Source organism: Vitis riparia, chromosome 13, assembly GCF_004353265.1.
Source record: "Vitis riparia cultivar Riparia Gloire de Montpellier isolate 1030 chromosome 13, EGFV_Vit.rip_1.0, whole genome shotgun sequence".
Classification (NCBI taxonomy): Eukaryota; Viridiplantae; Streptophyta; class Magnoliopsida; order Vitales; family Vitaceae; genus Vitis; species Vitis riparia.
In genome coordinates this window covers 11,590,983-11,735,161 of record NC_048443.1, presented here as the reverse complement: position 1 = coordinate 11,735,161, position 144,179 = coordinate 11,590,983, and the positions used below count along the sequence as shown (strand labels likewise).

At 36.3% G+C, this 144,179-nt stretch overlaps 3 protein-coding genes and 1 pseudogene across 6 annotated transcripts; 1 reads left to right on the top strand and 3 right to left on the bottom strand.

Moving 5' to 3' along the window:
- Window positions 1–16,037: 16,037 nt before the first annotated feature.
- Window positions 16,038–16,654, bottom strand: LOC117928323 (annotated as a pseudogene).
- Window positions 16,655–49,548: 32,894 nt separating this feature from the next.
- Window positions 49,549–94,592, bottom strand: LOC117927838 (protein FAR1-RELATED SEQUENCE 3-like). 4 transcript variants are annotated; one of them, XR_004653411.1, is made up of 8 exons: window positions 94,437–94,592; window positions 85,755–88,052; window positions 85,489–85,578; window positions 79,865–80,014; window positions 79,173–79,289; window positions 59,546–59,700; window positions 52,625–52,712; window positions 49,549–50,119 (listed from the first exon to the last, which is right to left on the bottom strand). XR_004653411.1 is itself a non-coding variant. In XM_034847532.1 (6 exons), exons 2-5 carry the CDS (start codon window positions 87,978–87,980, stop codon window positions 79,179–79,181), a joined length of 2,577 nt encoding a protein of 858 aa, XP_034703423.1. In that variant the 5' UTR covers window positions 87,981–88,055; window positions 94,437–94,592; the 3' UTR covers window positions 49,549–50,119; window positions 79,173–79,178. The 4 variants fall into 4 exon arrangements, 2 of the variants coding, with proteins under 2 accessions (XP_034703423.1, XP_034703422.1); XR_004653410.1 differs by lacking the exon at window positions 59,546–59,700; XM_034847532.1 differs by lacking the exons at window positions 52,625–52,712; window positions 59,546–59,700 and having other exon boundaries at window positions 85,755–88,055.
- Window positions 90,487–91,176, top strand: LOC117928321. The gene is made up of 2 exons (XM_034848225.1): window positions 90,487–90,620; window positions 90,669–91,176. Exons 1-2 carry the CDS (start codon window positions 90,487–90,489, stop codon window positions 91,174–91,176), a joined length of 642 nt encoding a protein of 213 aa, XP_034704116.1.
- A 17,276-nt stretch (window positions 94,593–111,868) lies between the features above and the next one.
- Window positions 111,869–114,937, bottom strand: LOC117927978 (ethylene-responsive transcription factor WRI1). The gene is made up of 7 exons (XM_034847720.1): window positions 114,679–114,937; window positions 114,503–114,585; window positions 114,308–114,316; window positions 114,052–114,140; window positions 113,824–113,948; window positions 113,661–113,737; window positions 111,869–112,652 (listed from the first exon to the last, which is right to left on the bottom strand). The coding sequence occupies exons 1-7, from the start codon at window positions 114,870–114,872 to the stop codon at window positions 112,072–112,074; spliced, it is 1,158 nt and encodes a 385-aa protein (XP_034703611.1). The 5' UTR covers window positions 114,873–114,937; the 3' UTR covers window positions 111,869–112,071.
- Between the last annotated feature and the right edge of the window lie 29,242 nt (window positions 114,938–144,179).

Sequence of the window (144,179 nt, the reverse complement as noted above, 5' to 3'; positions counted from 1 at the left end):
GAGTGCTTTAGAAGGTACATGAGGAATGAGAGCGTATCTTTAACACCAGTCACACCTCTTAACATAATTTTCAACATCTTGCTTCATGGTGGGCCAATAGTACCATTGCATGTGAGCGCAATGTGTTAGGGTTTGTCCGCTTGGATGATTACCACACACGACTTCATGTTGTTTGGCCAGGACATATTTGGCTTCTGGATTGCTCAAACACCTTAGGTACAGACCCCCGAATGATCGTCTATAAAGTTGGTCATTGATCAAAGTGAAGCAAGTTGCTTGTACGCAGAGTTTGTGCGCTTGTTTTTCGTCTTTTGGTAATTCCCCCGTCTGGAGGTATTTCACTGTATCATGAATCAGTCGAGGTCTACTTCATTGGCACTACATATTGGTTCTGGTGTGATTGAGAGTGTGGCTTGGAGGTAGATGGGTAGCATTACTACCTTTCTTATAGGGAGAGTGGCAGCTATTCCGGCCAATGAGTCCACCTTCAAGTTCTCATTCATGGGTACCCATTTAACAACCCACTCATTTAGTTTTTTCAAGCGATCTTTTACCATGGTGAGATAGCAAGCCATGTGTTCATCTTTTGCTTTGTACTTTTTCTAAATTTTCTTGACAATTAGCTGAGAGTCGCTCTTGATTTCCAACCTTGTTGTAGCCAATGTTATGGCAAGATCTAGCCCAACTAGGATAGCTTCATATTTTGTTTCATTGTTGGAGGTAGAAAAGTTGAAACGAATAGCCTGCTCTACCAATTCTTCAGTTGGTAATTCTAGGATCAAACCTATTTCGGAACTAGACTCTCTGGATGCTCCGTTTACATGAAGTGTCCACTATTGCTCTCTAAGGGACTCAACTGGATGTGTTGGTTTTTAAGGGAGTTCGACTATAAAATCAGCTGTAACTTGTCCCTTCAATGCTAACCTTATCTAGTATTTGATTCCGTATCCACTCAACTCAATGGCTTATTTCAATATCCGTCTGGACTAATCTGATTTGTGTAAGGTAACTCGAAGTGGCTGATTTATGAATACTGTCACTTGATGAGCCTGGAAGTATGGGCGAAGCTTCTGGGTGGTGCTTCTCAGGGTTAGGGTCATGTGCTCTATTCTGGAGTACCGAGTCTTTGCGTTTACCATTGCTTTGCTCACATAGTAGACATACATTTGCTCTTTGTCTTGTATGTGCTGAAATAGGACGGTACTAACCGCATATTCAAATACAGCCAAATACATATAGAGCTGTTTGCCAAACTTGGGTTTACTCAGAATGGACGGTTCAGTGAGATAGCGCTTGAATACTTCAAATGCCTGTCTGCACTCATCTGTCTAGTTGAACATGCTTACTCCCCTGAGCGTGAGGAAAAAATGTCTCAACTTGTTTGTGAAACGGGCTATGAAACGCCCCAAAGCTGCTAGATGACGTGTGAAGCGTTGCAACTCCTTTTTGCTATTTGGGTCAGGTGTTTCAAGGACCGCCTTTATCTAAGTTGGATTAACTTCAATTCCCCTTTGGGTCACCATAAACCCTAGAAACTTCCCTAAATTGATGCCGAAGACACACTTAGCTAGGTTAAGTTTCATATTGTATGCTCACATCAGGCATAATGTTTCTTCTAGGTGCTAGATGTGTTTCATCTTGAGTTTCATTTTTTACAACAATGTTGTCAATATAGACCTCCACGATTTGGTCGATCAAGGGCTTGAAGATCTTCTTCATTAGTCTTTGATAAGTAGCGCCAACATTCTTGAGCTCGAACGACATGACTTTGTAGTAGTACAACCCATGTGGTGTAATAAAGATTGTCTTCTCCTCATCCGGTTGGAACATAAGGATTTGATGGTATCTCTAGAAAGCGTTTAGAAAGGAAAACATCCCATGCCCGACGGTGGCGTCGACTATCTGATCTATTCGAGGTAAGGGAAAACTATCCTTTGGACAAACGTCATTCAGGTTGGTGTAATCAACACAAACTCATCATTTCCCATCCTTCTTTGGAACGACCACCACGTTTGCCAACTAGTCCGGTTACTTGACTTCTTTGATAAATCTGGCTGTCAGTAGCTTGTCAATTTCCGTCTGGATGATTCTCTACCTATCCAGATGGAAACGTCGAACCTTTTGTTGGACAGGACATGAGGAGGATGTGATATTAAGCTTGTGAGAAACCATAGATGGAGGGATTCCCAGCATACCAAAGTGAGTCCAGGTGAAGGTGTCCTTGTTTTGTTGAAGCACACTTTTGAGCAGTTCCAATTCATCTTGTGTGAGTAGGGAGCTAGTATAGGTGATTTGATCTATGCCATGTGAAAGACATAATGGTTGGAGTGGATTAGTTGCAGGTGGATCCTTCACCATTGAGTTCAGTAAATGTTATTACTCCTTTGTATTTGATGATTTTGGACATGCCTCTTCACTGGTCGGATGTCCGGAATCTAATGCTACGTGGTAGCATTGGCGCGCGACTAGCTGGCTACCAAGGAGATCGACTTGTCCCTCCTCAGTGAGGTATCTCACCATCTGATAGTATATAAAGGGAACAACCTTCATTCTATGAAGCCATGCACGTCCTATAATGGCATTGAAATGGGATTAGTCTTCGACCACCAAGAATTGTATTGTCTAGGGTGACTCGTCCAGCTTGGATGGGCAATACAACATCACCCTAAGAAGTTGTCGTGGCTCCATTGAATCCAGACAATAATCGCCCTGGGTTCTCTAAGGCGATGGTGAGTAACCCATCTGTTTGTAGGCTGACATTTACAAGAGGTCAGTTGAGCTACCCGAATCAACCAGAACCCTTCTCACGTCGAACCCACTTATTCCTAGTGTTAGGACTAGGGCATATTCGTGCGGTTATAGTACTCAGCTAGCATTCACTGAGGGGAAGACAACTATGCAATCGACTGGGCGCATACTTCATTTCAAAAAATTTCGTTGAACGGAGTTGACCCGCTCTCTTACAGAAGCCACACAGAGCAACCTTTGCCTTTTTGTTTAGAACTATATTTTTCATCAACGGGGCCTTCATGTATGTAGTTGATGACAACTCTGGGAGTTTTCGAAAATGTTGGAGCTTGGACGGCTAGATCTTGAGCTGTTTCTCTTTGCCCGCCAATTGCACAAACATACTATTTCAGGTGTCCGACATTGATTAGCTTTTCCACAAAGTAATGGAGACTCCTACATTGCTCAATGGCGTGGCCATGATCCTTATGATAAGCGCACCTCTTGTGTTCGATTTCGTTTAGCCAGATCTGTCTTGCTTGGCTTTGGTCACCTAAAGTCGGACAAATCAGGATTATCAGGAAGAGTCTCTCATATGAGAGACTAAGGGGGTCAATCTCACTTGATTTTGTTGCTGCTGGCTATCCCACCTCTTGGTAGCTTGCCTTGATTGGTTTAAGGGCTTATAGTTTCCTACCTCATTGTGCTTGGTCGGATATTAGTGACCAAGACCTACTGAGTTGATGCATGTACATTATCTTCCAACATGAAGTATTTGTTTTCTTATCTGAATAGGTCGTCCATCGTTGTACGAGGCTTTTTTGCAAGAGACTCAAAGAATGGCGTGCCTGGATAGATGATTCGCTTAAAGATCTGCAGAATGGCATTCATGCTATAGGACTCCACCTAGAGCATAGCTTGTCTGAACTATTTCATGAAGTCTCTGAGTGACTCGTTCTCCTACATCTTGATGTTTTACAGGGTGCTTATGTTTTGCTTATGGCGAGTTGAACATAAATAGTGGCCCACAAAGGCTTCTGATATATCCCATAAAGTGTTCACGGAATTCTTCAAGAGATAGTAGAACCAAGAGAGAGCCTGGCTGTGTAGGCTGGTCGGAAAGACCTTGCACAATAGTGCATCATTCCCTATATCGAGGGTCATGAGTTGCCTAAAGTGCATGATGTGATCGAACAGATCGCTTGTTCTGTCGTATGTCATGAATTTTGGGGATCGAACGGTGTAAAGAGCATGTCATCTAGCTATCGGCTAATGGAGCCAAGTGGAGCTCGATCCGTTTGGGCCCCTGCTTGTCGCTACATTAGCGGATGAGAGGGCCACTCCGACACAATTGCTACAGCTGAGGAACTTAGACGAGCCTCCAAGGTTTCTATCGTGCCTAGTGTTCCCTCTATGCCTAGCGTTTGAGGTTCCAATCGAGCTTGCATCGCATCTGAAAAACATGACCTTCTGTCATGTCTTCTTTTCTTTGATACCTGGGTAGAGTCAGTGCTTTCGTACAACTGCACCTGGCGAGCTGGTGAAAACTCCTCTTCAGACTATGTCGTGTGGCTGCCATAGAGAAACTCTACATTCCCGGGGAAAGATGCCTCATCAGTATGTCTTAAGGCTGTTCGTTGGCTTTGTGGTTGCTGACTTTGAGAGGGGCTCGCTAATGACATTTGGGCACATAACTCTTCATTCTTTTCTTTGAGTCGCCTTGTTTGGCGAAATAGAGACTGTATCTGTCGATCACTTTCTAGTTGGCGTCTTTCCATACTTTCACACTAGGCAAAGTAGTCTTCATTACCCATACTTGATGATCGACTTCTAGAGGGTGTTGACATCCTTAGTCATTCCCACAGATGGTGCCAATGTTGGGGTCAAGCCAACTAGAGTCAGGTCTGTTTAGCTTCGTTGAAGTCAAGCAAACTTTTTCCCTACTTCGTGCTTCTTGAGGAGTCCATCTAGTTGCATTGAAGCTAAAGAGGTTTTTTTCCTACACAAAAGGATGTCCGGAAGGGTGGTCCGGGCATGCCCCTCCGAAGCTTAAATCAAACAAGAGTAACTCTTAACTATTTTGTGGGAGAGAATGGGCATATGTGCGCATGTACCTTGTTCATGCTTTTTGAGGGGTTTATATAGAGCTGATGGCATTGCCATTATAGTGCTAACTATGCAATCTAACCTTCCCTGTAATGACGATTATCCTTAGGGTGGCTAGGCAATCATCTCTAATAAGGGCGATTGGCAGGTGCCATCTCCTGACGTGCCAAGATCTCGGACGGTGCAGTTATATGTCCATTTAGCCTGTCAATGTTTGGGATTGTGTGCAACAATTAATTGACATTGACTTTTGGATGTAAATGGAGTCTCATCCGTTGTTCGGATGTTAGGTGTCTAGGTCGGCGTTTAGACGTCAGACGTGATTGATCATGCATGCCAGAAGTCTTAAAGACTTGATTGGACAGATCTTCCCGTCTGAGAGTCCAACGAGCCCAAGCTATCAATTTCGTCTGACCTTGTGGAAAAAGGGGACCCTTTCACTTTTCAATCTAGACGGAACTTATCTTGGTCTGGACGGAATGATCCCAAACGGGTTACATACTTGTCCTAGACAACCAAGGGGTTTTGAGCTTGAAAGGGACACGTAGAGGAAAACCCCCCACAGGTACTGTACTTCAAGTAGGTGATGGTATTGCTTGTAGTCATGGTCTTAATGAAGTAATAGCAAGTGAATTAGTAAAAATTTGAAGAAGGTACAATTGGCATTGCTTTGAATTTACAATCAAATAATGTTGATGTTGTATTAATAGGTGACGCTTTGATGAGGAAGGAAGTTCTATAAAAGAAATAGGAAGAATTGCTCAAATACTTATAAGTGAGGCTTATTTGGGTTGTGTTATACATGTTGTAGAACCTCAGGCGCTACCAACTCTCCTAAAAGCAATTGTTGTTAGGAAATGTGCATACCCTAACCTTATAATGCATTCATCTAAGCGCCCACAACGAATACAAGGAGAGTTGATGGACGCGGCCAACCCTCCGATATGCCAACAATCTCCTCCCAACGACAAAATAGTGGAAGGACTTGCACTTGTGGATTCCTTTACAAAATAGTTTTTAAAATACTTCTGATTTTTTAAAGATTTGAATCATAGCCTTTGTTTGTAAAAAACACATTTTTGGCTAGTTAGAATCATTTCAAAAGATTTTTGTCCACAAAAAAAAGATTAAAAGAGAGGAGGTCAACCATTAATTTTTCTTTCTTAAAATCTCATTCTCTTTTTTCAAGATGAGTTTTAGAAACTTCAACATTTGAAAATTTTTATTTTACTTCTCCAAGTTCTTTTTCAAGTTGTTGAACTTTCTTTTTGAGAGAAGCATTTTTCAAACCAAGTTTTTCAAGATCTTCATACAATTCTTGAAAAACATCATGTATATCTTCATTGCTAATGTTAGAGTTTACCTCATCAAGTTCATCTATTGCCATAAACCACATGTTTGCCACTTCTTTCTCATTTTCTTCTTTGGAGGATTCATCTTCACTTTCACTCCAAGTGGCCATCATTGTCTTCTTCTTTCTCTTTTTGGCTTCACTCTTGTAGAAAAGTCAATCATATTTAACGTGTCCTAGTTTCTTACACTTGAAGAACACGAAGTTCTTTTTTTTCTTGTCATATCTCCTTGTCACCATGAGATGAAAATTCATTTTTAGAGAAGTCTCTTCCAAAAGTGAACCTTCTTCCTTTAAACCTTTCATCTCTCATGAATTTGTTGAACTTTCTTGTGATAAGGATGAAGTCTTCATCTTCTTCACTTTGTTTATCTTCTTCAACTTCTTCTTCTTTCTTAGTTGTGACTTTGAGAGCTATGCTCTTCTTCTTTTTGTCTTCCCCTCCTTGTTGCTTCTTTGCCAAATTGATCTCATATGTCATCAATGATCCTATGAGCTCCTCTAAAGGTAGCTTGGTTAAGTCTTTGGCTTCTTGAATTGTAGTGACCTTTGTATGCCAGTTTGATGGAAGCGACCTCAAGATCTTCATCACCTTCTTCGATTCCTCATAGGTCTTTCCCAAAGCTTCAAGACCATTGACAAGGTCGGTGAACCTAGTGATCATCTCCATAATAGTTTCATTATCTTTCATAAAAAACAATTCATAACTATGAACAAGTAAATTGATTTTTAACTTTTTAACTTGACTTGTTCCTTCATGATTTATTTCAAGTAATCTCCAAATTTCTTTAGCCGATTTGCATTGACAAATTGTATTGTATTCATTTCTATCCATAGAACATTGCAAAGTATAAACAACCTTAGCATTTAATTGGAAATTTCTTCCATCACGCTTATCCTATTTTTACTTGGGTTTTGGAACGATGACTCCATCAACTAGTTTTGAAGGAAAAGTTGGGTCATCTTCAATGACATCTCATACGTTTAAATCATTTGATTGTAAAAACCAAGTCATTTTAGTTTTCCAATAGGGATAATCGGTTCCCATAAAAAATTGAGGTCTATTGGTTGAAAAACTTTCAATGGGAGATGAGCTTGATGGATTCACCATTTCCTTTTAGACGATTAAGTCCTAAACAAGAGGCCTAGCTCTAGTACCAATTTAGAAAATAAAGGCTAATCTTAATAGAGAAAACACTCAAGAGATGTGAGAGAGGGGAGGGTTGAATTGGAGTTTAAAAAGTTCTTTTTCAAACATAATTAATTTAAACACAAGAAACACAAATATAAAAAGATAAGGTTAGAAAGCAAACTCGTATTTTATAGTCATTTGACACTTCCTTGCCTACATCCACTCTCCTCAAGCTCCTAACCGAGTGAGGGTTCCACTATACTTGAAACTTCAACCAAGCTTCTAATCACTTTTACACTTAGATTCTGGCTCCAATGGGCTCTTACACAATCTTTTCAAGTCTCTATTCACTTGAAGGCTTTAACACTCAAATAATAAGTTTGAATCTCTCAACCTAGCTCAACAATGACTCAAATACAACTTAAGGCTAGGATAAATCACTATTGTGCACTAATGAATATGCAAATAAAGATTTAATGTACCAAGAAAAGAATGAGAGCTTTTAAGGCAAAAAAAGTAGGTAAACAAATAAATGTAGGTGTTATCTTGTTCATAAAAGAAGTGGAGCTCTCAATTTATAGGTTTTTAACCTCGGGGAGCCAAAATGCCAAAAAGCAGCCTCAACTGGTCGAGTTAGGGGTTGACTGATTCACTAGCCATTGAAGCATTTCATACTTGGTAGGTGATCGTTACCCTCAATCGGACATCAATCGAACCTTGACCAGGAAGGCATATCCCTCAATTGGGAATGGAAGGCCACTGGAAGAAAGAGAAGGTGTGGACCCTCACCCGATCCACCGGACCGGCACGACTCGCTTTTAAAAGAAAAGAAAGAACAAAAAAGTTGAGTTTTCTAGTTTTGAAAAACCCGCCCCCCGGTGAGGAACGGTGTTGTATGGAGTCGTCACTTACTTTTTATTTTTATTTTTAAAATGGGGAAAATTAAGTAAGAACAAAAACCCCTAATGACCCTAGTACGGAAAAAACGGTCTACGAAAACTAGATTCTGGGTTCGGGGATCAGGTTACCCATTGGGAAGGTACCTCATGCGAGGTAGCACCCCTCTAGGCTCGGAACTCGGTCTTTACTAATGAATTGGGTATGTGGGAGCATATGGGTCAAAGATGAAACCCTAGGCTAAATAGATGTCATGAATCACACAATCCTAATTGGTATTTGGCATGCATATGAATTCAACCAACCAAAACAATGGGTGCGTACCTATGGTCCCCAGCCATGCGCTGCATAAAAGGTCAGCCAAACACAGATAAACACATAACAAACATTCAGGATTAAGCACCATGCATGCATATGATTCAACAATCAAAACCAACGATGCATACCTGTGGTCCCTAGCCATGTGCTACAACAGAGGGTGAGTTAGCCACGCAACATGTATTCAAAATCAAGCATCAAAGCTTGTGCCAAAAAGGAAGATAGCTGGTTGAAATAAGGTAAGGGACTCTCCAAATGTCATACAAATCGAACTAGACTCATCTAGACCACACCACCCATAACTTCAAAATTGCCCATACTAACTGAAATCAAACACTGACTTAAACTTTCAAGATGGCTCACAAGTGCCCTATAGCAAATGGGTTTGAGCCCCAATGGATAAGGGCTCGAAAAATGCCAAAATCGAGGGCTACCTAAAGTCCTCCAGCAGAACAAGTTGAACTAGTTCTCAACTGGTACAACCTATTGAGAAGAATTTCCAAAATTTTCTAGAAAACTCCTAAATTAGTGAGGATTCAAACCAAAGAAACGGTTCTCAATTCCGAGCCCGGATGAGTGAGAACCAGACAAAAAAAGGTCAAGGGTTCCTCATGGCTGACAGAGGCAGCTAGCTATGGCGCTGAACCGGTTGAACCGGTTCCCAACTGGTTCAGACGGTTCATAAAAAATCCCAAATTTGGCCAGGAAGTTTCTAACTGAAAAAGGAAACAAAAAAAAGAAACGGTTCTCAATTCCGAGCCCGGATGAGTGAGAAACGGACAAAGAAAGGTCAGGGATTCCTCATGGCTGACAGAGGCAGCCAGCTATGGCGCTGAACCGGTTCCCAACCGGTTTAAACGGTTGATAAAAAATCCTAAATTTGGTCAGAAAGTTTCTAAACCATTCATAACCAATCAATAACAATCATGTGTGGCCTTTATTACCCACACCCAAGCAATACAATCTTCATATTAAAGGAAATAAAAGATGATGCGGAAGGAGAAAACGCATATGAAGAAGATGAAGATAAACTGCAGGTAAAAAAAATTTAGCCTACTTACCTCAGAATCTCCACCAGATATGATCCGTGTATGCCGATGATGACCTCCAAAAAATGAGATGTTGTAGCTCTCCTCTTCGAAATAACCACAGTGCTGAAGCTTTCCCCCACGCTCTTAACTTAGAAGGTGCCTTGACCTTCTATTTTTCTCACCAGCAAAATATCTCCTCTCCAAAGTGCCCTCATTTTCCTTTTTTTCCTCTCTTCTTCCTCTTCTCGCTTTTTATTCTCATACCCCTCTCAGCATTTGAGCCTCCTGGGTTCCTTCCCCTTCAGCATCGAAATCCCCTCCATCAGCATGGAAAACACACCCCCCATTATTTCTCTTGCACTTACGAGGCCAACTCACTCCCTTCAGTTTTCAGCTTGCTTCACCACCAAGAATCCATATGGATTCATGGTGGGCTGCAAGGAACCCAAACCAAGGCCCAAAATGGGCCCACAACATTGCCCAAAACCGATCTGGAGCTTATGGGCCTGAGCCATGTAGGATTTGGGTCCCAAAATTACCAAAATCAGTGTTTTACACCAGCTGACTTGATGAACCGGCTGAACCGGGTGCCAACCGGTCGAACAGGTTGCAAATTTTTTTGAAAATTTTACAAAATGTTCCTGGAAGAGTGAGGAATCCATGAAAAAAATGGTACGCAATTTCGAGTTCGGAAAAGGGAGATATGATCAAAACAAGCCCGAGTGCTCCGAACCTCAACATGCCCCTATAAACTCCAATTAAGCTAAAACATCGGGATGACCCCACTTCCTTCCTATAGGGTGATGTGAACGACTAGGAAAATGGCCACGATGACCCTCCAAAATGAACCACATACGCACCACAATGGACCACAGACAAGCCCACACGAGGCTCGGACACCGACTAAGCCCAAGAGGGGCCCTAGTGGTGCCATATGAGAACGATGGGTGCAGGTGACACCCAAAGGATAAATGTTAGTGTCGAGGGACAAAATTGAGGGTCTACAGAAGGTTTTTTGTATCTCTCAAATTGACCTCGATTGGGAAGGAGTAACTAGTCGATCGGTACCCTAGCTAGTTGAGTCGATTAGCCAATGCCTCGATCGGTTCACCATTTTTGGCCCGAAAACCTATATTTTTCAAGTATTTTTGCTTTTAACACTTAAGGAAGTCATTAATATGCCAATTTTGAAACATTTTCCTAAGGTTCATTTGATAGAACTTGGATTTAAATGGAAATGTTACTTTGATGCACAAACTGAGTTTTTAAAGATACATGAAAAGATATAAAAATCCTAAGTGCGCCCATGCATTCATCTTACATATGTTTCTTATGATTAAAGGTCTTCTAATTTGTCTTGTTTGTGCATTTATTAGATCATTTGATGAATTTCCAAATTAACGCCTTAAATTCTTTATAATTCAAACCAATTAGTAACTTAACCATGGTTTGTTGTCATCAAAGCACGATTAGGAGAACCTTTGGACTAACATATGCCCTCATGAAACTTATTGATGGTAGAAGCGAAATTTTAGTTTATGAATCCTAGTTCATTAGATCTCCTACTCTAGGTATTATTTTGAGGTGTTTCGTATAGGAGCCTCTTCAAATAGATCTTATTGCTATTGATTCGATGATCCCTATAGGGTGTCGTCAACAAGAATTAGTTATTGGGGACAAACAAATTGGTAAAACAACAATAGCCACGAATACTATTCGCAATCAACTAGGACAAAATGCAATATGTGTTTATGTAACTATTAGTCAAAGAACATCTTCTATAGCTTAGGTAGTGACTCATTTCCAGGAAAGTGTACATAGGAATCTTAATGCAATTTTTACTAGTTCAAATGAAAAATTAGCATTTTGTTCCATATATTCATTTATGAGAATGTAAGTTTTTCTCATTGTAAACACAGGGAAACTGTTGTTAGTATTGTTCTTTTAAGAAAATATTTTTTTAGAAGAATAATTTGGATCGGTGATAATGAAATCCAAAACATCTGCACTGTACATTGTTTCAATTGGCACTACAGCAAGAGCCACCGAGCTATTTCGTGGGGTCGTAGGAGAGGAAGGTGCAACATGCTGTAATGTAGCGTTTTGCTTTAAGGCACCAAAAGTGGGTACTAGACATTGTTTGAAATAGTATTGGACATTGTTTCTCTTATGACTCTGCATATTATAAAACCCAGTGATTTTTGTTACGGAAAAATGAGAATAGGTAATGAGAAAATTAAGAACACAGATTTACGTGAAAATCTTTAGAAGGGAAAAACCACGGGTAGAAGAAAAAAATAATCTAGCATGTCAAAAATTGGTACAAAATGCGAGAGTATCAAACAAGTATTGCATAGACACAAACATCATAATCAAGTTGCATCGCCAGTTTTTTGCACATATGTCGCACATATATTGCACATAATTTTTTTTCACTACATATGTCACACCGTGAGCTTTTTGGATCGAACAAAAAAAATAAAATTGGGTCACCAAGTTCTAACACATAACTTAGAGAGATCTTAATAAATTAGGAATAGAAAATTGTAATTGATAGATATCATATACCTACTATAGTTAATCCCCTATGTAAAAAATTGTTACAAATTGGGAGAATATCCAGTGGCTATTGCATAGATATAAAAATCTATGCAATTCCGAACTTGGGATTTTGATGATTTCCTTAGCTTGTTGGAGGGGTCCCATTTTTCTAGGTGACAAAAATATGTTTTAACTTGTTTATTTTATATTTTAATTTATTAATTTGATATTCTCTCTTTTTAACTTAAATTTTCTATTGTATGCAGACGAAGGACGCTAAGCTTACCTTTACACCCCATATTTTTGGGGCATTCCGGAAAGCTTTTTTATCGGTTCGTTGGCAATGATATTCTCCATTTTAAGGGTAGGACTGGTGAAATTGTCTTGAAAAAAATGCATAAGTGGACTCACCAACGAGACTCGACTCAATATGTGCCTAATGAAGACCGATTTGTTGCTATATGCAAAAGACTGCAAATGTATCAGATGATGTACATGCATTTCTAAGATACAGGCGAAATATAGTCGCCCATGGTAATTAGGTTGGTATAAATTTTTAAATCTCGAGTTTTATATTCTGTTCTTAGTTGTAATTAACTTAGTTAAATGCTTTCGTTTTTTGTTTTGGCATAGGGCCTTGCTAAAACGAGGAAGTTGGCCTCATAGACCAGGTCGAATACGTGGATTGCGAACACTATGGAGGAGGTTGTTGCATGCCTCGAAAAGATATGGCCGAGGTTTCTCAATTCCATTCGTAGGATTTATAGCAAGCATATTATTGTCATTCTAGTTGATGACCAGTAAGTTTCATTTTATTATTATTTATTTAAAATTGTTATTCTAATTTGATACTTATTAATATTACTGTTTTTTTTCTTAGGTGGCTAGAGTAGTCCACTTATTATTGTTTTTTTGTACATAGGAATCTTAATGCAATTTTTACTAGTTCAAATGAAAATTTAGCATTTTGTTCCATATATTCATTTATGAGAATGTAAGTGTGGACCCCGCATTTCGGCTCAATGCGTTTCCCACTCGATGGCGAGCTCGATTTTTATTTTAAAATGATTTTATTTATTCAAAAATGACTTGGAGTCGCCACTTATTTTTGTTTTATTTTTAAAGGGTAAACAAAATAAGAAAGAAAAACCCTAAATGTGACTCCTTATTTTTGGAAAAGGTGATCTACGAAAAACCGGATCGGGTTCGGGGGTTAGGTTACTTATCGGGAAGGTACGGTAAAGACCGTAGCACCCCTCTAAGTCCCTAAAGTCGGGTCTCTACTAATGAGATGAAGCTGACATGGAAATCAATGAGAAAATCAATGAATATCAACATGATTACACACCGTGAATCAAAGCATGCATGAGAGATGGACAAAGTGAGAGAAAATGCGTACCTTAGCAGCAAACAACAACGCGCTATCATGAAAATGAGATTAGTACAAGACAATGATCACAAGATATAACATATATGTCACTAAACTGAATACAAAATCATCAATAGCACGTGTCATTTCACTCAATTTTATTTTGATGAAAATTTATTTGATGTTGGGCCCCCACCAAAGCCCTTTTATTTATGAGTGAATTAATTTCGTAAATTCCATCATTTGGAATTACGAAAATAAATGCACACTTATTTTAAAACATTTTTAAAAACGAGGAAAATGTGAAAAAGACTTGCCGAAGAGAAAATGGCAATTTGTTTTATGGAGAAGGGGATTTTGGGACCTAGAAACTCTGAGAATGAAGTTAAACATGGAGTTGGAATTATTTAAAGACTAAAACCCAGAAATTTATTTGAAGAAAAGGACTTGGAGAATTATTTTTTTTAAAAGTTAAAGATGGCAAAATGGGAAATGGCACTTGGATCAAAGGTGGCCATGCAAGCACCTGCCTCAGAGGTTTGACTGGATGCAGACATCCCACTGCAGTTACTGCATCCTGAAGATATGACACGTGTCTAAAATTGAGAGACTCCACTTCTTTGCTTCCTAACAAGAAACTATCTCAGGATGAGTATAGATAACCCCAGAGATCATATCATAGTCCACATGACCTTCTTTGCCTGCTATCACCTCTACACGTGCCACCTCATCCTCCTTTGTCTTGTGAGTTAACATGGAACTTGGAATCACTTCATCAATAGCTTAGACGCCAGCTGGGACAGGAACAAAATCAGCTTCAAGTGTATTCTGCTCACCACTAGCTGTTGGTTCAAGTGTTAATTTAACAAGGTCTCCAGATGTATCAACACTTGCTACCTTTATTCTGAACATGGACTGCATCTTTTGTTTCTCGAGAACACGCTGAAATTGCTTGCAGACTTGCCCTTCCATGCTTGGAACAATGTCCATAAATCTCTTTTAGCCGCGGCCTCACATGTTCCTGGTAGTAAATGCCCGTTATGATCCAAAGCTACTCCCGTCCAGCAATCACTCAAATCTATTGCGCGAATGTCTTCTTGCCTGGCTACTAGCTGCCCCTGAAGTTCCTTATTTAACGAGTATAGTGAGTCCACATGACAGGAGACTAAGTTCTCATGACGCATGATAAATAAAATCCTTGCCCGCCGTGACTTATCTCTTTTCATATCACCTCTTTCTTTAGGTACCAATGCATCCATTTCGAATCTTATTGCCTCTACAATCATCACCTCCACCACGGCATCTGCCATGGCTAGGCCTAGGTTCTGTACTGCTAAGAAGATCATGAAGTGCACTTCAGGATCCATCATAGGTGTGCTTAGAATGAGAACTCCAGCTTTGTCACGTGGGAGAACATCCAATTTGGTCATATATTCAAGGGTATTCATATTTTGCACAACTAAGCTTTGGAACTCACTGAAAATTTCCAGGAATGTCTGTAGGTGCGCCACGCAATCCTTGCCCTAGAGGTTGGTGATGATCACGACGTAGTCGTGTTGTAATACCTCAGCACAAGAGCAAAGGGTCCCAAGATCAATTTTGAGGACTGTATCTTCACCATTATCGGTCATTATTTCTTCTTAGATCTTTGGATCAGTCTTTTGGTCTATCCGCCACGTCAATAGCAACATGCATGGCTGCACTTTCCTTGAAGGACTATCTAGCATCCTCTTCCTTCGATGCTGATATACATCACCACGTATTGCGTCCGAAGCAAGGCTGTTTGTTAGCAAACTGAGGCTTCATGTACTCGGGGAGGAAAGAAATATACTAAAAGTATGATAGAGGAGATGATGATGGTCAAAATATGGCTTAATGGATACAAGAAAAATAAACGATGGGTATAGGAGGATCAAAAATGGGTATAGAGAATGATTAACGGAACGGCCCATGGAGATATGTACGTACGAATTCATGCATGACGAGGACAAATGGGAGAGATGGTGAAACTGTAAGAGAGATAGGCTGAATGGTGGAGTTGGAAAATGGGTATGGAAGGTGTATGATGTGGAAAGATGAGCATAGTGGATATGATGGGTATTGGATGAATAGATGGTATGTATGGGTATGAAATAATGAAGGTGGGGTGGTGAGGAAAAGAATGAGTGAGATGGGCATTAGAGAGTAGGGTGGTGATTAGTGAGGTATTTGCATGGGAATAGGGATGAAGGCTATGAAGCATATATACGGGTAGTGAGAAGGGGGGCATAAAGGATGGGGCTATGTGGAATGGGTTGTAGCAGCTGGGTGTAATGAATGGATGAAATGGGTGTCATGAGGTAGGCAGTGGGCATGAAACAATAGGTTGGATGGAGGCTAGGATGAGTGAAAGGTGAAGTTGAAGGCTAGGGTGTAGCCCGTCATCATCTTCTATGCACCTGGAGTTGTAGTAAAAACATTTTCATGAGTTGAACAGTCATAATTTGGTGCCAATTCAATGAGAGAATTTCCTCAACTGCAACATCGAATGCCTGCTCTTGGGATGACCAGGTGAAAATCTCCTCTTCAAGTCATTAATCTGATCTCCCACTTCTTCATTGGAACCGAGGTCTCCAGATTCACGTAGTCTTTGATATCCCTTTTGTTCGTTACAAGGTCCATTTTGGAGAGAATATTAACATGAGGCAATTCGGGTTGGACCATTGTGGAAAGAGATGCCATGCAATCACTAATGAACTTGATAACATCTGCCATGAGCTGCGAATCAAGTAGGTACGCAGCACGAACATTGAAATTCTTACGCTTCAAATGGTCCACAAAATTCCGAAGCATTAGAACATGCGGAAAAGCTTTATTTGGCTTGGGCAGTCAAACACCAAATAGTCATCATCCAAGTAAGTATCCAATTCACCTGTTAACCAATCATCCAAATTTTCTTCAAGGTGCTCCATGCAGTACATAAGGCCACCATCTGGCCGCAATCCAAGCTCCTACATAACATCATCCAAGGAAACAAACTCCCTAATATCCATGGCTATAGGATAGTCAAAACTTTCTGCAGTAGGATCTAAGTTCACAATATGAAATGTCCGCGGTATGGTTTCACAGTGTTGATACAAACTAGAGCAACAGGTTGGCTTGCTACTGCCAGCTGGGCCAATGACGAGTTGTGCAAAGCCCATGGTAGCTACTGAAATTGTTGCACCAACTCAGAGTGCAAAGAGAAAATTAAAAACCCGAAAAATGCCAACAACTGCAGCAGTGGCATAAGCAGTGTCAGTCACAGCTGGATCCTGATAAACACAGAAATCATATCTCTTAGGGTTCCCTATGTCTCTATCCTTGACAAGATCAAAACCACACAGGGGTCCAATAGAATCAAGCAATTCTCGTATCTGTTCTTCAGTGAAGTAATAAGGCAATCCACCTTATGCAGGCATTTTCGGATTCAGATCCCATAGCTGCCCATCTCCTCTTCATATCCTCATCATTCTCTATCAACCAACCTCCCCAGATTCACAGTTTTAAAGCCTGATAGTCTCTTTCAAAGGAAAACAGAGGAACAAAAGAAAAGGAGCAGGAACAGAGCATGGAATATTTAACAAATGTGTAGAAACCATTTCATTATTTTATTCATGGGTATAACAATTAGTGGGTCAAGACAGAAGAGGTTTGTTGGGGTAAAACGTAAAAATGCAGCAAGCTCTTCAAATGTTAAACTAATAAATCATCAAAATGCAGCAACCCAACAAGCAGAGATGAAATCATAGAGAATGAGTCATGAGAAATATGAAAAAAATGAAGGTGCACTGGAAAGCCATAACAACCACACCTGAAAGCCTCTTCTTCAACTAGTCTTGGGTTGCAACTCCCTGCTCCGTCTTCGGTAAGAGCTCAGCTCAGAATTCCTCTCAAAGATCTTTGCTCCAGACTAAGGCTCATTCCCTCTGCCAGAAAACAGCAACCAAAACCACCACTCTCCTCCCGCTTGCTGCTCTTAGCTTCATGAATCTTCTCTCACTCTCAAAAGCTACCTCTTTCCCCGGAAAAGAAACTCCCTCTTCCCCAAAATATCTCTCAGACTAGCATGAAAAACTCTCCTCTCTCTCTCAAAATCCCAGCTCTGTAGCTTCCTCTCCAGTTGCCATTTCTCACAAAAAATAACCAAACAAAAGCTCTCACTTCTTCTTCCTCTCCTGGTTATTTTTTTCTCATACGCTCCTTTCAAGCTATCCTCTGTTCTCCTCCAAACAAATACCCCTCCTCCCGGCCAAACAAAAGCTCTCCTCCTCAAAAAGCTCTCTCTGCCGCCTTCCTAAAGCAATGGATACCTAAAAAATATCTCCATTTTCTCTACCAGATTTGCCCCTCCAACAATATCTGCAGCAAAACCACCCCTGCACCACTACTCAGCAGCTGGAAGAAAAAGAAGGTCTCCTCTAACGGCCTGACCACCTTTCTTCATGCAGCTGGCTTTTCTCCCTCAAATAACAGCCAAAATGATTTTTGTCTGATTCCCCTTGACACGTGTCGACCCCAGATTGGCCTTCAAAAGCACTACTCTGATTCCATGATGGCCAATCAGGAATTGACACGTGGATGCTTAGGAGCGCGACACCTGGCCAAACAATGCTGCAACAAAACAAACCCCACATGGGGGTCTACAGTAAGTTTTTCTCATTGTAAACACAGGGAAACTGTTGTTAGTGTTTTTCTTTTCAGTAAATATTTTTTCAGAAGAATAATTTGGATCGGTGATAATGAAATCCAAAACATCTGCACTATACACTGCTTCAATTAGCACTGCAGCAAGAGCCATCGAGCTATTTCGTGGGGCCGCAGAAGAGGAAGGTGCAACATGCTGTAATGCAGCGTTTTGCTTTAAGGCACCAGAAGTGGGTACTAGACATTGTTTGAAATAGTATTGAACATTGTTTCTCTTATGACTCTGCATAATATAAAACCCAGTGATTTCTGTTGCGGAAAAATGAGAATAGGTAATGAGAAAATTTAGAACACACAGATTTACATGAAAATCTTTAGAAGAGAAAAACCACGGGAAGAAGAGAAAAATAATCCACCATGTCAAAATTTGGTACAAAATGGGGGAGTATCAAGCGAGTATTGCATAGACACAAACATCATAATCAAGTTGCACCGCCAGTTTTTTGCACATATGTCGCACATATATTGCACATAATTTTGTTTCACCACATATGTCACACCGTCAGCTTTTTGGGACAAAAATAAAATAAAATTGGGTCACCAAATTCTAACACATAAGTTAGAGAGATCTTAATAAATTATGAATAGAAAATTGTAATTGATAGATATCATATACCCACTATATTTAATCCCTTATGTCAAAAATTGGTAGAAAATGGGCGAGTGTGTAGTGGCTATTGCATAGATATGAACATCTATGTAATTCCGAACTAGGGATTTTGATGATTTCCTTAGCTTGTTGGAGGGGTCCCATTTTTCTAGGTGACAAAAATTTGTTTTAACTTGTGTATTTTATATTTTAATTTATTAATTTGATATTCTATCTTTTTAACTTAAATTTTCTATTGTATGCAGACGAAGGATGCTTAGCTTACCTCTACACCCCATATTTTTGGGGCCTTCCGGAAAGCTTTTTTTTTTTGTTGGTTGCCAATGATATTCTCGATTTTAAGGGTAGGACTGGTGAAATTGTCTTAGCAATGATGCATAAGTGGACTCATAAACGGGACTAAACTCAATATTTGCCTAATGAAGGCCGATTGGTTGTCATATTGCAAATGTATCAGATGATGTACAACCATTTCTAAGATACGGGCGAAATGTAGTTGCCCATGCTAATTAGGTTGGTATAAATTTTTAAATCTCGAGTTTTATATTCTGTTTTTAGTTGTAATTAACATAGTTAAATGCTTTCGTTTTTTGTTTATGGCATAGCGTTGCTAAAACGAGGAAGTTGGCCTCACAGACCAGGTCGAATACGTGGATTGCGGACACTGTGGAGGAGGTTGTTGCACGTCTCGAAAAGATATGGCCGAGGTTTCTCAATTCCATTCGTAGGATTTATAGCAAGCATATTATTGTCATTCCAGTTGATGACCAGTAAGTTTCATTTTATTATTATTTATTTAAAATTTAATACTTATTAATATTACTGTTTTTTTTTCTTAGGTGGCTGGAGTAGTCCACTTATTACTATTTTTTTGTACATAGGAATCTTAATGCAATTTTAACTATTTCAAATGAAAATTTAGCATTTTGTTCCATATATTCATTTATGAGAATGTAAGTTTTTCTCATTGTAAACCGTGGAAACTGTTGTTAGTGTTGTTATTTTAAGTAAATATTTTTTCAGAAGAATAATTTGGATCCGTGATAATGAAATCCAAAACATCTGCACTGTACACTACTTCAATTGGCATTGCAGCAAGAGCCACCAAGCTATTTTTGGTGGGGCCGCAGGAGAGGAAGGTGCAGCATGTTGTAATGCAACATTTTGCTTTAAGGCACCAGAAGTGGGTACTAGACATTGTTTGAAATAATATTAGACATTAATTCTCTTATGACTCTGCATATTATAAAACCCAGTGATTTATGTTACGGAAAAATGAGAATAGGCAATCAGAAAATTAAGAACACATGAATTTATGTGAAAAGCTCTAGAAGGGAAAAACCACGGGTAGAAGAGAAAAATAATCCAGCATGTCAAAAATTGGTACAAAATGGGAGAGTATCAAACGAGTCTTGCATAGACACAAACATCACAATGAAGTCGCACCGCCAATTTTTTGCACATATGTCGCACATATATTGCACATAATTTTTTTTCACTACATATGTCACACCGTGAGCTTTTTGGATCGGACCAAAAAAAAAATAAAATTGGGTCACCAAGTTCTAACACATAACTTAGAGAGATATTAATAAATTATGAATAGAAAATTATAATTGATAGATATATGTAGACCCCCACGTAGGGTCATTTTTTATGATACTTATTTGGCCAGGTGGAGCAGCTTTAGGAGGCCACGTGTTGCCTCTTCATTGGCTGCTGAAGAATCAGGTTAGTGGGATTAGGAAGCCAATGAGAAGATGACACGTGTCCAAGGAATCTGCAAAAGCTGCAGACCGTTTTGCCAGTTGCAGGGATCCTTCTTCTGGCCATTGAGGAGATATTTTGAGGAGAGGGGCTTTTAGAGAGGGGGCCAGCTGCAGGAGAGAGGAGGGAGAGATTTTGAGAGGAGGATAGTAGAGCTTGAGAGCTGAGAGAGGTAAGACTTGGAGAGGAGACAGAGTCTGGCAGAAGGAGGGTGTTGGTTACTAGTAGAGAGCTTTGGGAAAGAGGAGATTCTTGGAGCTTCAGAGAAGGTTAGTTTAGCTTGAGAGGAGGCTAGGAGGAAGACGGCTAGTGCATTTTCAGAGTTAGAGGACTTGAGTTGCCGTGAGGTGGGTGACTCCATTGCCAGAAGAGGGAGACTCAAGTATGATTTCCATAGCTATATTCATTTTTCCATGTTCATGCCTTTTCATGGGGATATCTGAATATCAAATGAGATTCTATCTGGATGTTTGAATGTGTTTACCGGGTATTTTCGTCGGTTTTTGGGATCTTGAGCTTGCTTATACTCACCCTTTTGCTTGATTTCTATCCCATTTCAATGTTCCCTGTTTTGAGATCTCTCGTGAGATTCCCACCTATGTTTTCGTTTTAAAACTCGTTTTGAATTTTTTTCTTGAACTGATTCTACATCCGAGCTCATTGAGGGGCAGATACTAATGCCATTGGACAATTGTCAACGGAAACAAAGCCTTAAACCACCTGGCAAGGACAAAAAGACGAAGAAGATCAGGGAGCTTACCCTCAAATTCATAAGAGGTTATGAGAAAAGAGAAATATTTCCTAGGAGTCATATCAGAAGCTAATAAAAAGTTGTGGCTTGATGCAAAGGACAATTCCGACTCCTGAGGTTGCGGCAACATCTGAATCTTCGATTGCAAGTTTTCAACTAGTGGCTCCTCTAGCTGGTTGCAGTAGTGAAACTGAATCTGAAGATAGCTCTGATTATGATGATAGCGATAATGACGATGATGAGGGTAGCGCTGATGAGAGCCTTCAGGTTCGTGCCTATCGTACCTAGTTTGACCTCAATGAGCTAGTGATAGCGCTTAATGGGAGCTATAAGAAGCATGGGTCATATGAGAAACTGACCCCATCTGATGAAGAGTCCACCCTTTTCGGCGCAAGTCAAACTGAACAGCCATGCAAATCTGAGTCAGGTTTTCATCGCCGGAGGCAGCGCCGGAGGCAGCGCCGGAGCACCCAATCCCTGCTTGTTATGATGACCTGTGGGCAGCACTTCGGTGGGACACATCCCATGCAAACAGAAACGGTCTGAAACCATGGCTAAACAGCTACAGTAATCACAGGTCCTTCCAGAAGTAGCAGCCCTGCCATCGCATAGGCTTTTATCAACACACCACAATCTCCTATATGTTACGCGCGAGCCCGTTTTCTCTCTCTAGAAATTCATGGCGTTTTTGGATTTGTAGAAGAGTTCCGAAACTGCGGAAGAAGCAGGGCATGGAAGAAGATCCAGCAACGGTAAAGATGAATTCAGGGAGATTAGGAAGATTAGGAAGAGAAAGACAAAGTATATGCCAAAATTTGGATGTTTCAAATCAGAACACCAAGCCTTAGTGTTCTCTTCCTTTGCTCGTCTCATGATAAAAGTCATCGTCCTCACAAGCGTTGCATTAGTTTTCATTACTTCAATTGTATGGACTACTTGCAAGAAGCTCTACTCCAAAGGAACATTAACCTATCCTAGACAATCCTTGGACGGTTCAGATGATAATCCGACCATGAATCCAATGTCCAATTGGCCCGTTGAGAAGAGTGAAGCCAGAAAGTTCACGTGTCCTCTTTTGCAGAGACTAGGTGAATGGTTGGACTGTGGTTGAGTATGTGAGTGAACATCTAAATGCCGAGAAGAGAACCTTGCCAGAGATGATGAGGATTATTCTCCCGATGCCGCAGGTCATGATACTGGTGATGACTTGGAAAATCATTTAGCCTCGCGTCAAGCTTTGAGTTTAAACAAAGATTTGATGTCGGCTTCACCACAGGGTAGTAACAGGAACAGGAGATATGGCAGCCCAATATATTTAGTCCTTGGAGAGCAAGTCAATGTTAGCATGAGAATCAGAAGTAGGTGGCAAGAGATCCTTGAGAGAAGCTTCTATTCTATATGGTGGGGTCCCCGTTGATGGTGAGACGACCTTCATTGTCACTTTGATAAGTCAGTCTGCTACCTATCTCTAGGAGCTTATGGATTAAAATTCTATGAGAACAGCTATGGTATACCCTCCTGAAAATGCCATAAAAGCCCAGGCCCACTTCTGCATGGTTTGCATGGCCTCTGTTGCGCCACGTGTTAGTTTTCCTTTCTCCAATCCTTTTTGGTGTAGAAAATAATTCTTCCCAACTTCATTTTGTAATTCCAAATTCTGGTTTTTTTAATAACCTCGAGTCTTCAAAGTTTTCATTCTTAGAGTCTATAGGTTCCACAAGACTCATTTCCAATAAAATTCATTGCCATTTTCTTCGGCATACATTTCTTATATCTCCTCCGTTTTTTAAAATGTTTTAAAACAAGCAAGAATCAAATTTTGTAATTCCTAATGATGGAATTTATGGATTTGGTTTATGCAAAAATAAACGGGCTTTGGTGGGAGTCCAACATCAAATAAAATTTCTTTAAAATAAAAATGAATTTTGAGTGGAGTGTCATGCGTGCCTTTGATGATTTTGTACTCGATTTAGTGACATGTGAGCTATGTTTATGCTCTTTATTTTGCACTAACCCTCTCTCTTGATAGCGCATAGTGGTTCGCTGCTCAGGTACACACTCATTCCTACTATGTTTAGTCTATGTGCATTTTCTGACTCCCGTATGTGCATGTTTCGCTCTGAGTATTCATTGATTTATTCATCCGTTGCCATGTCAGCTTCATTTTATTAGTAGAGACCCGACTTTAGGGACTTAGAGGGGTGTTACGGTCTTTACCGTACCTTCCCGATAAGTAACCTGACCCCCGAACCCGATCCGGTTTTTCACAGACCGCCTTTTCCAAAATAAGGAGTCATACTTAGGGTTTTTCTTTCTTATTTTGTTTACCCTTTAAAAATAAAACAAAAATAAGTGGCGACTCCAAGTCATTTTTCAAACAATAAATAAAATCAATTTTTTCAAATAAAAATTGAGCTCGCCATCGAGTGGGAAAAACATGAGCCGAAATGCGGGGTCCACAAAATGGCAACTCCGCTGGGGATCGATTAGAGGGTCAAGCTTGATCTTAAGATGAAGCAAATATGGTGTTTGATGAGTCGATCAGTGGATACCTGTCTCGTGATTGCATATTGAGAGTTTTTTATGTCATTGGAGACATGCATGGATATTATATTCATTTGGGCTTTGACATGTTGATTTTGATGATTGATTATCTTGATTGGGGCTTCCGATGCCGTGATTTGTTCCTGTGCTTCATAACTATATTTGTTTGGGACATTGACATGCTGGATTGTTGTTGATTGTTCATCTTACCTTGCTTAGCATAGTGACCCTGATTTTGCCATGATTTTGCCATGTTTGTTCTGATCGCTTCACATGTATAGGTTCACCATTGTATATCATTTGATTTGACATGATTGATTATCTCGGTTATATATTATCTTGGTTATCATGGAGCATGCTATCATTTGTCAGATATTCTTCTTGATTAGCTTGTGTGTAGATTTGGATGATATATACCTGTTTTGCATGACTGTCTGTTGCATGACTTCTCTCATTCCGTGTGATTGCATGAGTTGCGTGTCTATGTGGGACACACACTTATCCCCTTATTTCCAAGTCCCTAGTCTCGGTTGACATTGTTTTCCATTGATCTCGTATTTGATACGAGACTTGCTGCCTTGTTTGCTCTTCGACCAAGCTAGTGATTTAGGAGTAGGGTCTAGCGATGGGCTATATCTATGTTTGGGAGCGTTCTGGAGGTGGTCGACATATTGATGCTGATTGGAGTCTGAACTTTGAAGACTTGTATAGCCCAAAGCTAGATTTCAGGATATTTGTGTGGCCAGTGTGTTTCATATTCTGTTTTAGCTTCCTAGGGTTTTCGGATGCACCCACACCATTTACTATGCACTCTAGTTGACCATTGAGCGTTGAGAGTTTGAGAGGTTTCACAATAGGAAACCCCCTGGGATGCGAGGTAGTGCATGTGTGGAGGTGATGACCACCTTGCATGGAAGCGCCCCGTCTCTTCGGAGGCGTGCAGAAGGTTGCGTACCGTCGGAGGGTATGATCGCTTCTGCTAGGGATATTGTAAAGTCCACCCATATCCATTTAGAGTCGCCTTGACCTCGTAGGTTGAGCCATAGATCCTTCTATTAGGACTCCTTCCCTACACGTGGGTGCATTTGAGGGCTTTCAGAGCCTCTGTGGTCATAGTTCGAATTCACACTCCCTCTTTTTAGTCTCCAGTTGAGAGTGCTCAGAGATTGATATGAGTTTGAGTATCGGTTGGATCACCCTTATCATGTCACCTTGGACTGTGTTTTTCACTCGACGAGTTTGTCATGTTTTCTCCCTAAGGCTTTCGTTTTTCTTTCTTGGCTTGACCCCCCCCCCCCCCCCTCTTCACTTGGTTGTCACTCACTTGATACTTTGGGATATGTTCATTAATCATCTTTTTTACACCGTATGCTTATCACGGGCTCAGTACCTCATCATTTGTTTGATCTTTGGTTTGATTTTCGACTCGATGCTCATATTTTCATTACGGAAAGGTGAAAGGCGCATTTTCACATCCACACTTTTTTCTAGAGATTCGCCTTGATCACCTTATTATCTTTCTCTTATGGAGCTCGAGTCGAAAGTTAAGGTAAAGATATATGTTTATAGATGGAGTACTGATCTCGTGATAGTATGTTTTTCACACCTCTTTTATCTCGGATTATTGATGGAGATTCTCTAGTCACATTTGTAGCCACCTCACAGTGGACACCTTTATGACTCCAGAGTTCTCGTCATATGTCCAGATTTCTAATTGCCACCTCAGGACCATGTGCTTGTATATTGTATTGTCGTCTTTTAGAGTTTTATCTCGTGTCCTTCATCCATCTTGTTTGCATTGTAGGGAGTCAGTTTAGGAGTCGGTTGAGTCTGGAGTCACATTCTTGGAGGAGAGTTAGAGGACGATTGATCAGAGCAGATTCATATCCGAGTTTAGACAGTTCAGTTGAGATGTCAGACGAGCTAGCTTCCACACTTGCTTCCATTCAGGAGTTCATGGTCTGAGTCAGTAGGCGCTTGGATCAGTTAGAGAGTTCTCGCCAGGATTCTCATTTGGCTGGCATGGTCACTGACGAGACGATTCCTCATGCATCTCAGACAGCATAGACTCGTCCACCTGAGGTTTCACTTGGTACTCCATTCCATCTGGCAGATCATTATGAGACCATTCCACCACTTACTGTCATAGTGCTGCCTCCCATGGTTCCTACTATTAAGGATACTCGATTGGTCGAGCAGGAGGCCAAGGTTGAGAGGCTTGAGTCCATGATGAGACAGATCAGATTGCAGGACGGGGGTTTGACTTGGGATGACAGAGATGGCATACCGGCGACTAGCTTGCCCGCCAAGTTTCGCATGCCAGACATTGAGCGTTACAGTGGGATTGGTTGTCCCAAGATCCACTTGAGGCTATACAGCACGGTCATGAGAGCACATGGGATAGATGATGCACAGTTGGTGGCCCTCTTCCCTATGTCACTTAGTGGGGCAGCTCAGAGGTGGTTTGCTTCAGTTGAGCCTTCAAGACTTCGCACCTGGGAGGACGTGGCTCATGAGTTCCTGACTCAGTTCGCTTTCAGTGCCGATATTGATGTATCCAGACGAGAGTTGGAGGCCACTAGACAGAGGCCAGAGGAGTCTATTTCTTCATTTGTCACTCGTTGGAGGGCAAATGTGGCTGGTATGGTAGATCGGCCTAAGGAGCAGGATCAGATTGATATGGTTCTTCGGAACCTACAACCGAGGTTCGCTAGGCATCTTGTGGGCATCCCATTTCAGGATCTCAGGAGTTTGGATCAGGCAGCTTTCAGTGTTGAGGAGGCCATTGCTCGAGGATTATGGACAAATGCTACTCCTTCCCCTGACAGTAAGGGGAAGAAGCCGATTGGACCATTTAGTAGATCTGGAGAGGTTGGCGCTATTAGCTATCAGCATCGGAGGCCTGCGCATCACTCACTTTACAGGCCACCTTCAGTCAGAGCTCATTTCCTTTATCCACGGTATCAGTATCAGCCGGATTATGTTCAAGAGCCTTACATTGCTCAGACTAGCATGCAGCCACAACCTTCGCATCCGAGAGCCGCTACTCACCCACCGCCTAGACCATATGCACAGAGGCCTGCGAGACAGTTCACTCCATTAGGCATGACTTTGACTAGAGCTTTTGAGAAGCTCAGGGACGCTGGAGTGATTGTTCCTTTGGCGCCGAGGCCTTTGCCCCATCCTATTCCTCCTCATTTCCGTTCACATGAGCACTGCTTGTATCATCAGATTCCGGGGCACGATACTGAGCGTTGTTCAGCACTCCATCATGCGATATAGGATTTGATCGATTCAGGGGGTTGACTTGGCTAGGCCAAGTGTGACCACCAATCCCCTGCCTACACATTCTACACATGCAGTTCCTCCTCCTCCTGGTCATCAGTAGTTTGATTTGGATGTTGATGGTACTATTGGCATATGGTATTTCGGGATTTTCTAAGTTGAGGACTTGGATCAGCCGACATTGGGTACATCACTTGGTAGCAGTTCAGTTCAGAGCATTTCTCATTTTGATTATGGTCATCATCAGACTCATTTCCATTTTATTGAGTCCAGTTTTCAGCTCGTCAGAGTTGTTTTTGTTTTGTTGAGTCTTGTTTTCGGTTTAGGGTCATTGTTTTTAGTTTCATGTTGAGAGTCCAGTTGTTTGTAGTCCTTTATTGTTTCATACATGATGTACTCATTGGTTCATTTAGTGATATGATATTTTATCTGAGTATTGTGACATTTTTCTCGTGAATGAGTTTTACATATCTTATGTTGATGCGTGTTATGCTTTCGATATGATACATCTTTCACTTACATCACGATCACTTTGGCCTGACCTATCATGGAGGATATTGAGCCTTTTGACCTAGGATCAGGAGATCGACCTAGGGAGTTCGAGACTGTGACCCATTTCGCCTTCCGTTTAGAGCAGTACCATATCCATATCCATATCCACCCTGACTCTATGGACTTGACAACCTACCCATTTTGAGCCTGACATGACACCACCCCTTGGTACCATTACACGACTTTACTACCCTTGTTCGCCTTATCATGCTACAGTACCATTGTCTTTCCTTTCCATCATTTCCGTGATTTGACTAGGTAGAGTCCGAGATAATTTGACCCGAGATGAGCTATATACGATGATAGATGGATCACGATGAGAGAGTGGCTTGACTGTCTGACGATATTGTTGAGATAGAGGGGTTATCATGGAGCATCCAGATTTGAGCCATTGCACATGACTTCAGAGAGTCGGGATGATTAGACATGGTGATTTTATGAGATGATGATGAGTTGGATTATGATGACAGAGTGAGGTGATTGTCAGAGGACATTGAGGATTGTCACGGAGCATCAGTGAGAGCTTTCACACGATTTCAGAGGAGTCACCATGACCATGTTGGATGGATGCCAGTCTTTAGTATTGGGCATGTGGGATCTTGAAAGCACGATGTTCGAGGTTATAGTCATAGGATGGGTGGCCATCATTTCAGGAGCCTATTTACTTTATCACCCTCACACATAGAGTTACCCGTTACTAGCCCTTTGAGCCTCACACGAGCATCATAGCCTTTTCTTTCATCACCTCATTTACCTATTACACCGGGTTGGGGACCCTGTAGTGCTTGCATGCTATGTTTGGATACGTCAGGAGTTCCAGACCTGACATACTTATTCGAGCCTCATTATTCACTCTTCATTGTGATATTTTCCATTTGGATATCATTTCATCACTATTTTTCGATATCACATATCACCACTTGTGATATTCGTTCTCTGTCTTTTCTTTCATCATTGCTTACTCGACATTATCCGTGTTTCACCTTGAGTGGTGGTTGTTCACATGTCACTACATGGAGGATTGTCACATTCCTCCCCCATTCGCCTTATGAGCAGTGGTTCAGAGATCTTATCTTGAGAGGTTGTCTTGTTAGTGAGGATTCATGATACATTAGTACATGAGACGATTTTATCCATTTGGCTATGTATTTCATGAGAGGTCATTCATTATTGATCAGAGTACACGCAAAAAAAAAAAAAAAAAAAAAAAAAAAAAAAAAAAAAGATAGTGCATTGTTCATTCTATTATTCTCCACTGAGCATGTGTATGGACGTGCTAGTTTGTTTCATTGAGTTTATGTGTTAGAGAGAGCTCGTATGGGAGCTTATTCTTGAGATTCATCTTGATGTATATTTTGGGTGAGAGTATGATTCGCTTATTCGATTTTTATGAGAGGCGAGCGACCTTTCTTTAATATCTCTAGATCCTTGCTCTATCCATCATTCCATCTATTTTGGATGTGACTACTTTCCATGCTTTGATGCAGGGTGACCATCACTCACTTTTCTATCTCTTCGCCTTCTTTCATCTTTATTTTATCCCTCCGTTTCATTCCACTTCATCTTATCTCATTCTATTCTCATTCTGTTTGATGTTTGACATGGGTTCAGCATCCACACTTTATTCTTGCTTATTCGATGTGTCCATTCATTTATCATCACTTTTCGTGTGGGGACCCCTAGGTCCGGGACTCATGACGTTTTCTACGCATTGCATATCATGCACGAGGGGTATGGGGATTATATCATTGGGATCTTTGAGCCTAGTTTCCTTTCGTTTCTTTCACCCTATTACCTTGGCCTACGTTACGTCCCGTGTTTGGAGACCACCCTGAGGCCATGACTTCACACATTGTGTTTGACAGCTCACACATGGACAATACTCGAGATTAGTCGGAGATTATTTCTCAGAGCTTGATAGATGGGAAGTTGAGATGATGATTTACACTGGGGCATACCCCCCTTTATCAGTGATGCATTTTCAGAGGCGACGTTATCTACACTGGGGCATACCCCCCTTGTCGATGACACTTTCTTTCGGGATGATACTTTGCACTGAGGCGTAGTCAGTTCGCTTCTTCACTGGGATTATGATGGATTAGGAGTTGTTGAATGACCCTACACTGGGGCATAGCCATTTCAGAGAGCGTTTTTATTGGAGATACAGTCACTCTACTCGATATTCTACATTGGGACACACTCTACTCATTGATGGTTGATTTTTGAGATGATGATTTATTTGAGGCGTAGCCCTCTCATTGGTGATGGACTTTGATTGTTCATTGGAGCATAGTCACTTCAAGTGGTTTATACTAGGGCATAGCCACCTCATTCATATTCATGGAGCCCGGGGATTCTGATTTCTATGGATTACGTTGAGATGTTTCTGTTTTGGCACCAGGAGTAGAGGTTGATTGATTTGTTGACTCGGATACACTACTTTACACTGGGGCATAGCCAGGAGGGAGAGTATTTTTCATTGGAGCATAGTCACCCTATTGGATCCCTTACACTAGGGCATATCCATCTTTTGGAGGGAGATCAGACTGATTCTTGACGTTGGAGCATCTGACGAGTGATATGGAGATCATTGGATTATTTCATGTTGTCCTCATTGCATACTGGGGCATAGCCACCTAGTTGGATGTTTTGACATCGAGATTTGACTTCCTGTTTGTGATTACTGCTTTTCGATGGATTATGGAGCTATTGATACCTCGGGTTTAGTCTTCTCGGCATACTTGGATGATCTCGGATACCTACATATCTTTTCATTTCGCACTCAGACACTTCACCCTTGATACTTTCATGCTTTCTATTTTATCAGAGCCTGATCATCACCTTCTTTTATCTGACACATCCCACCGTGACACATGACCTCACCCCTTTCTCGATTAGGAGGAGATGTCGATCAGTCCTCGATCACCTTGGTTGTGTTTTCATGCATCCTTTTGGACTTTAAGTTCAACATCTTCCATGATAGCAGGGCCTGACAGATTGTTGACTTATTAGTGACAATGCTTTCATTTTGATAGTTGGCATGTTGAGTGTTGATTTGCTTGCTCTTTTCATTTTGAGCACTGGTCATCATTATTGTTGTTATTCATCAGTTAGTTTTGTTTTTTCAGCATGGTGTCATGACACATGGTCCTGTTTGGCATTACCCATCTGAGGTTAGACGTTTTCATTACATGATGGATGGGCATATTTTAGAGTACAGTTTTTTTGGAGGCATTTTGCATCTCTGCTTATTCGTCATTGCATACTGGGGCATACCCCCTCTCCGAGAGCATCGGACTTTCCACAGTCTTCATTCACCTTTCGATCTAGTTGTTCACCCATGTGAGTTACATACTGAGGCATACCCTCCTTCCCTAGGATCATCGGACCTTTCATAGGCTTCATTATCTTTCGACCTAGTTGTCGATTCTCATGAGTTGTCATACTGGGGCATATCCTCTCCATCCGAGTTTGCTTGCATCATTATCTGAGTTATCCTCTGGCTTTGAGCCACTTGATCAGATCCTTGTCTTGTTAGTTTCGAGTTAGAGTTCGGGGCCGCACCTATATTGATCGGTCATCTCCTTGTCATGACAGTTTAGTTTCTGGGACCGCACCTATATCGATCGGTGATTATTGTGTCAGTTTGAGTCGGGGCCGCACCTATATCGACCGGCCATCTCATTGTCTTATCAGTTTGAGTTTGAGTCGGGGCCGCACCTATATCGATCGGCCATCTCCTTGTCATGACAGTTCAGTTTCTGGGACCGCACCTATATCGATCGGTGATTATTGTGTCAGTTTGAGTCGGGGCCGCACCTATATCGACCGGCCATCTCATTGTCTTATCAGTTTGAGTTTGAGTCGGGGCCGCACCTATATCGATCGGCCATCTCCTTGTCATGACAGTTCAGTTTCTGGGACCGCACCTATATCGATCGGTCATCATCTTATCAGTTTGAGTTTGAGTCGGGGCTGCACCTATATCGATCGGTCATCTCCTTGTCATGACAGTTCAGTTTCTGGGACCGCACCTATATCGATCGGTCATTGTTTTATCAGATTGAGTTGGGTCTTGTTTACCTCCGAGTCACGCCTGCATAGTTGGGTCTTCTTTGCATTCTGAGTCACCATTATTCCTCCATTTTGGTTTTTTAGAGTCATTTTCCTCACTCAGTTACCTGGAGCTTATTGCTTGATCGTCATTGCTCTTTCGGGATTCCCCTTCCACTATGCATGACACAGTCTTTTGAGATCACGACACGTATTTCAGTCATGTTGTTAGGCATCCTACGCTTGGCATTCTCATGTAGTTCACATAGGGTAGTTTCCTTTGGGCATCTTTCTTGTACTCCAGGGTGGTTCGACCATTACTCACCTTTGGCATTGATCTTTGAGTCACTTTTGGAAATGTCTTAGAGGGAGCCTGGATCCTTAGTGTGGCTGTGGAGGCATTTTGAGACATCTTTTTCTCTTAGGATTAGAGCCTTTGTGTTCAGTCGTTGGTTTCAGTGAGTTCGTGTTTCACTAGTGTCCCTATGGGGGTCTCCTTGGTTCTTCGGTAGAGTTCACTTCATTCCACTCACTATTCACACTTGCTTTCACTCCAGTGTTCATGTTCCTTACACTTGTGAACTCTACCGAAGAGGGGCATATTTGTTGACCCCCACGTAGGGTCATTTTTTATGATACTTATTTGGCCAGGTGGAGCAGCTTCAGGAGGCCACGTGTTGCCTCTTCATTGGTTGCTGAAGAAATAGGTTAGTGGGATTAGGAAGCCAATGAGAAGATGACATGTGTCCAAGGAATCTGCAAAAGCTGCAGACCGTTTTGCCAGCTGCAGGGATCCTTCTTCTGGCCGTTGAGGAGATATTTTGAGGGAAGGGGCTTTTAGAGAGGGGGCCAGCTGCAGGAGAGAGGGGGGAGAGATTTTGAGAGGAGGATAGTAGAGCTTGAGAGCTGAGAGAGGTAAGACTTGGAGAGGAGACAGAGTCTGGAAGAAGGAGGGTGCTGGTTACTAGCAGAGAGCTTTGGGAAGGAGGAGATTCCTGGAGCTTCAGAGAAGGTTAGTTTAGCTTGAGAGGAGGCTAGGAGGAAGACGACTAGTACATTTTCAGAGTTAGAGGACTTGAGTTGTCGTGAGGTGGGTGACTCCATTGCTAAAAGAAGGAGACTTAGGTATGATTTCCATAACTATATTCATTTTTCCATGTTCATGCCTTTTCATGGGGATATCTGAATATCAAATGAGATTCTATCTGGATGTTTGAATGTGTTTATCGGGTATTTTCGTCGGTTTTTGGGATCTTGAGCTTGCTTATACTCACCCTTTTGCTTGATTTCTATCCCGTTTCAATGTCCCCTGTTTTGAGATCTCTCATGAGATTCCCACCTGTGTTTTCGTTTTAAAACTCGTTTTGAATTTTTTTCTTGAACTGATTCTACATCCGAGCTCATTGAGGGGCAGATACTAATGCCATTGGACAGTTGTCAACGGAAACAAAGCCTTAAACCACCTGGCAGGGACAAAAAGACGAAGAAGATCAGGGAGCTTACCCTCAAATTCATAAGAGGTTCTGAGAAAAGAGAAATATTTCCTAGGAGTCATATCAGAAGCTAATAAAAAGCTGTGGCTTGATGCAAAGGACAATTTCGACTCCTGAGGCTGCGACAACATCTGAATCTTCGATTGCAAGTTTTCAACTAGTGGCTCCTCTAGCTGGTTGCAGTAGTGAAACTGAATCTGAAGATAGCTCTGATTATGATGACAGTGATAATGACGATGATGAGGGCAGCGCTGATGAGAGCCTTCAGGTTCGTGCCTATCGTACCTAGTCTGACCTCAATGAGCTAGTGATAGCGCTTAATGGGAGCTACAAGAAGCATGGGTCATATGAGAAACTGACTCCATCTGATGAAGAGTCCACCCTTTCCAACGCAAGTCAAACTGAACAGCCATGCAAATCTGAGTCGGGTTTTCATCGCCGGAGGCAGCGCCGGAGCACCCAATCCCTGCTTGTTATGATGACCAGTGGGCAGCACTTCGATGGGACGCATCCCAAGCAAACAGAAACAGTCCGAAACCATGGCTAAATAGCTACAGTAATCACAGGTCCTTCCAGAAGCAGCAGCCCTGCCATCGCATAGGCTTTTATCAACACACCACAATCTCCTATATGTTACGCGCGAGCCCGTTTTCTCTCTCTAGAAATTCATGGCGTTTTTGGATTTGTAGAAGAGTTCCGAAACTGCGGAAGAAGCAGGGCATGGAAGAAGATCCAGCAACGGTAAAGATGAATTCAGGGAGATTAGGAAGATTAGGAAGAGAAGGACAAAGTATATGCCAAAATTTGGATGTTTCAGATCAGAACACCAAGCCTTACTGTTCTCCTCCTTTGCTCGTCTCATGATAAAAGTCATCGTCCTCACAGGCGTTGCATCAGTTTTCATTACTTCAATTGTATGGACCACTTGCAAGAAGCCCTACTCCAAAGGAACATCAACCTATCCTAGACAATCCTTGGACGGTTCAGATGATAATCCGACCATGAATCCAATGTCCAATTGGCCCGTTGAGAAGAGTGAAGCCACAAAGTTCACATGTCCTCTTTTGCAGAGGCCAGGTGAATGGTTGGACTGTGGTTGAGTATGTGAGTGAACATCTAAATGCCGAGAAGAGAACCTTGCCAGAGATGATGAGGATTATTCTCCCGATGCCGCAGGTCATGATACTGGTGATGACTTGGAAAATCATTTAGCCTCGCGTCAAGCTTTGAGTTTAAACAAAGATTTGATGTCGGCTTCACCACAGGGTAGTAACAGGAACAGGAGATATGGCAGCCCAATATATTTAGTCCTTGGAGAGCAAGTCAATGTTAGCATGAGAATCGGAAGTAGGTGGCAAGAGATCCTTGAGAGAAGCTTCTATTCTATATGGTGGGTTCCCCGTTGATGGTGAGACGACCTTCATTGTCGCTTTGATAAGTTAGTCTGCTGCCCATCTCCAGGAGCTTATGGATTAAAATCCTATGAGAACAGCTATGGTATACCCTCCTGAAACTGCCATAAAAGCCCAGGCCCACTTCTGCATGGTTTGCATGGCCTCTGTTGCGCCACGTGTTAGTTTCCCTTTCTCCAATCCTTTTTGGTTTAGAAAATAATTATTCCCAACTTCATTTTGTAATTCCAAATTCTGGTTTTTTTAATAACCTCAAGTCTTCAAAGTTTTCATTCTTAGAGTCTATAGGTTCCACAAGACTCATTTCTAATAAAATTCATTGCCATTTTCTTCGGCATACATTTCTTATATCTCCTCTGTTTTTTAAAATGTTTTAAAACAAGCAAGAATCAAATTTTGTAATACATAATGATGGAATTTATGGATTTGGTTTATGCAAAAATAAACGGGCTTTGGTGGGAGTCCAACATCAAATAAAATTTCTTTAAAATAAAAATGAATTTTGAGTGGAGTGCCATGCGTGCCTTTGATGATTTTGTACTCGATTTAGTGACATGTGAGCTATATTTATGCTCTTTATTTTGCACTAACCCTCTCTCTTGATAGCGCATAGTGGTTCGCTGCTCAGGTACACACTCATTCCTACTCTGTTTAGTCTATGTGCATTTTCTGACTCCCGTATGTGCATGTTTCGCTCTGAGTATTCATTGATTTATTCATCCATTGCCATGTCAGCTTCATTTTATTAGTAGAGACCCGACTTTAGGGACTTAGAGGGGTGCTACGATCTTTACTGTACCTTCCCGATAAGTAACCTGACCCCCGAACCCGATCCGGTTTTTCACAGACCGCCTTTTCCAAAATAAGGAGTCACACTTAGGGTTTTTCTTTCTTATTTTGTTTACCCTTTAAAAATAAAACGAAAATAAGTGGCGACTCCAAGTCATTTTTCAAACAATAAATAAAATCAATTTTTTCAAATAAAAATTGAGCTCGCCATCGAGTGGGAAACGCATGAGCGAAATACGGGGTCCACAATATCATATACCCCCTATAGTTAATCCCCTATTGCAAAAATTGATACAAAATGGGAAAGTATCTAGTGGCTATTGCATAGATATAAAAATCTATGCAATTCCGAACTAGGAATTTTGATGATTTCCTTAGCTTGTTGGAGGGGTCCCATTTTTATAGGCGACAAAAATATGTTTTAACTTGTTTATTTTATATTTTAATTTATTAATTTGATATTCCCTTTTTCTAACTTAAATTTTCTATTGTATGCAGACGAATGATGCTAACTTTACCTCTACACCCCATATTTTTGGGGCCTTTCGGAAAGCTTTTTTATCGGTTGGTTGCCAATGATATTCTCGATTTTAAGGGTAGGACTGGTGAAATTTTCCTGGCAAAGATGCATAAGTGGACGTATCAACGGGACTGGACTCAATACGTGCGTAATGAAGGACGATTTGTTGCTATATTGCAAAAGACTGTAAATGTATCAGATGATGTACATGCATTGCTAAGATACGGGCGAAATATAGTCGCCCATGGTAATTAGGTTGGTATAAATTTTTAAATCTCGAGTTTTATATTTTGTTCTTAGTTGTAATTAACTTGGTTAAATGCTTTCGTTTTTTGTTTATGGCATAGGGCGTTGCTAAAAGGACGAAGTTGGCCTCACATACCAGGTCGAATACGTGGATTGGGAACACTGTGGAGGAGGTTGTTGCTCGCCTTGACAGGATATGGCTGGGGTTTCTCAATTCCATTCATAGGATTTCTAGCAACCATAATATTGTCATTCCAGTTGATGACCAGTAAGTTTCATTTTATTATTATTTATTTAAAATTTTTATTCTAATTTGATACTTATTAAAATTATTGTTTTTTTTTTCTTAGGTGGCTAGAGTAGTCCACTTATTACTGTTTTTTTGTACATAGGAAACTTAATGCAATTTTTACTAGTTCAAATGAAAATTTAGCATTTTGTTCCATATATTCGTTTATGAGAATGTAAGTTTTTCTCATTGTAAACACAAGGAAACTATTGTTAGTGTTTTTCTTTTAAGTAAATATTTTTTCAGAAGAATAATTTGGATCGGTGATAATGAAATCCAAAACATCTGTATTAGACATTGTTTCTCTTATGACTCTGCATATTATAAAACCCAGTGAGTTATGTTTCGAAAAAATGAGATTAGGAAATTAAAATATTAATAACACACAGATTTACGTGAAAATATCTAGAAGGGAAAAACCACGGGTAAAAGAGAAAAATAATCCAGCATGTCAAAAATTGGTACAAAATGGGAGAGTATCAAACGAGTATTGCATAGACATAAGATCATAATTAAGTCACACCGCCAGTTTTTTGCACATATGTCACACATATATTGCACATAATTTTTTTTCACTACATATGTCACACCGTGAGCTTTTTGGATCGGACAAAAAAAATAAAATAATTGGGTCACCAAGTTCTAACACATAACTTAGAGAGATCTTAATAAATTAGGAATGGAAAATTGTAATTGATAGGTATCATATACCCACTATAGTTAATCCCCTATGTCAAAAATTGGTACAAAATGGGAGAGTATCTAGTGGCTATTGCATAGATATAAACATCTATGTAATTCCGAACTAGGGACTTTGATGATTTCCTTAGCTTGTTGGAGGGGTCCCATTTTTCTAGGTGACAAAAATATGTTTTAACCATTTTATTTTATATTTTAATTTATTAATTTGATATTCTCTCTTTTTAACTTAAATTTTCTATTGTATGCAGACGAAAGACGCTAAGCTTACCTCTACACCCCATATTTTTGGGACCTTCCAGAAGCTTTTTTATCGGTTGGTTGCCAATGATATTCTCAATTTTAAGGGTAGGACTGGTGAAATTGTCTTAGCAAAGCTGCATAAGTGGAATCATCAATGTGACTGGACTCAATATGTGCCTAATGAAGGCCGATTTGTTGCTATATTGCAAAATACTGCAAATGTATCAGATGATGTACAACCATTTCTAAGATATGGGTGAAATGTAGTCGCTTATGCTAATTAGGTTGGTATAAATTTTTAAATCTCGAGTTTTATATCATGTTCTTAGTTATAATAAACTTAGTTAAATGATTTCATTTTTTGTTTATAGCGTAGGGCGCTGCTAAAAGGAGGAAGTTGGCCTCACAGACCAGGTTGAATACGTAGATTGCGGACACTGTGGAGGAGGTTGTTGCTCGCCTCGATAGGATATGGCCGGGGTTTCTCAATATCATTCATAGGATTTATAGCAACCATAATATTGTCATTCCAGTTGATGACCATTAAGTTTCATTTTATTATTATTTATTTAAAATTTTTATTCTAAGTTGATACTTATTAATATTACTACTTTTTTTTTCTTAGGTGGCTGGAGTAGTCCACTTATTACTGTTTTTTTGTACATAGGAATCTTAATGCAATTTTTACTAGTTCAAATGAAAATTTAGCATTTTGTTCCATATATTCGTTTATGAGAATGTCAGTTTTTCTCATTGTAAACACAAGGAAACTATTGTTAGTGTTTTTCTTTTAAGTAAATATTTTTTCAGAAGAATAATTTGGATCGGTGATAATGAAATCCAAAACATCTGTGTTGTACACTGCTTCAATTGGCACTACAGCAAGAGCCACAGAGCTATTTCGTGGGGCCACAGAAGAGGAAGGTGCAACATGCTGTAATGCAGCGTTTTGCTTTAGGGCACCAGAAGTGGGTACTAGACATTGTCTGAAATAGTATTAGACTTTGTTTCTCTAATGACTCTACATATTATAAAACCCAGTGATTTATGTTACGGAAAAATGAGAATAGGTAATCAGAAAATTAAGAACACACAGATTTACGTGAAAATCTCTAGAAGGGGAAAACCACGAGTAGAAGAGAAATATAATCCACCATGTCAAAAATTGGTACAAAATGGGAGAGTATAGAATGAGTATTGCATAGACACAAACATCATAATCAAGTCGCACCGCTAGTTTTTTGCACATATGTTGCACATATATTGCACATAATTTTTTTTTTCACTACATATGTCACACCGTGAGCTTTTTGGATCGAACAAAAAAAAAAAAAAAAGGTTACCAAGTTTTAACACATAACTTAGAGAGATTTTAATAAATTATGAATAGAAAATTGTAATTGATAGATATCATATACCCATTATAGTTAATCCCCTATGTCAAACATTGGTACAAAATGGGAGAGTATCCAGTGGCTATTGCATAGATATAAACATCTATGCAATTCCGAACTAGGGATTTTGATGATTTCACAAAAAGCTAAACTGGGGATGTGGAGATCTAGTTCTACATCAGAGACACTGATGGATATTGATGATCAACCAAATGGGAAATCTAACCATTTCTTTGAAGGGGAGGAACAACCTGGCTTTGTAAAAGGAAGTGGAGTTATTGTGCAAGCTCCTCTTGGATTGTTCCCTCGTCCTTGGTCTCCTACCGCAGATGCTTATGATGGTAGCCAGTTTGCTAAAGTGATTGAATATTCTCACTTGCTTGGACAAGTGATGGCTAAAGCGCTTCAAGATGGACGACTCTTGGATCTGCTGCTGTCTATGGCTTTTTATAAGCTTGTGCTTGGTCAAGTAATACAAATTTCAGTTCTATATTGTCATGGTAGCTGAAATGACAAACTGACCCGATACATTATAGTACCTTACCCTTTATATAAAAGAAACTCTAATTAAATATTTTATGTATTGTAAATATTCAAAGAAGAAATAAACAGTGACAGTCTAAACTAGTTTTGTTTCATAAATTGTAGGGATCTTGAATCTTTTCATTCCCTATACCAGGATTAGGTTAGGTGCATACGAATCTTCCTAACTTTTCTAAATGTTATGCACAACATAAAACATACATTTTAAAAAAAGACTAAGATTTGGATTTTAAGATTAGTGTGTGTACCTTAGTTTTAGATGTTCTAAATCTATTCCGTTTGAAGAAGATGAAACTTGAAGTATCCAGAGGTCTCATACACCTAGGATCTTTCATTCGATGACTTTAACTTGATCTTGGCACTTAAACAATAGGGGGGTTTGGAAGGGTGAAGGCTATGGCTCTCTCTACTCTTTAGATGGTGGAAGAAGACTAATTGGAAACCTTAACCCCTTTAAAAAAAAGACTAAGATTTGGATTTTAAGATTAGTGTGCGTACCTTAGTTTTAGATGTTCTAAATCTATTCCATTCGAAGAAGATGAAACTTGAAGTATCCAGAGGTCTCATACACCTAGGATATTTCATTCGATGACTTTAACTTGATCTTGGCACTTAAACAATAGGGGGGTTTGGAAAGGTGAAGGCTATGACTCTCTCTACTCTTTAGATGGTGGAAGAAGACTAATTGGAAACCTTAACCCCTAAAAAGATATTTATAAGGTTCCCAATAAGGTGTAAGTGACTTGATCTACCAAAGGCTTGGGTCACTTAATCTAACCCAAAATGGATCCTAATTAATTAACCTTATAAGGGTTTTTTAATTAATCAATTAACCCAATCCAAAGACTTTGTTCACCAACCCTATGCAACCTTGTGTAATTACCAAGATGACCTTATGCACAAAAGTAAACTAAGAGTCAATCCAACCTTCATAAATTGTTTTATCAAGGTATATGAGCTCGAGTGAGGATCACTAGGACCCATAGGATAATACTAGCTTCCTCAAAATCCAATTATGAAGTTGAGTCAACATTCCACTATAGAGAATCAACTACAATCCAGTATTTTATATAAATAACAGCGGGATGCTAAGTGCTTGACTTCATGACCTGTTATCTATTGGGTTCAATCTCCTCATGAATTGGTATCCATAGTCTAATAAGGTGAAAACTATTAGCCTTTTAAGACTACCTTTATTATCCTTGAGTTATAGATTCTCCTAGTGTGTGTTCAATTAACATATCTTAGCTCACATGGAGCTTATATCAAATTCCACTTAAAGAACTACTATAACAATAGTTTACATGGAACACACCTCCTTAAGATCACTTAAGAGGACATTTAGTCTCAATCCCATGAGATATTATAGTGTTTCTATTAAGAATACCTATTTTTATTGGCTTCCATTAATAGTGACCCAATCCATAGGGAATATATAATCAGCTTATGATCTCACTTATAAGTCAAAGCCATTAATAACTTTAGCACAAGCTTAGTATTCTTTCAAGGTTAAGATACAACATAATAAAACAACTTAGTGAAATTATAACTACTTCATAGCCTTACGTCATGACTCACCGTAGGTCTTATCCAATGTGGAACCATATACATTAGTGCACTCACCATAGGAAACCCATACGATAGATAAGACCAACCATTCGTCCAATTAGAAGGTTGTACTCTACAACATCTAATGAAATGCCTACACCCATGAATTGGTTGTGTACAAATCATCTACTTGTAAGGAACCTAGGACTTGGATATTATGTGCAACTTCTAATCTACTCTACTCATGTACAATGCAAAAGATGCAGGCAAGAATGCTTATAAGGTATAATGTATGGAATGAGGATAGATAAAAGAATCTAATGCATTAAGCTCACTTTATTTGAAATCTATTTATCTAATTAGAAAATTTTGAAAAGTTAATAAATCTACTGGAGGGGATAGAAAAAAAATTTAATGCCCAAAGTAGTACATATACGAATGAAGGGTAATATATGCATACATAAAGGATAGTGTACACTTATTTCTCAACTACATTGAAACTTTCATTGTATGTGTGATTAACTACATATTATGCATGTTTACTTGCACCTAGCTTCCAATGAAGTTCTCCTAAAGTCTCTTAGGCTATGTTCGGTTGATTGGATAGAGTATGAAATAAGATAAGAAATAGAATATAATATCTTATCTCATGTTTGGTTGGTGATGGGATAAGATAAGTTATCTTATCACTTATTCTGTCCTATGCTTAACCAAACATGGGATGAGATTAGTGGTAAGATATATTATTCATTTTTTTTATATTCATTCAATATAGGATACATTAATCCCAAGCTAAGATAAAGGATATACATATCCCATGTATCATAAATTTATTTTTTACAAAAAAATTTTATATTACTTATTTTTCAAAATAACAATGTTTTATTATAAAATTAAATTTCTATTTAAAAAAAAAAACTAAATAATATTTATAAAATAATATGTATATATATATATATATATATATATATATATATATATATATATACACATATATTATTTCTATATATTGAATAAAATAATATAAAAAATTTATTTATAAAGTTTAAATATTTTAATCATGAATATTATTAAACATAAGAGATTTTTTTTTTTTTGTAAATAGAAAACATTATAATGTAATATAATTTTTTATTTTAAACATTGAAAAATTAACATATATTCCATTTTTTTATATATATCTATGTTACAAACTAAATAAAAATATAATGTAACATATCTCATCGTATATGTTATTTTAAGATATCATGTCCGATTGAAAATTATATCCTAGGAAGTGCATTTCCTATCCAATGAGATGTAATATCCTAAGATATATATATATATATATATATATATATATATATCATATCTTGTCTTATCAATCAAATGTAGTTTTAATTTTCTTCCAAGGCAAAAGGACTTCATATCAAGTGATACTTATTGTGTTGGATTTGTGAATGAATTTAGTGATTTTTAAAAATAATTTGAAATTCAAAGACAACCAATTATTAACATAAATTCACAAAATAAAAATAGTCTAGCATGTATATAATGGTTTCTCCTTTACACAACTGTAATTTTTCGAATTTTCTAATTATGTACACAAACTTCAAATCATATTGGATTTTTCAATGAGTTTAGTAATTCTTTACAACATTTAAAATTTAAAAATTTAGTATCCATTAGATACACTTCTCGTCTACTATTTTTAAAGTAAGAAAATAATCTTAATTTTTCTATAAGATACAAGAATTTTAAGAGATTTACATTTAAAAAGTAAGAATTTTAAAAGCAACTTAAAAAAATGAGGTATCAACAAATTTTTACTACAAATTTAAAAAATTTTAAAAGTGATTTTTAAAGAAGGTAAATCCATATATTTCATACTAAATACTCTATTTTTATATAGAAGTTTCTGATTTTAAAAATTAAAAATAGAAAGTATATCCAAAGACACCAACTTAGTTGATATCAAAATTCTAAAGAGAATTTTGAAATAGCATAGGATCACATGTTAACATTTAAGCATGCATTTAATAGCAAAAATTCATCTGGTTACCTTGGTTCATGCCATGGGAAGCCATTTCTTCTCCCTCTGATATCCAATAAGCTGCTTTCCGGGTGCGTGATGGTCCGAGAATGAGGGATCAATGAGCTCTTCCCTTGCCTCCAAAATTCAGTCCAAAGTGAAGTGTGTGTGTGTGTTTGCCGGGAGTGCTCTCCAAAAAGAAGAAAAGAGGATAGCTCCCCAAATGCACACACATCTCTCTCTCTCTCTCTCTCTCTCTATATATATATATATATATATATATATATATATATATAAATTCATATATATATTACACATTACACACTTTATTTGGATGACTTGACTTAATGGGTCAGTCAAGTGAATTAGGGTGAGCCCATAAAAAATCAAGCAGCAATATGTGTCCAGTCCCATTATGGACCACAATGCAAAAATAAATTAACACTGATTTATGATATTATCAAATTGATTATGTAAGTCCACACATAAAAATTCCAACAATTCTCCCACTTGGACTACATAATCAAACATCACAACATATACATAATCATAAATCAATGTCCCATAGAATCTCATAAAAAACAAATAATCAAAAGCAATCATATATGCTTCATTGCTTGATTCATGGGGAAATGTACAATAATAGCAATCCTTCCAACAATAATATAGTATTACAATACCAAAAGTGGTTCCCACTAACTTAATACAACCTAGGCTTCCAACAACCCCATTTGAGATACATGTTCCTGAAACGCAATTATAGGTAAGCCTTTTGTTAATGGATCCACCAACATATTTTTTGTGGACATGTGTTCAATATCAATAAGAGACTCTACCACTTTCTCCTTAACAAAATATACATCAATATGTTTGGAGCGAGAAATACTCCTAGTGTTCTTGGAGAAAGCAACAGCTACGGAATTATCACAAAATAATTTCAACGGTCTAGAAATGGAGTCACCAACTCCCAAAGCTGAAATAATATTCCACATCCACATAGCATGACAACAAGCCTCATAACATGCCACATACTCTGTCTCCATAGTTGAGGATGTTGTAAGTGTCTGCTTGACACTTTTCCAAGATACAGCTCCTCCTGCCATCATAAAAATATAGCCCGTAGTGGATTTCTTATCATCTATGCAGCCAACAAAATCAACATCACAAAACCCAACTACATCAAGTAAGCTGGTGCGCTGATATGTCAACATTAAGTCCTTAGTTCCTTGCAAATACCTAAGGACCTTCTTAGTTGCTTTCCAATGTTGATTCCCAGGATTGCTCAAGTACCTTCCCAACATGCCCACAACAAAAGCAATATCAGGGTGTGTACATACTTGAGCATACATAAGGCTGCCAACCACAGATGAATAAGGAATGGTCCTCATTTTCTCTCTCTCATCATCATTTTGAGGACACTAAGCCTTTGAAAACTTATCACCCTTCACAACTGGCGCTTTAGCAGATTTACAGTTGTGCATATTGAACCTCTTCAATAGCTTTTCAATATAGGCTCTTTGAGACAATTTATGCCCAAAACATAAGAAGCCTCACCAAGATCCTTCATGTCAAAATGGGTTGACAACATGTGCTTTGTCTCAATCAACAAGTCAGGATCATTTGATGAGAGTAGTATATCATCAATATATAAAACAAGAAATATGTAACTACTCCCACTAACCCTCAAATATTTGCATCTGTCAACTGTATTCTCTTTAAAGCCATTTTGGGTGATAATCTTATCAAACTTCAAATACCACTGCCTCAAAGCCTGTTTAAGACCATAAATGGACTTATTGAGCTTGCAAACTAAATCTTCCTTTCCAACTTCTGCAAAACCAGTAGGTTGCTCCATATACACCTCCTCATCCAAATCACCATTCAAGAAAGTTGTCTTGACATCCATCTAATGTAGTTCCAAATCAAAATGAGCTACTATGGCCATAATCACTCTAAAAGAGTCATTGGTCGACACAGGTGAGAAGGTTTCTTTGAAATCAATTCCTTCTCTTTGACTATAACCTTTAACCACAAGTCTAGCTTTATATCTCTCTATTTTCCCGCTAGAATCACGTTTGGTCTTAAAGACCCACTTACACCCAACTGGTTTACAACCATGTGGCAATTCAACCAAGTCCCAAACATCATTCATATACATAGAATTCATTTCATCATCCATGGCTTCTTTCCAAGATATGAATTAAGGACAATGAATTGCTTCTTGGTAAATGACTGGATCAAAAGCATCATAACCATCATACTCATGCTCCTGAAAATAAACCATAAAATCATCTAAAATAGCTGGCCTACGAACCCTCTGTGATTTTCTCAAAGGAACCTCATTAACAGCAGTATCATCTACAGGAAGGCCAGATTCCACTTGATCACCATGCTCTCCTTGATTAGTGGCTGGCTGTTGGACAATAGGAACATCCACATTTGGAACATGAGATGTAGGAAAAGGAATCACAACATGTTCTTCTCCAAAAGGTACCTCATGAGACACAAAATTTGGATCAGCATTAACTTCATCCTCAAAATATACAGCCCTATTTGATTCAATGATCCTGGTGGTATGAGATGGACAATAAAATCTGGAACCCCTTGATCCAATGCAATAGCCAACAAAGAAACCACTAATGGTTTTAGGATCAAGTTTCTTTGACTGTGGGTTATAGGCCCTAACCTCAGCCTTACATCCCCAAACATGGAAATGGTGAAGGTTGGGTTTCTTTCCTAACCATAGCTCATAAGGTGTCTTAGGCACAGACTTACTGGGCACTTGATTCAAAATATATGCCACAGTCCTTAAGGCTTCACCCCATAGAAATTCTGGTAAAGAGGAATTGGACAACATGCACCTCACCATATCTAACAATGTGCGATTCCTCCTTTCTACAACCCCATTCTGTTGAGGAGTGCCTGACATTGTATATCTCACATCAATGCCACATTCCAACAGAAACTTAGCAAATGGTCCAAGATTTCGTCCAGTCTCATCATATCTCCCATAATACTCACCACCTCTATCAGACTTCACAGCTTTAATGGGCTTTCCCAACTGCAACTCCACCTTAGCCTTAAAGGCTTTAAACACATTCAAGGAGTCAGATTTCTCATGGATTAGTTCAACATAACCAAATCTACAGAAATCATCAATAAAAGTGATGAAATATTTATAACCCCCTAAAGCAGTTGGTGTTAAAGGACCACATATATCTATGTGGATCAAGTCTAAAGTACTTTCACACCTATCAATCTTCTCCTTTAAGCAAACAACACAAGTTTCGAAGTCTGAGAAATCAAGATTAGAAAGCACACCATCTTTCACCAATCTCTCTAATCTTTGCCTATAAATATGACCTAGGCGTTTGTGCCACAACATGGAAGAACTCAAATTCATTCTAGCACGCTTGAAACCAACAACAGAATTAACAGAAGATGAATCACATAATAAACCATGATTTAAACTGAGACAATAAAGATTTCCAAACAAAACACCATTGCCAATTAAGATTGAGTTGCAAAAAATATCCACTTTTCCATTTCCAAAGTGAAAAGAATAACCAAGTCTATCCAAAGAAGATACAGAAATCAGATTCCTCCGAAGTGAGGGTATGAAAGCCACATTGTGTAACAACAAAAAACTTTCTGTGATCAACTTCAGCTTTATCATGCCAAAAAATTCCACTTTCACTTTGCTTCCGTTACCCATATACACACATTCTTCATGCTTTGATGGCTTCCTTCTGTTTGTCATCTCCTGCAAAGAATTAGTGACATGAATAGTGGCACCAGTATCTAACCACCAAGAATTGGCATGAACATCAATAATATTTGTCTCAATCATGTTTGCATTCAAATTAACCACAACCACAATTTCACCTTTCTTTTTCTTCTCTAGCCAATTTTTAAATTTGAAGCAATCAACTTGCTTGTGGCCAATCTTATGGCAAAAGTTGCACTTCCCCTTGAATTTCTCACTCTTTGCAACATTAGAATAAGCAGATGCATTGGAGGTTTCTTGATTTGAATTCCCTTTCCTCTTGAACTGCTTAAAGCCTCCAAAATTCTTGTGTGGAGGTTTTTTTCTTCATATTACTGACTTGATCAGTTACAAGAGCAAGGGAGTGAGTTTCATTTTTCTTCAGTGAGACTTCATGTTGCACTACAATGGACATCAACTCCTCCAGAGTCCATTCTTCCTTCAAGGCATTGTAAGTCAACTTCACTGCATCAAAGGAAACAGGAAGAGACTCAAGTATCAACCATTTCAAAAAAAATTTACCCAACTCCACTTTCATCTCATTTGCCTTGTTGAAGTAGTGCCTTAACTTGATGATATGATCTCTAACCCCACTGACTCCATCATATACAGTAGTTGTGAGAAGCTTCAAATGAGTTGCCATTTCTGCCTTATCAACCTTGGTATAATTGGCCTTCACATATTCCAAGAAGTCTTTGGCCCTTTCCGTCTTTGGCACGCATTCTTTGATAGATTTATCCATAGTGTATTTCATCACCATCAAACAACTCCTGTTGGAGTGCTCCCATCTTTCATAAAATAATCTTTCATCTGCAGAGCTCACATTAGTGGGCTTACTTGGCTCATCAACCCTCAAAGTCAAGTCTAGATTTTGCAGAGTCATATGCACGTTAAAGGACTCAAACCATTCTTCAAAATTATTTTCAGTAAGAGGTTTGATGACAGACAATTGTAGAGAAATACCAAGATTGTTGGTAGTTGGAAAGTAGCAAAATTCAACAGTATGCATGTTATTACAATATCATGCATTTGCTAGTTTCCATAATTTCTCAATTTAGCAATAGATTGGAATTTTGAAAATTCCACGACAATAAGGACAACTAATTAAATATTACAACCAAGATGTACTAATTTTATTACCAAAAGGGCAAAGAAAATTAGTACGGTTCATAATATACAATTAATTTCCTTCACCAATCTAAGCATCCTACCAAATATTGTTATCATCGATTGGACAATTACAATACCCGTATGGATCTTAGTAATCACAATAATAAAGCAACTAAAAGTGAGAGTTAAATTATCTCAGCAAAGACAATTTGACACATATAGGGTCATGATAGGCAACCACTTATATGTTCACTATTGTCATGATAAACTAAAATATTCAATTTGCGCAACTTGACACACTTGGAATTGTGATAAGCAATCACACAAGTGTTATATATTGCCACAATAAATTTAAATAGTTAACAAAATTGACCTTGGACAACATTATTGGTATAAAATAAAAAATTATACCATAAAAACAATAATTATAATAATTGTCCCAATAAAGTCAATTTTAATAAATGCATAATAATTCTAACATATGCATAATCAATCCAAGAATACCAAGGCAAACAAAAAAAAAAAAAATTTTTTTTTTTTTAATGATATTATCAAATTGATTATGTAAGTCCACACATAAAAATTCCAACAAATTCCTCCAACCAAATTGGTTCCAAAAATTTTGTTAGTAATTGGGTGATTAATGCCTATTTGTACTAAAAAAAAAACTTGGTTTATTTATATATATAGAAAATTGAATTATTTTTATTTTAATTATTCATTTTAAACAAAACATTATTAATTATGACAAAATTTTAGAGCATTTATTGATTTATTAAAATATTAATATCCATATTTTATAATATCTATTAAAATATTATCATTCTTTTTTATTAAAATATATGATTGATGTTTTAATTATAATATAAAATTCTATTTTTAAACAATTATTATCCATTCATTTCATATTTTTCTCATATAATTTGTATAATAACCATCTCAATATATTGAGATTGGCATAAATTGTTGAAAAGGCACTACAGAAATGCATGCTGAAGAATATTTTGTAAAGTAGTAGTGTATCTAATGCATAAAGGTGAAAACTAAAATCACCACATTTTAATTCGTTGTAAAGTAGGGTATTGAAAATTAAGTTTCTATTTGGCATATGTTCTTTAGAATAGTTTTAAATTTTTTAAAACTAAAAAACACGTCTGGCAACTAGAAAAAGTGTTTTCAGATAACATGTTTTTATTTATTTTTTAAGAACTGTTTTAAAAAATAATTATACAAATATATATAATAATTTAAAATAAAATTCTAAACATAAAAAAAAATATTTTTAAAATATTATAAACAAATCAAAAACATTTGGGTTCCAAATGAACTTTTGTTTTACAAAACATTAGAGATCAATTTTAAAAATCTATTCTTAAAAACTATTTTCAAAAATAGTTACCAAACATGGCCTAATTTTCCCTTGATTATTCTCTTTATTTGAACTTAGAAGGTTAACATCAAAATGCAAAAATAATAATAATAATAATGTCTTTTGTTAAATTGCAATGAAATCTATTAAAAAGTTATATGCATATATATATGAAAATGAAAAAAATTTGCTTCTCAAAAACTAATTTGGAATTGACACCAAAATATGAAAAATAATATTCTAAAAATTTCTAAAGATGACCTATTTCCAGAAAACCTTGATAAGATTATTGAGAATGCTATTCATCTGTAGGGCTATATGAGAAAAGATTAATTGTGCATTACAAGGAAAGAAAAATGACAAGAAAGGAATGAATCTTTTACTAAAATTATTGAGAATAATTCAATAAGTCTAGGAGTTTTTGGGGTAATACTCATACAATACAAGATATGCATCATCAGAGTCCAGGTGGGGAGGATTGAAGTGGGCAACAACCTAGCACTATACCCAATACCCATACAAAAGAAAACCTCACTACATCCTCTAAACTGAAATATAAATTCTCTGAATTCATCCTTGATTCAATATCTGGGCTGTCACAACTCACATGTACAGAAACAAGTTACCAACAATTGCTTACATTAGAACATTGGGTCATTAGCCCAGAAACCCAAAAAAGAAGGGGGAAAAAAGACGTTAGAATAAAACAGCGATACCTAACTACAACTACACCAAATGTGTCAACGGAGAATTAACATAATACACAACCGGTTATATACTTTAAAGCCCACGACTTTCATTGCCTCTATTGCTACTGCTGCATTTCAAGTGATGTGGATCTTATTCGAGTCTCCTCTTTGCTAAAGGAAATGTTGTGATGTGGTGATTCTTGCTTGCTGACTTGCCATCAGATGCATAGTACTTCATGCTAAAAATCAAATTTGGATGTAAGCATCAGATGTCTTACCAAGTATAACTACTTGAAATTATAAATTTGAGGTGAAAATAAGCAGAAAATGACGATATAAAAGACTTGATCTAACAAAAGAATTGTCCTACAGATAGCATGCTTTTCAGGCCCAGAGAAGAGGAGGGGGGGAGGAACTTTTTGTTCTGGTCAATGGTTGGGAGGGCAATTTGGCAATCAGCCCACCTACCTCATCCAGTTAGCCTGCTTTAAAACTGGGTTTGATGCAACTTAAGGTAGTGTGTTTGGTACCACACTTTCCCATTTAGGAATTGCAAGACTGAAGATATATGTGTGGTCTGACAAAAGCCTAAGAAGGCAGTTAACTATTCACGTATTTCCCCAAAACCTGCCCCACATTGACCAAATATTATTTCCCACCTCACTTTTTTACCACTTGTAGATCATAACAAACAAATCAAGGTCCAAGTCATTCTCATATGATACAGAAGAAAAAGGAAAAAGGAAAAAAAAAATTGCACCCCTAATCTCAGACTGGGAATGATACATCCTAAATTGGCCAGGCAAAACCTTAGCCAATGACTGCAGTAAAAGCATAATTTGAATCATCTAGTCAAATCTTGGTGTAGCAACACTCCACCATATAATGGATCATGCTACATCATCTGCATAGCACATTGGGCATGTTTTCCTTCAGAATCTTATTTTGATGTCAACTTGCTTTTCTAAATATGCCATTCCAGTCCCATAACTTTATTTTTGTGACATTTCTAGCATTTGACAATATCAAGGTTCGAGATCTGATGACAATCCCAGCGATGGCCTTGAGGGATTTTGAGGTTCAAAATTCTGACAATTCAATTCCTTTCTGGTATTAGAACCAAGCATGCATTGGAAGGCTAGGAATCTCTCAAGCCTTCCACTAATAGAACTGCTAGGCCTGAAAATTTGCTTCAGACCCCAAGATGTTTGTACATAGAATAGAGAAGAAAAAGGGATATGCTTCTTGTTTTTCAGTTCTGAAATTACATGGGAATAAATAGGCTGAAACAAAAAAACCACAAATCTAGGACCTAACAACTTGAACAGCCTAACAACTTTGACCTTATCTGAAATTCCAAATCTGATTAGTTTTAATCAGTTCGGATTTATTGGAAAATAAAACAGAAACTTTAACAAATAACACTAATATTTCTACACCCTTCCTCAAGTTGGTGCATATATATTAATCATGTCCAACTTGTTGACTAGAGTTTCGAACCCCAATCTAGAAAGGCTCTTAGTTACAACATCTGCTATCTGTTGTCCTGTGGTGACAAATGACATACAGATAATGCCACTTTCAAGTTTCTCTTTGATAAAATGTCTATCAATCTCAACATGCTTCATGCAGTTATGTTGAACAGGATTGTTTGCTATGCCAATTGCTGCCTTGTTATCACAATACAAATTTATGGGAGGTTATGAATTTAACTTAAGCTCTTCAAGAACTCTTTTCAGTCATAATATCTCACACACTCCATTTTCCATAGCCCTGAATTTTGCTTCTGCACTACTTCATGCTACCACATTTTGCTTTTTGCTTTTTGCTTCTCCATGTAATGAGCTTGCCCCAAAGAAAGGCAAAATAACCAGAATGATCTTCTATTTGTAACTGGACCTGCCTAGGCTACATCTATAAATACTTCTACACTTCTCTAATCACTTTTCTTGAACAATAGACCTCTTCAGGGTGTACTCTTTAAATATCTTAGGATCCTGTATACGACTTCAAGATGCTTTCATATGGTGAGTGCATAAACTGGCTCACAACATTGACTGTGAATGCTATCTCAGGCCTTGCGTGGGAAAGGTAAATTAACTTCCCTACAAGTCGATGGTACCTTCCAAATTTCAACTGCCACTCCCTCGGTTAGTTCTCCAAGCTTGAGGTTTGGATCCATTGGGGTGTCACTTGTTCTGCAGCCACTCATTCCTGTTTCCTCAAGTAGGTCTACAACATACTTTTTTTGTATGATAATGATTCCCTTTTTTAATTTGGCGACTTCCATTACTAAAAAACACTGTAAGGAGCTTAAGTCTTTAATCTCAAATTCAGCTGCAAGGCATTTCTTCAATATTGCTTTCTTGTCTTCATCACTCCCAACAAGGATGATGTCATCTACATACACAATCAAAATGGCTATCTTACCTCCTCCAGTATGTCTCATGAACATTGTATGATCCATTTGTCCCTAATTGTAGCCTTGATTCTTAACTGACCTTGTAAATCCTTCGAACCATGCTCTTAGAGACTATTTTAGACTATATAAAGACTTCCCCAGCTGCATACTGTTAGGATTCACAACACACACTCAACAAAATTCTATTAGCAATGGAACAAAGAGCCAACAATCAAGAAATTGCATTGATCAAAAGAAAAAATTACAAAGATTGGGTTAGCAGACATTCGAGAGGTCTGCAAACTCTCCCCACAAGTCCAACTCAGTTAACTTTTTTTCCTACCTTTTCTTTTCTTTATTTTTCTTCTTATTCTTGCTAACTCAGCCCCAAAGCCCCTGATGCAGTCTAACCGAATCCAGCTTAGCATAACCTACAAATAGCAGCAAAATTATAATCAAAGAAAGATAAAGGTTGTTCACTGATTTTTTATTTTTTATTTTTTTTAATATGTTGTCGTTTCCCATTCCCTCTTGGCTCGCCTAGTGTATGTGAAACACACTGTATACCCCCCCTCCCTAACAGCCACCTTGTCCACAAGGTGGAACTCAGGAAATTGATTCTGAATAGTAGCAAAACCTTCCCAAGTAGCCTCAAAATCTAGAAGATCTTTCCATTGTACTAGAACTTCAGTAACAAAGGTAGATCCTGTAAGGCATTGACGCACTCCCAAAATAGTTCTTGGTTCAATGAGTAACTCCATTTCTGCAGTTAACTGTGATGGTAATGACGAGGACGTAGGAGCAGTACCTACTGCCTTGCAAAGTTGTGAGACATGAAACATAGGATGGATGGTGGATGATGGCGGAAGAGTCAACCTATACGCCACCATACCCACTCGAGCTTCAATTGGAAAAGGTCCATAATACCATGGGCTCAATTTCTCATTACGACGCTTGGCAAGAGATTTTTGACAATAGAGTTGGAGCTTCAAATACACCAAGTCACCCACATCATAATGCTCTTCATGGCGTTTTCTATTGGCAGTAGCCCTCATTTGATCTTGGGCCTTGTGCAGATTAAGTTCCAATTTCTCAAGCACACCATCACGCTCCTCCAACATGTGTTCAACCGATGACACAATAGTAAAACCATGCCCATAACGAACCAATGGCGGTGGATCCCGCCCGTATAACAACCAAAAAGGAGTGGATTGAGTGGTTGTATGGTACAAGGTGTTATACCAATACTCAGCCCAAGGAAGCCACTTAACCCATTGCTTCGCTTTGTCTGAAACAAAACAAAGCAAGTAGGGTTCAAGGCATCTATTAATGACCTCCAATTACCCATCTGTTTGTGGGTGATAAGCAGAGCTCCTTTTTAGTATTGTGCCTTGCAATTTAAACAACTCCGACCAAAAGTGGCTAAGGAACACCTTGTCACGGTAAAAAATAATAGAACGTGGAACACCATGCAAGCGCACAATTTCTTTAATGAAAAGAACAACAATAGATTGCGTAGTAAAGGGGAGCTTGAGCAGAATAAAATGCCCATACTTTACCTGTCAACAACCACCAAAATAGTGTCGAACCCCTCAGATTGCGATAGTCCTTCGATAAAATCCATGGTGATGTCGTCCCACACCTTATCAGGTATCAGGAGAGGTTGGAGTAAACCTATTAGTGACATAGCCATGTATTTATTTTGCTAACAAATTGTACACGAAGCCACAAAATCCTTAATATCGTGTTTCATCTTAGGCCAATAAAATTCGGCCGTGAGTCGTTGCATTGTTTTAAAGACCCCTGAATGACCACCCACCAAACTGTTGTGAAATTCCTGTAATAAGGAAGGAATTAAGTTGGAATGCCATGATAGAACAATTCTGCCTTTGTATAAGAATGGTCCTTGTACTACAGCATAACTGGAGTATTTGGGATTGTCTTCTACCACTCCATTCTAATGTGATTCAATGCTTCATCTGTTTCAACCTCTTTTTGTATCTCCTTAAAATTCACAATAGGGGATAAGGTGAGTGCAGTGAGTTCAGGATATTGTGATAAAGCATCCACTACTCTATTCTCCAGCCCCAGACAATATTGAATTTTTGAAGGTATAACCCAGAAGTTTTGTGAGCCACTTTTGGTGCTCCTCACTAATCAACCTTTGTTCAAGAAGGTACTTGAGACTACTCTTATCAATGTGGACAACAAATTGCCTTCCCAACAAATAAGGTCGCCAATTCTGAATAGCAAAAGCAATGGTCATTGACTCTCTTTCATACACTGACTTCACTCTATTTCGCTGAGGTAAAATATGGTTGTAGTATGCAATAGGACATTGGTCCTACATCAAGAGAGCTCCCACACCGACCACCGAAGCATCAATCTCAATAACGAATGGTTTATTAAAACCTAGGAGAGTTAAAACCAGTACTGTAGTCATCACATGTTTAAGTTGATTGAATGCATGCTTAGCTTCATAAGTCCACCCAAAATTATATTTTTTTTTAGTTGTTCCGTCAACGGGTATGCGATCTTACCATAACTTGCCACAAATTTCCGATGATAACCGGTAAGACCAAGAAAACCCCTCAACTCTTTCAAATTTTGTGGTGTGGGCCAGCGCTGCATTGCTTCAATTTTGGAAGGATCTATTGGTACCCCATCTGCTGAAATAATGTGGCTGAGGTATTCTAATTTCATCTAGGCAAAATGACATTTGCTCATGTTGGCATAGAACTATTGGTCGTGAAGAATGCTTAACACCACTTCCAAATGATGAACATTGGACTGTAAATCCCTGCTATAAACGAGGATGTTGTCGAAGAAGACCAAAACAATTTTCTGAAGATGCTTTGTGGAAAATATCATTCATGAGTGCTTGACACATGGATGGGGCATTCATGAGTCCAAACAGCATTACGAGAAACTCATAATGTCCATCATAGGTTCTAAAAGCCATTTTGTGAATGTCTTGCTACTTCACTCTTATTTGATGGTAGCTAGATTAAAGGTCCAATTCGGAGAATATTCGTGCATTGTTCAATTCATCAAGTAACTCGTCAATTACTAGGATGGGAAATTTATCCGGCACTGTGACTCTATTCAAAGCACAATAATCTACATAAAAAAGTCAACTATCGTCCTTCTTAACCAGTAGTATGGGACTTGAAAATGGGTTAGAACTTAGTTGAATCACACCAACCGCCAACATTTCGCTCACCAATCATTCAATCTTAGCCTTTTGTATTTGTGGATAACGGTAGGGTCAGACACTCATAGATGCTACCCCTTCCTTTAAGACAATTGCATGTTCAAACCCCCGACTAGGTGGCAATGGCATGTCAAACCCAGAACGAAATTGTTGTAAGACACCCTGTACTGCCTCTGGAATTGAAGCAAACTATGTCTCTAGTGAGAACTCCATGTTAATGAACTCAACTAGAACCCCTTGCTCGCTTCCCTTCACTGCTTGCATCAAAGCTTTTAGAGTAACTTGGGTTTTGCACAACCCCGGGTCTCCTTGCAAAGTCACGGTTGATTCACTCACCTTAAACCACATCATTGAAGTTTTTCAATTGAACTTATTATTCCCAAAGTTTCCAACCATTGCATTCCCAAAATCAAATTGAAACCACCCAAATCAAGAGGTAGAAAATCCTCTACAATTTAAACTCCTTGCAACGATAATTGGACCCCTCGACACACATCCATAACCTTCTATTTCATCCAACGACATCTCAAGTTACTTTACCAATGCCCGTGAGATAAAATTATGGGTTGCTCCGAGATCGATCAATACCACTACATCCTTCCCACAAACCTCCCCTTTCAATTTCATCGTCTTTGGCTAAGTAAGCCCTACCACCAAATTCATCGATAGTTCCACTGGTTCCTAGTTTGGCCCATGGACTTCCTAATCTTCCTCATCACTTTCCAGTAGTTCTTCCTCTCCCTGATATGCCATGACTTGGAGTTCTTTCAATCAACGACGATGCCCCGGTGAGAATTTCTCATCACAGTGGTAACAGAGACCTTTCTCAATTTTCGCTTGAAGTTTGGGATCCGATAGCTTCCTAAACGACACCTTCGAAGTCGTCGTACGATGATTATCTGTCCATAGCGTTTTCGATGATCCCCTAACAAAGATATTCATAAATTTATTTCCTCTAGAATTAGGGTATTTATATTGTTTTACGGTTTGGATTTTTTTTTTCTCTAGTTTTTGGGCCATTAACATAATGCGGCCCAAACCCCTGGGCCTATGCGCCTTCAACTTGGCCTGAATGTCAAGCCGAAGCCCATTAATGAATTGGCCCTCCAAGAGACGTTCTGGAATTTCGTCCATGGTGGAAGTAGCTTGTTCAAAGTCCCTACAATACTCATGAACAATACCTTCCTGCCATAGAGAAAAAAACCTCTCGGACAGCTCCTCTTTGTCTCCCAAACCAAAGCACTCCAACAACAACTCCTTGAAATCCTCCCAACTCCGAAAAGGTCAACGCGTATCCTCCTATTGATGCCATGCAAAGGCTTCGCCCTCCGTAGATACTATTGTAGTCGTTAATTTCTCAACGTCACTCATCCGATTTAGTGAGAAGAACCACTCCGCAAGATATAGCCATTATTTAGGGTCTCCGCCATAAAAAATCGGCATTTCCACAAGTCGGGTACAAATTTCTCCTTTATCTCCATTGTCATGCACTTCCCTAACCCTATTCCCCTCTACTGCCAATGGTGGCTCCGATGAACCCACTCCAAAATCGTCATTCGAATTTTTTGGTTTTCGTCTCTCATTCGATGAAAATCGCTTTGAATTCTCCCGTATTTCCACAACCATCGCATCTAATTGCTCCATTATCACGGTCATGCTCTTTTCCAAGAACAAAATCTTCATCCTACTCTCCTTAACTATGTCGATATCCTCCCAAACAAAGTGCATCCATTCTTCCATTAGATCGATAAACCCATCTCCCTTTTCCTAGCCATCCCAAAATTCTAGTCTCTGATACCAAAATGTTAGGATTCACAACACACTCAACAGAATTCTATTAGCAATGGAACAAAGAGCCAACAATCAAGAAATTGCATTGATCAAAAGAAAAAATTACAAGGATTGGGTAGCAGACATTTGAGAGGTCGGCAAACTCTCCCCATGAGTCCAACTCAGTAACTTTTTTTCCTGCCTTTTCTTTTCTTTATTTTTCTTCTTATTCTCATTCCTTACTTACTCAGCCCTAAGGCCCCCAATGCAATCTAATCGAATCCAACTCAGCACAACTAACAAAAAGCAACAAAATTACAATCTAAGGAAGATAAAGGTTGTTCACTGATTTTTTATTTTTTTTTTAATATGTTGTCTTCCCCTATTCCCTCTTGGCTCGCCTAGCGTATGTGAAACACACTAGAGGTCTATCACATACTTAGGCTCCAAAGCTTTCCTCAAAACTTGGTAGAGCATCCATGAAGACTTCTTCTAAATCACCATTGAGAAACGCATTCTTAACATCCAACCGATGTAGGGACTATTCCAAGTTTACAGCTACAAAAAGTGGTACTCGGATTGTATTCAACTTGGCAACTAGAGCAAAGGTCTCTCAATAGTCTATCCCATAAGTCTATGTAAAACCTTTAACCACCAACCTAGCTTTATATTGTTCCAAAGATCCATCTGAATTAAACTTTGCTGTGAATACCCATTTACACCCCACTAACGTCTTTTCTTCAAGCAGATTCACTTTTTCCCATGTGTTGCTCTTCTCTAAAGCCTCCATCTCCTCAAAGACAGCCTCATTCCACTTTGGAACACTTGGAGCTTCCTGAATATTCTTAGGTACATCTATACTAGACAATTGTGGGATAAAAACAGAGAAGAAAGGTGACAGATTTTTGCAAGACATAAGATTAGAGATTGGATGCTTAGTACAATTTCTAATGCCTTTCCTAAGAGCAATAGGAACATCTATAGGTTTAGGACCATTAGAATTTAAAGAACATGACATTTCAAAAGGAATACCTGGACCGAATACAGGTTTAGGGCCTGCAAAATTTAAAGGACAAGATATTTCAAAAGGAATACCTAGACTGGACAAATCTGTTGCATTCTAATCTGGGCTTGGTTTGGACTTTTGGCCTTGTAAGGTTGGATGTCATCCTAACTTTGAGTTTGTTTGTTTCTTGAGTAGACAAGCCCAAATAATTTATCCTCTCTAGTTCTTATATCATAATCCATTCCATTTTCAAGTCCATAAGTAGGCATTGGATTAGGTAGTACCACTTCTAGATTCAAAGTTCCCGAATCCAACAAAGGTAAACCAGAATTTATCAAACTTGGTTTTTTAATAGAACCTATGCCATTATTCTCAATTTCAAACGAGTCTTTATAGACATTCTCCCTCTGAATAGGAGTGTTAAAAAAGCTTTAAGACTCAAAGAATCTGACATCCATAGTCACAAAAAAAAATGTTTTCGGATCAAAACATCTGTACCATTTTTGTGTTGGAGGATAGCCAAGAAAACATATTTTAATGCTCATGGATCCAATTTACTATGACTATGATAATGCACATGCACAAAAGCAACACAACCAAACACCTTAAGGGGTAAATCAGAGATTAACTGTGACTTTGGAAAACATTCTTTAAACATTTTTAATGGAGTCTGAAAATTCAAAATTCTGGAAGACATTCTATTTATTAGATAAGTAGCAGTAAGAATAGCTTCCCCCTATGAGTATTTAGGTACTTTAATTGTAAACATTAAAGATCTAGCTACTTCAAGGAGGTATTTATTTTTTCTTTCTACTACTCCATTCCGCTGTGGAGTGCCATTACAAGAGCTTTGATGAATTATTCCCTTTTCCAAAAAATATATTCTCAAGATGTTATTGAAATATTCTTTTCCATCGTCACTCCTAAACACTTGGATTTTTTCTTGAAATTGTGTTTCAACCATATTATAAAAATTCTTGAAAACATATTCAACCTTTGATTTTCCTTTAAGAAAATAACCCAAACAAATTCATTGTGGTCATCAATTTGTGTCAAAAACCATTTTTTTCCAAAAATTGTATGAGTTTTATATGGCCCCCAAATATCACTATGAACAAGAGTAAAGGGTTTGGATGACTTGTAAGGTTACATAGGAAATGGCACACAATGATGTTTTGCAATTTGACAAATATCACATTGAAAAACATGGAATTTTACTCTTGAACAAATTGGGAAATAACTACTTCAAATGCTAAAAATTAGGATTACCTAACCTATAATGCCACAACATTATTTCATTGTCACTAGAAACAGAAAATGATTTGAGACTAGTCTTTTGAGCTTGTCCACACAGGTTATCTCCATTTTCGAAGTAATAGAGTCCATTATTTTCCTTAACATTGCCAATCATCCTCTCCAAGTCCACATCCTAGAATTCACAATGAGTTGAAAGAAATTTAGCACAACACTTTAGGTCTCAGGTTAGTTTGCTAATGGATAATAGATAGCAAGAAACATTTGAAAAATGAAGGACATTGTGAAGAACAAGGAATTTTGAAATAGCTATTGAGCCTTTTCTAGCAATTGCTGAAAGAGGACCATTCACAATCTAGATTTTTTTATTCCCAACATACAGACTATACAAAGAAAATAATTTAGAATACCCTGTCATGTGATCCGCTGCACCAGAGACAATGATCCATGGACACTTTGAAACTAAGGACACGTTAAATGAAATAGCTTGAAGGTAATTACCTTTTTGGGCTAAAGAATAAGAGGAAGACACATTGTTTGAGAAGTTTGTGGGTTTGAAAAGCTTATACAGTTGATCTAACTATTCCTTACTGAAAAAAAGGTGTCTGAGTGGCTACTCTTGCACCCTTCTACTGCTCAGCTTCAACTTGGAAGGCTTTTGAATTATGGTTGGGTTGGTTGGTCTGGTTGGATGACCTTGGCTTCCAGTTTTGTGGCTTCCCATGTAGATCCTAACTTGTCTCTTTTGTATGCCAAGGTTTATTGAAGTGCTCACACCAAACCTTCTCATTCCTCTTATTTTGCCGTGGATGTCCAGAATGAGTAAATGAATTTGCCTTCAATACTAGAGCAGAAACCTTGGGTAGGGATTGATTATTCTCTCCCATCATTACCTCCCTTTGACCTTCTTCCCTTCTAACTTTAGCAAATACTTCACTGAGAGATGGCAAGGGTTTCCTACCCAGAATTCTGCCTCTAACTTCACCCAAGTTTTTATTAAGACCTGCCTCTATCATTCTCCACCCTCTTCTTGGACAATCCCATTCCTCTTCATAACATAAATCCAATTCTTGCCACACCCCTTTCATGACATTAAAGTACTCCGTCACCTCTCGCTCACCTTGTTTTGACTGCCACAACTTTGCTTTCAATTCAAAAATCTGGACAGAATTTTCCAAATCCAAGTAGGTTTCTCAAACTGCTTCCCACACGTCTCTAGCTGTTGGTAGAAAGAGATACGTCTTTCCAATGACTAGATCCATGGAATTGATGAGCTAGGCAATAACTAGTGAGTTTTCAGACCTCCATGTCTTCAGCATGGGATCATTATCAACCAGTTTTGTTGTCTTGCCATTTAAGTGGTTGAACTTCCCTTTGCCATCGATCACAAGCTTGATGGATTTTGCCCACTCCAGATGGTTTTTACCATTCAATTTGTGAATGTTTAATTGAACAAATGGATTTTCAAATCCATTAAGACTTATGGTAGATACTAATATGGTGTGCACAAGCTCTAATACCATGTATGCAGAATCGAGAAGAAAAGGGGATATTCTTCTTATTTTTCAGTTCTGAAATTACATGGGAATAAGTAGGATGAAACAAAAAAACCACAAATCTAGGACCTAACAACTCGAACAACCTAACAACTTTGACCTTATCTGAAATTCCAAATCTAATCATTTTTAATCAGTTTGGATTTATTGGAAAATAAAACAGAAACACTTTAACAAATAATCCTAATATTTCTACTGTGTTTAACAAGCAAACCACAACGGTAGGTAATCCATTATGTGGGACACATCTAAAGGAATTACTAGAGAAAGTTTATATTTATACTGTGAACTGAGTACTCCAATTGCTCCCAGTTGAGTCCAACAAGCTTCCCTTCAGCATCCTAACAAGCAAAAGTTTTCACAATGCATATACATTTTACACAAACAAATTAACAATTTTGAGCTCATTGATAAAAGAACTTAATATGATATTATAGTCAGGGCTTGTAAGTTTCTCACTGCTCCACACAATAATACTAACTTCTATTCAGGCTTCAAAACCTAATCATTTCACAGCATACGTAAACAAAAGAAGTTAATCTCCATACCAAAGAAAATTTCATGCCATTTTTTTTTCTGCCAATTGCTAAGCAAACAGCAAAATAATAAACTTGAAACAGCACTATTTTCTATACATAGCAAACCAATGGAGTGCTGTGAAGTGGAGAAGAAGTTCTTTGAAGTTAGGTTTGAAGGTATCCAGGGGGGTCCTTGGATTTCAGTTTTGGAGAGAACTCCAAGACGGGCATTCTTGGTGGTTTTTGAAGAGGAGGAAGTAGTATGGATTTTGGAATTGTTGAAGAAAACTGTGGAGTTGAAGGCAAATTTGGGTTTCATATGGAAGTTTAGGGGCAGATCGAGGACTCATCTGATGGAAATTTGTTTTAGTAGCAGAGGAAGATTCATTAGAATCTCTGAATTTGTCACAGGCAGAAAAGCTACCTTTTTTATTGTTCCTGAAGGTTTCAAAGGTAGAGGTTGGGAAGCCCTTATGAAGTCAATCTCGTCTGTGGTCGAACAGCATGGTTTCGTTGATTTTGGAGCAGTGAAAGTGAAGGCAGTTAATAAGTTTGTGTGGGAGGTCAAGGGATCGTTCTTATGCTAAAGTTGTTGATGAGAATGGCCCAAGGAGAGGGGCTCTCTCTCCAGTCGGGAAGTGGGCTATTGCTGTGATTTGTGAAGGTCGAGAAGCAGTTGAAGACTGGGGTGTTGCAAGTAAGGCTCTTGCAAGGTTGCTGGGGGTGAAGTGATCTCCATAACACCTTTTACAACCTCCAAAGGTATCTTTTTTGTGGATTCAGTGGAAAAAGCATAGTGGCTTCAGGTGAGAGGAAAAGTGTTTGGGCAGAGGGGTTTGTTTTGGAGCTTACGGAAATGGTCGCCGAGAGAAAACACTATGGTTCTTGGAAAGTTCAGAAGGGGGTGGTTAGAATTGCGAGGTCTCCCGTGTCAAAATATGTGTGAATGACCGAAATACCTTGGCCTTGAGTTTTGTATATTATATATAGACTTTACAAGGATGCTTTACATGGAAAGCAAATAAAAACAAATAAATTACAGCATGATTCTAGCTCTATACATGTAAACTATAATCTATCAAATAATATATGCTAACTGTACAGAATAATCAATGGAGAAATAAGGAAACATTGTGGGCTAAAATAAGGAAAGAAGGGTGGACTAAATTAAGAAGGTGTGGACAGCAAGTGTGGGCTAAAATATGGAAGGTGGAGGCTAAAAAAGGAGGTGTGGACGCAAGTGTGGGCTAAATATGGAAGTTGGAGGGCTAAAATAAGGAAGTGTGGCAGCAAAGCTTCCTTTGACAGCCCCCCTCAAATTGATGCAGGTTGATTCAACAACATCAATTTGCTACTTAGCAAGCAATGTCGATGACGAGGGAGAGCCTTGGTGAAGATATCAGCTATTTGTAAGTCGGTGGAAATATGTGGAAGAGTGATAACACGAGCTTCAAAGGCTTCACGGATAGAGTGACAGTCCACTTCAATATGCTTTGTGCGCTCATGATAGACAGGATTGGCCGTATCTGAATAGCGCTTGTATTATCGACATGTAGAGGTGTAGGATCGGTCTCAGAAAAATCTAACTCCGCAAGCAAACCTCGAAGCCAAATGATTTCAGAACAAGCAAGAGACATCGCCCGGTACTCAGATTCTGTAGATGACTTAGAGACTCTGTCTTGCTTCTTACTTTTCCAAGATATCAATGCATCACCTAAGAACACACACCAACCATGATGGAGCGACGGGTATCCGCACAACCAGCCCAATCAGCATCACTATAAGCAGCAAGGCGAGTAGAATTGCCTGCAGGAAGAACAAGCCACGAGTAGAAGTGCTTGAACATAGCGTATGATCCTACGAACGGCAGCCAAATGAAGATGACGAGAGTCTGAAGGAACTGGCTGACTTGCAGTACAGCAAAAGAAATGTCGGTCTAGTAATGGTGAGATAAACAAGGCTACCCACCAACTTCCTGTATAAACTGGGATCAGCAAGTAGTCGCCCTCCTCTTTGCGAAGCTTGACATTTAATTCCATGGGAGTATCAACAGAAGTAGCCCCTTGTAGACCAGCTGTAGCACCAAGTCACTCGCATACTTATGTTGATTGAGGGAAATACTAGAGGACTATGATGCACCTCAAGACCAAGAAAATATGTGAGAGACCCAAGATCTTCATATGAAAGGACTCGGAGAGATGAGTTTTGAGCTGACCAAGTAAAGCAGAATCGGAACCAGTGATCACAATATCATCAACATAAACCAAAAGAACAACAATACCCATGTCTGATTTCCGAAGAAACAAGGAAGTGTCATACTTGCTCTGCCTGAATGAAAATTGTAATAAAGTGGTGCGGAATTTATCAAACCAGGCTCTCGGAGCCTGTTTGAGACCATAAAAGAGAGCGACGAAGCTTACACACATGTGAAGTCGAAGAGGGAACAATCCCGGGGGTGGCTTCATATAAATACACTCTTTAAGATCCCCATGAAGAAAAGCATTTTTACATCCATCTGATGTAGTGGCCAATCACTGGAAGCAGCAAGAGCTAGAATCGTACGAACAGTAGTCATTTTAGCCACAGGAGCAAAGGTCTCTTCATAATTGACACCATATTCCTGATTATTCCCAAGTGCAACAAGCCAGCTTTGTAACGATCCAAACTTCCATCAGATCGGACCTTGACTGAGTAAACCCATTTGCAACCCAGAGGAACAATAGTGGAGGACAGGGCTCAATGTCCCAAGTGTGATTGGCCTCTAGAGCGGCAATTTCTTCCTGCATAGCTTGTCGCCAACAATCATGCTTAGCAGCATGTGAGTAGCATGTGGGAATATCAAATTTGGACAATGCAGCAGTAAGGGCTGAAATAGAATTGCCAGAACTGGAAGAGGGAAATCCATACCTATTCGAGGTACAGACACTCGAGAAGAGCGACGTACTGAAGGTGCTGCAACTGACTGCATCTGAGCGTGGTAGGATCAGATATCGGGTGAGCCACTGAAAGAGACTGTGGGCGGGAGCGTCTCGTATACACAATACCTGGTTGAAAGCGAGAACTGACTGGATGAGATCTGAGAACTGTTGCTCAAAGGAGGGAAGGACCACAGTAGAAGAGGATGACACAGTAGAAGAGGATATAGGAAAGAAATGTTGATTTTCAAAGAAAATAACATTCCTAGAAATACGTGTACGATGTAATGTAGGATCATAGCAAACAAATCCTTTTGACACATATTATATCCCAAGAAAGCACATCGAACAGATGAGCAGATAATTTATGTCGCTCATGAGGAGGTAAATGAACAAAGCATACACAACCAAAAATACGAAGGTGATCATAACTAGGTTGCTTAGCAAATAAGCGGAAATAGGGAGACTCCATATGTAGGACTTGAGAAGGTAAACGATTAATCAAGTGAGTAGCAGTTTTTAGAGCCTCTACCCAAAACATGGATGGAACAGAAGATTCTAACAAGAGAGTACGTACCACATCTAAAAGATGACGATTTTTGCGTTCGGCAACTCCATTTTGTTGAGGAGTAGAGGGACATGAACGTTGATGAATAATACCCTTAGAAGCCAAGAATGCTTGAAACTCAGTAGACAAATACTCACCACCGGAATCTGTGCGTAATGTCTTAATAGAAGTAGAAAATTGATTGTCAACATACGCTAAAAACTCAGTGAAAGTACGAAAGACCTCAGATTTAGAGCGAAGAAAGTAGACCCAAGTAAATCTGCTATGATCATCAATGAAAGTCACATAATATTTAAATTTCTCATGTGAACTAACCGGGGAAGGTCCCAAACATCATATGGATAAGATCAAAGCAATGAGATGTTCTACTGCATGCAAAGGGAAGGGAAGAGTTTACTTTTACCAAGTTTGCAAGAATCACACTCAAGAGATAAAGAATAACGATCCTTATTACCAGGTAAATCAGAGTTCAATACATGAGATAAGATTTGAGTATTGGGATGGCCTAAACGACGATGCACACCAACTAAGATCTGAAACATTATTACAAGCAAAAGACTTAATAGAAGAAAGTGGAGAAAAATCTGGAACAGGTAAAAATAGTGGAAACAAGCGCCCCACTTTAGGTCCCTTTGCGATCGCTTCCCCGTTACCTGTCTGCACAACACAACCATTACCAGAAAAATTAACAGCACAATTGTTATCAACTAATTGGCCAACAGAAATAAGATTCGTGGAAAGCTGAGGAGCAAGAAACACGTCAGTGAACTTAGAGGAGGCATCGCCGATAGCAGCTATGGGCAAAGAGCTGCCATTGGCAGTCTGAATGGAAGATTGACCAGCATAGGGCCGAACATGACACAAAGCGGTGGATTATTAGTCATGTGATTAGAGGCCCCGAGTCCACGCACCAGAGTTTAGTAGAATTGTTACCTTGAAACCCCTTGCTGATAATGCTGAAATTAATATCTGTTGCACCATTTCTGGGGTGCAGTAATCTGGTGCAGGAGGTGCAGGAATAGAGCACGCAGCTGAAGGAGAGTCGTCTGTTGCAGAAGTTGCTACAGGAGGATAATAACCGAAGTCTGAAATGCGTGGGCCTGACGATTCTGGGGGCGAATACGACATTCTTTGATAATGTGACCCTTCTCTTGCAATAAGAACAAAACTTCTTAGGGCAAGTGGCAGCAATATGCCCATATTCCTTGCAGCAAAAACACTGCAGTTTTTAGAATGCATAGGTGGTCCGGGCCTTGGGCAGCATAAGCTACAGTTGTCGTCCCGGAACTGCCATGAGATTGCTCCAAAATAGCTTGAGTACTAAGGCGTTGCTCTTCGCGAAGTAACTCACCAAAACAAATATCAGAGAGGGAACAGGAGATCTATTCAGTAAAGAGGAGCGGACAGATTCATATTCCGGACGTAGTTTCATAAGAAACTGATCACGCCGGGTAGTCGGTGAATAGTCTGAATAGTTGAAAGAGCAGCAATAGGAACACCGCTGTAACCAAATCAGCATATTCATGCCAAAGAGTCAGAAATGCTGAGTAGTAGTCCTGGATGGAAAGACTACCATGTTGAAACGTGGCAATCGCATGTTCTAATTGAAAGCGACGAGCATCGTTATCCTGATGATAAACTTTCTTCAAATAAGCCCACATAGATTGAGCAGAGCGATGGGCCGCAAGTGGGTGACAATATGAGGCTCCACTGAACCAAGAAGCCAAGACATGATGCGTGCATCAAGCACAGCCCATGAAGGAGAAGACCCAACATCCTGAGATTGTCAAAAGTTGATGGTTTTTCAACATCCGTGCCATCAATATGACCCCAAAGGTCTTTTCCCTTGAGAAAAAGTTCAAATTGAAATGCCCAGGTAGAATAATTTATGCCTGTAAACTTAACACACAGAGGTGCGGAATCCATAGAAAATAAATAGACTTGACCGAAAAAAAATAGAACCCGAGACAAAAGGATGGACCAAAAAAAAATCCCAGAAGAAAACTGAACAACCACAGAAATACTGAGAAAAATGGTTGTGGTTGGGTGCAGCACGGATCAACACAGACTTGACCGAAAGATACGAGAGGCACCTCCGAAACCGAAAAGACAGAAAAGAATTTGAGGGAAGAAAAATTAGCAACCTTGCTCTGATACCATGTCAAAATATTGTGTGAATGACCGAATACCTTGGCCTTGAGTTTTGTATATTATATATAGACTTTACAAGGATGCTTTACATGGAAAGCAAATAAAAAACAAATAAATTACAGCATGATTCTAGCTCTATACATGTAAACTATAATCTATCAAATAATATATGCTAACTGTACAGAATAATCAATGGAGAAATAAGGAAACATTGTGGGCTAAAATAAGGAAAGAAGGGTGGACTAAATTAAGGAAGGTGTGGACAGCAAGTGTGGGCTAAAATATGGAAGGTGTGGAGGGCTAAAATAAGGAAGGTGTGGAGGGCTAAAATAAGGAAGGTGTGGACAGCAAGTGTGGGCTAAAATATGGAAGGTGTGGAGGGCTAAAATAAGGAAGGTGTGAAGGGCTAAAATAAGGAAGGTGTGGACAGCAAAGCTGTCCTTTGACATCCCGTTCCATCTGTGGGATGAAACCCAGTTTTGGTTCACTTTGAAGAATTGGGGGAAGGTGACAGAGGTGGATTGGAATACTTTGAGGCTAGCAAATTTAGCAAAGGCTAGAGTGAAGGTAGAAATGAACCCTAATGTGGTGTTGCCAGCACTGTTGGAGGTGATAGATAATGCCTGGGTTTTTACTGTTGCAGTTTCAGTTGTTGGAGGGGGAAGAAGATGATGTACAAGGAAGGGTTGAGGTCAATGATGGTGTTCAATACTGTGAGAGTCAAATTCGGGTACAAACTTTTACTCCACGCTCCATGGTTGAAGGTCGTGTCTTAGAAGGGGCTTTTGATATGGCTCTTTCTACCTTACCCCCCACTATTGCTTTGTGGTCCCATGGTCTGAAGATGGCTTCTTCACGATTACCTTTTAACTTTTCATGTTATCCTTTTTCACCAGTGGTCGGTCCTTCAGGGGTTAATAAGTCTCAAATTGTTTCTATTGGTGTTGCGTCTAGTCCTAAAGGTGTGGTGTCCTCAGAAGTCAAGCCCAACCAAGAGTTAGAGGGCAGTTCTTTTCATAGCTTATCACAAAACAACCCTAGTGATTCTTTTTCTCCAGTGAGGTGTTTGCCAGTGGAGTCAAGTCTTCCTCAAATGGAAGATTTCGGAATTGAAGGCATCTCTCCTTCAAAGTTGGCTTCCATTAAGTCATTGTTGGGTTCAATGAGTGTTAAGATTGTGAAATATAATGAGAATGGAGTTCAATTAGCCAAAAACAATGGTTGCTTTGGGGTAAAGGTTTACTCCAGAAAGAAGAAAAGTTTTTCTTTCTCTGTCCTTAGGCGTTTTTAGGCCCGATGGTCTTTTGGGTGGTTTTTAGGTTTTTCTTGTTGTTATGAAAATCATAAGTTGGAATACTAGAGGTCTTGGATCCAGAAAGAAAAGAAGGGTAGTAAAGGATGTTCTTTGTCACAAAAACCCGACTATTATTCTGTTGCAGGAAACTAAAAGGGAGTCTTGTGATAGGAGGTTTGTATGCAACATGTGGAGGATCAGAAACAAAGAGTGGGCAGTCCTTCTAGCTAGTGGGGCATCAGGAGGAGTGGCAATTCATTGGGATGCTCTGAGGTTTAAACGTACAGAGGTTGTTTTAGGATCCTTCTCAGTAATGGTAAAGTTGGAGTCAGAGGATTATGGGTCTTTTTGGTTATCTTCGGTCTATGGTCCCAACTCGTCATGGTTTAGAAAAGATTTTTAGATGGAGCTTCAAGATCTTTCAGGCTTAACTTTCCCGAAATGGTGTGTTGGTGAGGACTTCAATGTCATTAGAAGAACTTCTTAAAAGCTAGGAGGGTCTAGGGTAACCCCAAGCATGAGGGATTGTGAGTTGATTGATCCGCCTTTGAGGAATACCTCATTCACTTGGTCAAATTTGCAAAAAAAAAAGACCTTGTTTGCAAAAGATTGGATAGAATCCTTTTTTCTATTGGTTAGGAGCTTGATTTCCTTCACTTTGTCCAAGAAGCACTCCCCAGATTGACTTTGGACCACTGTCCAATTAGGCTAGTTACCAATGCGTTTAAAGGGGGGCCAACACCTTTTAGATTTGAAAACATGTGACTGAGTCATTCAGAGTTCAAGCAGAATTTAGAGTGTTGGTTTGAAGGGTGGGAAGGTCACAAATTCATGAAAAAACTTCAGTTTGTCAAGTCAAAATTAAAAGAGTGGAATAAGGTGTCTTTTTGAAATTTAAAAGAAAAAAAAGAAAAATATTCTTCTGGACTTAGCGGAACTAGATGAGAAGGAACAAGAAGGGATTTTTTCTCCCGAATTGGCAGCTAGAAGGTCCTTAAGAAAAGGGGATCTAGAAGAGGTGTTTTGGAGGCAAAAGACAAGAATCAAATGGATAAAAGAAGGGGATTGTAATACTAAATTTTTTCATAGGGTGGCTAATGGTAGGAGGAATAGGAGTTCCTTTAAATCTTTGATGTTAGAAGACAGGGTAATCTTAGATAACATTGAAAGCATTTCAGAGGAGATTAAGCGTCATTTTGGGAAGTTATTTTCCAAACCTTCAGGTGGGTCTTGGAGATTGGAAGGCTTGGATTGGTCTCCTATTTCTATAGAGGGTATCGAGTGGCTAGATTGCCCTTTTTCAGAGGAAGAGATTCTCAATGTTGTGATGCATTTAAATAAGGAAAAAGCCCCTGGTCCAGATGGTTTCACAACTGGTTTTTATCAAGAGTGTTGGGAGACGGTTAAGAATGACTTATTGAGAGTGTTCTTAGAGTTTCACAATAATGGGATAATTAATCAAAGCACGAATGTCACTTTCATTGTTTCAATGCCAAAAAAGAGTCAAACAAGCAGGATCTCGAATTATAAACCCATCAGTTTGGTTACCAGTTTGTACAAAATCATAGCTAAGATTCTTCAGGGCGTTTGCGTAAAGTTCTCCAAGAAACCATCTATGTGACTCAAGGTGCTTTTGTTGAGAGGAGACAGATTTTGGATGCCGTTTTAATTGCTAATGAGGTGGTAGATGAGAAGAAGAGATCTAGAGAGGAAGGGGTAGTTTTCAAAATTGATTTCGAAAAGGCTTATGATTATGTTGATTGGGATTTTTTGGACCATGTACTTGAAAGAAAAGGGTTTAGTTTAAGATGGAGGTCTTGGATGAGGGGTTGTTTATCTTCGGAAACTTTCGCAATCTTAGTGAATGGTAATGCTAAGGGGTGGGTTAAGGCTTTCAGAGGTCTAAGATAAGGAGATCCCCTTTCCCCCTTTCTCTTCACCATTGTGGCAGACGTTTTAAGCAAGTTGGTTGTGAAAGCGGAGGAGAGAGGTCTTATTGAGGGTTTCAAGGTGGGTAGAAATAGGACCAGGGTGTCACATTTGCAATTCGCAGATGACAGCATTTTCTTTGCTAAAGCTTCCTTAGAAGAGCTGATATCGTTTTTTTTTTTTTTTTTTTTTTTTGATAGATAAAGAGAATTATAATAAACAGAAAGAGGAAACACCAAACTAGTGCCCTCCAGGTATACAGGGAGTATACAAAAGCAACCCATAGACTCGAAACCAAGGAAGGGGAAAGAAACAATAACCCTTACCCTTACTTAGAGCCTAGCCACTCAAAAAAGCTAACAAGAGAAAAAGGGCTCAAAACTATAAACACCCTAACCCAAGACCAAAGATTACATACAAAAGAATGTTTCAGCCTTTGGAGTGAAAGCACCTCATTCCCAAAAGCCAACAAATTTATTTCCTTCCAGACCAAAATATACATAAGGAGGCTATTTGCCACGCCTTTTTATGGGTTTTCCCCACAAATGCTCCATGCCATCCAAGGAGAGTTTCCTTAACTGAACCAGAGAGAACCCAAGCCACACCAAAGAGGGAGAAAAGAAGATTCCACAATGCCCGCGTTTTAACACAATGAAGTAAAAGGTGATTCACCGTTTCTGCTTCAGAAAGGCATAGAAAACACTTATTTGCCAAAGAGTACCCCCTCCTTTGGAGTTGCTCCAAAGTTAAGAATTTGCCCCAGGAAGCTTCCCAAGCGAAGAAAGCTACCTTAGGAGGCACATTCGCTCTCCAAATACTATCATAAGGGAACAAAGCTGAACCTTCGGGCTCCAGAATAGAATAGAGTGACTACACTGAGAAAACTCCACTTCTAGATGTTGTCCACACCACTTTATCCTCGTCCTACCTTTGCACCCTAAAGGCTTGGATTTTTAGCATAAATCGCTCCACCATCTCAATCTCCCAATCATTAAGCACCCTCGAGAAAAGAGGGGTCCAACCATCCCCTACACCATCTGGCTTCCACACATCCGATACCCAGGCATCTTTAGTGAGGGAAATGGAAAATAAAGAAAGGAAGGACTTGCAAAGAGGCTCATCTCCACACCACTTATCCTTCCAGAATCTCACTCTCCTACCACTGCCCACGCGGTAGGCTAAACTGCTATACATACCCAACCACTCCTTTCTAATAACTTTCCAAAGCCCTACACCATGCCTCCCGCTTATGGGCCAAGTACACCATCCCCCCTCCTCTACACCATACTTGTGACTGATCGCTTGCTTCCACAATCGCTTGCTTCCGCAAAGCCTCACTTTCAATGGCAAAGCGCCAATTCCACTTACCTAAGACAGCTTTATTCATCCAAGCTAAATTTCTCACACCCAAACCACCTTTCTTTCTTTCCAGACAAACCAAGTTCCACCTAACAAGATGTGACCTCTGTTCAAGACTTCCCCCCCCCCCCACCATAGGAAGTCCCTCTGAATCTTCTCTAACCTCAGCCTTACTTTTCTGGGCAAATAAAAGAGAGACATGAAGTAAACAGGCATGCTAGAGAGAGTGCTTCGAATTAGGGTGAGTCTTCCCCCTTTTGATATATACTGTCTCTTCCACACAGCCAGCCTTTTCCGAAACCTCTCTTCAACACTATCCCATACCACCTCTGATTTGAAGGGTGCCCCCAAAGGCAGACCCAAATAACAGGAAGGCAGACCACCCACTTTACAGCCCAACTCCAATGCCAAATCCTCTATATCATTCACCCTCCCCACCGGAATAAGCTCACTCTTCTCCAAGTTAACTCTCAACCATGAGCAAGCCTCAAACCACATGAGGAGACAACTTAGATGCGTCAACTGATCCTGAGACTCCTCACAAAACACCAAGGTGTCATCCGCAAAAAGCAAGTGAGATATCAAAATCCTCTCTCCACCCCTGCCTCTTACCCTCCACCATGATAAAAAGCCCCCATTAATGGCCCTTCTCAATAAGCAACTAAACACCTCTATAGCTATCACGAACAGATAAGGGGATAAGGAGTCTCTTTGTCTCAAACCCCTTGAACTTTGGAAAAACCCGAAGGGAGAACCATTTATAAGAACAGAGAATCTTACAGTAGAAATACACCACTCTATCCACTTAATCCATCTCTCCCTTAAGCCCATTTTTTTTAGCACTACCAACAAGAACTTCCAGCAGACATGATCATAGGCCTTCTCTATATCCAACTTGCACATCACACCCCCTTGATTGCTTTTCAACCTAGAATCCACAGCCTCATTTGCAATCAAAACTGCATCAAGTATTTGTCTACCCTCCACAAAGGCATTTTGGGGTTCCGAAATCACTTTTCCCATTACCTTCTTGATTCTATTTGCCAACACCTTGGCCAACAACTTGTAAAGGTTTCCCACAAGGCTAATCGGTCTGAAATCTTTCAAATCTTCTGCACCTCCCTTCTTAGAGACTAAAACCAAGAAGGTGGCATTTAGAGATTTTACAAATCTGGCCCTTTCATGAAATTCTCTAAAAAAGCCTATAATCTCAACCTTCACCACATCCCAACAAAAAAGCCAAAACGCCATGGTAAAACCATCCGGCCCCGGGGCTTTGTCTTTGCCTAGATCTGAAAGAGCTGCAAACACCTCTTTCTCCGAGAAAGGAATCTCCAACCCCTCAGCCTCACTACTATCTAACCCCATAAAGGATAGCCCGTCGATACTAGGGCGCCACCCCTCTTCTTCTGAGTACAGCTTTTGAAACGCCCCCACCACACTATTTTTTAAATTATTTTCCTTTGAGTGCCAACAACCATTAACTTTCAACTTGGACAGCCAGTTTCTTCTACTATGAACATTCATCATCCTATGAAAAAATCTGGTATTATTGTCCCCCTCCTTCAGCCACAACTCCCTAGTCTTCTATCTCCAAAAAATCTCTTCCCTCATCACCCAAGACTTGTAGGACTCCCTTGCTCCATTTCTTGCTTCACACTCTTCCAGATTTAAAGCTGCACATTTCTCCTTTTCATCCCAATACTCAACTTGCATAAGAGCTTCACCCTTTTTAGTCTCAATGAGCCCAAACTCTTCTCTATTCCAAATCTTCAAAATATTTTTAAGGGCCCTCAATTTAGCATCTAAAATGTGGCTGGATGTCCCTGTAAATTTTAAACTCCCCCACCACGTCTTCATCTTGTCTTTGAAACCCTCCTCCTCCAACCACATATTCTCAAATCTAAAAGGGGAAGGTCTCCTCTTCAACTCTCCTTCTAGGAGGACCGGGAAGTGATCCGAGATAGGTCTGGGGAGAATTCCCTGCATAGCCCCATTGAAAAGACTATCCCAGTCGTCCGTCACTAAGAACTGGTCAAGCCTAGACTGGGTCTGGTTATTCAAGCCACCTCTCCAAGTAAACAGGCCCCGTCAAAGGAAAATCCCTCAACTCCAAATCCTCTATCACTTTTGAGAATCTCCTTATTGAAGCAGTAAGCACACCTCCCCTAATGCGCTCCTCTGGAAACCTTACCAAATTGAAATCCCCTCCCATACACCAAGGGTCACTCCATAACCCTTTAACTGACCCAAGTGAACACCCACACTAAACCATCCACACAATTTTTAAACCGGCACGAAATTGAGAAAACCCCTTCTTCCAAGCCAACCAGCTCCACCAGTCTGTTGTCCCAGAACACCAGAATACCACCAGCTGCACCCCTAGAATTGACTGCTCTCCATTCTAGATTTCTTCCCACCCCTAGACTACGAACAAGTCCCGTAGTCATTTCTTTAATTTTAGTTTCCTGTAAACAAACCACATCCACTCTCTGGGATTTGATGACTTACTTGATAATCTTCCTTTTATCCCTATCATTAGCCCCTCTAACATTCCATGATAGAATTCTTATCTTCATTTACACCCTGATCCAGAAGCCACTCCGAAAATACCCATGCTAGAACCCATTTTTGCCTTTTTGTAGCTAACAGCCCACTCCAGCTTCTTGAGTTCCCTATTGGATTTTGAAGATTTTAAACTCGTCTTCCTAGTCACCTCCTTCCTTACCCTTTTGCTCAATTCTCCCCTTCATTCTCCTTAAGAAGTACAAAATTTCCTCTTCGAAGCCTTCCGTTAGCATACCCAAGCAGCAACTAAACATCGCAAGACTGCTTGAACTCCACCCTTCATCACACCCCCCTTCTTCCATGTGACAGACACTCCTTTTCTCAAAAGGACTCGTAAAGTCCAACCCCACTGGGACAAGTGCTAATCCATTCACTCTCTCAGCATCAACCGAGCCCCAAGAAGGCTCACTCCAGCCTTCGAAAGCCGACGTAGCTCTATTCCGCACCACACTCGGCTGAAACCGACCTAACTCCCCTTCCGCTCCATAAGAAAACCCCTTTGACACCCCTACAGCTTCGACTTGGCCCCAATGAGAAGAAAAAGAAGAGGATTCCCAAAGCCCCAAAGAAGAAGAAGAATTGGGAACAACGGAATACCTAGAAGCCTCCTCCATCAGAGCCTCGTTGGTGACCCTCCGACGACGCAGCAGTAACTCCGCGGCGACTGCTACTTCAACAGCCAAGAGCTCCAAATCCATCCCCCCAACACCCCCCGTGGGAACAGACGAAGCCCTAGCCGAGGAGGGACGCTCCAACAAGCCCGTGCCAGCCTTATTAAAAGTGGGCCTAGGAGACCTACCCAAGCCCACCTCTTCAAAGTTGACGGATAATGGGCCTTTGGCCCAAACCACTTCGCCACTTAAGCCCAAACAGCCATTACCTTTGAAAGCCTTCCCATTTTCTTTTCTGGGCCCAGACCCACCGCTAGAAGAGTCCAAATCAGCTGCACTAGGCAGCCTACCCTCTGCAACCACTGCAACTGCTGCCTCCCTTTGCCTTTTGCCACACACAACCTGCTCCCCTGTCCCCCGAGACTGCATATCAATTTGAAAATTTTGAACATCTCGCACGCTAACACTGGCACGTGTTTCACCCCCACCCTCGTCCCTGACCTCCCGCCTCTCATCTTTAAACCAGGCGGACCTTGCCACTACCTCCGAGAACCATGGGGAGTTTCCCACCATAGACTCACTGTCCAACAAAAATTCCCGATTGCCATCTACAAAGTTCTTGGTCTAAACTTCCCAAAGGCTCTCACCAAGATACGAGCCCACTACAACTCAGAGAAGAAAGTGGTTTCCTCATCAACAGCTATGAAACCGCCACATCTCTCTCCAATACTCTTGAACACCTCTCTACTCCAAAGGTGAAGTGGAAGTCCGACGACTTTCACCCAAACTTCCTTGGCATGGCTCCCATTTCTAAAACACCCCACTTCAGGTCCCTATTTCTGCAAGAGAAACTCTCTTCTTAAGACATCTACTACCCCTTAAGAGCACCAAATCTGCTTCAACTCTATCTTCAAATTCAAACAACACAAGGGCTCCACCCAAACTGGAGATTTTTAAACCTCCCTTGAGAGACCACCTTTCATACGCCCACTCCTTCAAGAAGGACAAAGAAGGAACGGCCTCGAAACTATCACCAAAGCATCCTACCAGGCAACGACTAAGCTGCTCTTCCCTACTGAGCAGGTCATGGTCCCCAACATGCACCCACAAAGCATCCCCTAATTCCCCTGTCTTCATTCTCACAACTTCTACATGCACTCCTTTCCCTTTCCCTTTTCCTTTGACTCTATAACCATCCTTTTCAGAGTTGGAAGTACCCAGATCACCTTTGCTCAAAGCTGGAGTAGAAACTCCAAGGGCCCTTAACTTCTAAGCCAGCAAAAACCACCCTCCTACTAAGCCTTTACCTTCTGGAAACACTAAACAAAACCTCTTTGCTTCCAAATCCCTCACCGAGCAAAGCAGATACCTACCGGCTTCATTTGAACGACACTCCAGCCTATATTTTCTTCCTCCTTCTTCCCAAACTTTAAGACGCCCCGAGCTTGACTCTCCTCTACACCAGTCTTCCACCCTTTCCAACAGAAAACTGAAGCTCTTTTCTCCAAATTTTATCCAAGAGGAGAAGCCTTTTCTCCTTTCCATAATAATCTCTCTCGGTTTGCCTCGAATTTCTTTAATGGAGATTTTGAACGTCTTTGATTCCACTGCAAACCAACTCTTACCACCCTTCGAAACTCCTCTCCCCTCCGAGAAAGCAGCCATCCTCACAATTTTGCTTGTCTATCACAAACTAACTGAAGAAGATAAAGTTTCATAAAGCTTCCAGTTCTAAAGCTGATATCATTGAAACTAATTCTGTTCATTTTTGGGCGTTTGTCAGGGCTAAGGATAAACCTAAATAAGAGCATTCTATTTGGAATCAACATTACCCTTGACCAAACAGCCAGGTTGGTTTTTTTGCTTGATTGCGCAGTTTCTGAGTGGCCTTTATCGTATTTGGGTCTCCCTTTAAGTGGATATCCAAATTCAAGTTCCTTTTGGGACCTCATGATAGATAGAGTCTCTAGGAGGTTAGATGGGTGGAAAAAAGTTTTTTTATCCTTTGGTGGTAGAATGACCCTCATTCAATCTTCTTTGTCGCATATCTCGAGTTACTTTCTTTCTCTTTTCAAGATTTCGGTTTCTATAGCTTTGAGGATTGAGAAACTTCAAAGAGAATTCTTTGGTTAGGATGTGGGGAAGGTAAAAAAGATCATCTAGTGAGTTGGGACTTAGTCTGTAATCCAAAGGAAGTTGGTGGTTTAGGGTTGGGGAAAATTTCTTTGAGGAATCAAGCTTTATTAAGGAAGTGGCTTAGGAGGTACCCTAAGGAAAGTACTACCCTCTGGAAAATGTCATTTTGAGTATCTATGGGACACATCCTAATGGATGGAACCCCAACTATAGAGTCAAGTGGTCACATCGTTGCCCCTGGAAGGCCATTGCACAATTGCTTCAAGTTTTCTCTACAAACACTTGTTTTGTGGCAGGTGATGGGTTCAAAATCCGTTTTTGGGAAGATTTGTGGTGGGGGGATCAACCTTTTTGTGTACAATTTCCAAGTCTTTCAAAGTCACCGCTACTAATAACTATCTTATTTCAGCTATCCTTGATAATAACACTTTGTTATCTCGGGATTTTACCTTTCATCATAATCTAATAGATACAGAGATTGAGGATCTTGAAAGATTAACGTCCTTATTGTCCAATGTCCATCTGTCTCCTTATATTTCAAATACGAGATCTTAGGTACCATCCTCATCAGAAGTTTTCTCAGTTAAGTCGTTTTTTTCAATCTTATCCTATTCTCCAAATTCAGTCCCCTTCTACCCAGCTAATTTTCTATGGAATTCAAAAGTTCCTTCTAAGGTCAAGGCCTTTGCATGGTTAGTGGCACTTAAGAAGGTAAATACTAACAACTTGCTATGGTTGAGAAGACCTTTCAAAGCCCTTAGTCCTAATTGGTGCATCCTATGTAGGAGTAGTAATGAGACAATTGATCGCCTTTTCTTGTATTGTCCGATTGCTTTGGGATTGTGGCAAAGGATTTTTTCACAGGCTGGGAAGGAGTGGGTTTTGCCAGGCACTATTTGTGATATGATGATGATTTCCTTCAAGTGTTTTGGGAATTCATTCAGAGGAAGGGCTCTTTAGAGGATAGCTTATCTCTCTTTATTGTGGATTGTGTGGAAAGAGAGGAATGCCAGGATTTTTGAGAACACTTGGAGGACGTCGGATTCATTGTGGGATTCGCTTCATTTTTTTGTTTCCTTTTGGGCTTACTGTACAGACATTTTTAAACCCTACCCTTTAAGTGCAATTCAGCTTAGTTGGCTATCAATTTGTACATGTTAGGGTTGGGTTATAGGGCCTGCTGTTGGTTTACTTGTATAGGCCTTTTTGTTCTTTTTGTATAACCTTCTTTGTTTTGCGGAGGTTTGCTTAGTTACTTTTGATCAGGTTTGTTTATATGAGGAGGACCTCTCATCCTTCTTTTGTTTTTCTATTAATACATTTGTTTGTTTCTGATCAAAAAAAAAAAAAAAAAAAAAAAAAATACAGCACTATTTTCTGCAGTAGTTCCACTTAGAGCTGTGGTGTTTTTGGATACAATGTACTCTCAAAATTTTTACTAGAACCAATTCCACTAAAATCCAAACAGAAAAACAGAAGTGGGTTGCCAACCTCAGTTGTAAGCTATAGCTTCAACAATCAGCAATACTAAGCCATTATAGATGCAACCAGAACTCCCAAGTTGTGTGAATAAAACCTTTCCTGTGCAAGAAATGGAGCACTCTTTTCTCTGATTCATAGTCTAAAAGCTGTATTTTATATTTTTCTGGCTGTTTCAGTTCATCTACACTAAGATATAGCGGACTTGCTTAGATTAGACTCCTATTTCATTTTCAGATGATTTTATTTTATTTTGATTAGAAAAATATTCATAAAAGACAAAGGTGGGGGAGGAAGCTGAAGACGACATTTGGAAATTCAGGATGCCGTCCCATTTCTTGCCTTTAAAATACCAAGGCCCATCAGTATCAACTAGCCCAAAATAGGCATGTTGATCAATATTTCCAGCCAACACATGAATGTAGGGGATCTCAAATTCAACCATTTTAGTACAACTAACAAAATTACTGATAAGAAGCAAAGATGAAATTGAATTTCTTGATGATTTGTTCAATTATGAGGAAAACCATTAATCAAAATGTTATTGCAAAGAAATTACTTACAACTTTTCAAAGCTGCTGACGGATGAAAGCCATTGATCTCAACATGGAACCTAGGGTATCTCTAGAAACTTGAAATTTCACCTCAGTTTCTCCAGAAGTTGTCTTAGTATCTTGGAGCTGAGAAGAATAAGCAATAAAAAACTTAACATGTCAGTAATATAAATGGTGCAAATATTAAGCTTGTTCAAAAATAAGCATTCAGTATAAAGTTAACATTTAGGGCTCAAACTCCGAATGCTTATGCATGAAAGTGTACAGGATTCCTGACTTCAACAAGCAAGACAAACATTTAACGAAATAATAATAATAATAAAAATAATAATATTTCTTTTTTAGTTAAACTGACTCTAGTATTTTTATATTGGACTGGTAGTGAAAGCAGAAAACAATGTTTTCTATCGAAATGAACATTTTCTTGGTTTCTATATTAAGCTCTTTTAACAAAGCCAAACATGTACAAAAACTCTCATTAAGCTTAAAAAAGAGCTTTTGGCTTTTCAAAAGCCAATTCAAACAATTACATAAATTAAAAAATAAAGCTAAGAAGCATCTCAGATTGAACATGTGACTAACATAAAACAAAGAGTTAAAAGGGAAAAATAACTTGTTTTTCTGGTACAAAAAGTAGATTACTTGTTTTAAAACAAAAGGTAAAATGAGATCAAAGAGGTCCAAAATTTGGGTGTGCATACCTTAAGATTGATAACAGCAACCCTATTAGCTGGAGTTGATAGTTGCTGACTGATGTAGGCCATGGATCTCAACATAGGCTCCAGTGTGACCCTTGTTAACCTAAACTGCACCTCTGTCTCCCCCAAAGGACTTTTTCCATAATCTTGCAGCTAAGGATAGAAAAAGAAAAGCCAAAGACAAAAAGAATAACCCACTGAACTTGAAAATGCAAAAATATCAACAGCAAACTGTTGTGCTCACCCTATGTTTGCTGAAAACAGAGAATGATTTCTGAATAATACTTGTGTAGTCATTAGATATATTTCCAACCTATTTAAAATGTTTATAATGGGAAAAAGAAAATTATTATATTCTAAGCCTACAATCATTCCACTAAATCAGCCACTAAAATAAATCAGCTACTAATTACAGGAAATAAATATTAAGTCAATTGCATAGAAAAAAATCCAAATTAAATCCCAAGCCTATATAGACTGTATAATCCGACCGTTACTGCACGGATTCTCTAACACACCCCCTTAAGTTAGTGTGTAAATATTCTTTATTCCCAACCTGTTTGTGATACATTGAAATGGTTGAGCTGCAAGTGTCTTTAGCAAGTATGTTCACCAACTGTCCTGACGGATGCACATCAACCCGCTATCCAGTTTAGTCATGGCTCGAAATTTTGCTTCAACACTCAACCAAGTAACCACATACCATTTCTTACTTCTCTTAGTTACCAAATTCCCTGAAAAGGACTACAGTAGCTAGATGGATGATAGCTTCCTATCAGTGATTGACCCTGCTCAATCAACATCTATATAAACTACAACTGTCACCTTCCTAGTTTTCTAAAACAAATACCACTATCATGAGTTATTCAAGTATCCAAGCATTTGAGTAACCACCTCCATGCGTACCTCTCCTTGGGAGTGTGCATAAATTGGTTCACCAAACTTACAACATATGCTATATAAGGTACCTATCGAGCATTGATACCTCTCTCTCTCTTAACAGGAGAATTTTCTGATCCTTCATCAAGTTGTGATCAGCCTTAATGGATGTATCAGACTACACCCCAAAAGTCTGGTTTCTCTTAAGGAGATCTAAGATATACTTTGGTACGAAATTACAATTCCCTCCTTTGGCTGAGTGATTTTAATCCCTAAAAATATTTAAGTCTTCCTAGGTTTTTAATTTCAAATTCTTTTTTCTACTTCTCTTTTAATGTTCTCATTTCTTCTAACTTCTATCACAACAAAATCATCAACTTACACAATGAGAGTGACTATTTTTCGATTCCCAAAGTGTTTAACTAAGTATGATCCCATTGGCTTTAGATGTAATTCATATTCTTCATTGCCTTAGTAAATCTTCCAAGCCAAGCTCTGGGGAACTGTTTAAGTCCATATAGAGCCTTCTTCAATTGACAAACCTTATTCTCCTAGAAATTTTCTTTCAAACCAAGTGGCATCTCTATATAAACCTCCTCTCCTAAATTTCCATGAAGAAATGCATTCTTGATATTAAACTTCTGTAAGGGCCAATCTATTTTAATAGCAAGGGATAACAATATATGAATAACATTCATCTTTTGCCATCAAAACAAAGGTTTCTTGGTAATCTATCCCTTAAATTTCAATATATCTCTTAGCTACCAATCTTGCCTTGTACCTCTCAAATGTCCCATTTGACCTATATTTTGCTCTAAACACCCTCTTACACTTGTAACAATAGATATTGTCCGCTTTGCACTCAAAGGGGTCTTCATGGCTTTAAAACGTGTCTACATTGTTAAGAGGAGCCCATACCTATATAGCATCATTTCTCCTTTATCCGATATGGGACATCACAAACACCCTTCATGAGGCCAAACAAACCCCCACACTAAGGTCAGGGATTAGCTTTGATACCATGTTGTAATGACCCACACCCAACCATGTAAATATTGTCCACTCTGAACCTAAAAGGATCCTCACAGCTTTATAACATGTCTACATGGTTAAGAAGACCTCATACATATGTAGCGTCAGAAACTTTCTCCCCTATCTGATGCAGCTTGTTTGTCCTCAATAGGAAGATCTACAATCTCGTAGGGATTATTATTTTGATTTTTTTCAAGGCACTCATCTCATGTTGCATTGCTTTCCTCTAATTCTTATCCCCTCATGGCCCTAATGCCTCTTGAATAGTTTTGGATATGCTAATAGAATTAAGTTTGATAAAAAAAATGCTTTGTGAAACAAAAATGTTATCAAATTAAACGAAGTTGATTAAAGGGTATTAAGTATAATGTCTCTTAGACTAGACTAGACTCAAGTTGAGTTCCAATAACTTCTTCCGAGTTAATAATTGGAGTAGCACTTGAAGGTTCGAGAAAATACTGTATTCTCATAGAGTAAACATTGAGCAATGTAGCATATCTTTCCCCCTCTACATTAGATGACAGAATTAGGAATAACAAATCAAGGAACACTGGATTTAGAGTCGATAAGCTTGAGCAAGTCTTGAGGGTGAGTAGGGGAATGACTTATGGAGTTTGCAAGAACAGGTATTGGTTTAGAGTAGGGCTTGGGAGAACTTCTAGTGTATGAATATCCAATTTTTCAAACATACTAGGAAGCATTTTCTTTAATGATGTAAATGGTGGATGACCAAGATGAAGATGAAGCAACCAAACTTTGGCTTTATTGGATGTGGAACACTCAAATAAATAAGAGAGAAGATTTGAGCCTACCGTATCATTTTCAACTTCAAGGAAGTACAATCCATCCTTCTCTCTAGCACGCCCAATCATTTTTCCCATACAAAGTTCTTGAATAACACACTTAAAAAGTGAGAAATTCAAAGAGCAATTGATATTTTTGGTCATTTAGGAATGTCAACAAGTTAACAAAAAACTTTAAAACAAATAAAACATTTTCAAGGATGATATTTTTAGTCAAAGAGATATTTCTTTGACCAACTATGGTGACAAAATTTCTATCTACTATTTTAATTTTTTGATTTCCTAGGCATGAATGATAGTTGAAGCAACTCGAAGAATTGGTCATATGGTTTGATGCTCCTGATTTGATGATCCAAGGGCTTGAAAACTGTTCTTTTATGACATGTAGGGCACTTCTCTAAGCAAAACATGTTGTCTTCCCTTACTTCTCAAGTCATGATTGGAATTGCTTTAATTTTTCAATATATTCTCTACTCAATTCTCTCTCTTGGCTGACATTATTCTCTGGGATTTTTTTTCATCTATGTTGGCAATATTATCTTGAGATTTATACCCTTGGTTTCCTCCCTAGCTCCCATTTCCTTTTCCAAAGACATTTGGAGAATTTCCATGGAGTTGCCAACATGACTCTCTAGTATGTATTGGCTTCTAGCAGTAAATATACCCCTAAGAATGCTTGTTACTTGACCTTCTACCCTCACTCCTTCTTGGGATTATGGCTGAGACAGCAGTAGTACTGGTGGTCTGGCTAACAATAGCGACAACAGTGTTTTGTGGTTTGGTAGTGACTAATGTTGAGTCATCCATAGTGTTTTGATCTGAAATTATGCCTTTGTCCTTCCAGTCTAACAATTACAAAAGCTTCCCTTAAAGAAAGAAGAGTATCTTTACCAAGAATTTGGAGTCTAATCTTATCAAAATCATTATGTAAACCAGCTAAAAAATAAAAAATTCTCCTTTTCAATAAGGATACATCATTAGATCTTTGTGATACTCTATTTTTAAATTCTGATCCCGATCTAATTCAAGTTGCAACCCTCATATAACATTATAGTATTCAAGCATTGAGAGATTACCTTGTTTGGTATATTATAAATTCTAGTTTTTAATTTATAATCTGAGTAGCATCTCTAACCTTTAAATAAGTGTGATGGATGTCCTCCCAAATCTCTCTTGTTGTAGCACAAGACATACAAGTTTTGTTGATCTCTGACTGCACTGGATTTCATAAATAAGACACTATATGAGAATCCTCCTCATCCCAACCGCTAAATTTCAGGTCATCCTTAATGATCTCTAGCTCGAGTAAATGACTCAATTTTCTTTTTCCCTTCAGGTACATTCTTACTAACTGTGACCACACTAGGTAATTACCTCTATTCAGTTTAAATCTTGTTGAAATACTTTGGAATTCTCCTAGGATTGGGATTGAGTTTTAAATGTTTATGGATGTTTAGGTAGAGCGGAAGAGACATCAGATTTTCTATCATCTTAGGCTTATTGGAGGTAGGATGTGATTATTGTAACAGGGAAGGCGAATTTTGGGTCTTTTTTTTTGGGGGGGGGGGGGGGGGGACAGGGATTTGCAATCAAATACACACCAGGAAGAAAACACACACCAAAAAAATTAAGTATTGAAAAATGGTTTTCAAACCAACACCTTGAACCAATGTCATCAATGAAGGCCGAAGGGGGACATGAGAAGTTCCAGCAATTAAGGCCAGAAAAAAATTGGGACTAATGCAAGCAAATGGAGTCGGTTGACGGAAGAAAAAAAAAAGGCTACCAAGCACAAGGCTCTGATACCATGAAAAAAAAAATGATTTCTTAATAATACTTGTGTATTCACTAGGCATATTTATAGCCTATTTACAATGTTCATAATGTTTATAATGGGAAAAAGAAAAGGAAATTATTCTATTCAATGCATGCAATTAGTCCACTAATTATAGGAAATAAATAATCAGTAACTATACCAAAAAAATAAATAAATCCAAATTAAGTCGCACATTATAAAAGTTGTATAATCTGAAAATTATTGCACCAATTTTCAAACATGTGCCATAACTCCTTTTTTTTTTTTATCAGAAACAAAAGATATATTAATTATGAAAGGAATACAAGAAAAGGATGAAGGGTCCTCCTCACAAAATACAGGATTCTTATCAAAGTAAGACTAAACACCTCCACCATACAAAGAGAACTGTACACAAAGGTATAAGCCACTTAAAGATAAACAAATGTAACATCTTCTCAAAACTGGACTCTACTACTCTCATTGTAATTGATTTACAAGCCGAAAGCCAACTAAGTTCAATAACATCAAGTAGAATGCCTCTAAAGGCAATGGTACAAGAGGCCCACAAGGAGGAATAAAACTGAAGTAGATCTCACAACATCTCTTCCATTCTTCACTTTTCTTCAAAGATCCTAGCATTTATCTTTCGGTACACAATCCAAAGCATAGTGAGGCAAGCGATTAGCCAAAGGGTCTTGCCTCTAATGGAACTCCACAAACTTTTAAATGAGAAGGCCATCATGTCACATATACTCTTGGGCGGAACCTAATCCATCTAGGCTAGACTAAAAAGCTTGTGCCAAAGCCCCAATATTAATGGGCAATGTAGAAAGGGATGGTAAACATTTTCTTTCTCCTTTCTTTTTTTTATTTAGGAGGGGGAAGGGCCATTGCATTGGCAAGACTAAAGAAAACACCAATACCCACTTTTATGATTAAGGCAGCATCAAGAGTTCCAACATCTATAATTCATGTAGCATCAGGTTTACGCATTATTTAGATACAAAGTGGCAAAACACCATAACCACATGGAACAAAGACAGAATGCAGCAAAATGCTTGAGTTTACAAAAGTGACCTGCCGATAGGAAATGTAGTTAAGTACAGAAGGCACACCTTCAGGTTGATGACAGCCACTTTACCAGCTGGTGTTGAATTCTTATTTTCAATGACCCAGGTCATGGACTTAAAACAAGTGAGAACCACCTAAAGCAATAAAAGATGGTCAAATGAAGTAACAAGAAAAGAAAAATTCTTCACAAATATGCATTAAAAGAGAAATATATGGATAACAGATAAAATACGATGAACCGCAACAATTAATAAAATCAGAAAATAATTTTAAAGGGGAAAAAAGGAATATAAAGCTCTCTACTTCTTACCGGGTTATCAGAGGGACCACCATCATGATGAATAGACACAGGCGCCATGCTAGGCTGATTCAAATCAGTGACAGGAACTCCAATGTCGTTAAGATTAAAGCGATGGGGCATTGCATCTTGCCAAGGCCACAAAGATGGTGCAATTTCAGAAGCTGAAACCGGGGATTTCTTGTTACTGTCTTCTTGAGTATTTCCGCTGCCCTGAGAGGTGGGAGGTATAATCTTAGCAACAACTTTCTTCACAGCAGCAATTTTCTTTCCACCCTCTCTTAAAACACCCATTGCTGCATTGTAGGTATCTACAGCAATAGCTCCTTCTTCTGCATATTTAATGGCTTCTCGACAGAGATTGTTGAAGCGCACGGTCAGAGACTCAATACCATGTTGATCTAATTCTTGTTCATCTGATCCAACCCCAGTCTTTGCATTCCTTGTCCATCTCTTCAAAATGTAATGGAATGGAAGAGTAAGAACATTAGTTACAGTAAATACTGTCAGTATATGTCTACAGAGAATGCCCGAGTACTCAAACATTTGACAACTGCAACTTGCTTTCATCTCAGAAACATTCAATGTAACCATGTACGCTTTGTGATCAAGTTCATATTTAGCAACCCTGTATTTACTGGCCACCCCATCATCCTCGACCTTATTTGCAGTATAAACAAAAGTTTCAACTAATTCCTCTTGAAACTTTGCAAAAACCTTTTTGGTATAGAGGTTTGCTGCCTGTTGTTCCATTGGTGATGGTGTTTTCAGTACTGGGTTAGTACAAATTGTGTCATAATCTGCTTCTATTTCCTTTTCCAATGAATTTTCTAAAGCCCTTTCATACTGCTTAAAAAACACTGGTATGGTGGTCTGTTGATTCACATAACCATCAAAAAAGGAGCTAACCCCTTGGTTTGAAGAAATAGCAGCAAAGAAAGTGCCCCGAAAATAAACTGGGGCCCACTGCCTGCGAGCATTATATACTGCTTGGAGCCACTCATTTTTCTGTAGATCATATCTATCAAGGAGAGAGGCCCATGAAGATTCAAAATCCTCAATTGTCTCCGAAAAGTTGATACAGCTGTACAGCTCTCCGTAGAAGGAAGGATGAGCAAGGTATATGTGAGCCAACCTCTCTTGGCCTTCTCTCAAGATGTGCCACTTGCAAATGCAGTGGCGAGTTTCTGGGAACACATGTGCAACAGCTACCTGTATGGCTCTGTCTTGGTCTGTGGTTATAGAAACAGGAGGGCAATCATTCATTGCAGATAGCCATGTCTTGAAAAGCCACGTAAAGGAAGACTCGGACTCGTCCAGAAGTAATGCACAGCCAAATAATACCATCTGACCATGATGATTAACCCCAGTGAAAGGAGCAAATGGAACCTGAAACTGATTTGGTCTATACATTGTGTCAAAGATGACTGCATCACCAAAGTAATTATAAGCTGTCCTTGATCTTGCATCAGCCCAAAAAACATTAGTCATACGGTTATCATCATCAAGTTGGATTGCATAATAGAAGCCAGGGTTCTCAGCCTGCATCTTCTTGAAATAATTCAAGAGATTCTGAGCATCTCTTCCAAGGGTTCTTTTTCGGGTAGGTCTAACATAATTGGCGGGCCCAATACTTCTAGCTGGGAGATTTGGCTCTAGAGGGGAGGCATTTCCAACTCCACGAATTGGTTCATAAGATACATGATTTCCATCAATGGAAACATAGATATCACTTGGAGCATCATATGGTTCGGCCACACTTTTTGTAGTACCAGCAAAATGCCTACGGGGTCGAAGGTAATGGACCTTGCTGGGAGTGATTGTAGAATGGTTATGGTCCTCCACAAATTTTGTCACAACCCAATTGTCTGAATCCTTTCTCTCTATCCTAAGCATTGCATTGCAGCTTTCAACATTCTTTCTTTTAAAAACCTCCCTAGAACATGCAAAATCCCAAGAAATGATTGGCCCATCAGGCTTAGTACGGCTGAACTGACCTACGTGGGTGCTAAAACCCACACGCCTGGCATATTGATCATAGAAGGTCTTGGCAGCATCTTCTGATTCGAATTCCATGGCCACATGTGGTTTTGCACCCCCATCATCATCTTGACTGGATACCTCTCTCTGTGTATCATTTTCAATCATATTTTGTCTTTCTCCCTTATTAGGTTCAGCATGTGCTAATGCACATTTTTCCCGGTTTTGCCCTTCCATGTCCACCATTTCAGTGTTCATATTTATTGGGTGGATATATATCCGTGTACTGTTATTTTTGGGAAGGCTATGAATAGTTCCACATGCTTAACACTGCTACAACAAAAGTGCAAACACCCAACATTATTTACCAACTGGGATAAGTGGATAAATCTATTACAGCAACATATAAAGAAACTATAGATACATAAATGTTGTGCATCAATGTGATAAACCATTGCTTTAGTGCCTAAAATGACTTTTGGGAGCAAATCATCTTGTGCTGCCATATTGTTCCTTAATTTTTCTGATTTTGGTATTTTGGGATTTTCTAGGTGTTCTTTGTTAAATATCTTTGCATTCACATGGAACCGAGTGGCACTAACACTACCAAGTTGAACAAGACTGATTCAACATCCAATCAAATATTGAGGAAGCATGGTTGCATCCTCGACCAAGTTTGCTTAGCCATAGCCATTTTTATAAAAAACTAAGGTCAAATGGTGATAATCAAAAGCATAATAAACAATAAAAAGTGATGCCATCCATCTTCTGCATGTTCAAAAAATGAAGCCACAAGTGGGACCGTAATGAAGAGCAAATCCAAGGACACAGTGCACTCCAATAAGGAGATCCAATATTGCATTAAAGGATCCAACTGGATCAGGTCCAATGGTTCTGGTTTCATGTATTAGCAATATTTCAAAAAATTTATTTATTTTTTCAACATATAAGGTGATACGGTCTTCCAAAAAGATTGAGCAATATCAGAATTGAGATGGATATCTTAAGATATTAGATGTCTTAAGCAGAAAATGGAAATGGGCAAGTATGGGACAGATCTCTCCTCCCATGACCCTGACCCTAAAGTAAAATAATTTATCCCCATGTCTTTCTCAAACTCAAGATAGGGCAGTGGTGCAAGTCCAATTCTCATCCACACATTAGAAAAGGGTTTTGATCTGCATTTAAGCAAAGATGACGTAGGATGGGGTGGAAAAGAGAGTGGTGGGGACTGGTCCATGCTAACTGGTGGTGTTTTATTGCAAATTTTAAACAAGTTCTATAAGATACAAGGTGTAAAAAAGACTTTATGTAAATAATTAAAATGCCTTGAATAAACACAATAAATAAATAAATATTATTCACATCCCGTTATAAACAACTGATGATAAAAAACAAAACATTCATATGTCACCAACTTTGTAACATTACGCATAGGAACGCACATCTGCCTATAAGGAGGTGCAAAGGTGGTCAATACCCCAATCATGAAAGAACCAAAAGCTGGTACCACATTTTTTTTCATAAACTTACTCCTACCCTTTAAAAATTTGCCCAAATTCACCCTATCAAGATGAGGATGGTAAACCAAAAGCCTTAAAAATTGTGATTCCTAGTCTTAAGAAACTAGGTTAGGCTTATTTAGATAGATATAGCATGGGATATGAAAAAAGGGCGAGATAACATAGTCTATCCCCTCACTTATCATATCCCCTATTCAATCAAACATGAGATAGGATAAATGATGAGATATATTACTCAACCTCTTTTTTATTTTCCCTCCTAAATTAAGATACAAGATATACATATCTCATATAATTTTTTCAATTTTTTATATTTCTCCTTTTTCAAATTAAAAAATTTAAATTTATAGTTCAAAAAAAAGAAAATAAATTAAAAAATGTATAAAATTGTGGGAAAACGTGAATTATGGTTGTAAATTAATGGCTTGTATTTTGCTATGTATAGTAATTATGCTAGTTTAGGAGAGTTTTCTTGTAACAACCAAAATTCCTATAATTAGGTTAATTTAGTTAGTTTCCTATTTTGTTAAAGTATCCCATAAATCATGGGATTTGATATAGCCTAGTAATTAGTTTCCTTTTCTATAGCTAGGATTTTTCTGTATAAAGCTAACACCAAATGTAGTTTTCTGCGATGAATGAAAATAAAATTATCCACAATTCTGCTCTCTCAATTTACATCATGGTGTCAGAGCTGAATTAGGATCCTTGGAATTTATTTTGTTTCAGCCTTCATTGCTGAATACAATGCCCTATTTTTCTTCTGTTTTTGAAACTCAAAACCGAGCATTTGTTTCCTCTCCTGGAATTTTCATTTTCTTTTTGGCCTTCATTGCCATTCATTTGTTTTTTTGCCTTCATTGTCAATCTGATCTCTTGGCCTTCAACATTGTCTATTGTTGACCCACATGCTTTGCCTAAATCACCTAGAAATTGTCGTTTTCCTTTTTTCCATAAAAAAATGTCAAAGATTGCAGAAACAACCACTACAGCCCAATCAAAGGAGATTATTCGACCCCAACATTTTGGAGAATTGCAGAATATCTAGGCTGCATATAGGCTGAATGGAAAAAATTATCTAAAATGGTCCCAACTTGTTCGCACCGTGTTGAAAGGGAAAGGGAAGATCAGCCATCTCATGGGTACAGGGCTGAAACTAGGAGATCCTCATTTTGAAGCATGGGATGAAGAAGACTCCATGATTGTGGAATTCTATGATTCCTGAAATTAGTGACACATGCATGTTCCTAGCTACTGCCAAGGACATTTGGGATGCGATCCAACAGACGTACTCTAAGGCGAGAGATGCAGCCCAAGTATACGAGGTCAAGGTGAAAACTGTTGCTGCTAATCAAGGAGATAAAACTGTTACTGAGTATGCTAATCAATTGAAATCTTTATGGTAAGAATTTGATCATTACAGGGTGATAAAGACCAAGTGTCCCGAAGATGCTGCTATTCTCAAGGATTTCATAGAACAAGATCGAGTCTATGATTTTCTTGTTGGACTCAATCCAGAATTTGACCAAGTGCAAATCCAGATTCTTCGCAAGCAAGAAGTTCTATGCTTTAATGAGGTGGTGGCATTAATTCGAGGAGAGGAAAGCAAAAGATGCATGATGCTTAATCCACAGAACATGGACAGCTCGGCTATGGTGGCTAGCAGTGGTAACAATTCAACCACAAATATGGAAAAAGTATTAGTTTCTGGCAATGGAAGATCTAGTCAACCAAAGACTCAAAATCGTGACTACAAGGACAACTTATGGTACACTTATTGTAAGAAGGCATGCCATACCCATGAGCGGTGCTGGAAACTACATGGAAAACCACCAAGTCGAGAAGGGGGCAAAAGGGAGAACAACCAAGTAATAATGGTCAGGCCCATGTTACAACAGTACAACAGAATGAAGCAACACCGCAAGAGATAGGCAGTCTTAATCGATAAGAAGTTGAGAGGGTGAGGTCTCTTATTTGCAACCTTGACAAACCAGCAGGTACTGGTTCATTGGCGTATTCAAGTAAGTTTCCATTCTCTATTAGATTAAATGTCTCGGATATAACCTTTACCAACTCCTGGGTCATTGACTCAGGTGCTACCAACCATATGACTCATTCACCAAACATTTTTTCCACATATTTCCCATGTTCAAGCAGTAGAAAAATAGCCACAGCCGATGGCTCCTTGACCACTGTAGCAGGTATAGGAGATGTCAAAATAAGCCCATCACTGATGTTAAAAAATGTTCTTCACGTCCCTAGGCTAACCACGAACCTCATTTCTATCCAAAAACTCACTCAAGATTTACATTGCAATGTGGTTTTTATCATAGTCATTGTGTATTTCAGGACGAGGATTCGGGGAGGATGATTAGACATGCTAGAGAACGGGATGGACTCTACTATCTCAAAGCACCAAGTCAATCAAACATTACCAAAGGCAAATCATCTCATTCTTTTGTCTCAGAAGTTTTTTCATTCAATAAAGAAAAAGTTTGGCTTCATCATCGCCGACTTGGACATCCATCATTTAGGGTTATTAAAATTCTATTTCCTTCTTTATTTAAAGGTCTAGACGTCGAACATTTTCATTGTGAAGTGTGAACTTGCTAAACACAAACGTGTGTCTTTTCCAATTAGCAATAAAAGAAGTTCTATTCCTTTTTATCTCATACATAATGACATTTGGGGTCCTTCTCCTATTCCTAACATTACTGGGGCTAAATGGTTTGTTTCATTCATTGATGATTGTACTCGAATCATTTGGATTTTTTTGCTCAAACATAAATTTGATGTCAGTACTGTCATTCCAAATTTTTGTTCTATGATTAAGACTCAATTTGGAGTCAATGTCAAAAGATTTAGGTCGGATAATGCTAAGGATTATTTCAATCAAATCCTAACTCCACACTTTCAGAGGGAAGGAATAATACATGAGTCATCTTGTGTTAACACTCCACAGCAAAACGGAGTGGCAAAAAGAAAAAACGGTCACCTTCTTGACTCAACCCGATCCTTCATATTTCAGAAAAATGTGCCTAAATCCTTTTGGGGAGAAGCAGTTCTTACAACTGCTCATCTCATAAATAGATTGCCTTCTAGGATCTTGGGATTCAAGAGTCCAATGGACATACTTTCAACATTCTATCCAAACCTACACACTACAAATAATCTTGTTCCTAGGATATTTGGGTGTGTGGCATTTGTCCATGTTCATAATCAAAATAGGGGGAAGTTAGATCCATGGGCATTAAAATGTGTTTTTGTGGGTTATTCTTCAACTCGGAAAGGATATAAGTGTTACCATCCTCCATCAAAAAGATTCTATGTCTCAGTAGATGTTACTTTCCACGAACAAGAATCGTATTTCACCATTCCTTATCTTCAGGGGGAGAATTCAGTAATGGAAGATAAGGATAGGGGGGATTTTTTATTCCTTTATCTATCATCACTTCCCTTGTCAAAACAATCTCGTCCCACTGATCCTTTGATTGAAACCTTACCTAAATTGTCTGATCAGCCTAAACTTATGTTGCCTAAACTTGTGCTACCTGAACTTGTGCTGCCTGAACTTGTGCTGCCTAATCAACCTGAACCTGTGCCTAAAAATCCAAAATCTACCCCTAAGAATGTGAGATTTGACAAAGCGTTTTCGAGGAAGAAGACAATTGTTCCTAAATCTGTGCAAGTCCAAGACTTCAACCCAAATTCTGAGAATGAGGTAACAATTTCTAATCCTTCATTGCAATCTGAATCTCATGTGAACAATGATGACCAGGACCTCCCTATTGCTGTTAGGAAAGGGATTAGAGAATGCACAAATCGACCTTTATACCCTCTTACACGCTTCCTATCCTCTAAAAAAATTTCACCATCTCATAAAGCCTTCCTTGTCAGCCTAAACACTATTTCTATCCCTACCACCGTATCCAAGGCTTTGACCAACAAAATAGGAAACTAATTAAATTAACCTAATTCTAGGAATTTTAGCTATTACAAACAAACTCCCCTAAACTAGCATAATTACTATACACAACAAAATACAAGCCATTAATTTACAACCATAATTCACGTTTTCCCAACAAAAATTATGACAAAAAATAATACTACTATATGTATTATTTAATATATATATATATACCAAATGTTTTTATATATTTAGAAACATAAAATAATTTTTTTATTTATAAATTTTAAATATTTTAACCATGAAGCATTGAATATTATTGTTTATTACCAAAGAACTAAATTACAAATTGTAGAACGATTTTCAAATAATACTAAACATGAGAGAGATTTTATATATATTTTTTTTTTAGTAGTAAATATTGGAATGGAATTGTATGTCAAATAAACATCAAACATTAAAATCCAATATATTTTTTATTTTATTTCTTATTCCTTCTACAAACCAAGCATAACCTAACATATCCCATCGAATATAATATCCCATGATATCTTTTCCATTGGATATAACATCCCATGATATCTTTTCCATTGGATATAAAATCCAAGAATTCTATATGCCACTTAAATGATATTTTAGGATGTACATTTCCTATCCTATATTAACCCAATCGAAAATGGGCTTAGAGTATAATAAATCAATTTCATTTTTTAATCAATTTAATTTTTATTCTAGGTATAAAAATAGGGGAAAGTACAGCATCAAATGCATCAGAATCACACACAATAATAACTACTATTCTTCTTATCTTTCCAAAACAAAAAATTGAAAGCATCACCAAAAAGAAAAAGGTTGACCCTCATTCCCACCAATGATTTAATAAAAGAAAAACCTTTACAATTTGATAATTCAGCAAAACAGTTCAGATGAGCATTTCACCTGGCCAAGGCGCATTTGAATTAAATTTGTAAATATAAAAGAAATGATATGATTAGATTACAGTGCAACGATGTGATTCACCTAAAAATGCTTTCAGATACACATTGTAGCCAACTGCTAGAGAAATTACCAGAAAAACACAGTGGCAGTGTTTGGAAACATTTCCAGAAACCCCAATTGTGGGAAATTCAACCCATGAGCAGCGCCCAACCTTGAGTAGTGAATTATAATTGGGATTCCAAAACAGAAATGCAGCCAAACAGGGCCTTATAACATAATCAGGGGAAAAAAAAACCCTAGTGTTGTTCGCCATTTGCAAAAGGTATGATGAGATGAAAAGCATACCAGAGAGATGAAACGCAGTGTTTTGGGGAATGAGAGAGAGCGGGGGTGTGTGTAGGTTTTCCGGTGGGGTGAGGTCCAATTTGTTGGACCAGTTGAGTCTGAGTACCGCCCCAAACAGAACCCACTGCTCACTGCTTTCCAACCTCTTTTTCTTTGTTTTTCTTTCTTTTTTGAAAATTTCCTTTTCGGGTCTTGGGTTACACCCTTAATCTAAACCAGTTCAAATATAAGCGGGCCGGCCCGTCCTCAGGCATTCTTCATCTGGGCTCACGCCCCCCATAGTGAGGCCCAAGCCCGACTTGAGGTTAGTCCAGAATTTAAGAGAAAAATCGAATATAACCGAGAGATGTTCTAATTTTATCTATTTTTCCTTTTGTTTCCTAAGAAAATTTAGATCTAAATTTTTCTCACCACAAAAAATCAAACTCTACCTTACATAAAGTTATCAAAGTATGATTAACCTCTAAATTTAAAATCACTGGTTATACGCCTAGTATCAGTCATAATTCACAAGAACATTACGTGGTCTTAGTAAGAGGGGGAAGCGTTAAGTATTTACTTGGTGTGAGATATCATATTGTTTGAAGAACTCTAGACACTGTCAAAGTAAAGAATTGTCAACAAGAGTGTTCTAGTACATTGTACATTCTTTATCTAAGACTTATACGAAGTTGTACTAAAAAAGAAAGCTAACACATGAAAAAGTACTTAATATGGGTAAAAAAAAATGAATTTAAAATAAATCCACAAAATTCTAAAATTGAAATCAAATTTTTATTGTATGCAGTTATTATTTTTGTCTCATAATTCATCGACTTTTCAATAAAATTAAATTTCATAGGTTTGTGTAGATTCTTATTTAAAAATGAAAGCAACGACACTAAAATAATAAATTTGAATTAGAAATGAATTTAATACGAATTTTCAAAATCCTATCTCTTACCCTATAATAAAAGCAAAATTCACTATCATAAATTCCAATGGAATTTTTTTAGTTAGAACCCCAAAACATAATTGATTCATATCATTATCAATTAGAATCAATTCCAATTAAATTTAAAAAAAAAAATAGAATTTGATATCTTTCTAAATTGAAAATCTGAAAATTAATGAACTAATCTTAATGATCAAAGCATAATTTAATCACAAATCTAAAAATTAAAAAGATATGCCACATACAAATCAATGAGTAATAAATGAAACTTAATTTAGAAAATTTTAAATATTTTTTAACAACCAAATATAATGAAAAATCCTAATTATTAGTCAATTACCAACTTCTTTATTAATTATTACAAAATTTTATTAGTGTAATAAATTATGCTATTTTGGAATATTTGGAATAAGTAAATTTGCTATTTTGTTAAATTATTAGTTTTATGTTTTTTTAATTATATAAAATAAGAAGAACATAATAATTAATTTTATAGATATTTTCACATAAAAATAATAGATAACATATTCATACATTAACAAGAATAAGCAATTTTAAACTTAACGTATAAATAAACAGTGTGAACAATTAATAATATTAAGCTTTCAGGAAATACCACGTAAGTCTCTAGTATGTTCAATAATTTAATAAATATAATAATATTTATTAATAAAAGAAACCATCTAGTGCCTAGGTATAAAGATTCGTTCCCTTCTTGCATAATTATTATTTACTTTCAATGTAATGAGATTTTATAAATTTAAAATATATTTATATAATTAAAAAGAGTTCACTAGTATGTATAGTATGAATGACTTCTTTCCTTGATCGAGGTAAGATATCACAATCACTTTTAATGTAAGTAGAATTCTCTTATCATGTCTCATAAGATGTAGAACTAGATAGATATACACCTCTTGCAAAGCAAAATAGAGTCTCATATTAGGGTTGGGATTAGATGTAACACCACTTTGTAATGCTTGAAACCCAAAGGTCAAGGGCATCACATGTTGAGAAACCCTAGATGGCTTCATTCCCAAGCCTTAGATCGTGAGAGTGCATGAAATCTTATCTTAGGCTTCTCTAGAATTATCGCAATGGAAAAATATGGCTTTCAAAAACCAAAAACTTATCATAGATTTTAGATATTAGTGTCATACTTGCAATCCAAATGTTCCTGGATCAAATCCTGTCGGTGTAGAATACTCCAAAACTGCAGTAGATCTTGTAAGCACATAGATCTTTCACCTAATGACTTCTCCTGGAATCTAGGCACTGAGATAGTGAAGATTTTAGGGTTGAAGGTTAGGGTTCTCACTCTAAACAACAATAAGAGAATGACAAGACTTCAAAATCCTACTAGGTTTAAGTAACTTGAGCCCACCATAGAATTAGGTCTCTTAATAGCCTAAAAAAGTTGTTAATTAATTAATTAACCCAATAGGACTCCAATTAATCAATTAGCCCAGTTTCAAGATACCACTCACTTACCCCTGTGCAAGCTTACATAATTACCAATACGCCCTTATGCATACAATTGAACTAAAAACTCATTCAATCATCATAAATTGTGTTATCAAGGAATATAAACTTGAGCGGTGACCACTAGGACTCATAGGGCATTACTAACTCTTTCAGAATCTAATTCTAAAGTTAATAAAAATATCTCATTATAGAAAGTCAACTGCATTCCAGTGCCCTATGTATATTGTAGTCTAACAAGGTGAAAGCTATCAACCTTTCAAGACTACTTTTTCAATCCTTGAATTATAAATCCTCCTATTATGTGATCAAATGACATACTATAGTTCACTAAGAGTATATATCAAATTTCATTAAAAGAATTATTATGGACTCATAAATTTCATGATTACATATCCTTGGATCACCAAAGGGGACACATTGTCTCAAAGTCCATGAGATATTGTAATGTCTCTATTGAGAATACTTATTGCTATCAACTTCCATCAATAGTGACCCAATTCATAGGGAATATATGATCAACTTACAATATCGCCCACAAGTTAAAACCACTGCTAGCATCTACACAAACTCAATATTATCTAAAAGTTGAGAAACAAATACAAAATAGCAATTTGGTGAAGTTATGACTACGCAATAATCTTATGTCATGATTCACCGCAGGTCTTGTCCAATGTGTAACCTTACATACTAGTGCACTCACCATGGGAAACCCATCTTAATAGCTAAGACCAATTATCCCTCCAATTAGGAGATGGTATACTATAACCTCAAATGGATTGCTTAAGTCTACAAATTGGTTGTGAACAAATCATCTACTTGCAAGGAACCCATGACTTAGATCTTCCCTGCAACTCCTAATACACCCAAGTCATTTACAATACAAGATATGCTAGGCCAAAATGCTCATAGAGAATAATGTATAGAATAAGGATAGATAAAAGCGAACTTGAAATATCATTAAAGGAATAATGAATTCCAAATTTGCTACATCATGTCATGTTTTTAAGGACTATATCCTAATATCATAGTCTTATCCCACCTTGGTTAGTAGAATTTTTTTTTAACTTTATATATTTAGTGATCATCTCTTAATTATGCAAATTCATTTTAAAGTTGTGATGACTCATTCAGCCTACAAAAAATAATAAGGCATTAAAAATAGTGCGAGAATTGATCATGACTTTAGTAGAAATTTATCTAGCCCTATAAGGGAAGATGTTCTACTTACAAGTAGGTATAAAAGAATTTATTGATACTCAAAGTTTAGCTTAACCTTAAAAAGGTAGGCTTGAGGTGAGCTATGATATTGTATGGGTTGGACATTGGCCTAAAGTTTTTCAGGCAACCCCAGGTTGAGCTTTGGTCCAATTAACTAGATTTACCTAGTTGTGGGAATCAATTGGAATTTAACAATCATTTTTTAAGGTTATCTTTATATACTAAAAATTTTATTGTTTTAATTTCTATCTACCTTCTCATGGATAAAATAAAAGAATGGAAACTTTTTTCTTATTTATTTATCCATTCATAATTGCTTTTTTTTTTTTTTAGAGATTCAAATAAGTGTAAAAAAATAAACTTATGAAATTCTTTTAATAAATAGTTGATAAGTTAACTTACAACTCCTTTTGAAAATAATTTTAAAAGAGTTAAAAGCACATCCTCATTATTAAAACTTACAAGAATTAAGTATTTGATAAAGACTTTAAAATCATTCTTGAAAATATAGATAATTACTTATAACTAAGGATGAAAATATTAGTTTTTAACGGTTATGTTGATTATTTGATTTTATGAATACATTGGAACATATCATAAAAAAATTGATGGAAATTTTGACGAAAAATATTGATGGATGAAAATTAATCAAAATTTAGGAAAATGTTAGGAAAAATTTAAAACATAATAAAAGAAGCAATAATATATATATATATATATATATATAATTTTGAGAAAACATATTGAAATTGATAAAAAAAATATATATATATCATAAACATATCGGTAAAATTAAAATAAAAAAAAAGATATAAGAAACAATAATACACATAATGTAGTTATTTTATTAAAAAAAATTGATATAGGTTTGATATAATTTGTGATATTCAATAATAATATACATAATTCAAGAATTTAAAATTATATCTAATATTAAAATTTGATCTATCTAATTGATTAATTTTATAAATTGCATGAAAATAGAGGCAAATATCACATTGTAAAGCTTCATCATAACATTAAAAGCATTATTCAACTAAACAATTATATACCACCTTGTGCATACTTTATTTTTTCACATTTTCTTTAAGTTTTTTATATTTACAGTTATTTTCTACGAATAATGATGATCTTAAGGTCCTTTTAGGACATCTTGAATATAAGAATGAGTTTTGAATTGAATTGAAAAACTAAGGTCACATGTAGCTCTCAAGTTCTATCTCACTTTGACCAGTAAAAGTTTTGAAGTATTTGAAGGGGCTAAGGATGTCTAAACAAGCTAAAAACCAATTTTGTTGGATTTCTAACTTCTTGAAGTTAAATTTGACCAATTTTTATAATTTTTGGATCTTATTTGCTCATTGAAACAACTTGAGAAAGAGAAATGATGCTCTTAGTAGAAGTTGGCGCCATCCTTGTATATGACACCACTTTTGATTGAGAGCATGTTACTTCAGTTGAAATTGGTACCACATTGGCACTAAGCCCTATGGTGGCACTACTTATAGCAATGGGGATACCATTTTATGCTTGATGTGTAAATATGGCTTGGACCCACCATTTTTAGTCAACTCCAAGCCACCATTCAATCTTCCACTTGTTATTTGGATGCTTCCACATGGCAAAACACCTAGGGCTGGTTAGGGAGGCTATGAAAAGGAAAAATGGTGGTCGTATTGGGGTTTCTTCCTCCAACTTTTGCTTTATTATCTATTTTTGGTGTTCTTCAATTTGGCTTTTGGAGGAGGTGGAGATCTTAGATGCATCTTGCTCATAAATTTCTTTCCATTTTTTCTAATTTGTTTGGATTATTTTCTTTCTCTTGAATTTTTTTCCTTAAGTGTAATTGAATATTTTCATTATCATTGAATCAATACATTTTCAAATTTAAGTTTAAGATTCTCAAGTTTAATTTCTTATACTTTATTTTATTCTTTCAATTCAATTTTATTATAATGTCTTTCAAGCAATCTCTTGGGTTGAGGAAAGAGGGTAGACATCCCCTTCTATCATTAGAATGGTTCTTTATTCATTGGGTATTCATAGATTTAATTGGCTTGTAAATTGGATTCCTTCAACATTTGTGAAATCACCATATCTCAATATTTGGAAATCAAAGTTTATGAGCTCCTTGAAGTTATTTCAAGTGCTTAATGATGGAACCATTTTGATTTGAAATGACCATTATTGAGCCCTTAATTATGCAACTTAGCAAATAAAAGAGATATTGGGAAGTTTCAATAGTTACATGGGAATCCAATTAACAAGTTGAAATATTCAATTCAATTTAAGTGTGTTTTCTTGAAAATATCTAACTAAGGAGACCTTTAGGTGTCTTAGTTGTGTTAATAGAAACAAGGATCATTCCATGGTGAGAAGGGAACCCAAAGAACCTCCATCTCCTCAACATTTTGTTAGATTTGGTTAAATAAGTGAATTTCCCTTGTTTTCATAAAAATAAATAAATAAATAAATAAAAATTCACAAACCCTCTTGCTCAAAGCAAATTAAAAGAAAGATATTTTTATAAAAATCTAGCTTTCATTCTTTAGATCCTGTCATCTCACTTACATAAGATCACCTCTCTAAGGTTCAACATTCGACTCATCGGGTTTTTAAAGCTACAACTACATCCTTATACTTGGGGAATTGCCAATTTATTCACAACCATTTGGGACTGGTCACTATATACAACAAATGTAAAGAAATCACATTAAAAAATTATTATGATGATTTTTATAATTTAACAATTTTTGAAATGGAAATATGAAAATAAAATAATTAAAATTAATTTATTTGTTAATATTTTATTTTAGTATTTTTACAAGTCTATAAGCAGAAATATCTTTTAGTTATATGTATGAATATAGTTATGAAAATGCAAAGTTGCACTAATGGTTAGATGTCCTCACTTGTACCTAGGAGATTAAGGCTTGAGTCATACTTGCTTATGACATAGAAGTAGAGTAGTACTTGATAAATGTTCCTTGCAAAAAAAAAAAAAACTCATTACCAAAAACATTAAAAAAATATATTACATTAAAAAACCAATTGTTTCTCTTTAGATTGAAACATTATTAATAAAAATATTGTGGATAAAAAACTAAAACCATTCTCAAATAAGTTATTATTTCTTGTTAATACCCGCCATTCTCATCTATATATTACTTGTTTCTCTTGTGTACACACTATTTTAATAAATAAAAAAATTTATTCAAATCATATATTATTTTTATGATTTTTCTTAAAATTTTATTATCTTTTCATGTATAACCATGACTATGTGTAAAACAAAAAATGAAATTATTATGGTTAAAGACCTAAAAAGATGGGCTAGACCTTATCTTCCTATGAGGCTTCTTAGGAAAGTAAAGAAACTAAGAAGAGATTTGATCTGAATTTATTATTTTATTAATGTCCTCATCTATTTGTATAATCAATATATCCACGACAAGTCTCCTAACAATCTTTCTAACAAGATTTGAGATAAGCTAATGATAATATGATACCTAGATTTCACACAACTCAACATATCTAATATAAACCATAATGCAAAACAAGTAACTCATTAATCATTCTCTAACATCCCCTTTCAAACTTAAGAAAAGATCTTCTACTTTGAGTTTTTTTTTTCCCTCAAATTTATAAACCTAACACTTAAGGTAACCTTAGTTACAATGTCTACAGTTTGGTCTAAATATGGTAGATGTCAACTTCATCAACTTGTTTCTATAATACTCATTTGCAAACTAAATACAAATCTAGCTTAATGGGTTTAGTAATGACATGTGAAATAAGGTTAGCATGAAGCACGATTGTGTTAAAATTATCATACTAAATAAATGGTGACCTTGGTATATGAATTCTAAGCTTTGTAAGTAGTGATTGAAGTAAGGTAAGCTCTACTACAAGACTAGTCAAACTCCTATACTTAGCCTTTGTGCTTGACCTTGAAACAATATGTTCTTTGAATGCTAAGCTATCAAGTTAGATCCCAAATAAACATAAAAACCAAATGTTGAGCTCATCAGGATTCAAACCTCAATCAATATCACAAAAATTGCCAATTCAAGGATGGTTGATAGTTTGAAGTGCAAAATTTGGTTTACTATGCCCCTCAGATACCTTAGGATTTATTTGATAGCTTTCCAACAAGCTTCTAAAGGATTAGACATGAATTGACAAACCTTGTTTACATTGGAAGAAATCTTAGGCCTAGTTAGTATCACATATTACAATACTCTAACAAGTTATTTATATAACTTATGATTTGAAATAGGTGTTTTCTTCTTAGATCTAAGCAATGAAAGTAATATCAAATTTTCAAAAAATTAATCTTTAGGGTTAAAATACTAACCTTTAAGTTTGGATGTTCCCAAACCTTGAATCTAGTGTTGATGAATCAAATTGATGTTGTTAAAAGTCTCATAGACCCATGATCTTTCGCCCAATGACTTGATCTCATTCATTAGCACACAAATGGTGAAAAGTTTGGGAGGGTGGAGGCTAGGACTATCTCTTTTCTCTAGATGGTAGAAGACAAAAAGTGATGGAATTCCTAACCCCTATGAGATATTTATATGGTTCCTAATTGGACTTAAGTGACTTGAGCCCACATTGACTTGGGTCACTTAATCTAGCTTAAATTGGGTCATAATTAATTAATTAATTAATCTAAAAAGGTATACGAATTAATCAATTAGCCTAATCCAAACACCTTGTTCACTTACCTTTGTGCAATCTTATGTAATTACCAAAATGCCCTTATATACAAAAGTGAACTTAGAGCCAATCTGACCTTCATAACTCATGTCAATAAGGTATATGAGCTTAAAGATAGGACCATTGGGATCCATAGGAGTACTTGCTCCCTTAGGATCCAATTTTGAAGTTGATTCAAAATCCCACTACACATAATCAATTGAACTCCATTATCCTATGTAAATAACCACGAGACACTATGTGCTCGAGTTTGTGACATGCTATCCATTGCATTCAATCTCCTTATCAACTAGTGTTTGTAGTCTAACAAGGTGAAAATTATCAACCTTTCAAGCTTACCTCTACTATCCTTGAGCTATAGATTCTCCTATTGTGTGTTCAATTAACATGTCTTAGCTCTTAAAAAGTCTATGTCAAGTTCCACTTAAGGAATTACTATGCCATAATTTTTATGAACACACCTCCTTAGGATCACCCAAGGGAACAGTACAATAGCTAAGACAAGTCATCCCTCCAATTAAGAGGTGACATACTACAACCTTTAATGAGTTGCCTAAACATATGAACTGATTATGAATAAGTCATCTATTTGCAAGAAGCTCATGACTTGGATTTTTTGTACAACTCCTAATGCACCTAAATCATATACAATGCAAAATATGCTAGGCGAGAATGCTCATAGTGCAATGCATGGAACAACGATAGATAAACGTGAAACAGGAATATCATTAAATAATGAATTCCAAATTTGTTACATTATGTCATGCTTTTAAGGGTTTTATCCTAACAATAGCAACACTATTAAATCTAAACAATTGAAGTCCATTTATCATCAATGTAGATAAAAGCTAAGCATGTAATAATTTAGCTTTACACAACAAGTCTATGATATAATTTGCTTGAGACAAATGTATACCATTTGTACTTTGCTTCACTTGTATTCCTCAAAAGTAATTGACAACTCTCAAATCTTTTAGAGCAAATTCCTTATGCAAGGTCATTCTCAAAGCTAAGATAATTTTAATACCACTTCTAGTTAGTAGTGTATCATTGACATATACTAAAACATAGGTAATATGTTGTGGTATGATCCCTACAAACAAAAGAAGAAATTTAAAGGCATATAAGGTTGTTGTAAATGTCTCAAACTAGGCCCAAGGAGCTTGCTTTAGTCCAACAGTGTCTTTGAAGCTTGCAAACCAAATTCTATTATTTAGTATAGACAAAATTAAGGGGCTATTGTATAAAAGCCTCTTAGAGTATACCATTCAAGAATACATTATTAACATGATGAACTTGCCATCTTCTAGACAAAGCTATTGTAAGATCAATTCTTATTGTTATTAGCTTAATCACAAGGTTAAAGGTCTTATTAAAATCAAAACCTAGAATTTGATGAACCTTTTTGCCACCAATCTATAGCCTTATACATTTGTATTGTCCCATTCGAATCATTTATAGCCAGTATCTTGTATTTTAGTAAAGGCACCAAATATCAAGTTTGATTGTTCATTAGTGTAATACATTCTTCCTATGTAGTTGTATTCCAATGAGGTGTAGCTTAAACTTTCTCTATTGAGTCTAGTTCTCCTATTGCTAAGAAAACCTTTGGCTTAAAGATACCATTTTTGAATCTAGATGTCATACCATAAGTATTATTTGTAACTCCAGAAATTAACTCCTCTACAATTGGTTGTTTATTAGTAATATAAATACCTTTATGACAATAAACAAGATTCATGGAAAAAGTATGATATTGTAATAATTCTTCACATTGGAACTTAGTGGTATGAGAATGTTCATTAGAAATAGGAAGAGATGGGGATAAAAATGTTTGAACCTTTCACTAAATAAGAACATGAACTCTTAGATTGGATAGAAAATAAGACAAAATAAGATACAGGACAAAGGATTGTGTCTAAGTGGAGTAAATGATTTTTACATTTGAATTTGAGTCTTCAACAAATTAGCAAATGGAAAGAATGTTTCTTGAAATAAATTTTTTTACAATAAGATCTAAGTTTTTATACCTCTTCTAATTGAGACTATAGCTAAGGAATGTACACCAAATTAAAAAAAAAAAAAAATGCAACTTGTGTCTATTAAATGGATGAGTATTAGGAAATCATGAACAACAAATTTTTTTTGAGAAATTTGTAATATGGTTTGGCTTTGAATATAACTTCTAAAGAAATTTTATTATGTAAAACATGTGTTGGAAGTCTATTTATAAGATGAATAAAAGTTCTAAAGGCTTCATCCCAACATTGTAAGGGCATTGAGGCCTTGGCTAGAAGTGTTAATCCAATTTCTAGAATATGACAATATTTTATATTAGTTACCCCATTTTGTTCATGTGTATGGGGACAAGAATCTCTATGTACAATCCCAAGTGTTTTGAGATAATTAGTGAGCACTTGATATTCATCACCCCAATCACTTCAAATGGCCTTGAGTTTGTGGCTAAGTTGCAATTCTGTTTGAGTTTGAAAATTAAGGAAAATTTAGAAAACACTGAATTTATTTCTAAGAAGATATATCTAAGTAAACCTAGGGTATGCATATATAAAATGCATTTAATAAGAGGAATCACTTGAAGATTGAATAGGTGAAGGACCTTATAAGTAAGAATGAATGAGTTGCAATGATTTAAAATGTCAAGTGTATAAAAAACCAAAGGGAAATTTATGAATTTTCCCTAAACAATAACCTGAACATAAATGCAAAATTTTATTAGGAGAAGAAGCTTATGAGTGTGAATCACATCTTTTACAAATTTAGTAGAAGGATGACCCAACCTACTATGTCGAACATCAAAAGGAAAATATTACTTACATAAAATTTGAGTATTTTGTGCATTATTCTCTTGAACAACAAATGGAATATAGTTCGAAGCATGAACAAAAAAAAAAACAAGGAGATGAAACATTGGTATATCTTAAATACCACAAGTGTTGGATTGAAAGTTCGTGATAGGAATCTTATGATCAAAGATATAAAAAAATATAAAGACATTGTCTAAGTTTCACTTGCATGAGAGCTTTCTTGGAAACCTAATATTTGACAAAACACAAGTTATGATAAAACTCAAAGAAACCCTTATTTTCTCTTGCAAATTTAGACACAATTGGTTTTTGGTTATTGAATGATCCACAAGAAAATGTTGGCTCTCTTAGAATATGATTCTGAAGTTGACTCAACACTTCATAAAAGATAGTCAACTGCACTTTAGTATCCTATAAAATTACAAGGAAGTAAAGCTCAGGTTTGTGGCCTACTATTCATTAAATATAGATTCTCCAAGAAATGTTGTCTAGAAAATCTAACAAGGTAGTGCTATCAACCCATTTAGATTACCTCTTCAATCCTTAAGTTAAAGATCCTCTTATTATGTGATCAATTGACATACTCTATCTCATAAAGAACATATGTCAATTTTCACTTAAGGAATTACTACATCCACAATTTTATGATCACATGTCCTTTGGATCACTCAATAAGATATGTTGTCTTAATTCTATGAGATATCATGATGTTTTTATAGTGAATACCTATTGTCACTAGCCTCCATCAATTATGACTCAATTCATAGGAATATATGACCACATTATGGTCTCAGCCATAGGTCAAAGCCTCTTGTTGGTTTCAACATAGACTTAATATTTTCTCAAGGTTGAGAGTCCATACAATATGGTAACTTGGTCAATCCTGATAATCCAATACCCTTACATCATGATTCATTATAATTCTTGTCCGATGTATAACTATACATACTAGTGTGTTCACCATGAGAAACTTATCCCGATGGTTAAGATCAGTCATCCTTCTAATTAGGAAATAGTGCACTATTGCCTTCCTTGGATTACCTAAATTCATGAACCGACTATGAAGTACTTATCATCTTGTAAGGAACCCATTACTTATATTTTCTCTGTATTCCTGAATGCACCCAAGTCATGTAAAATGCAAGTGATATAGGTATGGATGTCAAATCAATATAAGTTCAAATGATGGATAGAAATTGGGCCCTATATAAATAATTTGTTCCACAACCATATCACATTTTTGAACTATCTCACAAAAAAGGTAATACTTCATCTTTATGTGTTTTCTTTTCTAGTGGTATCTTGGTTCTTTAGATTGTGTCACCACCCTATTGTTATCGATAATAGGATCTTGAATGATACAGTTTAGGGAACTACCTCTAGTTCTAAAAGGAACATCTAAGCCAAACAACTTCCTTTGTTGCTTCAAAAAGAGCAACAAATACCACTTATAGTATACACATACCTAGAGGTAGATCTATGAGAGTTATCATTATATTGAAAGTTTGATTCCACATTCCTAAGGAGTACCAACTTATCGTAAAGACTCACAAGCATATATTCTCTTATCCTCCTAAGATACTTGAGTATATGTTTGACATCCGCTCAAAACCCAAATCTTCAATTGGATTGATATCTACTTACTATTCCTACAACAAATCAAATATTTGGTTTAGCTGTTAGGATAGAGCCCTTAAAAGCATGAAATGATGTAACAAATTTGAAATTCATTATTTAATGATAGTTTAGTTTTGGTTTTATCTATCCTTGTTTCATGCATTACACGTTATGAACATTTTCATCTAGCATCTTTTGCATTGTACGTTATTTGGGTGCATTAGGAGTTGCATGAAAGATCTAAGTTACAAATTCTTTGTAAATAGATGATCTGTTCACAATCGGTTCATGGGTCTAGTTAACCCATTAGAGATTATACTGCACCACTTCCTAATTGGAAGGATGATTGGTCTTGACTATTAGGGTGTGTTTCCCATGATGAGTACACTAATGTGTATGGTTACACATTGAATAGGATATGCAGTAAGTCATGACTTAAGATTATCAAGTAACCATGGCCTTAACAAGCTGCTTTATTGTGTTGTTTATCAACTTTGAGAGAATATTGAGTTTGTGTTAAAGTTAGAAGTGACTTTGACCTACGAGTGAGATCATAAGTTGATCATATATTCCCTATGGATTGGGTCATTGCTGATGAAAACCAGTAGCAATAGGTATCCTCAATATAGGCATCATGATATCTTATGGGTTTTAAACAAAGTGTCCTTTTAGGTGATCCTAAAGAGATGTGTTTATGAAAGTTATGGTCATAGTAGTTCCTTAATTGGAATTTGACATTAGCTCTTGGAGAGCTAAAACATGTCAATTGAACACACAATAAGAGGATTTATAACTCAAACATAGTAGAGATAGTATTGAAATACTAATAGCTTTCATCTTGTTATACTATGACACCAGCTCATGGGGAGAATGAACGTAATGGATATGAGATCACGGACCCGAACACTTAGTGTTTCATTGTTATTTACATAGGGTACTAGAGTATTGTTAATTCTCTATAGTGGGATGTGTTAAGATTGAGCCCTACAAAACACAACCTGATGTAATAGATAGAAGATCATTTATAAATTTATTTATTTATATTTCTTGGTTTCCTTTTATTATCTCATTTGTCTTGATTGGTTAGTTGAGCATACACGCCCCACATAACTTGCATTGTACATGACTTTAGGTGTATTAGAAGTTGCATAGAAAATCTAAGTCATGGTTTCCTTGTAGAGTGATGAGTTGTCCACAATTGTTTCATAGATTTAGGCAATCCATTTAAGATTGTAGTGCACTATCTTCTTATTAGAGGATAGTTTGTCTTAACCTTCAAGATAGTTTGTCTTAACTGTCGAGATAGTTTGTCTTAATTGTCGGGATGGTTTTCATATGATGAGTGCACTAGTGCATGTAATGCACACTGGACTGGACCTACGATGAATCATGACATAAGACTATCAATTTTCATGATTCACAAAGCTATTATACTACATAGACTCTCAATTTTTAGAGGATATTGAGTTTATGCCAAAATTAATAGAAGACTTTGACTTATGGGTGAGACTGTAAGGTGGTCACATATTCCTATGGATTAGGTCCTTATTTGTTAGTATAGTCAAGTCAACTAGAAGGTATTTGTTAGTATAAATGTCAAATTTTTGGAAAATGAATATATGATTAGTAATAGGGCAAAATGTGATATAGATTGGAAAACACTTGAAGACACTCCCACATTAGCACAGGAGAGTGTGGATCTAAAGGTTCCTACACTTACCATTCCAGTAAGTTCTAGAACACCAATGCCTCATCGTAGTAGGAGGATTGTTGTACAACTAGACAAGTTCATGTATTTGGGAGAGCCTTTCGAGATGATTTCAGAGGAACATGATATCGATCAAACAAATTACAATGAAGCAATAAGTAATGATGATGCTATTCTTTGGCAAGATGCTATTCTTTGGCAAGGAGCTATAGATGCAAAGTTAGAATGTATATATTCTAATGGAAGATCTTGTAGAAGCACCTAAAGGCAAGGCTACAAGTGGGTCTAAAAGAGAGAGAATGGTAGATGGAAAGGTTGAGACATATTAGGCTAGGCTAGTAACGAAGAGATATAGTCAGAAACTTGGTTTTGACTATGAGAAGACTTTCTCACCAGTAACCATGCTCAAATCCATCAGAATACTCCTATCCATTGTGACACATCTTGATAATGAGATATGATGGATGTAAAGACAACATTCTTGAACAATGATCTTGAAGACAACATCTATATGATGCAATTGGACGAATTCATAGCAAAGGGCCAAAAGCACCTTGTGTGCAAGTTGCATAAACCCATTTATGGATTAAAGCAAACATCTCGCTCATGAAATAAGCATTTTGATTAAGCTATCAAGACTTTTAATTTTGATCAAAATGAGGATGAGTCTTGTGTGTACAAGAAAACGAATAGAAACATGGTAATATTTTTGGTCTTGTATGTTGATGAGTATTGTCATCAGTCAAGTTCTGGTTGTTAGAACTAAAAAGTGGTCTTAATGACCACCTTAAGTTTTATTTTCTTAAAATTAAGTTTTCTTTTGTTAAATATTTGATTCATTTTCCCATGCATGAATTTTGATGAAATTAAATTAGATTCATTTTGAAATTCACAATTGGTTGATGGTTCATTGATGGGAAGAACCATACTACACCTATAAATAAAAGAATTTTTGGTACCTCTCTCCACTTTTACAATTCAGTGGAAACATCTCCATACCCATCACTAAGGATAGCATAAAAGGAGAATAGGAGAGGAAATATCAAGAGTGAAGGAGTTTCAGACAATTACTTGAAAACTTTCTAATCATATTGAAGTTGGGAGTATGGATCAAGGTATGCATTTTCTTCTTCATATCCTAGATAATATTATAATTTAAAGTTCAATATCAAACCCTAAGTGAAAAATATTTTCCAACACTATTATAAATGCATTTGCTTATTAAGGAATAGATAAAAAGATGGGAGTGAAGTACCATCTTCAATGTTCTTCCAAATCGAGGATAGCGTTTTATAGATCGCTAACGAAATCACAAGCTTCACTTTTTTTCTTTAGGTAATTCACTTTAAGGAGTGTATATTTTTTTCTTAAAGATTTCATTCATTTATCATGATTGGTTCCATTACTAGAATGACAGTCAATATCTTCCTATCTTTACATTCTTTATTCTTTGGTAGCAATTTTGAAATGGCTACTAGGTCAACAATCTTAGTTTGTTTAATCTTTCAACTAATCTATAACCTATGACTTGACAAACAATAGGGCAGTTTAGTTTGCTCTTCAAAAAATGACTTCTTTCATTCCTTGTTTTTTTTTTTTTTCATTTGTTTTCATTGCTCATTCCTTTCCACCTTACTCTCTAATACACATATTCAAGACTTAGCATAATTTTAGTTTAAAAAGACAATTATGATTGCTCTTGACAAAACCCATCAAAATCAACCTCTTAGATTTTGTGAAGTTAACCTATTCCAGTCGGGTTTTATATAGTAGTTAATTAGAATTGTTTCTAATTTGAGTGATGGATTTTAGTATTTATCAATTTTTTTAAAAACCAGACCGATTATTAAATTGAAAAAGTTATTGATTCACAATTCAATGGTTAAACGATGACTGAACTACAGTTGAATTGATAATGTCATAAATATATAATTTATATTTTATTATAATTAAACATTAATAATTTTTATTTTTAATCTTTTATACAAATATATTAATATTTAAAATTTTATTAAATAAAATATGTATAACATTTAAATGTGAAAATATATATTGAAAATGGAAGAGTATTATGTGTGTATGTATGTATATATGAGTAGTAGATTGGTTGAACTATTCTTACCTTGAATTTGTAGTACTAGGTTCAAGCCCCTTTTCTTACATGTTTTCAATGTTGACTTTTCTTTAAATCAATTACCATACTTGTCCCACATCATAAAGTTAAGAACATAAAAAGAGGTTTTAAACCCTAATTTACTCATTGTATCATAAGTGCTTGCATGACCCAACAACACTCAAAGGCCTAATTTGCCAAAAATTGAAAAACCCAAGGATTGTCAATTCATTTGGTTCAGTGTTGGTCTAATGCCCCTTTAGGCTCAAAAGGTGAATCAGGCCAGACTAGTGTTCGATCAACGGTAAGATGAATTATACTAGACTAGAGTTTGATAAGAGGTTTGATCGATCGAATCAATCTGTTTGATCCAATTTTTAGATCATTGGTATTTATAATTAAGTAAAAAGATGTTCAGTAAAATTTAATACTTACTATTTAATAACTCAAACTAACTTGAAGTTAAATTATATATGTTTAAGTTATTAAGTCATTAAATTGATTTACTAAAGTTATTTTATACTATAAATTATAATATTGAATTATTTTACCAAGCATATTTAGTATGTTTGCTAAATTAAATTAAGTCATTAAATTATTTGAACTTACTAGGTTGTATCTTGAAAAGTTTTTATTCTATCTATAAGTAAGAGACTTGTGGAATGGATTTTCTCCTCATCTCTCCCTTTGTAATTGTCTTGGTGGGTTTAGCTCCATCACTAACATAATTACTTTTGTTTTTATATCAATTAGTTTTCCCCCTTTTTCAAATCACAAAACTCAAATCTGCAGCTAATCAAGACTCAAATGGAACAGAAACTTGCTCACTTCAGGTAAAAAGGATAAAAAAGGAAAACAAAATACAAAAACAACTGCATGCAGGAGTCAACTCCCCTCTTCCTTATGCCTGCCCTTTTTGGAAGAAAAAAAAAGAAGGAAAGAAAGAAAAAGCCAACTACATTTTGAAGCTTCCCATCAACCTCCAATTCATGCATGCTCCCAAACAACCCCCTTCACATAGAGTAAGTACAAGAAGCCAAGGTAGTTGTTGAGGCAGGAGATGCTGAATCACAACCTGAAGAAGAAGAAGAAGATGAGGACAAGTAATTCTCCTTCACACCATTTTCTGCACTATTACTCTCTTCCTCATTGCCTGCAGCCCCTTCAAACATGTAGTCAATGTTGTCCTCAAACCCCTTCTCATCAAACAAATCCGGCAACTCCCCGCCCTTTCCGAGGGGCACGTCTGGGACTAGGAGGGTGCTGTAGGCACAGAAGGTCCATGGGAGGTCAGGGTCGTCAGCCGGATCCATTATCTCCATTGCAGATGAGTCCATGGAAGGAAGGTGCTGTGAGTATTGAAGCTGTGATGATGAAAGCACTGGCTCCTGAAGCTGCTCTTCTTCCTGCTCTTGCAATTCATTTTGTGGCCCAATGGGGGTATTGGGCTGGAGTTGTTGGGCCAGCTCCTGGACCTGGGCTTCCACTCGGCCCAGTTTGACATAGTTGCTGATATCAAAATTGGTAACTGCATTTAGACCTCTGTATTCTATGGCTGCCATGTCATATGCTGCAGCTGCCTCCTCTTGTGTGCCTTCAACCACAAAGACAGATGATTGTATATAAATATATAGACAACTTTCCAAAATACTAGCCTCTATACAAAATATAAAAGAAAAGCCATAAAATATGTGACCACCCCATAAAAATTCTAAGTATTTTCCTTTCACATTCCTCAATTAATTGTGGAGCTCTAACGAATCGAAAATGATTCCAAGCGAAAAACTTTAAACAAATTCCAAAACAATAAATTGAAAATAATTCCAAGCCATCGCTTTAAAGAAATTCGAAAACGATAACGACAGCAACGAACGTTTTCATGTTTATGTAAAGCGATGACGCTATCATATTCGTATATGATGATTTCTATCTTAAGCTTCCATCGAATTCAAGCCACGTTTCATTACGAAAGTATAATGGTTATGTTAGATTGCACAAATTTTTTTAAAAATAATTTTTCAAAATTAAGAAAAAGGTTAACGTTAGATAGCATGAAACTTTGAAATTAAATTTAAAATAAATAATTTTTCAAATTTAAACCTTGGAGGGCAGAAAGGGCAAATTTGAAATTTGCCCCTCTCATAAATTGGAATCCAAATATTTACTCAAATCTAAATAGTCTCAAATCAATTAGGGATTAGGCGATATTAAATATAAAAAAGAAAAGAAAAAAAAGGTAAATAGTCATTTAACTCTAAAGGTTGGACCAAGACAAAAGGAAAAGAAAAAGAATTTAAATTTTGGAAGTTAAAATTGAGATGAATTTTGAAAAGGGCAAAAAAGTTAAAAAAGCAAAAGAAAAATGACAGTTTTAGGTGCATGCAGAAAAGGACAGTGGCACTTGGTAATTAGCACCGTGACAAATGTCCACCAATCCCTCCCCGCTTCCCACATCTTACACACCAAAACCTTGAACACGAAGAAAACTAAAATTAAAATTAAAATTAAGAAAAGAGAGAGAGAGAGGGAGGAAGGAAGAAACGGCATTGATGAAGTTCGATTTCAGAATGATTTGATGAGCGGAGGAGAGAGAAATATTTACTGTATGTTCCCAGGTAGAGATATTTGTTTCCAAGGACCCGCCCGATCCGCGCCTCCCACCGCCCATTGTGGTGGTGCCTGTGTTGGAATCCGGCGACTCCAATTATAATTTTATAAATCATTAACAAAAAAATAAAAATAAATAATAAAGAAAAGAAATTTGCCTGGCGACGCCGCGGTACTTAGAGACTCCCCGGGAAAACCCATTGCTTTGCCGGCGGAGCAGAGCTAAATATTCCTCCTTCGACATCTTCTCCATTTCTTCCGTATCCTTCTGGTAGGTCTCAAGCTAAATCATCCGCAAATCCAATTCGAATTAAAAGAATAATCATAATCATAATAATAAATTATTAAAAAAAAAAAAGAAAAGAAAAAAAATGGAATTAAAATACCGGAAAATTCAAGGGTGTAGTAGGACCCCAATACTTAAGGGCAGCGAGATCGTAGGTACGAGCAGCGGCTTCCTCATTATAGTATGCACCTATATTAATGAAAATGAAAGTGACTGTTATTATGCGCCGCCGATACGGCTCAGGTTAGCACGGCCCCGTAGATAAAAACGATCTTGTGTTTCCTTCAATCGGAGGGAGAAAAGAAGTTGAAATGAATTAATTAAGAATAAATAAATAAAGAAATGGGGAGGCTGACCCAAGTAGACTAAAAATGCAGCAGCAGAGAGAGTGGGTGAACGTTACAGCGACAGAGAGATCGACCAGAATATAAGAGAGTCAGAAGACAATGCATCAGTGCTCAGAAGACATAATAATTTAACACACAATTCTTAATAAAATAATCCATCAAGAAGATCAGCAACGAATCTATTCAATTTTTTTTTTCTTCAACCTTGTCTTCCTCTCTTGTTCGAGATATCATTCCAGGAGCTCTTGTCCCACAGATGGGCTTCAAACCTCCCCGTCCATCTGTGCCTGAAAAAGCAGAGAAACAGAACCCAATCTGAGGCATGCAGATGGAGAAGAAAGAAACCCACAAAAAGAGCACCGGGAAAAACAGAGAATTACTTGGTGACTCCCCTGTAAATGGAGGTTCTCTTGTTTTTTGAGTTGCTACCGTTGCCATTTGAATTCTTCTTCGCCTCCTTCTTCCTGCTTTTGGGCTTGCCTCCCGAGGGAGGAGCAGGGCGAGATGCGGCGTCGGAGGAGGTGGAGGAGGAGGAGGGGGAGGAGGAAGAACCAGGGGAGCTCCTCTTCACCATTCTCGACGAATGAGAGAATGGAGAAAGCAAAGAGCCCCGGGGACCTTGTCTTACAAATTCCGAATGTTGTCTGGTAACCTAAAGTGGTTTACCAAAACACAGCGAGGCAATGGAGGGGCAGTGGGGTGGTGATAAAACATGTTTAACCCAGGGTTAATTTAACCATGGGTTAGTGAAATCTGTGGCCCAACACTTGTCCACTGTCACAGCCATGCTACCAATGGGCTTTCTTCTTTTCACTGCCTTTCTGAATTTTAAGAATCTGTAATCAATGTTTTATTATTATTATTATCTTTTTAAAATTTAATTAATTAAAAGGCTTTGTTAATATGTCAGTTACTTTTTTGGGGGTGTCTCTTAAGCGGTGCTTACAAACTTGAGCTCTGAAGGAGTGGTTGAACGGCTCAGAATTAGGGCTCAGTTTTCCCCAGGAATTACCAATATGCCATCCTCATGGGCGCCCCCGACTCCTCCTTGGCTTCGCTCCACTAAATGGGATTTTGGACGCATCGAACCCTTTCGGAATAGATGAGTTTAGGAGTTTGGAGTGATTGCTTTTTGGCACGTGATATTGGTCCGACCCTAAAAATTAAGTGGGCTTGGCTTGAGCTCAAAATTTAGGTTCCAAATCAAAATAATAAATGACTAATAATTGGTAGTCACATGATTTAATGTGTGCTTAATTTAATGTACATTCGATTGATTAGACCCCGTTAAAAGGTTGTAAGGTAGGGTGTGCTGCAATTTTGACTAGCTTGTATACAATAATTTTTACATAAAAAGTCCTATGAATAGCTCAATTTGGCTATCACCTTTCCTTCGTTCTCTCTATCATCATATAAGCCCAAAAATTTTAGTCGCTGGTTCATTAGGCCATAATTTTAAAAAGGAAAGATTGTTGAAAATTTGACATTTGAAGATTAACCATTAGAAGCATGAATACAAGATATCGAGGACTAATCTTGGATTCTAGCTTACATAAGACTTTGTTGTAATCAATTGATTCAATTGACCATAGTGGTCTAGTTGGTTGAGGTAATCACCATGGTTTTTGACTTGATTCAATGCTTTCATCCAAATCTTTGCATTTAGATTTGTTATTACTTTGTTGAATACTAAGCAAATGTTCTAATCTATGGAGTTTTTCTTTTTGAAAATAAAGTGCAATTGTTTTTGCAAATTTTCTTGATTTGCATTTTCATGACTTTCACATTAATTCTTTGTTGATGAACCATTATTCAATTGACTTTTTGTGGCTAAAGTTGAATTCAATAGAATTCATTATTGAAAGGCTGCTATAAATAATTTCAAATTAGTTAAGAAAATTGTGGTCCATTTGGGAACTATTTTTTACAATCGTTTTCTGTTTTTCAGAATATACAGAAAATGCATTTGATAACTTAAAACTATTTTTTATTTTCTGTTTTTAAGAATAAAAAATAATATGTTTTCAGATATCATATTTTAGTTGTTTTATGTTGTTTTCACTTGTTTTTTATTGGTTGTTTTAAAAAATAAGTATACAAACATATAAAATAATTAAAAATAAAACACTAGATATAAAAATTATTTTTAAAACATATTTTTAAATATTAAAAATAAATTTAAAGTATTTTAGGTTTCCAAACATACTTTTTTTTTTACAACAATTCGAGAATAATTTTTAAAAACTATTCTCAAAAACCATTTTTCAGAATTGTTTTAAAAAATAGTTAGTGTCCTTGGTAGTTCTAGATTGGAAGATCAAATGGACTTGATTAAGCTTATTAAATGAAATATTAAACACATGTTCAAGAGCAAGACATTACCAAAAAGAGTTTATATTGATTTAAGCACATAAAAATATTTAAAATTGATATAACTCTTTTCAGCATTCTATTATGAATAATTAATCTGATGCCAATCAAATTTGTAAATCTTTAATTAACTTGTTCAAATTATAAGTCATTGTCTGTGCTAACACTTGAGCTAAATATAAATCACCATTAATTTGAAATTCCATCAAATACCTGTCTTTTCATTCTCATTTATTATTTTCACTTACCTCCCTTTTGATTTATAATGAGAGAGGTATGTAAGAAAATTTTAAACTCGCTAAATATATTTAATTCAAACTTTACATAGGTTAGTGAAATTTACCCTAAACACAAATTTTTTTATCACCATACTTTAACAACTTTAAAAATAAAAGAATATACTTAATTAAGAAATATAAATTTAAAAATAAAGCTAAAATAAATTTGGTTTAGAAAACCTAACCAAGCATAACATATGGGGTGCATTTTTTGGGACACTCAGCTTGACCCACCTTAATTAGAATAGGTATGGATAAGCTACAAATAAGGTGAGGGCAAGTTTGGAGTAAATAGTTGAACATGGCTTAGGTTTGGGACAACATATTAGGACTATATATGGTAGCAAAATTCATATCCTCTATTCTTAGTATTTTACTATTTTGTTCTTTATGATTTGTTTCTTTCATTTTATTTGTCTTCCTTTTTTTTTCTCTTCAAAATTTTTCCCCAAAGCAACTATATATTATGTTTGATGAAAACATCATGTGAATGAGGAGTTTCCCCTACTTGGGTTACATGGTCAAAGGAATTATTGCTCATTCTTTTGTTGATTGAATCTTTCCTCGATTTGTTTTGTATCAATATTTGACTTTTATTGAGTTTTTGGCTTTATTTATTTATTTATTTATTTATGTTAGAGATTATGGGTCTCTTTGATCATGTTTTTTGAAACTTGTTTTTAAAAATTATTTTTTATTTTTATTTTTTAACTTAAAAATAGTTTTTAAAAATAAGTTTCAAAAAACATAATCAAATAGGTTCATATTTTTCTTCTGTGTTTAAAAAATGATGAAAACAATTTCTACTTGTTTTCTAAAAATTATTTTTTATTTTATTTTGTTTCAAAAAATTATTTCCAATATTAGAAAATTTTAAAAACAGTTTATTGTTTTTAAAAACAAAAAACTGTTTTTATAAAAAAATCTCTATATTTGTATAAGTTTTTTTTTTAATATTAGGTCGTAGTTGAGGCTTAAGTTTTCAAAGATTTCATTTCTTGTTTTGAGATTACATTTTGAATTTTCGATTTAAAGATTGATTTGTGTACTTATTTGCTTTGAAAATGAAAGAAAGAGACGTGCGCATGCTCTCATTTCCCCCCTTCATTCTTTAGCATTCATACCAACTTGCTACTTCAACCTTCCTTTCTCTGTTTGAGGAGTGGGATCTATGGTCTCGCTCAACCTTAGGTTTTAGAAAAGAGTAAGGTTGGTCTTTTCTCAACATGAGCATAGCTAAAAAAAAAGTTATGCCTGATTCCAATCCATTTTATTAGCATCCTTAAAACTGACTGACAACTTTACTTGGCTTAGAATATATAATATTTTTATTTATAAAACAACATAGTAAGTCCTTTATCTTGATTTAATTAATTTTCATTATTTAATTCCAAATAAAGATTCTTAAGATGAAAAATCTTACCAATTGTTTTCTAAAAGTAAGCTACCATGAGGTCGCGTGAAACTTTTCCATCGTGATCATTTGAAAGAAAATTATTATGGACATTACGTGAAATATTTTATTTCATTACCAATTGAATTCAAGTAGAGAGAGAAATATTTGATCAAAACCCTTAGTCCGATGAGAAGATAGTATACATTCCATCCAGATAAGACACATAAATGAAAGATGAATTAAGCAAGAAAGACAATAAAAATGTAGAATTCAACATTATAATTAATATTAACATCTATCTATATCAATAAAATAGTAAAAAGTTGATAAGAAAATTAGAGGTTTCAAATCAATTTTTATAAAATTATCAATTATTATTTGCATACAAACATTGTTATTATTATTTTTTAAATGAAGAACATAAAATTTTAGAATTAAAAATAAAATTGTTGTGTGAAAAATGAAAAATCAAGTTTTAAATTTTCATAAGTTTGATCATATATCAATGCAAAGTAATAAATGCTATTGTGATGATATTTATTCATCATGGAGTATGTATAAATCTTTAATATCATTATTTATTTATTTATTTATTTTATTTTTTATGATTAAGTATTATACGAAATATTGGTCTTTGACAAAAGAATTCATCACTAAATCTCACATTTGCTGTAGTGTGCGTTAAAAATACATGACATAAATGAATGGAAATAGCCCTGAAAAAGATGAAAAGGATAATGAAATTTGATCCATTTCTTTTATTTTTCATCTCATAAATAAATAGGTGATAGAGTAAGTTAAATAATATACATAGATTAAATAATTTGTAACATAATGAATACATATCACACATTTAAGGCATTATAAACATGAACAATCAATCATACATACTCTCATGAAATTTCTTTCAAATTGGTAGAAATGAAAGAAAATTTAAACTTGTAATATTTAGTCAAAAGGTAAATTATACTAACCTAACCTAGACAAATCTTCACCAACTTCCCCTCTATTTTGAAAAATTGTACAAACCTTTGTTAATCTTGTTCCATGATCATAGTTGTTAATAATTGTAATTATGACTAAAATACACTTAGTCATAATGCAAAATAATGTGTTTTGGAGACAAATAAAATCTTTCGGTCTTTAAGCAAATGTAAAAAAATTAAATTTAAATTCCCAATTTGAAAGACAAACTTTTGCCTCCTTTGTTTTCGTGCTCAATAATCTTCCAAATTCTAAGTCAAAGTTTTTTTTTTTTTTTAAGAAAATATTACATAAACTTAACAATTAAATATTACTTTTACTCCTAAATTTCACAAGATCTCAATACCATTGATGAACTACCAAAATTTGAAAAGCTCATTTAACCATAACTAATAAATACATATTCCTTCAATTTCATAGCTTCATTAGGATTCTCAACTACAAAAATGGCCCCTTGCATGTTTCCATTGTCAAATCTTAGATGGTGTGCTTAAGTTGAGAGAAATATTTGGCATGTGGTTCTAATATATGTAGTCATTAACTATATTTATTGCATACAAATTAAAGGAGGTTCACAGCATTGATGGAGATACTACATCTTTGATTTGTTTCATGATGCATCGAGAATAGGGATAACAATGAGACGGGTTTTTTCAAGTATCTGCCTTACGTTGTCCTTGATGGGATGGATTTGAGTTTTAAATAAATGAGTTTGGGACGAATTTGAAATTTTTTCTAAAACTCGGGATGAGTTCAAGTATCACCTTGTCTCACTTCGCCGTGCCTTGATTATATATAAAATTAATTTAATGTAATATTAATTTTTTTTTTATTTTTAATATATAGACAATAATAAAATACTTTTTAATAAAATAAGTTATAAAAATTATAATAATTTAGTTATTTATAAAATATATTTATTTTAATGTAATTAAAAATTTCAAAAGTAATTTAAAAATAATGTTTTTTTTTTTTAAAAAAAAAAAGGTTAAATTGGGTGGGACAAGGTGAGTATGAGAAATTTTTTTTAATGAGATAAAAATAAGAATTATTTTGAATAAATGAAATGGGGTTGGGACGGGGGCGATCCGTCTTGAACCCGCCCCATTGCCATCCCTAATTGAGAAGGATTTTAAATCATGGAGTTCTAGTAAGGTCACCAAGAGAGGTGAGCTACTTTCTCTCATGATAAAATGGAATAGAGTAAATTTAGGCATTCCTTTATGTTACATAATAAAGTTATTCTTACCTCATTCATTACCACTCATGTCCATTTTTAAAGAACTAAGATGTAGTAGATGAGGATGTTGACCATATAATTGATTTTATTGATGGTGATATTAAATTAAGGTTAGCATTTAAAGGCCTTAGTAATAAGATCATTAGTGAAACATGCTATAAGGTAAGTGATAAGATTGTGAGCCTACAAAATATTAGAAAAACATATATAGGCTCTTACAATAGGTAATTTGTTTATGCTAACAATGTATGTAAATAAAAAGTACTTTGGATAAAGTTGAATGTGGGTAAAAGGTCATATTAAGTGAACTTGACATTAAGGTTTTTCTCTTATGCATTGAAGCCATGAAGACTAGTTTTAAAGAGGATTTAGACTAATCATCTGTTGATGGATGCTACTTAAATGATGCTTATGAAGAGATTCATCTATCAATGATTTAAATGAATGTTATAAGTCAGAGATAGAGTTACTACAATTTTGTAGTATTCTATGTTGTCATCCTCCGGATCAGCTATAATGTGTTAAATTGTTTTTAGATTAGAAGGATTAATTATTTTCTAAAGATAAAAAATACCTAATTTAAATAAATTAATATAAATTAATAGATGAATGAATATTAAATCTGGGTTTAAGTTCAAGGTGTTGATAATAAAGATAAAACCTTTTATAATTAGGAATGAAAAATTGTCTTTTTCATAGTTTCAAGGTATGAATGTATCATCTCCAAAATCAAATTAAATTTGAAAAGGACTTTGAAATAAATATAAATAATATTTGAATAAGATATTAAATTGTGAAACCAATGTGACCGACCCACGTGCGGCACGTATTCATCTACTAGTAGTATATGAAATACAAATTAGAAAAAAAAAAAAAAAAAAAACACAATAGTTGCTTGCAAAAACCTTAACTTCAAAATCCAGATTTTAGACAAGTACCAAATATACATTAATATATATATATATATATATATATATATATATATATATATATATATATATATATATATATATATATATATATATAAAAGGTCCGAAGTACAGCAGATTCTAAAGAATGATTCTGACATAAAATCTTAAATATTTTGTTTTTATATAAATTTGTCCGATTGTGGAAGAAAGTGGGTGTAAAAAGACTAAAAGTGAAATGGAGGGGCGCCGTGAAACTATAACCTCACATTAAACCTAAGAGACAGCGGACGGAGGACGGTGGACGGTTGACGCTGACTTCTCATCCACATTCAACATATGCTGTTCTCTTACAGACAATTTGGACCTTTTTTTTACCATTACACGTTAAGAAACATTGTAAACGAGGCCGGAGTCTATCATTACCTTTGAAAAAGGGCTGTATTTGCAATTTATTAACGTCATTTTTTATGGGTTTTTAATATATTTAAAAAAAATTTAGTATCATTTATTTTTTAAGTTAAGGATTATTTAAAATATTTTGCTTGATTTTAAAAAATAAAAAAAATTATTTTTATCTGCAATTTTAGAAGGAAATTATTCTTTCACACGACTAAATAAGGGGAAAAAGAAAAAAAAATTATTAATTACAATTTAATTTGGAAAACCCAATCCATTTCTCTTACTTAATTTGCCTATTTTATTATAATTTAAATAATTTAATTCTCATGCCAAAACTGGATGAGGATGATAAATTTGTTGCTTTCCAAAAAATGGGCCTGCAAGAAGGGACTTTATTATCGAGGTCATTTCAAGAATGATGACAAAGATGAGCCGACTAACACATCATTTGGTAACGGTGCCCATGCTGATTTAGACAAGAAGGGCTACTATTTCTAGTACTTAAAATCACTTACTTCATGGGAGCGACTTTCGAAAGCGGTTTTAGAAAGCGTTCATAATTTAAAAAATTAAATATTTAATAAAAAATACTTTTAAAATTAAAAAATTATTTATCATATTAAAAAATCACTTGTACCCTTTTTTTTTTTATAAAAATACTTAGATTTAAAAAAACATATATAAAAATACTTCATAAAATCACTACTAAATGTACTCTTATAACATGTTTGAGATTATGAGAAGTATTTTTATCATATTTAATACTTTAAAGAGAAAAATTTTCAAATATTAAAATGACTATAAATATTTTTTTTTAAATCATTACAAAACGCACTTTTAGTATTTCTCTCAAATACACAATGAGTAATTTAATGATTTTTTTAGATTTTTAACAGTTTTTTTCAAATTTTACCAAACACTTACAACCTATTTTGGAACTTTTTTTAAGAACAACTTTTTGTTTTCCAAAACAAAATACACAAAAATATATTTTACAACTAAAAACTGTTTTCTGTTTTCTATTTTTAAGAATAAAAAACTTTTGTTTTCAAATAATATATTTTGGTTGTTTTTTTTCATTTGTTTTCTATGAGTTGTTTTAAAAAATAATTATACAAATATATAGAATGATTGAAAATAAAACACTAAATATAAAAATTATTTTTAAAACATATTTAAAAATATTAAAAATAAATTAAAAATATTTTAGATTTTTGAACAAATTTTTATTCTATAAAAATCAAAGAACAGTTTTAAACTATTTTTTAAAATTATTTTCGAAAACAATTACTAAAAATATCCATAATTTTATTTCCAAAAACGCTTTTTTGGGTTAAAAACATTTTCAATAACCATTGCCAAATGAACTCTTAGTTCATTAGTGTTTAAAAGAATGATTTATTTTTTCACGCTTTTTTTTTTAAAAAAAAATTATGAAAATTTTTGAGGATGCATGCTTGGTCAATTAATTCAGTTGGTATTCTAGTTCAATTTAACTAATTACAAAATTTGAATAATGATGTTAAAATAAAAAGGATTGTACGGGGAGAAATAAGTCCACAGAAATTATTTAAAATTCCAAATCAAATAGGAAAAATAGATAGTTAAGAATGTGTTTTGGTGTCATTTTTATTTTTTTTGAAAAAAATAGAAACTTATATTATTAAATAAAAGATAGTACCTAATATTGCTTTTAACCTAGAAATACCTAAAACAATAATGATTTATTTGAGAACTTTTTTTAGAATGGTTTTCTGTTCCTCGTCAAAATGAAAAACATAGAAAACACATTTGATAATAAAAAACTATTTTTTGTTTTCTGCTTTTAAAAATAAAAAATAAGAAAAAACACAGAAAACATATTTGATAATAAAAAACTATTTTTTGTTTTCTGTTCTTAAAAACAAAAAATAAGATGTTTTTAAAAAACACTATTTTGTTATATTCTATTATTTTCATTTTTTTTAGATGCTTTAAAAAATAATTATATAAATATATAGTACGATTAAAAATAAAATAATATTTTTTGAAATTGTTTTTGAAAACCGTTATCTAACACGACATTTGACGTGTATTTGAGTTATTTAGTATGATGTGACAAATTAGTTAAGAATTATAAAATAAATAGTCTGAAACACGTTACATGCAGAAGACACACCCTAATCCGCACCCAAAGGAGAAGAAATTTATTACAAAAAAATTAATAAAGAATGCACAATTTGGAAATTGGACCGGTGGAAAGCGACATAAACAAGGAAAAGTCTAAGCTACCTAAAAGTGGGAAGTACGAACATGGTAAGCAAGAATTCGTATTAGTATTGAGTTTGGAAAGAGAAGTGGGGAGATGTACATGTGAAGCATAAGGGGAGGGAGGTTCTGTTGGACCCCACACGCTACACACTCGTGAAAACAACCTTATACTGGAGTAACGTTGTTGTCGCTCTCGTCCGGGAGTCTGGCCACTTGCTTAGTCCAATGCCGACACCCGCATTTAGACTTGGAGACAATTATGCTTTAGGGATGTATAAAACCCGTCTAAGGTTTATGAAAAATGTAAAATTTAGTTTAAAGGTTAATAAATATTTATAATTGATTTAAATGATGTGATTTTTTTTTTTTTTGTAATATCAAAAATACCCAAAAGATATGAAAATTGTATAAAATAAATTTATATTGTGTAATTATGTTGTATCATCTATGATTTTTTTTTAAAATTTTTTAATTTTTTAATGATTTAATTGTTTAAATGATAAAAATAAATAAACTAAACCTTCCTAGATAGTAAAATCTTGATTTGAAAAATTTATTTTTAAGTATAACTTTAAATTATTGTTCTAAATATAATTTAAAATAAAAATATTAAAATTATTTTTTATTTCATATAATAATATATTATATAGGATGAAAATTCTAAAATATATAATACAATCTAAAAATATAATTACTGTTCTTTTTTAAATATATGAAAATTACATTTTAAAAATGTTATTATTAATACTAAATTTTAAGGAAAGTTTTATTAATTACTTTCAACAGCAATACTAGAATGTTATATTATTAATAATAATATAAAATAAGAAAATAAAATAAAACTAAAAATAAAATTAAATTATTAAAAATATTTGTTTTTACTTAAAATTTAACTTATTCAATTATAAAATATAAAAATTAAATTAAATTAGAAAAATAAAATTTTAAAAATATATGACTAAAAGTCTATTAATATGTTTATTGTGCTTTCCTTTTTCAAAAATTTTAAATAAAGAGAGATATGAAAAAAATATTAAAATATTTTAGAAAAGAAATTTAAAAGGTGAAATAAATGTGTCTCTTAGAGTAAGGAGTGACAGTAAAGAAAAAGATAAAGAGTATATAGAAGTCAAAGAATTAGAATGATGGGATCGATAAGTCCATTTATTTTCCTTATTTCCTTCAATGATATTTTTGTTTTTCATATATTTTATGTCCTTGCATCAATTATGCTTAATATGTGGACCTTATATTTATTATTTGCTTTAACTAGCCTCAAATAATAGTTGTCTCGACTTACAAACATTGTTTCAAGCCCATAGGATAGTGCTATTTAAAAACGTTTTTAATTTAAAAAGTATATTTAAAGAAAAATGAGGTATTTAGTAAAATTTATGAAACATTTTTAAAATAAAAAAAAATGATTTATTGCATTGGAAAAACGTGTTATAGTGTTTTCTGAAGAAACAATTGAAGAGTAAGAGTGTGTTTGATAATAATTCTAAGAAATATTTTTAATCTTTGTACTACTACTACTTTAATGATAAAATTTTTTAAGTGTTAAAAATATTGAAAACATTTTCTAAAATCATTACGAAAATGGTTCTAATTCTTTTAAAAATATTTTTAAAGAAAACATTTCTATTAAAAATACACTGAGTAGAAATACTATCAAACGTACTCAAAACAATGTTTTTAAAAAAGACTTTTAAGTTAAAAGTATTTTTTAACAAAATAAGTTACTTGAAAAAAATTTAAAAATACTTTTTAAAAATTTAAAAATTACTTATTAATATTAAAAAATTTATTTATAATATTTTTTGGAAAAACATTTAAATGGATAAATTTTCTAAAAACATGGTCAAATAAAACATTTCAATATTAAATTAACCTCTTTCTCACTCTCATTCTAGGTTTGAATTAAGGGATATTTGATTATAATGGTCAAAATATGCCAGACTGGCTTATTTTAAGTCACTATCCAATACCAAAATCGAGTAGTCTTACTTATAGGGGATAGGAGGGATTGCGATCCATGCCTTTGTCACATAAATAAAAAAGAAATAAAAAAATAAAGCACTTTTTTTAAAAAAAAATTAAATAAATATATATAATAGTGGGATAATAAAAGTAGTCTTTCTTTTTGGTATGAAGCTATTGGGTCATATCATCTTTTCGTTTTTCCTCAAGTGGCTAACCTAAGTTAGAGACTTTGGTTCTATTACAGCATATAATACCTCGTTTTTAAGCATAAAGTTAGAAGTACAGTTGTTAGAGAAGGAAAATAAGACGGAAATATCTAGAGTTGTTTAAATACATTAGTTTTGTGCTTTACTCACACTCTTTAGTAGCAATTTTTTTGGGATATGCGTTGACTTTTTCCAGACATATATTAAGGGTAGGTAAAGGTACGAGTTATCTATTACATTTTCCTAAATCTTCCATCAATTCTGGGAATAATGTTAGAATTTCCTAAATGGGTCTAGAAATTTGGTCCATAATATTCTAGGATTTTGGTTGATTTAGTTTTTTTTTCTTTTTTTTTTTATTGTCATTGACAGTCATAAATTATGGTATTGACTTTTTGATGAGTAGAGTGAATATAAATAAAATTTTCGTGGTGGTTAGATCTCTGAGCCTTCGATAGCTATTTAGACATATATACATCGTCGTTTTAAGATTGAGTAAGGGTATAACAGTATTTCAAATCATCTTAATATCAAATTTGATTTTCGAATTCTTAAACCATCAATGACGAGAAATATGTTTTAGTTCATTTATTTCCACATTTGATATATGTCATTAAGGTTTTGAGCATGTCTATATTGGTTTTAGTAATAACATTAGCCTCATCTTAAAAAAAAGTTTAAAGGGGTAGGAGAATTTTCCATACTTGTTGTATTGTTCCATTTAATTTTTTTCGTTTTTGTTTTGTTTTTTTTTTCAAATATTTTATATATATATATTTAAAAATTATATTAAAAATAAATATGATTTATAAAGGAAAATATAAAATTTTATTTGATGAGAAATAAATTTTTTATTTTACATATGATTTTTTTTTAAAATTAATTAAATATTTTTATTTAATTATATATATGAACAAAAATAGATGTTAATTTAATTTGTTTTTACTTTTCTTAACACATGTGAAATATAAATATAAATTAATTTCTCGTAAACTTAACATATAAAATATTTGTTAATTTATTTATAAGTTATATTTGTAATATTATAATTTAGGTTTTCTAAATAGAAAATAGGAGAGATTGGAGCTTTTCATCCTATTGTGTCCTTAAAAATTAAAATATAATATATTTAGATAATAGAAGCAAACAAGATGCAATTGGAAGGCCGCAATCTATTTTAATAATTTGGATGCAGTTTTTATTTTTTATTTTTAAAAAATTAAAATTTTGCATAAAAAGTAGAAGCTATTGTTAGGCTAAGTTTATCCAATCCATGAGATTCCCAAGCCCATGTATTAGGCGTAGAACCTATAATTAAGGTGTGAAATTCGGAGAAATATTGGATATCAGTCGTCCTTGAAATGATAATTGCTATCGATTATCGATCTCCTGGAATATCGCCAAAAAATCGACAAAATCGCCGATATATCGGCAAAATATCGGTGAAGCACTGATAAATCGCAAGTGGAGGCACACGCGGAGAAGCCGGAGGACGAATCCAAAAAATCGTAGATTTTACCAATATATCGCCGATTTTTTTTCAGCTTAAGGAATTTGATCCGACGGCCATATTTGAATTTTTGAGGATGACCCAGATTTCACCCGTGTATTTGTAAAAGCCTCTAACGATCAGATTTGTGATCCAATGGTGGAAAATCAATCTTCACTTTATCCAAGGGCTATGAAGTGTTTCCAACGGTTATATGGAGATCTAATGGTGAAATTTGAACCAAATTTTGATCCAACGGTTAAAATTAATTTATAACGGCTATTTGACCATCCAACGACTAGTTTGACCAAAAAAATTCCTATAAAAACCCACATTTCATTCCATTTCATACATCAAAATTCCTATATGATCTAGCAAAATTTTTTAATTTTGAAAATTTGGTGGTGAAGAGGATTAACTTCAAGTCAAGGCTAATTAAGGTATGTCTTACCTTTCATAAAATTTATTTTTATTATGCATAATTCAATTTTATTTGTTAAATATAGTTTAATTGATATTATCTAATTTGAAATTTTGTCATTTTAACATTAAATTTCATATGGAATGGAAATTGATTTGACATATATGCATATTTAGTTTCATATGGAAATTTAATTCATGCATAATTCAATTTTAATAATGATTCTTATCAAATTCATGAATATGCAATTTTAATTTAATTCAATTTAATTTTAATTTTTATTAGTAATGATTCTTATCAATTTCATGAATATGCAAATTTAATTTAATTTAATTTAAATTTAATTCATATTGAAATTTTATTGTAATGTTTATCTATTTCATATATGCATAATTCAATTTTAATTTTAATTTTTATTAGTTCTTATCAATTTCATGAATATTAAATTTATTACATGTTTTATCTTTAATAATTTTAAATTTGATATTAGTTTCATAATTCAATTTTAGAAAATGGCTAGTGAAAGCGGTATCATGGGTCGAGATCCTTGTCGGAAATATTGTACACCTATGGAAGGGAACAAAAATGGAATAATATGCAATTACTGTGGGTTGGCAATAAAGAGTGGTGGGATTACTCGTTTTAAATTTCACCTATCACATACAAACCCTAATTCAAATACAAAAAGGTGTCCTAATGTGCCTCCAGAAGTGAAACAAGAAATAAGACGACTTCTAGAGCAAAAAAAAAAAAAGGCAAAAGTAAAGAAAGCTACAGATATAGAAGAGATTCGATCTGAACTGCGAGACACAATGGGAAAAAGACATAGACATGTAACTGATGAGGACGATGAGGAGAACCTTGGTGGTGATGATGATGATGGAGATGATGATGTGTACATGTATCCGGCTAACATGCACCCTGATAAGCGGCATGCTTATAGAGAGGCAGTTCGAACATCAAAAGCTGCTGAATGGAATCGACAACAAGAAGAACATTTTGTAAAAGGCAAAAGAAAAATAGGTATAATATTAATTTGAATTATTACTGTTTCTTATCAACTTTATCGATAATATTAAATTAACATATATGTTTAATTTTAATAATTATAATAGGCAAGTCTTCACATCTAACTAATCCAATAACAAGGCAAATGCGAAAATCGCAAAGTGTTCGATATTTAGATTCATGACTGCTTGATGCAACCTCATTGTAAAAATCTTCAACAGCAAGACAGAAAAATATGAAGAATCTTTTCAAAGGTGGTGCTATCAAGGAAACCATGGGACGTTTGATCAATAAGTTCTTCATCTATGAGAGTGTTTCGCCCAGTAAAGCAGACTCTCACCACTTCAAGAACAAGATTGTTGGTGCACAACAAGCAAGTAATTACTATAATTTTAAAAGTTGCATTCATTTTAACAATATCATTACTATTTATATAGTATGCTTTCCACAAATGTTCTTATATGCTTTAATTATATATGGATGGTAGGTATGGGTATAGAACCATCGTCTTCTTATGAAATCAAACACAAGTATTTGGATATGGAGTACAAAGACATAAAAGCTTATATCAATATTCAAAGAGAAAAGTGGAAGACTTATGGATGCACGATTATGTGTGACGGATGGACTGGGCCTATGAAATTAAGCATAATTAATTTCATGGTATATTCAAAAGGTAACACAATCTTCCTCAAATCTGTTGATGCATCAAATAATATAAAGGACAACAAATACATATATGGTTTGTTGAAAGATGTGATCAAGGAAGTTGGTAAACAAAATGTGGTACAAATAGTTACAGATAATGGGTCGACATTCGTGAAGGCGGGGAAGTTGTTAATAAAGAAATACAATCTTTATTAGACTCCGTGTGCAGCACATTGCATCGACTTAATGTTCGAAGACATCAGTAAAAGGACGAGTGTTGCATATGTGATTACAAAGGCTCAAAAGATAACCAACTTCATTTATAACCATAGTTGGTTGCTTGCGCAGATGCAGAAGGTGTGTGGTGGAGACATAGTTCATCCTGGAGGAACAAGATTTGCAACCAATTATATGGTCCTCGATAGTTTTTTGAAAAAGAAAGCAAACTTGAAGAAAGTGTTTATTAGTGATGAATGGGCACAACACAACTTAAGTCGCACATTAATCGGCAAAGAAGTTGAATCACTTATATTTGACCATGCGTACTGGGAGAGAGTGGGAAAGCTAGTGTCAATATATGAGGCATTATACACAGTTCTTCAAATTGTCGATTCAGAAGCTGTTCCTACAATGCCATTTGTGTACAAATTGATTCGAGTTATGAAAGAGAACCTCATTTGACTTAATGCTAAAGAATGGGTGTTAGAAATAATTGCAGATCATTGGGATAGAACTCTTAAACATCCTCTTCATGTAGTAGGTAAGTATTATTCATCTTTGAAAGTTATTGGTATTTAATATGTGTCTTTCATAACATTCTAATTTTACATTTATACTTTACTATTGTAACATTCTTTCTTAATCCAAGATTTCAATATAAACGTGGAGTTGGTACTAATCCTGATCTACTTCAAGTTGTTTATGAAGTCTTTACGAAATTAGATCCTACATCAGAAGGTCTTAGTCAATTTGGAAATGAGGTAAATTATTAGAGTTATAATATAAATTAAATAATTGAATTTCATTTACTCAACTTTTTCACTTTCAATTATTTAATATGTAGATTATACTATTCCAAGATGCAAAAAGAGGATTTGGTGATCGAGCAACAATTGCTTCGAGGTCAGAAATGGTTCCCGATGAGTATTATTTGTGAATTAATAATTCATTTCATTAGCATATTATTGTAGCTTTCCAATATAAGTATTGATATCATGTATTTGGTTGTACCTGAATGGTGGTTCATGTATGGAAATCATACTCCTACATTAAGAAGGCTGGCCATCAAGGTTTTATCGCAAACTGCATCATCTTCAGCTTGTGAGAGAAATTGGAGCACGTTTGCCTTAATTCATACAAAACAAAGAAATCAGCTTGCTTACCCGATGCTCCAACAATTAGTTTTCTGTTATTATAACATAAAACTAAAGATACGTGACATGGAAGTAGAACATGACAAAGTTGCAGAGAAAGATTACCTCGATTTACTTGATATTGCAACTGAGGTTGGTGAAGAAAAAGATAACCAATTGTTTCAATGGGTTAGACCTCTTCATTTAGATGATGAAGATGGAAATCCCGACCCACGAATTGCCGCACATGTCCGAGAAGCAGGTGTTGATGTTGATCGGGTGTTATCCGAAGAAGTTCATACTAATAGTTTCAACCAAGACACGAGAGATTCATTTCGACAAGGAATTTCTCAGCCGACAGTCACTTCTCAACCTTCTTTTGACTCCACGAGTGTTGAACATAGTAGTAGACCTAGTGCTACTGGTACTTCCGCTTCCGGTTATGATGGTTCAAGAGGAGAGGGTACCAATGATGGTAGCGACCCTGGAAATGATGAAGGGGATGTTAGACAACAACAACAAAGTGGACAACCATTGGCATTTACTTGTGAAGATGATTTCACACATTGTACTCAAGATGAAGACCACGGCTCTAGAAGAATCGGTGAGAGTACAGAAAAACTGTCGGGGCATACAACGAAGGATAAACTGGCATTTACTTGTGAAGATGAAGACCACGGCCATATGGAGAAAGACAACGAAGGATGATGCCATACAATGAGGACTCATTGTCGGCCAGTTTTGAGTCGATGAGTGTAGAGACTCAATTCAGTGATTCATCAAACGAAGTCAACATTTATGCCCCTTATGCAATGAGTTATGGTCAGCCTCCTCAAAATCTTTCAAGTTCCACTGATGAAGAGTATGAAAGGTATAACTATCCTTCTTCCACACAAATGCCATACTACCTTCCACATCAGCTGCAACAACAAGGATTTCAAACGAGCACATGGGAAAACCCTGGATTTCCCATCCATGGATAGGTTGTCGGTAGGACTCAAGAAATTTATGCATGGCATGTTCGTACATACAATCAATACTATCGAAACTCCATGTCCTAGTATGAATATTGTCTTCAACAAGATGGGCCCCCTTCATCTAATAATAATAATATGATGGAACCACATCGATCTTCATTTTGGTATTAAGGACCATTGCAATGTCATATGTATTATGTTTATGTGTAAATTGTTTTTATTTAATAAAATCAAATATTTCTTAACTCAATTCTAACTTTCTAAGTGTACAATTCCAAATTTCATATTTTCTATTCTTAAAATCCAAGTATCGTAAACTGTTTACCGATATTTTTTTCTTTGACCATATTTATGTCAATTACACTTATAAAATAATTTTAACATGTATATTCTTGCTTATTTTATCATTCTTTGGATTTTTCTAAGCATTCCCATCAATTTTGGATAATTTTTGTCTCATAGATATTTGATGAAAAATATCCACCGATATTTCTCCAATATTTCCGATATATCCGTAAAATCCAAGTACCGATATATCCGTATTTATCGATATTTCAATCCTTGTGTATGAGAAACAGTCCCTTAGCACTCCACAACATAATGGTGTAGTTGAAAATATGAATTGCACCATCATTAAGAGGGTTAGGTGTATGTTGAAGATTGCAAAGTTGTCTAAGGTGTTTTGGGGTGATTTACTTATACTACCTGCTATTTGATAAACAGATCTTCATCAGGTCCATTGAACTTTAACTTTCTATGGAAGGCGTGGACATGAAAAGATGTTTCCTTCTCCCACTTAAGGGTCTTTAGGTGTAAACTTTTGTGCATGTTCCCAAAGAACAGAGATCCAAACTTGATGATAAGGTGGTTCCACATGTCTTTGTTTGGTATGGTGATGAAGAGCTTGGATTCAGGTTGTGAGATCCAACCAAGAAGAAATTAGTGAAAAGTAGAGACGTGGACTTCCAAGAGGATCAAACCTTGGGACATTTTGATAAAGCTAAGAAGTCCAAAGGTACAAGTTATGATTTCATTGAGTTAGTACCTATTCATCCATCATTAAAGCAACCTAGAAATGAAGAGGAAGAAATTGATGAGGTAGTAAGAGATGATGGTGCAAGTGACATACCTACATAGGAGTTAGTTGAGCATGAGGAGGGGAAATAGTCACCTCATCAGGAAGATTTGATATCCCAAGCTAAAAGGTCTACTAGAAAGCATTGTCCATTTACCAAGTATTCTTTCTCTGACTATAAGTTAGTTACCAATAAAGGGAATCCACTAAGTTTTTAGGAAACTAAATCTTGTGAAGATAATAGCAATTGGTTGAGAGCTATACAAGATGAGATAAATTCCTTACAGAAAAATGAAACCTATGAGTTGGTACAACTTCCTAAAGAAAAAAAATTATTGAACAAGAAATGGGTGTTTAAGTGGTTGAAGGATATAGTTGAAGAAAATGCAACCAAGTTAAAGAAGATTCAAATAAACAAGAATGTATAAAACATGTTGACAAAGGTTGTTCCCAAATAGAAGTTTTAGTTATGCGTTGATATGGCAGGTTTGAACTTCATGTGATGGAGTTGTACATTGACATTCTTGTTGAAGGAGGAGATTGTTGGGCTAAGTTTATCCAATCAATGAAAGTTGCTAAGCTCATGTATTAGGCTATTATATATTGAGTATTCCTTAAGACCAAATATAAATAGCATTAGGACTTACGTTTATTGGAGAAAAAATAATTGAGAAAGGGAAGAAAATTAGGGTTGTTCTTTGGGCACCATGCAATGGTTCAAGGGTGGAGTTACAAGTTCTTTCATTAACTTTTTTGGAAAGTCCTTGTGGTGAATACTCTAGATTCCCCTTTAACTTCCCAACAACTCTTATAAAAAATATAAATTTATCTTGTATCCTTAAAAATTAATTTTAAAAATTTTAAAGGATTTTTAGAAACAAAAAATAGGATGTGTATCAAAAAAGACACTTAGGCCCTTTTTGTTGAGGATGTTTTGTATTTTCATTTTCAAAGGTTGAAAATGTGTTTGAATGATATTTTTTTTCATTTTTCTTTTAAATTGAGTTCCAAAACTAGAAAAAATAAAAATATCACTTTGGTGTTGTCAAATTTTCTTAAGAAAAGTAGAAGTTGTTTGCTAAGAATTTAAAAATGAAAAAAGGAATAAAATAACAAAAATCATATATATATATATACTTTTGAATTGAAATATTATCTTAAATGTGAAGTGTAAATATTTTTTTTTTATTAAACTATGAATTATCATAAGTTGCTATATTTTTATATTAGAATAATTTATTTGATTATTAATAAATATATTAGAATATTTTATTAAACTATGTTAAAAAATATGATAAAAAACAAAAAGAATTATGAAGAAATTCATAATGTGTGTAAAATAAATAGATGAAATCACACTATCTGCATCATAAAAAAAGGCAATAATATTATTTTTTTAATAACATATCCCATACCATGACATTATATAAAATTTTAATTTTATTTATTTTCATCATTTAATTCAAACAAAATTTTATAAATTTTAGTTTTTTAAAAATAATTTTCATTTTTCTTAATCAAATATATATATATATATATATTAAAAGGAAATAAAAAATATTTTTTAAAAATAAAACTATAAAGCATTTTCCATAGCACACTCATTTGAACTATAACTTAGTTGATTCAAAAATTCAATTATATATGGAAACCTCACATGTACAATAAGATAGATATGACAATGATAACAATGACATGCATGAGAGTCTCCTAGATCCTATAGATCCTAGATCCTATAAATATCTCTCCCTTTGGCAACATAAAAAAGAAATGAAGGGGGATGTCTAGATGGTCTCAAGGCTGAGGGGGTGGAGGAGGAAACACAGAGCGGAGATATGCCATCACCTTCTCATGCTGACTCGCTTGACGGGTCTCAATACGATCCATGCGCTGATCGAGATGGTCGAAGGTAGCCTGCTGCTGATCCATACGCTCCTCTATGTGCTCAAATCGCTGCTGGAAGTGATCAAACCGAGAGGTGACTCCAGTCTTATATTGATCGAGATGCTCCTCCATATAGTAGAAGCGAAAGTCATGGACTAGGGCAAGCTCCTCCATACAAGTCCCAAGAGAGCTGATCTGCACGGAGAGATCCATCCAAGGCGCATGATTAGGAACATGAGGTGCCTGAGATGGTAGCTCGGTAAATGATGGCTGAGATGAAGGGCCTGCTGTGAAAGACGGCTCAGTCATCATAGGCTCGGAGAAGGCAGCCTCAACATGAATGCCCTCTGACTGATGTGGAGGCGAAATGTCAAGCTCGGGCCCTCTTTGCTCAAAGTCCCTCTAAGGGTCCAACCCATCCTCCATCTCTCTGATCTCAGCCTCCTCCTCTACTCCGGGGTGTATCTGATCATGTCCCCGGGCCTGTCGCTCGACTTTCTTAACCCAGGAGCCATCGGGTGCCTTCTCGAACTTCATGTGCCCCAAAGACTACTCATCATAGGTGTCATAGCTGGTGGGGGCCTCGAAATCCGTCTCTTTACTCAAGTCGACCCCGGCATCCTTGAAAACACGGGTAAAGAAGCGGTCGTAGGGAAGTACTCGTGTTGAGCTCTCAACACAGGAGATCATATGCATCATCATAAGGTATCCAACATGAATCCGTCTCCAGGTGAGGATCGAGTCCACAATAAAAGCCTCGAGGTAGGAGACCTCATCTCGATGTCCTCTACGTGGCAAGAGAATAGAACAGATCATGTGGTGAAGGACTCGGCTAGTCACTGTCAAGCTGTGAGCCAATGGTTTGCCCATCCCCTGGGGTCGGCAAGTCCACACAACCTTTGAACAACCTCTCTAAGCTCGAGTCCCGGCACAGTGGGCCACGCCTTGGCCTCATAAACACGGAGTCCAATCGAAGGGATGTCGAGAATGTGACAGATGCTCTCGGGACTCAATCGAATCTCAACTCCTCTCACAGTAGATAATATGGGTCCTCCAAGCCCGTAGGTCGCCCGAGAATAGAAAGCCCGCACTAGAGTCGGGAAGATCGGCTTAGAAATTGTCACTACAGGCAGCCATCCCATTCGTCCGAATAGCCCCTCAAAGCTGAAGTGCTGAAGTTGGGAGAAATTGACACTTCTCCCTAGGACGACTTTCCTCTGGGCAAATTTTTGCTTGTAGCGCTGATAGTTTTCATTCGAACTGAAGAGTGCCGTGTCAAACCTCGCCTTTTGGCGAGCCTCTGTCTGCTCAGGCTGAGATGGCTCAGCAGGGCGCTTGCCCTGAGCCTTGGAGGTCGCCCGAGAATAGAAAGCCCGCACCAGAGTCGGGAAGATCGGCTTAGAAATCGTCACTACAGGCAGCCATCCCATCCGTCCGAATAGCCCCTCAAAGCTGAAGTGCTGAAGTTGGGAGAAATTGACACTTCTCCTTGGGACGACTTTCCTTTGGGCAAATTTTTGCTTGTAGCGCTAATAGTCTTCATTCGAACTAAAGAGTACCGTGTCAAACCTCACCTTTCGGCGAGCCTCCGTCTGCTCAGGCTGAGATGGCTCAGCAGGGCGCTTGCCTTGAGCCTTGGAGGTGCCCATCTCTCTCCTTGGTGCCATCCAATGAAACAAAAGAGGAGAAGAAGGAGTCCAAAGAGAGAATGAAAACAAAAAGGAAGAAGCAACCACCAACCCAAAACCCTAGACGCCCGGAGATGGAGCTGAACAGCCCTAAGACGCGTGGTGCAGAGAGAAGACTCTCGCAAAAGGTGAAACCCTGGGTTTCAAACCAAAACCCTAGCTCAAATCTGTCTCAAAAACGAGTCCGAGCCTTTAATCAGACCAAAAACCAACCCAAAATCTCCTTTGGAAGCAGGGATGTGAAGGGGCGGCAAGCTCTGGAAGAGGAAATGTGAGAAATGAAGCGCGCAGGGGGCGTTTTAAATTCTCAGCCCCGACGAACCGGTCGACCGATTCCTCAACTGGTTGACCACCTGGTCAACGGTCAACGGTCAATTTTTCCAAATCTTCTTGCATTTTCTTGTCTCGTGATCCTCCCCTCGCCCTTTTCAGTTGAAATCCCCAATTTTTTATGTCCAATGCCACGAGAATTTTGATTTTTGGTCAAAATTTGACCTCTTTCCTATGATTATTTCTATATGATGCATATGATATGAATTTCACGCAATCATAGGGTATATTCAAGAGTAATATCAACAAGAATTCATCAAGCAATCATTTGATCATAAAGAAATCTCCCCTAGTTGTCTTCTAATATCAACAAATTGCTCTTCACTTAGGGGTTTTGTAAAAATATCGGTATGTTGATTTTTAGTGCTTACAAATTCAAGCGTAATGTCACCCTTTTGTGCATGGTCTCTAAGAAAATGATGTCTTATCTCTATATGCTTAGTCTTAGAGTGTTGTACCATATTTTTTGAAATATTTATGGCACTAGTGTTATCACATTTTATAGGAACATGCTCAAAAATCAAATTGAAATCACTAAGTGTTTGTTTTATCCAAAGGATTTGTGCACGACATAAACCGGCTGCTATGTATTTGGCTTCCGCCGTAAACAAAGCTACCAAATTTTGCTTCTTACTATGCCATGAAACAAGTGAGTGTCCTAGGAAATGACAAGTGCCACTAGTGCTTTTCCTCTCAACTTTACAACCGGCAAAGTCGGCATCCGAGTATCCAATTAATTTAAAGTTATCACCCTTAGGATACCATAGGCCTATGTCCATAGTTCCTTTTAAATATCTAAGAATTCGTTTTACAACACTTAAATGAGATTCCTTAGGACAAGATTGAAATCTAGCACACAAACATACACTATACATGATGTCAGGTCTACTAGCGGTCAAGTATAACAAAGAACCTATCATGCCTCTATACACAGTTGAGTTGACGGGCTTACCTTTCTCATCCATGTCAAGCTTGATGGATGAACTCATTGGAGTCTTCATTGTTTTGGCTTCCTCCATATTGAACCTTTTTAGGAGATCTCTTATATACTTTGCTTGATTGATGAAGATTCCTTCCTTTAGTTGCTTGATTTGAAGTCCAAGAAAGAAGTTAAGTTCTCCCATCATGCTCATTTCGAACTCACTATACATGCATTTAGAGAATTCTTCACAAAGAGAGACATTAGTAGCTCCAAAAATGATATCATCAACGTATATTTGAACTAAGAGCATGTCATTATCTTTGGTTTTTATGAAAAGAGTTGTGTCAATTTTTCCCATTTTAAAACCCTTTTTCAAAAGACATTTACTCAATCTTTCATACCATGCTCTAGGTGCTTGTTTCAAACCATAAAGTGCCTTTTTAAGTCTAAAAGCATGATTAGGAAAGTTAAAACTTTGAAAATCGGGTAGTTGTTCAACATATACCTTTTCATTTATAAAGCCATTTAAGAAAGCACTTTTCACATCCATTTGATATAAAACAAAGTCTTTAAAACATGCAAAGGCAAGTAGCATCCTAATGGCTTCCAATCTAGCCACGGGAGCAAAGTTTTCTTCATAATCTATCCCTTCTTCTTGATTAAAACCTTGGGCTACCAATCTTGCTTTATTCCTTATAATTATGCCATTTTCATCCATGTTGTTTCTAAAGACCCATCTAGTTCCAATAACACTTTGATTTTGAGGTCTTGGTACTAATTCTCATACTTCACTTCTTTTAAATTGGTTTAACTCTTCTTGCATGGCAATCATCCAATTTTCATCAACTAGAGCATCTTTTATATTTTTTAGGTTCAATTTGAGAAATAAAAGCAAGATTATTGCAAATATTTCTAAGGGATGATCTAGTTCTTACCCCACTAGATGGATTACCTATAATTTGATCTTGTGGGTGGTTGATGACAAACTTCCAATCTTTAGGGAGGTCTTAGCTTGATTCACCTTACACTTGTTGAGGAGGAGGTATGTCAAAGGTGATTCATTTTTCTTGGGATCCTCTACAACTTCTTCTTGTTGCCTTCTATCTTCAATTTGTAATTTTCCCATGAAGGTCTCGAAGCCTAAATCATCATCAAAGCTCTCTCTTTCTTGGAGAGAATTGTTAGATTCATAAAAGATAACATGGATGGACTCCTCAACAACCATGGTTCTTTTGTTAAAAACTCTAAAGGCTTTACTTGAAGTTGAGTAACCAAGAAAAATTCCAACATCCGATTTTGCATCAAGTCTTTGGTGTTTAATATAAAGCATTTGCACCCAAAGACTTTGAAATAGCTAATGTTGGGTTTCTTGTTTTTCCAAAGCTCATAGGGAGTTTTCTTAAGAATAAGCCTTAATAAAATTCTATTTAAAACATAACAAGAAGTGTTAACCGCTTCGGCCCAAAAGTATTTTGGTAAATTGTTTTCATTTAGCATGGTTCTAGCCATTTCTTGAAGAGTTCTATTTTTCCTTTCAACTACCCTATTTTGTTGAGGAGTTCTAGGAGCCGAAAAGTTGTGGTTAATACCATGCTCATTGCAATAGTCTTCAAAATCAATATTTTCAAATTCTCTCCCATGATCACTTCTTATACAAGTAATTGTAAAACCTTTTTCATTTTGAACCTTGTTGCAAAACTTTGAAAACTCATAAAAGGCTTCATTCTTTTGACTTAAAAAATAAGACCCAAGTGTATTTAGAGAAGTCATCCACAATAACAAAAGCATAAGATTTTCCTTCAAGGCTTGGTGTCCTAGAGAGACCAAATAAATCCATATGCAACAATTCAAGAGGTCTAGTGGTTGAAATGAAATTTTTGTTTTTAAAAGAGTTTTTGATTTGCTTTCCCATTTGACAAGCTTCACAAACTTTGTCTTTTTGAAAATTTATTTTGGGAAGGCCTCTAACAAGTTCATCTTTGTTGAGTTGGGAAATGAGGTCCATGTTAGCATGTCCCAACCTCCTATGCCACAACTAACTTTGATCATGCATGCTTGAAAAGCATCTATCATGGCCATCATATTTTGAAATATTTATTGCATAAACATTATCACATCTATGGCCCATGAAGATGGTTTTATCATTTTGAATATCTTTGATGATGCAATGAGATGCTTAAAAAATCACTTTAAAACCTTTGTCACAAAGTTGACTTATGCTCAAAAGATTATGTTTTAAACCATCAACTAATAAAACACTTTCAATAAGAGAGGATGTGTCATTACCAATGTTGCCTTGACCAATGATCCTTCCTTTTGAATTGTCTCCAAAGGTAACGTATCCTCCCTTTCTTTTTGTAAGGAAAGCGAACTTGGATTCATCCCCGGTCATGTGCCTTGAGCATCCACTATCCAAGAACCACTTATCCTTCTTTGATCCCTACAAAATAAAATTCAAGTTGATTTAGGTACCCATATCTTTTTGGGTCCTTGAGAGTTAGTAACCTTGGATTTCTCAACCCAAACCTTTTTAGCTTTAGCATTAGAATTCTTTTGAGTACCATTTCTTAAGGGACATGTACTACTAATGTGCCCCCCTCTTCCACAAAAGTTGCAAGTGGTGGAAGGACTTGCACTTGCGGATTCTTTTACAAAGTAGTTTTTAAAATACTTTTGATTTTTTGATGATTTGAATCTTAGCCCTTGTTTGTCAAAGACACATTTTTTGCTAGCTAAGATCATTTCAAAAGATTTTTGTCCACAAGAGAAAATTGAAAGAGAGAGGTTAACCATTCATTTTTCTTTTTCAAAATCTCATTTTCACTCCTCAAAATCTCATTTTCCTTTTCAAGATGAGTTTTAGATAATTCATCAATTGAAAACTTTTCTTTCACTTCTTCAAGTTCCTTTTCAAGATCTTGAATTTTCTTTTTAAGAGAATTATTTTTCAAACTAAGTTTTTCAAAATCCTCATATAATTCTTCAAAAACATCATACATATCTTCATCACTAAAGTTAGAGTTTACCTCATCAAGATCATCTATTGCCATGAAGCACATGTTTGCCACTTCCTTCTCATTTTCTTCTTCGGAGGATTCTTCACTTTCACTCCAAGTGGCCATCATTGCCTTCTTCATTCTTCTTTTGGCTTCATTCTTGTAGAGAGGACAATCATATTTGATGTGTCCCGATTTTTTGCACTTGAAGCATGTCAATTCTCTTTTCTCTTCCCATTTCTCCTTGTCACCATGGGATGAAGATTCCTTTTTAGAAGGATCCCTTCTAGAGGTGAATTTCCTTCCTCTAAACCTTTCACCTCTCATGTATTTATTGAATTTTCTTGTGATGAGGGCTAGATCATCATCTTCATCACTTGGCTTTTTTTCTTCAACATCTTCTTCTTCCTTGGTTGTAGCTTTAAGGGCTATGCTCTTCTTCTTTTTGTCTTCACCCTCTTGTAGTTTCTTTGTCAAATTAATCTCATATGTCATTAATGACCCTATGAGCTCTTCCATAGGTAGCTTAGTCAAGTCTTTTGCTTCTTGAATTACGGTGACCTTAGTGTGCCACTTTGATGGGAGAGACCTCAATATCTTCATCACCTTCTCAGATTCCTTGTAGGTTTTTCCCAAAGCTTCAAGACCATTGACAATGTCGGTGAACCTAGTAATCATCTCAACAATAGTCTTAGTTTCTTTCATTGAAAACAATTCATAATTATGAACAAGTAAATTGATTTTTGACTCTTTCACTTGATTAGTTCCTTTATAAGTTATTTCAAGCAACCCCCAATTTCTTTAACCGATTTGCATTGACATATTCTATTATATTCATTTCTATCCATAGCACATTGCAAGGTAAAAACGGCTTTAGCATTTAATTGAAAGTTTCTTCTATCAAGCTCATTCCATTCTTGCTTGGGTTTTGGAACCAAAACTCCATCCACTAGTTTAGTGGGAAAAGTTGGGCCATCTTTAATGACATCTCATACATCTAAATCAGTAGATTGCAAATACCAAGTCATCCTAGTTTTCCAATAGAGATAGTCGGTTCCCGTAAAGAATGGAGCTCTATGTTTTGAAAAATTTTCAGCTTGGGATGAGCTTGATGGAATATCCATTTCCTCTTAAACGATTAAGTCTTGAAAGAAGAGGTCTAGCTCTGATACCAATTGAGAAAACAAAGGTTATGTTTAGTTAAGAAAAACACCCAAAAGGGGGAATGAATTGGGTTTTCAAAATCTTTTCAATCACAACAAAATTAAACAAAATATAAGCAAAGTAAAGAGATAGAGTTTAGAGAATTCAAACTCGGGTTTATAGTGGTTCGGTACTTCCTTGCCTACATCCACTCTCCTCAACCTCCTAACCGAGTGAGGGTTCCATTAACTTGAAGCTTCAACCAAGCTTCCAATCTTCTTACACTTGGATTCCGGCTCCAATGGGCTCTTACACAACCTCTTCAAGATTCAACCCTCTTGAAGGCTTTAACACTTAGATTGTTACAAAATATAATCACTCAACCTAGCTTAAAGATGGCTCAAATACAAGACAAAGCTAGGATGACAACAAGAGTGTACTAAAGGATATGCAAGTGGTGATTTAATGCACTATGAAAGAAATGAGAGTTTTTTTATCAAGAACAAGTAGGTGGGCTTTGAATGCAAGTATTCTCTTATCAATAAATGAAGTGGAGCTCTCAATTTATAGGTTTCTAAGCTCGGGAGTCAAAATGGGCAAAAGGCAACCTCGTCCGGTCGAGCTAGGGGTCGACCGGTTCACCAGCCGTTGGAGCATTTAATGCATGACAGGTTACCATTGCCTCAACTAGTCCTCGACTGGACCTCGACCGGTAAGGGAATCACCTCAATCGGGAAGAAAAGGGTATTGGGAGAGAGAGAAGGTTTTTGACCTTCCTCGACCGGTCCTCAACCGGACGACCTCAACCGGTCAACCGATTACTCAACCGATTGACTAGTTGGCTATAGCCTCGACCGGTTGAGCCTTTTTGGCCCCGAAAAACCTATTTTTAATTCCTTTCTTTTCTAACACTTAGGCAAAGTCTTTAGGTAAATTATTAAGCCAATTTTGAAACATTTTGCCTAAGGTAAATTAGTTAAAAACTCGGGTTTTAATGAAGTCGACATTTTAAAGAATAAACCGAGTTTTCTAAGATGCATAAAAACGTATGAAAATCCTAAGTGCACTCATGCATTCATCTTACATTAGTTTCCTATGATCTCAAGTCTTCCAAGCGTCTCGATCTTGTATCCATTTGGTCATTTGATGAATTTTTGAGTTTACACCTGAGATTCTTAAATATTAAACCAGTTAGTTATTTAACCATGGTTTTTTATTATCAAAACCCGATTAGGAGAACCCTTGGGCTAATAGTTTGGATGAGACATCAAACCCTCTTGAGGAGACATAATGGATTATTTATTAAATAAATAAATAAATATCCTTATAAACCTCATACTCTATTTACACCATCAATATAGCAACATCAGGATGTAGGTCTAAGTGCTAAGTGTGCCCAAGTGTGCGGGGTGCATGCGCAAACATGAGTCAATGCACGCAAGGGTGCGGGGTTGTGCGTGCATGGGCATGACCTGGTGTGTCTACGGCCTGGTGCCCCCCTTAGTGTTACCTTCCTCAACAGTTTTGCTTGAAATGTTTTTCCCACTAACCTCCAGGTTCTCCTTGCTTTCCTCCTAAAGTCCCCATGGGTGCAAGGCCTACCCATGAGGCCCTTTGTTTCGTCATTGAGTCAAGGGTTTAAGGGGCTAACAGTTGGCTACTATAATTTGCACTGACAATTTCATGTTTGTTTCAATTTTATTGTTACTCTTTTGAGTTATGTACAATAAAAAATTGATAAATAACTTGTCCTAACTCCAATCTATGTACTAAATTAATGACCTTTTTAAATGTATAAGAATAATTTTAAAAATTCTTAAGACCACAAGAAAATTTTATAATTAATTAAGTAAATAAAAAATTAGCAAAAAAAAAAAAATCATAATATAACATTAAGTAACTATTTACAACTTTTGTTTTTCTAAATTCAA

Bases quoted from the DNA above. Each gene is read 5' to 3' on its own strand.
- LOC117927838 (XM_034847532.1), bottom strand. From the start codon at position 87,980: ATGAACACTGAAATGGTGGACATGGAAGGGCAAAACCGGGAAAAATGT. The intron at 85,579-85,754 runs GTAAGAAGTAGA...TTATTGCTTTAG, and splicing joins GTGGTCCCTCTGATAACCCG to GTGGTTCTCACTTGTTTTAA. The intron at 79,290-79,864 runs GTATGCACACCC...TATTCTTCTCAG, and splicing joins TTGCTGTTATCAATCTTAAG to CTCCAAGATACTAAGACAAC.
- LOC117928321 (XM_034848225.1), top strand. From the start codon at position 90,487: ATGTTCCTAGCTACTGCCAAGGACATTTGGGATGCGATCCAACAGACG. The intron at 90,621-90,668 runs GTATGCTAATCA...TGATCATTACAG, and splicing joins GGAGATAAAACTGTTACTGA to GGTGATAAAGACCAAGTGTC.
- LOC117927978 (XM_034847720.1), bottom strand. From the start codon at position 114,872: ATGGTGAAGAGGAGCTCCCCTGGTTCTTCCTCCTCCCCCTCCTCCTCC. The intron at 114,586-114,678 runs GTAATTCTCTGT...CTGCTTTTTCAG, and splicing joins ATTTACAGGGGAGTCACCAA to GCACAGATGGACGGGGAGGT. The intron at 113,738-113,823 runs GCAAATTTCTTT...ATTCCAACACAG, and splicing joins AAGTACCGCGGCGTCGCCAG to GCACCACCACAATGGGCGGT.